The sequence below is a fragment of the Saccopteryx bilineata genome, chromosome 8, assembly GCF_036850765.1.
Source record: "Saccopteryx bilineata isolate mSacBil1 chromosome 8, mSacBil1_pri_phased_curated, whole genome shotgun sequence".
Classification (NCBI taxonomy): Eukaryota; Metazoa; Chordata; class Mammalia; order Chiroptera; family Emballonuridae; genus Saccopteryx; species Saccopteryx bilineata.
This window is the reverse complement of record NC_089497.1, coordinates 86,799,274-86,919,874: the sequence shown is the minus strand read 5'-3', so window position 1 is coordinate 86,919,874 and position 120,601 is coordinate 86,799,274. Positions and strand designations below refer to the sequence as shown.

Genomic DNA, 120,601 nt, shown 5'->3' with positions numbered 1-120,601 from the left:
TTGCTAATATTTTGTTGAGGATTTTTGCATCTAAGTTCATCAGGGATATTGGCCTATAATTTTCTTTTTTTGTGTTGTCTTTGCCTGGTTTTAGAATCAGAATTATGCTCGCCTCATAAAAGGAGTTTGGAAGTCTTCCTTCCTCTTGAATTTTTTGAAATAGCTTGAGGATAGGAGTTAGTTCTTCTTTGAATATTTGGTAGAATTCACTTGTGAAGCCATCAGGCCCAGGACTTTTCTTTTTTTAGGAGTTTTTTGATAGCTGTTTCAACCTCATTTGTTGTAATTGGTCTGTTTAGGTTTTCTGATTCTTCCAGATTGATTTTTGGAAGATTATATGATTCAAGGAATTTGTCCATTTCATCTAGGTTGTCTAGTTTTTTGGCGTACAGTTCTTCATAGTATTTTCTTACAATATTTTGTATTTCTGTTGTGTCAGTTGTTATTTCTCCACTCTCATTTCTAATTTTATTTATTTGAGTCCTCTCTCTTTTTTTCTTGGTGAGTCTTGTTAAAGGTTCATCAATCTTGTTTACCTTTTCAAAGAACCAGCTCCTGGTTTCATTGATCCTCTGCATTGTTTCTTTAGCCTCTATGTCATTTATTTCTGCTCTGATCTTTATTATTTCCTTCCTTCTACTAGCTCTGGGCTTTACTTGCTGTTCTTTTTCTAGTTCTTTTAGATGCAGGGTTAAGTTGTTTATTTGAGCTTTTTCTAGCTTCTTGAGGTATGCCTGTAATGCTATAAACTTCCCTCTCAGGACTGCTTTTGCTGTGTCCCATAAATTTTGAGTTGATGTATGCTCATTATCATTTGTTTCTAGGAATTTTTTAATTTCTTCTCTGATCTCAATGTTAACCCATTCATTGTTCAATAACGTGCTATTTAGTTTCCAAGTGTTTGAATGTTTTTCAATTTTTCTATTGTGGTTGATTTCTAGTTTAATGCCATTGTGATCAGAGAAAGTGCTCGATATGATTTCAATCTTCTTAAATTTTTTGAGCCCGCTTTTGTGCCCTAACATGTGGTCTATTCTAGAGAATGTACCATGAGCGCTTGAAAAGAATGTATATTCTGCTGTTTTAGGGTGAAAGGTTCTGAAGATATCTATTAAATCGAGTTCATCTAATATGTTCTTTAAGTCTGCTGTTTCTTTGTTAATTTTCTTTCTTGAGGATCTATCTAGTGATATTAGTGGGGTATTGAAATCCCCTACTATTATAGTATTGCTGTTGATCTCGCCCTTTAAGTCTATCAAAGTCTGCTTTATATATTTAGGTGCTCCTATATTAGGTGCGTAGATATTTATAATGGTTATATCTTCCTTTTGGATTGCTCCCTTTATCATTATGTAGTGTCCTTCTTTATCTCTAACTATAGTTTTTGTTTTACAGTCCATTTTGTCTGATATAAATATTGCTACTCCAGCTTTTTTTTCATTTCCATTTGCGTGAAATATTTTTTTTCCATCCTTTTATCTTCAGTCTGTGTGCATCTTTTGATTTAAGGTGTGTCTCTTGTAGACAACATATGTATGGGTCCTGTTTTCTTATCCACGCAGCTACCCTATGTCTCTTGATCGGATCATTTAATCCATTAACATTTAAGGTTATTACTGATATGTAATTGTTTATTGCCATTTTTTTTCTTTAGAACTGTTTTTCTCTTTTGCTATATTCTTTTTTTCCTTTGATCTGTTTACAACAGGTATCTTAGCATTTCTTGCAACCTTGGTTTGGTTGCAGTGAAATCCTTGAGGTTTTTTTTTGTCTGTAAAGCTTTTTATTTCTCCTTCAATTTTAAATGATAGCCTTGCTGGATAAAGTAGTCTTGGTTGTAGGTTCTTGTTCTGCATTACTTTGAATATTTCTTGCCATTCCCTTCTGGCCTCAAGTGTTTCTGTTGAGAAGTCAGAAGTCATCCTTATGGGGGCTCCTTTGTAGGTGATAGTCTTTTTTTCTCTAGCAGCTTTTAATATTTTCTCTTTATCATTTAGCTTTGGTATTTTAATTATGATGTGTCTTGGTGTTGGTTTCTTTGGGTTTCTCCTTAATGGAGTTCTCTGTGCTTCCTGAATATGTGAAATGTTTTCCTGCCTTAATTGGGGGAAGTTTTCCGCTATAATATGTTTGAACAAAGTCTCTATCCCTTGTTCTTTCTCTTCTTCTTCAGGAACCCCTATGATGCAGATATTGTTTCTCTTCATGTTGTCACAGAGCTCTTTTAGAGTTTCCTCAGACTTTTTGAGTCTCTTTTTTCTGCTCTGCTTCCATTCCTTTATTTATTGTGTCCTCTAACTCACTGATTTGATTCTCTGCTTCATCCATCCTGCTTTTAATTCCTTCCATTGTATTCTTTATTTCAGATATTGTATTTGTCATTTCTGTCTGATTCTTTTTCATTATTTCAATGTCTTTTTTTATATTTGTTATCTCTTTATTTAGGTTTTTTTAATGGCCATCTATGGTTGTTATAATATCTTTGAGCATCCTAACAATCGTTATTTTAAACTCTGCATCTCGTAATTTGGTTATATCTGATTCACTTAGGTCCTTTTCTGGGGATTTCTCTTGGTTTATTTGTGTTGTATTTCTCTGCCTCCGCATTTTCTCTTCACGGGAGTTGCTGTGATCACGTGCTCGGGTGCACAAGGGTTGGTGGCCTTGCCCTTTGCCCCGCCCCCGTGTGTGCTTAGTCCTGAGGGCACTGGCAAGCACCTTTGCTCATCTGCGGGTCTCCGCCTGTTTCCGAGCTTTTGCCCTGCCTTGGCAGGATGATCCCACTCAAGGAACAGCTGCTAGCCTTGGCTCTACCGCCGGGCAGGGCTGCATGCCCTAGCTCAGCTCCGTAGTGGAACTCCGCCTCTTCTGGGCTTTTGGCTCCACCCCCACGGGAGGAGCCGGCTACCAAGTCAGACCACAAGCCTGGGTTGCATGGGCGGGGCAGGGCTGTGCTCCTCTGCCCTTGCTCCAGGGCTGGTTTCTACCCTTTCCGGGGTTCCTGCCCTTCTCCCGGAGGCTGGAATACAGGCTGCTGGCAGCTGAGCTTGACCACTTTTGCACGCCCCCTTCTCCCCAGCCAGGAAAGATTGAGCTCACACCTGAGTCCAGTGGTGGCCAGCCGGCTTCCACTCCTGCCAGCAGAACTGCGCTTTTTTTTTTTTTAAATAAATTTTTATTAATGGTAATGGGATGACATTAATAAATCAGGGTACATATATTCAAAGAAAACATGTCTAGGTTATTTTGTCATTAAATTATGTTGCATACCCCTCGCCCAAAGTCAGATTGTCCTCCGCCACCCTCAATCTAGTTCTCTGTGCCCCTCCCCCTCCCCCTAACTCTCTCCCTCCCTCCCTCCCATGTCCTCTCTCCCCCCACCCCTGGTAACCACCACACTCTTGTCCATGTCTCTTAGTCTCGTTTTTATGTTCCACCAATGTATGGAATCATGTAGTTCTTGTTTTTTTCTGATTTACTTATTTCACTCCGTATAATGTTATCAAGTTCCCACCATTTTGCTGTAAATGATCTGATGTCATCATTTCTTATGGCTGAGTAGTATTCCATAGTGTATATGTGCCACATCTTCTTTATCCAGTCTTCTATTGAAGGGCTTTTTGGTTGTTTCCATGTCTTGGCCACTGTGAACAGTGCTGCAATGAACATGGGGCTACATGTGTCTTCACATATCAATGTTTCTGAGGTTTTGGGGTATATACCCAGTAGAGGGATTGCTGGGTCATAAGGTAGTTCTATTTGCAGTTTTTTGAGGAACCACCATACTTTCCTCTATAATGGTTTTACTACTTTACAGTCCCACCAACAGTGAATGAGGGTTCCTTTTTCTCCACAGCCTCTCCAACATTTGCTATTACTCGTCTTGTTGATAATAGCTAATCTAACAGGGGTGAGGTGGTATCTCATTGTAGTTTTGATTTGCATTTCTCTAATAACTAATGAATCTGAGCATCTTTTCATATATCTGTTGGCCATTTGTATCTCTTCCTGGAGAACCGCACTTTTGTCTCCCACTGCCGCCTGCTCTCTGGTGCGCCCTCAGCCGTGTGGGTGGGGGCGTTGCAGCTCGGACCCTAAGACTCACTACTGTAGACCCGAAAGCTCCCTCCTTCTATGCAACTCTGCTCTGAATGCTGCGGGGGAGCTTGTTTGGCTGCTCTCCTGCTTCCCTTTGCTGGTATTGCTGTTTCCGGGGGAAATATTCACTTCAGCTTTGGGGAGTGACTCATCCCAGGGGTTAGGGTGGCTATCTCCCAAAATGTTTCTCCCTATGCCTCCTAGATTGCACTCTCTTCCTGTTACTGTGGTTTTCTCCTCTCTCCCTCCCCGTCCCCAGGAGCCCCAGGTGATTGTTTTTGAGGGAGATATTCTGCGCGGTCCCTTTAAGAAGGATCCTGGGTCTGAGAAATCAGACTCTCTCACAAACAGTATCCTGACTTGTTTCCAGCTGAATACTGTCCTTATGCCTCTTCTGGGGTCTGGGGCTGCAGGCTGGGGCTTTGTTCCTGGGGCTCAGGACCCTTTCCCCTCTGCTAAACTCACTTCCCGCCACGCGAGTCTCTCCCTGCTGCCATTCGCTCAGAGGAGCTGGGCAGCCCTCTCCGCATTTCCGCGTTTCCACTTTTCCTACCAGTCTCTGTGTGGCTTCTTCAGCGTTCCTTGTTTGAAGAATCCTTTTAGTTTAGTTCAAAGTTTGTTTTTCCAAATGATAGTTCATAAAATTAGTTTGTAATTCACTTTGGTTCTGGGAGGTAGATGCTGGTATGTCCGCCTACTCCAGCGCCATCTTTTCTCTCCAGTTGTCTAGATTTTTGGCATACACTTTTTCATAGTATTTTCTTACAATAGTTTGTATTTCTGTTGTGTCAGTTGTTATTTCTCCACTCTCATTTCTAATTTTATTTATTTGAGTCCTCTCTCTTTTTTTCTTGGTGAGTCTGGTTAAAGGTTCATCGATCTTGTTTACCTTTTCAAAGAACCAGCTCCTAGTTTCATTGATCCTCTGTATTGTTTCTTTAGCCTCTATGTCATTTATTTCTGCTCTGACCTTTATTATTTCCTTCCTTCTACTACATTTGGGCTGTACTTGCTGGGTTTTTTTAGTTCTTTTAAATGCAGAGTTAAGTTGTTTATTTGAGCTTTTTCTAGTTTCTTAAAGTGTGCCTGTAGTGCTATAAACTTCCTTCTCAGGACTGCTTTTGCTGTGTCCCGTAAATTTTGAGTTGTTGTATGCTCCTTGTCATTCGTTTCTAGGAATTTTTTAATTTCTTCTTTGATCTCATTCTTAATCCTTTCGTTATTTAACAACCTGCTGTTTAGTTTCCATGTATTTGAGAATATTTGCACTTTCTGTTGTGATATATTTCTAGTTTCATGCCATTGTGATCAGAGAAAGTGCTTGATATGATTTCAGTCTTCTTAAATTTGTTGAGAGCGCTTTTGTGCCCTAATATGTGGTCTATCTTAGAGAATGTACCATGAGCACTTGAAAAGAATGTGTATTCTGCTTCTTTAGGGTGAAACATTCTGAAGATATCTATTAAATCGCATTGATCTATTGTGTCCTTTAAGTCTGCCGTTTCTTTGTTAATTTTCTTTCTTGAGGATCTATCTAGTGATGTTAGTGGGGTATTGAAATCCCCTACTATTATAGTATTGCTGTTGATCTTGCCCTTTATATCCATCAAAGTCTGCTTTATATAAGGTCTACCGGAAAGTTCTGTCCGTTTCTATTACAAGTTTCGACACATAAGCACATGTTTATTTGGCACATGTGTGCCTCTCTATTTTTATCACTTAATGTATACATACTGATGTAGCAAATTAACGAAAACAAAGTTGATTCATGTTAGTCTTATGTGTGAAGTGATCGTGTACCCATGGCTACTGATAAAGTTTATTTACACCACTGTAATTTTTACAAATTTCAACAGTGAAGAAATGCTACAGAAGCATGTCTGTCACATCCACCATATTCCCCAGACTTAGCACCCTCCGACTATCACTTGTTTTTGTCCTTAAAATTTTTTTTGAAGGGTAAAAAATTTAAAAATGAAGAAGATATCAAACAAGCACTGGTTTAATTTTTCACATCAAAAGATAAAACATTTTTCAAAAATGGGATATGCAAATTGTCCTCATGCTGGCAAGAAATCATTAATAATAATGGCAATTATATTATTTAATAAAGTGTATTGATGGTAAGAAAAATTTGTATTTTGATTTATTCCAAAAATGGACAGAACTTTCCGGTAGACCTTATATATTTAGGTGCTTCTATATTAGGTGCATAGATATTTATAATAGTTATATCTTCCTGTTGGATTGCTCCCTTTATCATTATGTAGTGGCCTTCTTTATCTCTTACTATATCCTTTCTTTTTAAGTCCATTTTGTCTGATACAAGTATTGCTACCCCAGCCTTTTTTAATTTCCATTTGCATGAAATGGTTTTTTTCCATCCTTTTACCTTCAATCTACGTGCATCTTTTGTTTTAAGGTGTGTCTCTTGTAGACAGCATATGTACGGGTCCTATTTTCTTATCCATGCAGTTACCCTATGTCTTTTGATTGGATCATTTAATCCATTTACATTTAATGTTATTATTGATATGTAGTTGTTTATTGCCATTTTATTCTTTAAGGCTGTATTCTTTTTTTTGCTATATTCTTTTCCCACTTTGATCTTTTTACAACAGGCCCATTAACATTTCCTATAGCATTGGTTTGGTTGTAATGAATTCCTTGAGTTGTTTTTTGTCTGGGAAGCTTTTTATTTCTTTCTTGATTTTAAATGATAGCCTTGCTGGATAAAATAGTCTTGGTTGTAGGTTCTTGTTTTGCATTACTGTGAATATTTCTTGCCATTCCCTTCTGGCTTCAAGTGTTTCTGTTGAGAAGTCGGATGTCATCCTTATGGGGCTCCTTTGTAGGTGATAGCTTTTTTTCCCTTGCAGCTTTTAATATTTTCTCTTTATCTCTTAGCTTTGGTATTTTAATTATGATGTGTCTTGGTGTAGGTTTCTTTGGGTTTCTCTTTAATGGAGTTCTCTGTGCTTCTTGAACTTGTGAGAGTTTCTCCTGTTTTAATTTAGGGAAGTTTTCAGCTATGATATGATTGAACAAAGTCTCTATCCCTTGTTCTTTCTCTTCTTCTTCAGATGTTATTTCTCTTCATGTTGTCACAGAGTTCTCTTAGAGTTTCCTCAGACTTTTTGAGTCTCTTTTCTTTTTTCTTTCTGCTTTTTTGCCTTCATTCAAGTTGTCCTCCAACTCACTGACTCAATCTTCAGCTCTATCCATCATGTTTTTAATTCCTTCCATTGTAGTCTTCATTTCTGATATTGTATTTGTCATCTCCGACTGATTCTTTTTTAGTATTTCAATATCCTTTTTTATACTTGTTATTTCTTTATTTAGGTGTTTGTAATGACCATACATTGTTGTTCTAAGATCCCTAAGCATCCTTACAATCATTATTTTGAACTCTGCATCTGGACGTTTGGTTATTTCCATATCACTCAGTTCATCTCCTGAAGGTTTTTCTTGTGGTTTAATTTGGATTGCACTTCTTTGTCTTCTCATTATGTCTGTGTGTTTGGGTGTTTTCTTTGTAGAGCTGGTTGAGTCTAGGCTTGATGTTGTCTGTCTCCAGTTTTCAATTGTGTTATTTCTAGGTCTTCTTGGGTTGGCATCAGCTATTATTTGTAATCCACTTTCAGATTTGGGCTGTGTTGAAGTCTTGATTTGTTTGTTTTCTTAACAGGGGATAGTCTTGTTTACTGATCTCAGCAGGGGGCTTCCTTGAAACTGTATACAGGAATGCTGTGGATGTAACTTGAGTCTCTGAAGGCCTGTTCTACCAGTTAATCTCTCTGGGGGCAGGGTGTTTTTTCAGCTTCAGTAGGGGGAGGTGTATCTCAGATCTCCATGGAGACCTGAGTTAATGCCCCTCCTCCCCTCTTCTTGTTTTCAGCTGTGTCTTGTTGTGCTGATTGGAACTGGAGAGATGTCTGGAGATCTGTGATCCAGAAGCAATTTAGTCTTTTCTTTTGTGGAAGGATCAGTCCCTCCCCCAGCTATGGCCTCCTCCAGCTCTGGATGAGTCAGCTTTTTAGGTTGTCCCCTGCATTCCTCTGCCCCTCACCATCTGTCTTTCTCTTCTTTCCTCATGGGAGACAAACCAGTCCTTTCAACACACTTTGCTCCCTAGTCACCAGGCAAGTGGCTGTGAGCAGTATTTTCTGCTCTTTTCCCTGGAGTGAGAGCCCCTCTGGCCTCTCAGCCTTACCGCCCCTCTCTGTTCCTGTTAGCAGAGGAGATTCAGGCACTCCCTACCAGGTTTGTTGTGGCTTCTTCTTTGCTCCTTGGTTTTTTGAGAGCTGTTCTTATAGTCCAGAGTTGGTTTTTCACACTGATTGTTCCTAAATTGATTTGTATTCCAGTTTGGTGGTGAGAGCTGGGAGTCTGTGCATCTGCCTACTCTGCTGCCATCTTCCAAAATCCTGTTTACAGCATTCTAGTTTTTCCTTCAGTGAAGGTGGGAGGATTCATCTTTTTGTTCTTATTTCAGTGATCTCTGGAAGTCTGGTCACAGCCTGTAACAAGAGTCTACCATTGTCTGCAAACCTGAAAAGTTGATGGTTGAAGGCTAATATCCAGCTCAGTTAACTCTTTGAGGAGCCACATGTTTTGGCAGAAGATGGACCATTCTGCATCACAGATGCTGTCATTATACCTCAGGCTGAGCTTCTGTAGCCTGGCCAGATGACCTGACTGTATTACCAATGCTGAAAAACAAAATCACTCTAAATGCTAAAATACAAGAATACTTTCTATCATGACTGTTTCCCACTTGCAACACAAAACAGTTGCTCCACAATTAGTAATAACAACATTGGTGATTGGTAATGATTTGTTTTTAGCTTGCAGTTTTATTTAAGGCATCTGAAATTAATTTAGTAACAAATTTCCTTTATGTGCATCCCATGCACAATGTGAAAATAGATTTTTTTCTCTTTCCAAATCCCAACCCAAAGAATATCTTTTTTAAAAAATGAGAATACTATTTTTTAAAGATTTTATTTATTCATTTTAGAGAGGAGGGAGAGAGAGAGAAAGAGAGAGAGAGAGAGAGGAGGGAGACACAACAGGGGAGGAGCAGGAAGCATTAACTCCCATATATGCCTTGACTGGGTAAGCCCAGGGTTTTGAACCCACAACCTCAGCTTTCCAGGTTGATGCCTTATCCACTGGGCCACCACAGGTCAAACTCAAAGAATATCTTTTTTGTATGTACCACTCTTTCCTGCACTGGGATCCCAGCTCTTCCTGCAGACTTTCTCGAATTAAATGTGAGGAATGATGGCTCATTGGCTTTAAATGAAGATCATTAGTAAATAGTCTTCTTGCTTTCTAACACTATTTAATTGTTCATTACTCATTCATTCTGTCATTCTTTAGTCAACAATTATTTAACTGAGCACTTTTCATGTGCAAAATAGACCTGGATAATTTCCAATCCAAGTGAGACACTTCTAATACACAGAACAATTTTCCTGTTGAGTAGTACATATCACAGTACTACTTACAGTGACACTTAATAAATAACAATTAATGATGAAGCTAAGAGAAGACAATGGCTTCTATAAGAGGAGATGAGGGATACAGCCAAGGCAAACAGTGCATGTTTTCCTTTTCAGTCAAAAGTTGAAATGGATTCTAGAAATGAGATGAGTGGTATAAAATCTCAGAGTTACAAGGAACCTTGGATGTCTCTTCATTCAACTTTGAGATGGATGATCAGAGAAGAATCCCTTTCACAACTTCTCTATGGTGACCAGCTTGATTTTGCCTGAGGTACCCTTTCACATTGCCCCTTAGAGTGAAGCAGTTCTCAGCAGGATGCACTTCCTTTGGACCCAGTTTGCTTCCTGGTGCTCATGCCCCCATTGCCCACCTCGGCCTGCCTGAATGAAACCTCAGCTCCTTCCTCATGCTAGCCCTGAAGTGTTGGCCAACAGTCAGATCTCCTCAACTCTTCCCACTTTAGGGCTGAACATGCCTTGGTTTTTCTTATACATCATGGCTTCCAGACTGAACAGGATGCTCCATCCCCATTACTTTCATTTGCAACAAGTTTGATTCCACAGTGCACTTGAACATTTAGCAACTTGTACACTCTACAGTTGTACTCAGTCTTTGAGGGTCCATATCAATGTGCATTTCTTCCTTTCTGTCTTTCGGCCTCACAATACATATTTCTCACCATATTCTCAAGACCTAGTTAAAGGCAATGCACATGCTTTTTCTCTTCAGAAAATTTGCAATTACGAAAATTTTTGAAACCAACACAAACTTGACAGAGAAGGAAAGTGAACTCCCATGTCCTCATCATTCAGCTATCTCCATTAAACCAGTCTTGGTTCATCTAGTTCCCTCTTCTCTACTATTTTTTGGTTCTATTTTATTTATTTTTATTTTTATTTTTTTATTAATTTTACTAGGGTGACATCAATAAATCAGGATACATATGTTCAAAGAAAACATGTCCAGGATATATTGTCAATTAATTATGTTGCATACCCAGCACCCAAAGTCAGATTGTCCTCTGTCACCTTCTATCTAGTTTTCTTTGTGCCCCTCCCTCTTCCCTTTTCCTCTACCCCCCCCTGTAACCACCACACTCTTATCAATGTCTCTTAGTCTCGTTTTTATGGCCCACCTACGTATAGAATAAAGCAGTTTATGGTTTTTTCTGATTTATTTATTTCACTTCGTATAATGTTATCAAGATCCCACCATTTTGTTGTAAATGATCCGATGTTATCATTTCTTATGGCTGAATAGTATTTCATAGTGTATATGTGTCACATCTTCTTTATCCAGTATTCTACTGAAGGGCTTTTTGGTTATTTCCATGTCTTGGCCACTGTGAACAATGCTGCAGTGAACAAGGGGCTGCATGTGTCTTTACGTATCAATGTTTCTGAGTTTTGGGGGTATATACCCAGTAGAGGTATTGCTGGGTCATAAGGTAGTTCTATTTTCAGTTTTTTGAGGAACCACCCTACTTTCTTCCATAATGTTTGTACTACTTTACATTCCCACCAACAGTGAATGAGGGTTCTTTTTCTCCACAGCCTCTCCAAAATTTGCTATTACCTGTCTTGTTAATAATAGCTAATCTAAAGGTGTGAGGTGGTATCTCATTGCAGTTTTGATTTGCATTTCTCTAATAACTAATGAATCTGAGCACCTTTTCTTATATCTGTTGGCCATTTGTATTTCTTCCTGGGAGAAGTGTCTGTTCATGTCCTCTTCCCATTTTTTTATTGGATTGTTCATTTGTTTGTTGTTGAGTTTTATGAGTTCTTTGTATATTTTGGATATTAGGCCCTTATCTGTGCTGTTATTTGAAAATATCATTTCCCATTTAGTTGGCTGTCTGTTTATTTTGTTGTCAGTTTCTCTGCTGAGCAAAAACTTCTTAGTCTGATGTAGTCCCATTCATTTATTTTTGTCTTCACTTCTCTTGCCTTTGGAGTCAAATTGATAAAATTCTCTTTAAAACCAAGGTCCATGAGTTTAGAACTTATGTTTTCTTCTATGTACTTTATTGTTTCAGGTCTTAGATCCATTTTGAATTAATTTTAGTACAAGGGGACAAACTGTAGTCGAGTTTTATTCTATTGCATGTGGCTTTCCAGTTCTCCCAGCACCATTAGTTAAAGAGGCTTTCTTTTCTCCATTGTGTGTTGTTGGCTCCTTTATTGAAAATTATTTGACCATATATATGTGGTTTAATTTCTGGACTTTCTATTCTGTTCCATTGGTCTGAGTGTCTATTTTTCTGCCAATACCATGCTGTTTTGATTGTCGTGGCTCTATAATATAGTTTGAAGTCGGGTATTGTAATACGCCCAGCTTTGTTCTTTTTTTTAGAATTGATTTGGCTATTCGGGGTTTTTTATAGTTCCATATAAATCTGATGATTTTTTGTTCTATTTCTTTAAAATTGTCATTGGAATTATGATGGGAATTGCATTAAATTTGTATATTGCTTTGGGTAATATGGCAATCTAAATTATGTTTATTCTTCCTATCCAAGAACAAGGAATATTCTTCCATCTCATTGTATCTTTTTCAATTTCCCTTAACAATGGTTTGTAGTTTTCATTATATAAGTCCTTTGCATTCTTTGTTATGTTTATTCCTAGGTATTTTGTTTGTTTGTTTATTTTAATCGTGAAGGGGATTAATTTTTTGAGTTCGTTCTCAAAAGTCTCATTGTTGGCATATAGAAAGGCTATGGACTTTTGTATGTTAATTTTATATCCTGTGACCTTACTGTATTGTTTCTAGTAGTCTTTTTATAGATTCTTTGGGGTTTTCGATGTATAGGATCATATCATCTGCAAAAAGTGAAACCTTAACTCCTTCTTTTCTGATACGGATGCCTTTTATTTCTTTTTCTTGTCTGAGTACTCTGGCTAGAACCTCTAGCACCACATTAAATATGATGGAGAGAGTGGACAACCCTGTCTTGTTCCTGATTTAAGGGGGAAAGCGTTCAGTTTTGTGCTATTTAATATGATGTTAGCTGATGGTTTATCATATATGGCCTTTATCATGTTGAGATATTTTCCTTTTATACCCATTCTGTTGAGAGTCTTAAACATAAAATTGTGTTGTATTTTATCGAATGCCTTTTCTGCATCTATTGATAAGATCATGTGGTTTTTGGTTTTGTTTTGTTGATATGGTGTATTACGTTAACCGTTTTATGTATGTTGAACCATCCTTGAGATTCTGGGATGAATCCCACTTGATCATGATGTATTATATTTTTAATATATTGTTGTATTCGATTTGCTAGTATTTTGTTTAGTATTTTAGCATCTGTATTCATTAGAGATATTGGTCTGTAGTTTTGGTTTTTTTTGTGTGCTGTCCTTGCCCGGTTTTGGTATGAGGGTTATGTTGGCCTCATAAAATGTTTTTGGAAGTATTGCTTCTTTTTTAATTTCTTGGAAGACTTTGAGTAGAATAAGAACCAAGTGTTCTTTGAATGTTTGATAGAATTCACTAGTATAACCATCTGGGCCTGGACTTTTATTTTGGGGGAGGTTTTTAATAGTTTTTTCTATTTCTTCCCTACTAATTGGTTTGTTTAGGCTTTCTGCTTCTTCTTGACTCAGTCTAGGAAGGTTGTATTGGTCTAGGAATTTATCTATTTCTTCTAGGTTGTTGAATTTAGTGGCATAAAGTTTTTCATAGTATTCTACAATAATTCTTTGTATATCTACAGTGTCCGTGGTGATTTCTCCTCTTTCATTTTGGATTTTGTTTATATGAGTTCTTTCTCTTTTTTCCTTGGTAAATCTTGTCAAGGGTTTGTCAATTTTGTTGATCTTTTCAAAAAACCAGCTCTTTGTTCTATTAATTTTTTCTATAGTTTTTCTGTTCTCTATTTCATTTATTTCTGCTCTGATTTTTATTATCTCCTTTCTTTGGCTGGTTTTGGGTTCTCTTTGTTCTTTTTCCAGTTCCTTAAGGTGTGAAGTTAAGTGGTTCACTTGGCCTCTCTCTTGTTTGTTCATATAGGCCTGAAGTGATATGAACTTCCTTATTATCACTGCTTTTGCTGCATATCATAGATTCTGATATGTTATATTGTCATTTTCATTTGTCTGTATATATCTTTTGATCTCTGCACTTATTTCTTCTTTGACCCATTAATTACTTTGTAAAAGTATGTTGTTTAGTTTCCACATTTTTGTGGGGTTTTTTCTTTTTTCTTTTTTTTTTTCTTTTTTTTTTTGCAGTTGAATTCTAGTTTCAAGGCTTTATGATCAGAAAATATGCTTGGTACAACTTCAATTTTTCTGAATTTGCTGATGCTATTTTTGTGGCCCAACATATGGTGAATTCTTGAGAATGATTCATGTACACTGGAGAAAAATGTATACTCTGTCACTTTGGGATGAAATGTCCTGTAGATGTCTATCATGTCCAGGTACTCTAGTGTTTTGTTTAAGGCCAATATATCTTTATTGATTCCCTGTGTGGATGACGGATCTAGAGCCATCAGTGGTATATTGAGGTTTCCAAATATGATTGTATTTTTGTCAGTTTTTGTTTTAAGGTCAATAAGTAGCTGTCTTATATATTTTGGTGCTCCTTGGTTTGGTGCATATATATTAAGGAATATTCTATCTTCTTGATTCAGCGTCCCCTTAATCATTATGAAATGACCATTTTTGTCTCTGAGTACTTTTGCTGTCTTGTAGTCAGCATTATCAGATATGCGAATTGCTATGCCTGCTTTTTTTCTTAGATGTTATTTGCTTGGAGTATTGTTTTCCAGGCTTTTATTTTAAATTTGTTTTTATCCTTGTTGCTTAGATGAGTTTCTTGTAGGCAGCATACAGTTGGATTTTCTTTTTTAATCCATTCTGCTACTCTGTGCCTTTTTATTGGTGAGTTTAATCCATTTACATTTAGTGTAATTATTGACACTTGTGAGTTCCCTATTGCCATTTTATAGATTGCTTTCTGTTAGTTTTGTGTGTTGTTTGATTCTTCTCTTTCGTTTTTCTATCTTTTGATTTTGTTTGGTTGTATTTCATACATCTTTCCTCGGTTGCTCTTTTTTAAATCATGTGCTTCTGTGGTGGTTTTCCAAATGGTGGTTACCATTAAGTAATGAAAAGGGTTTCTACCCTTCTCATTGTAGTACTCTATCTTCTGAGTACTTTTGCACTCCATCATCCTTTGCTACTGTTAATCTCCATCTTCTCCCCCCTTTTTTTGTTGTTGTCACAGTTTAAATTCGATTTTATTGTGTTCTTGGTGGAGCTTTTACTTGTGGTTTTGTTTTGTTTTGTTCTTTGTATCTGGTTGAAAAAACCCCTTTAGTAATTCCTGGAGTGGTTTTCTGTTCTGTATCTGTGAATGTTTTTATTTCTCCTTCATATTTGAAGGATAGCTTTAATGGGTATAGTATTCGTGGCTGAAAGTTCCTCTCTTTCAGGACTTTAAATATGGGGTCCACTCTCTTCTAGCTTGTAGAGTTTCTGTTGAGAAATCTGAGGATAATCTAATGGGCCTTCCTTTATATGTTGTATTCTTCTTTTCCCTGGCTGCCTTAAGAATTTTTTCTTTGTTGTTGGTTTGTGCCAATTTTATTATCATGTGCCTTGGAGTAGGTTTGTTGGGGTTAAGAAAACTCGGTGTTCTGTTTGCTTCTTGAATTTGAGGCTTTAGTTCTTTCCACAGGCTTGGAAAGTTCTCATCTATTATTTGTTTGAATATGTTCTCCATTCTATTTTCTCTCTCTTCTCCCTCTGATATACCTATTATTCTTATGTTATTCTTTTTGATGGAATCAGACAATTCCTGTAGGGCTTTCTCATTTTTTTAAATTTTTGAGTCTCTTTTTACTTCTTTCTGTTGTGCCTCAAGTTGCTTGTCTTCTGTTTCACTAATCCTACCTTCTATCTGGCCTGTTTTATTAGCTAAGCTTGTTACCTCATTTTTCAGCTCGTGAATTGAGTTTTTCATCTCTGTTTGATTTGTTTTTATAGTTTCAGTTTTCTTGGTAATATATTCTTTGTGTTCATTGAGTTGTTTTCTGAGCTCCCTAAATTGCCTTTCTGTGTTTTCTTGTATATCTCTGAGTATTTTTAGGATTTCTATTTTAAATTCTCTGTCATTTAGCTCCAAGGTTTCCAATATATTAAATTTTTTCTCTATAGATTTTTTCTCATCTATCTGTGCTACCTCTCTGGCTTTTGTATCCATAATATTCTATTTCTTTTTCCTTAATGTCATCTGAGGGTGGTTTTGTTGATAGTATTAGTGAGAAATAATAAAGAAAAAAATAAAAAAAAAGTAAAAATAAAAAAAATTATTATTCCCCCTTTTTTTTCCCTCTCCTCTCCTCTCCCCTCCTTCTTGAGAAAATATTGTGGTGAACTGTGAATTATATTGTGCTAAATAGAACAAAAACTACCTATAATGTAGGGCCTGAGTGGGGGAGAAGTGATAAAGGGGCAAAAAAGAGGGTATGGACCCACAAAATGCAAAAAAGAAAAAAATTTGGGTTAAGAATAAAATGATTGGCTTAGTGATGGTTGACTAAGAGATATGATGAGAGAAATAACAGGGAAACAGGAAGAAGGGGAAAAATTTTAAAAATTAGTATTGTATTTAGTGGAGCAAAAACTAGATAAAATAAAGAGCCAGGTTTGGAAGCACTGCTAGTGAGTTAAAAAAGCAAAGTAAAAAACCCCCAAAGCACCACAAGGAAAAATTTGAGTCCCAGATAAAATAATTTGTTCGTGATTGAGGATTCAATAAGAGGAAAAGTAAAGGAGGAAAGAAGAAACTAATATAGAGGGAGAAAAAAAGAAAAAGAAAAACACAAAAAGAAGAAAAAAGAATAAAAGGAGAGAGAGAGTTAAGGGTTTTGGAGTGCACCCTCATAAAGAGAAAGGAAGAAGAAAGAAAAGATAGTGGGAGATGTAACACTTATGGGTAGTGTAGTTCAAGGAGAGGAGAGAGTAAGAGCAGCAGAGAATTAAACGACCAAATTGGAAGAGGAAGAAAATAATCAAGACAAGAAGATAAGAGAAACAAACAAACAAATATAATAAAATGGGATAGGTTATAAAGTCTGTGGATTATTCTTGATTTTGAGAGGTTATCTTCTTGCTTTTTCTTTTCTCTCCTCTTCCTGGTCGGTGACTCTGTACCCCGGTTCTGCCCCTGTGGCACACTTAGGTAGAGGTTTGCAGTTGATAAGTCTCTATGGCGATGTCATATATTGGGCTTCAGTCTTGTTGGCAGTCGAGGCTCATTAGCATTTGCACGCTCCACCGATGAGAGAGTCCGTATTACTGGAGCCTCTCTCCTAGTCTTTTCTTCCTGAATTAGAAGCCTGATGATCCAGCTATGGGGTTGCTACTGCCTCTGCCTGGAGAGTAAGAGGCTCAAAGAGCTGGCAAATCCCCACTCTATTCCCACTCAGTGCAGGGCTCTGGGTAAGGCTCAATCAGTCAGAGCCACTAGTATATTTAGGCGGGGCTTCAGCCCACACAAAGACCTCTGACTCTGCCCCTCTGTCCGGGAACATGGGCGCCCACTCTTGGGGGAATCTCTCGCCCACTATCTGCATTCACCAACCAGCATATCTGGCCAGCCGCCTCTCACTCCCGGTAACGTGCCCAGCCTCGCACGGAAAAGTTCCAGCATAGGGAATTTCACTCCCACTCTCTCCCTGCATACTGCTTTTTGGGGCGCAGGGGTGACCTCAAGACTTCTGTTTTGGCCCACAGAAAGGCCTGTGACTCTGCCCCTCTGTCCGGGAAAACAGGCGCCCACTCCCGGGGGAATCTCTCGCCCATTCTCTGCGCTCACGACCAGGATATCAGTCCAGCTGCCTCTCAGTCCCAGTGAGGTGCCCTGCCCGCACGAAAAAGTTTTAGCATAGGGAATTTCTCTCCCACTCACTCCCCATGTGCTGCTTTTCAGGGCACAGGGGCGGCCCCAAGACTCTGGATTTGGCCCACATAAAGGCCTCTGACTCTGCCCCTCTGTCCAGGAACATGGACACCCACTCCCGGGAGAAATTTCTCACCCACTCTTCACGCTTGCCGACCAGGAGATCAGGCCAGCTGCCTATTACTCTGGGTGAGGTGCCCCGCCCGCCCACATGGAAAAGTTCATGGGTAGGGAATTTCCTTCCTGTTCCCTCCCCGTGCGCTGCTTTTTCAGGGCACAGGGGCAGCCCTGAGATTCCGTTTTCAGCCCACAGAAAGGCCTCTGACCCTGCCCCTCTGTCTGGTATCACAGGCACCCACTCCCAGGGATCTAGGAGGAATCTCTTGCCCACTATCTGCACACGCCGACCAGGAGATCGGGGCAGATGGCTGTCCCAAGTGCCTTTCTTTGTCTGGGTTTGGCGCAAGCATTAGCTTGTGTTGAGTGGGTTGCCACAGCACAGTTTTTCCTCGGCTTGAATGTCCATGCCATAGCTTGGTTGGGATGTTTGTGCCACAGTCTGGTTCTATTCACACCCTATGCCTGCCTTAGTTCCTATATTCTCAGTTCCCAGTGAAAGCAGCCCTTATTTAGGTTAGTGAGGTGGAGTGTTTCTTTTTTCTTATTTCCTTCAGAGTTGATTATATATTTATTCAATTTTTTGCTCAATCATACCTTTGCATTTAGCATGGAACTTTTGGAGGCTCCAAGGATAGGTTTTTCTGTCTCTGGTTGAAGATCTTGTTGAATTTTTGGGGAGATTTATCGGTATCATTCCTCACGGTGCCATTTCTCTGACGTCATCTTTTCGTTCTATTTTAAACAAATCCCATACATCATTTCCATTTTTCTATATTGTTTGGATATTCCAATCATGAGACTACCCTACTTGTTATATTTTAATATTTATATTCATTATATATCTTTTGTGTTTTTTAAAACTTGAATTTATTGGTGTGAATTTATATTTTTTAAAATCTGGGTAATTTGATCATAAGGCATGGAAATGCATTTTTAGATATAAAAAAATTAATGCTGTTTTTATAAATAAAAAACAAGCTACTAGTGATTAAAAATCTTAAATACTATTTCTGCTAGAAATTATAAAAGCAATATAAAAGTGACAATGGGAAAACCATAGACAGTAATACTTATTACTGACTAAAAATTGAAAGGAAAATTTTTTTTGACAAAATGTAAAAGAATAAAGTTGACCTAAGGAAGAAGCTGGTAATAAAAATTTTAAAATGTATAATGGCTGAGCTATATTAATAAAATTTGAGGCAGACAAAAAAATTGAAGAAGCAAGTTTTAATTAAAGACTTTAAATGAAACAATTTACATATGTTTAATGGTATCCTATTCAAGGAAAAAAATAAAACCAAACACTGATTCTTTGAGAAGATTGATAACATTGATAAATCTCTTGTGGAAGTCAGAAGTCTAATGTGGCCCCAAAGTTCCACCCTAACCCCCAGGTCTGTGATTGTGATGGATTTTACTCCTATGTTATATGACACGGTTGATTTTAAGAAACACCGATTATCCAGGTGGGGTTAACCTAATCACATGAGTCCTTTAGAAGCAGAGACATTTCTCCAGCTGGTAGCAGAAGAGAAAGGAGGTCACAGAAAAGGAGGATTTGAAGTGTGAGAAGCACTGACACCCTATTACTGCTTAAAGGTCAGGAACTATGTATGGAGAAATGTGTGTGGCCTCTTGTAGCTGAAAGCTAGCAAGAAAACAGGAACCTCAGTCCTACAGCTATAAGGAACTGAATTCTGCCAAAAACAAAAATGAGTTTGAGTGTGGTTTCATCCCCAGCCTTCAGATGAGAACTCAGCCTGGCTAACGCCTTGATTTCAGCCTTGTGATATCCTAAGTGGAGAACCTAGACAAGCTGTTACAGACCTCTAACCAACAGAACTGTGAGCAAATAAATGGGTATTGTTCTAAGCCACGAAGTAATTTGTTATACTGCCATACAAAAATAATACAGTTTTAGTCAGATTAGCCAAGAAAAAAGATAAAAACACAAATGACCAATATCAGGAATAAGAGAAGGGGCATGGCTACAGACATTAAAAGGATAATAAGTGAACAACTTTATTTCCATAAATTTGACAAGCTAAATGAAATGGGCCAATTCCTTGAAAGACACAGATTATTAAATTCAAGAATAAAAAGATAAATAGTTCTGTACCTTTTTAAAAAATTTTATTTGTAACTTAGAGCTTCTTACAACAAAAACTCTAAATTTAGACAGGTTAAATGGTGAGTTCTGTGAAACATTTAAGGAAAAAATAATACCAATCCTACATAATCGTTCAGGGAGATAATAGTGGCAAGAACACTTGCCAACTCATTTTATGAGGCCATCATTACTCTGATACCAAAGCCACACAAAGACATTACAAGGAAATGATTAGAACATTATGTCTCATTAGCATAGCCATATCCTCCACAAGTACATAAAAATAAAAATATGTCGCAACCAAGTGGGGCTTATATTGGAAATATAAGGCTGATTTAACATTTGAAAATTAATTACTTTTATTCACCATAATAACAAACTAAAGAAAAAAAACACATGCTCATCTTAATAGAATCAGAAAAAGCATTTAACAAGATTTATCTTTAATTCATTAAAAGAACTCTTGCTAGATTAGAATTATTTTACCCAATAAGGGCACATCTATTTAAAAACCTATAGCTAACAATATACAGAGGCCCCTTGTCTATCACGGGGGTTAGGTTCCAGAACCTTCCATGATAGACAAAAATCCATGAAGTAGCAACCTTATAATTATTTTATTTATATCTATTTTAAGGCTTATTAAACCCTCCCCACACTCTTATGAACCTTTCCCATACTGTTATTAACCTTTCCCACACTTATTTTGCTGCAAAAAATAACTAAAATAATAAATATATAAAAATACCTATATACCGCAAAATTCCGCAATATAGCAAAAAATCCATGATACAAAATTAGATATATACAATTTAAAAATCCACAATACAGTGAGACCACGAAAAGTGAACCACAAAATGGCAATGGACAACTGTACTTGGTGGTGAAAGACTAAATTCTTTTCCCTAATACTGGAAACAAGGCAAGATGTCTGCTTTTCACATTCAACACCTACTGGAAATTCTAGCCCGTTAAATAACCCAAAAAAAGGAATAAATGATGTACAGACTGGAAAATAAGAGGTAAAATGGTCTCTATTTATAGAAGATACATAGAAAATCCTACAGATCTACCAAAAATCTTCTAGAACTAATAGATGAGTTTAGCAAGGCTGCAGTAGAAAATATCAATATACAAAAATCAATTGTGGGAGTCTGTCTCACTATCTCTCCTCCTCTCACTTAAAAAAAAAAAAATCAATTGCGGCCTGACCTGTGGTGGTGCAGTGGATAAAGAGTCAACCTGGAATGCTGAGGTCGCAAGTTCAAAACCCTGCACTTATCTGGTCAAGGCACATATGGGAGTTGATGCTTCTTGTTCCTCCCCCCATTCTCTCTCTCTCTCTCTCTCCTCTCTAAAATTAATAAATAAAAAAAGTTTTAAAAAAATCAATTGCAAATCTAAATGCTATATCAATGACCAATTGGGAATCAAGATTTTAATACAGTACCTTTTATAATAGTACTTTTCTAAAACCTGAAATACTTAGGTATAAATTTAACAAAATATGTACAGGATCTGTATGGTAGAAACTCCAAAACACAATGAAAGAAATCAAAGAGGACCTAAATAGAAAGAAAGATATACTGTGTTTATGGATTAGAACACTTAATATATTTAAGATGTCATTTCTCTCTAAATTTTTCTACAGGTCCAGTGCAATCCCAATCAAAATGCCAGCAGGACTTTTTGTAGATATTGACAAGCTGATTCTAAAATTTATATAAAAATGTCAAGGAACTAGAATAACCAAAACAAGTAAAAAAGAACATGTCAGAATATTTATACTACTTGATTTCAAGGCTTACTTTAAAACCTTAGTAATGAAGACAGTGGTTTTTGACTGACCAGGCAGTGGTGCAGTGGATAGAGTGTTGGCCTGGGATGCTGAGGACCCAGGTTTGAAGCCCCGAGGTAGGTGGCTTGAGTGCAGTGTCCTTGGCTTGAGTGTGGAATCATAGACATGACCCCATGGTTGCTGGCTTGAGCCTAAAGGTCACTGGCTTGAGCAAAGTGTCACTAGCTTGGTCAGAACACCCCCACCCCAGCCCCATCAAGGTACATATGAGAAAGCAATCATGAACAACTAAGGTGCTGCAACAAAGAAGTGATGCTTGTCATCTCTCTCCCTTCCTGTCTGTCTGTCCCTATCTGTTCCTTTCTCTGTCTCTCTCTCTCTCTCTGTCTCTCACTAAAAAAAAAAAAAGACAATGTGGTTTTGGCAAAAGAGTAGATACACAGATCAATGGAACAGAATAAAGAGACCAGAAATAGACAAATATGGCCGATTGATTTTTGACAGAAATGCAAAAGCAATTCAATGAACAAAAGATAGACTTTTTAGTTAATGTTGCTCAAATAATTGAGCAGTCATATGCAAAAACAACTTTGGCCCATATCTCACACATTGTACAAATATAACTCAAAATGAATAACAAGTCAAAATGTAAATATAAAACTTATAGAAGAAAATTCTTTGAGACCTTGTGCTTTGCAAAAAGCTCTATGATGCAACACAAAGTTCTACCCATCAAATTAACAAATTGATAGTCTTCATCAAAACTGAAAGTTTTGTGCTGCAAGATACTGGTAAGAGAATGAGAAGACAAACTATAGGCTCAGAAAATATTTGCAAATTACAGATCTAATAAAGGAATAAAGGACTTGTATCCAGAAATTCTAAAGTACTCTTCCATCCAATTTCTAAAATTAGGCAAAAGATTAAAATAGATACTTGACCAAAAAATACATACAGTTGATAACTACATAAAAATATGCTCACCATCAGTATTCATTAAGAAAATGCAAATTAAAACCACTATGTTTGGTCTCTATCTTCTAATTACAATATTTTGCCAAAGCACTTGTTTTGAAAAACAAATTTACTCCAAATAGATTGAAATATCAGAAAACAATATGAACATAACACAATTTTTTATTTGCTTATGTGTAGTTAGCCCACAGGAAACACTAATTGAACACACAAAACTTATACCCAGCTGTGCCAAGCCAGGTATGGGAGTAAACAAAATACACACACACACACATACACACACACACACACCCCTCATGAGGACAGTGAGCCTCACTCATCCACATCCGGGTTCAAACTTTCTGACATCAGATAATCCTTCTTCCACCACTTAAAATAACTCACAAGTTGCTATGCAGGGCTGCATAGCCCTGAGCATTAGCCCTTCAATTTCCCTTTTTCTCTCAGCCAGTTTCAGATTGTTCTTCTCTGTTCTCTCTTTTCTCCTCCTTTCCCTGTCTCTCTGTTCTTTTCCTCTTGCCTACAAGGTGTTAGGCTGGGGAAAGAGAGGTAAGCCAGAGAGAGTGCCACTTCCCACAAACTTTAGTTGTTTTTCAAGATAAAATGCCCCATTTACTTTAGTATTTATGTATTTCTTAGCCATTTAACACAGAAAGATCTTACTACCATTTTATTAGTATCTTATTTTTTAAAATGTGTCACTGGCCCTGGCCAGTTGTCTCAGTGGTAGAGCGTCAGCCTGGCGTGCGGGAGTCCCAGATTCGATACCCGGCCAGGGCACAGAGGAGAAGCGCCCATCTGCTTCTCTACCCCTCCCCTCTCTTTTCTCTCTGTCTCTCTCTTCCCCTCCCGCAGCCAAGGCTCTATTGGAGCAAAGTTGGCCCAGGCGCTAAGGATGGCTCTGTGGCCTCTGCCTCAGGCGCTAGAATAGCTCTGATTGCAACAGAGCAACACCCCAGATGGGCACAGCATCGTCCCCTGGTGAGCATGCCGGGTGGATCCCAGTTGGACACATGCGGGAATCTGTCTGACTGCCTCCCCGTTTCCAACTTCAGAAAAATACAAAAATAAAAATAAAAATAAAAAAATAAAATGTTTCATTGATGAAGTTTTTTTAGTGTTCTGCTTCTAATCATAAGCCCTGTGTTTATTTTTATTTTATTTTATTTTTAATTAATTTTAATGGGGTGACATTGGTAAGTCAGGGTACATATGTTCAGAGAAAACATCTCAAGGTTATTTTGACATTTAATTATGCTGCATTCCCATCACCCAAAGTCCAATTGTCTTCCGTCACCTTCTAACTGGTTTTCTTTGCACCGCTCCCCTCTCCCAACTCTCCCTCTACTCCCCCCCCACCCCATAATTTCTACACTCTTGTCGATGTCTCTGAGTCTCATTTATATGTCCCACCTATGTATGGAATCATATAGTTCTTAGTTTTTTTCTGATTTACTTATTTCGCTCAGTATAATGTTATCAAGGTCCATCTATATTGTTGTAAATGATCCGATGTCATCATTTCTTATGGCTGAATAGTATTCCATAGTATATATACACCAAAGTTTTTTAATCCACTCATCCACTGACAGACACTTGGGCTGTTTCCAGATCTTTGCTACCGTGAATAATGCTGCCATAAACATGGGGGTGCATTTATTATTTTGGAACAGTACTATGGTGTTCTTGGGGTATATTCCTAAATGTGGGATAGCTGGGTCAAAAGGCAGTTCGATTTTTAATTTCTTGAGGAATCTCCATACTGTTTTCCACAGTGGCTACACCAGTCTGCATTCCCACCAGCAGTGCAGGACAGTTCCCTTTTCTCCACATCCTCACCAGCACTTATTCTGTGTTGTTTTGTTAATGAGCACCATTCTGACTGGTGCAAGGTGATATCTCATTGTGGTTTTAATTTGCATTTCTCTAATGATTAGTGATGTTGGGCATTTTTTCATATGCCTATTGGCCATCTGTATGTCCTCTTTGGAGAAGTGTATATTTATTTCTTTTGTCCATTTTTTGATAGGATTGTTTGTCTTCCTGGTGTTGAGTTTTACAAGTTCTTTATAAATTTTGGTTATTAACCCCTTATCAGACGTATTGTCAAATATGTTCTCCCATTGTGTAGTTTGTCTTTTTATTCTGTTTTTATTGTCTTTGGCTGCACAAAAGCTTTTTAGTTTGATATAGTCCCATTTGTTTATCCTGTCTTTTTTTATTTTTTTGTATTTTTCTGAAGTTGAAAACGGGGAGGCAGTCAGACAGACTCCCGCATGCACCAGATTGGGATGCACCCAGCATGCCCACCAGGGGGCGATGTTCTGTCCATCTGGGGCATCACTCTGCCTCAATCAGAGCCATTCTAGTGCCTGAGGCAGAGGCCACAGAGCCATCCTCAGCACCTGGGCCAACTTTGCTCCAGTGGAGCCTTGGCTGCAGGAGGGGAAGAGAGAGACAGAGAGGAAGGAGAGGGTGAGGGGTGGAGAAGCAGATGGGTATGTCTGCTGTGTGCCCTGGTCAGGAATCAAACCTGGGACTCCTGCATGCCAGGCCAATTCTCTAACACTGAGCTAACCAGTCAGGGCCTGTTTATCCTGTCTTTTATTTCACTTGCCCATGGAGATAAATCGGCAAATATATTGCTGCGAGAGATGTCAGAGAGCTTACGGCCTATTTTCTTCTAAGATGCTTATGGTTTTACGGCTTACATTTAAGTCTTTTATCCATTTTGAGTTTATTTTTGTGAATGGAGTAAGTTGGTGGTCTAGTTTCATTTTTTTGCAGGTAGCTGTCCAATTTTCCCAACACCATTTGTTGAAGAGGCTATCTTTACTCCATTGTATGCTCTTGCCTCCTTTGTCAAATATCAGTTGTCCATAAAAGTGTGGGTTTATTTTGGGGTTCTCTGTTCTGTTTCATTGATTTATATGCCTATTCTTATGCCAGTACCAGGATGTTTTGAGTACAATGGCCTTGTAGTTTAACTTGATATCAGAAAGTGTGATACTTCCCACTTTATTCTTTTTTTTTTTGCATTTTTCTGAAGCTGGAAACAGGGAGAGACAGTCAGACAGACTCCCGCATGCGCCCGACTGGGATCCACCTGGCACGCCCACCAGGGCGAAGCTCTGCCCACCAGGGGGCGATGCTCTGCCCCTTCGGGGCGTCACTCGGCCACGACCAGAGCCACTCTAGCGCCTGGGGCAGAGGCCAAGGAGCCATCCCCAGCGCCCAGGCCATCTCTGCTCCAATGGAGCCTTGGCTGCGGGAGGGGAAGAGAGAGACAGAGAGGAAGGAGGGGGGGTGGAGAAGCAAATGGGCGCTTCTCCTATGTGCCCTGGCCGGGAATCAAACCCAGGTCCCCCGCACGCCAGGCCGACGCTCTACTGCTGAACCAACTGGCCAGGGCCCATTCTTTTCTTTTTAAGACTGCTGCGGCTCTTCGTGTTCTCCTTTGGTTCCATATAAATTTTTGGAATACGTTATTGATATCTTTTTTTTTTCTTTTTTTTTTTTTTTGCATTTTTCTGAAGCTGGAAACAGGGAGAGACAGTCAGACAGAATCCTGCATGCGCCCGACCGGGATCCACCCAGCACGCCCACCAGGGGGCGATGCTCTGCCCATCCTGGGCATCGCCATGTTGCGACCAGAGCCACTCTAGCGCCTGAGGCAGAGGCCACAGAGCCATCCCCAGCACCCGGGCCATCTTTGCTCCAATAGAGCCTTGGCTGCAGGAGGGGAAGAGAGAGACAGAGAGGAAGGCGCGGCAGAGGGGTGGAGAAGCAAATGGGCACTTCTCCTGTGTGCCCTGGCCGGAATCGACATTATTGATATCTTTAAAGTATGTCATTGGTATTTTAATTAGTATTGCATTAAATTTATAAATTGTTTTGGGTAATATAGACATTTTAATGATGTTTATTTTTTCTAACCATGAACACGGTATATGCTTCCACTTGTATGTATCTTCCTTGATTTCTTTTATCAACGTTTCATATTTTCTGAGTACAAGTCTTTAGTCTCCTTGGTAAAATTTACTCCTAGGTACTTTATTTCTTTGGTTGTAATAGTGAAGGGGATTGTTTCCTTAATTTCTCTTGCAGACTGTTCATTGTTGGTATATAAAAATGCCTCTGATTTCTGAGTATTAATTTTATAAAATTGCCACTTTGCTGAGTTCATTTATCAGGTCCAGTAGTTTTTTGACTGAGACTTTAGGGTTTTCTATGAACAGTATCATATCATCTGCAAATAATGATAGTTTTACTTCTTCTTTTCCAACTTGAATGCCTTTTATTTCTTCCTCTTGTCTGATTGCTGTGGCTAGGACTTCCAGGACTATGTTGAATAAGAGTGGTGAAAGGGGGCACCCCTGCCTTGTTTCTGATCTTAAGGGGATTGCTTTTAATTTTTGCCCATTGAGTATGATGTTGACTGTGGGTTTGTTATAGATGGCTTTTATCATGGTGAGGTATGTTCCTTTTATTCCCAATTTGTTGAGAGTTTTGATCATGAATGGGTGCTAGATTTTATCAAATGCTTTTTCTGCATCTATTGAAATTATCATGTGTTTTTTCTCCTTCCTTTTGTTTATGTGATGAATAACATTGATAGATTTGTGAATATTGTACCAGCCTTGCCTCCCCAGAATAAATCCCATTTGATCATGGTGTATGATTTTTTCCATATATTGTTGGATCTGGTTTGCTAATATTTTGTTGAGGATTTTAGCATCTGTGTACATCAGAAATGTTGGCCTATAATTTTTTTCTTTGTGTTGTCTTTGCCTGTTTTTGGAATCAAAATTATGCTCGCCTCATAAGAGGAGCTTGGAAGTCTTCCTTCCTCTTGAATTTTTTGAAATAGTTTGAGAAGGATAGGAGTTAGTTCTTCTTTGAATATTTGGTAGAATTCACTTGTGAAGCCATCAGGCCCAGGACTTTTCTTTGTTGGAAGTTTTTTGATAACTGTTTCGATGTCATTTGTTGTAATTGGTCTGTTTAGGTTTTCTGATTCTTCCAGATTGATTTTTGGAAGATTGTATGTTTCAAGGAATTTGTCCATTTCATCTAGGTTGTCTAGATTTTTGGCATACACTTCTTCATAGTATTTTCTTAGAATATTTTGTATTTCTGTTGTGTCAGTTGTTATTTCTCCTCTCTCATTTCTAATTTTATTTATTTGAGTCCTCTCTCTTTTTTTCTTGGTGAGTCTGGTTAAAGATTCATCAATCTTGTTTACTTTTTCTAAGAACCAGCTCCTAGTTTCATTGATCCTCTGTATTGTTTCTTTAGCCTCTATGTCATTTATTTCTGCTCTGACCTTTATTATTTCCTTCCTTCTACTACATGTGGGCTTTACTTGCTGGTTTTTTTCTAGTTCTTTTAGGTGCAGAGTTAAGTTGTTTATTTGAGCTTTTTCTAGTTTCTTAAAGTGTGCCTGTAGTGCTATGAACTTCCCTCTCAGGACTGCTTTTGCTGTGTCCCATAAATTTTGAGTTGTTGTATGCTCATTATCATTCATGTCTAGAAATTTTTTTTATTTCTTCTTCGATCTCATTCTTTTTTTTTTTTTTTTTTTTTTTTTTTCTTTTTCATTTTTCTGAAGCTGGAAACAGGGAGAGACAGTCAGACAGACTCCCGCATGCGCCCGACCGGGATCCACCCGGCACGCCCACCAGGGGCGGTGCTCTGCCCCCCAGGGGGCGGTGCTCTGCCCATCCTGGGCGTCGCCATATTGCGACCAGAGCCACTCTAGCGCCTGAGGCAGAGGCCACAGAGCCATGCCCAGCGCCCGGGCCATCTTTGCTCCAATGGAGCCTTGGCTGCGGGAGGGGAAGAGAGAGACAGAGAGGAAAGCGCGGCGGAGGGGTGGAGAAGCAAATGGGCGCTTCTCCTGTGTGCCCTGGCCGGGAATCGAACCCGGGTCCTCCGCACGCTAGGCCGACGCTCTACCGCTGAGCCAACCGGCCAGGGCTCGATCTCATTCTTAATCCATTCATTATTTAACTACCTGCTATTTAGTTTCCATGTGTTTGAGAATTTTTGAGTTTTTCTGTTGTGGTTGATTTTTAGTTTCATGCCATTGTGTTCAGAGAAAGTGCTTGATATCATTTCAATCTTCTTAAATTTGATGAGACCACTTTTGTGCCCTAACATGTGGTCTATTCTAGAGATTATATCATGAGCACGTGAAAAGAATGTATATTCTGCTGTTTTAGGGTGAAATGTTCTGAAGATATTTATTAAATCAAATTGATCTTGTGTGTCCTTTAAGTCTGCTGTTTCTTTGTTAATTTTCTTTCTTGAGGATCTATCTAGTGATGTTAGTGGGGTATTAAAACCCCCTAATATTATAGTATTGCTGTTGATCTTGCTCTTTAAATCCATTAAAGTCTGCTTTATATATTTAAAAGCTCCTATATTAGGTGTGTAGATATTTATAATAGTTATATTTTCCTGTTGGATTCCTCCCTTCATTATTATGTAGTGACCTTCTTTATCTCTTACTATAGTCTTTGTTTTAAAGTCCATTTTGTCTTATATAAGTATTGCTACCCCAGCTTTTTTTTTCATTTCCATTTGCGTAAAATATTTGTTTCCATCCTTTTACCTTCAGTCTATGTGCGTCTTTTGTTTTAAGGTGTATCTCTTGTAGACAGCATATGTATGAGTCCTGTTTTCTTATCCATGCAGCTAACCTATGCCTTTAGATCGGAACATTTAATCCATTTAGATTTAAGGTAATTATTAGTATGTAGTTGTTTATTGCCATTTTATTCTTTAAAACTGAATTCCTCTTTTGCTATATTCTTTTTCCCCTTTGATCTCTTTGCAACAGGCCTCTTAGCATTTCTTGAAGCATTGGTTTGATTGTAGTAAATTTTTTGAGGGTTTTTTTGGTCTGGAAAGCTTTTTATTTCTTCATTAATTTTAAATGATAGCCTTGCTGGATAAAGTAGTCTTAGTTGTAGGCTGTTGTTCTGCATTACTTTGAATATTACTTGCTATTCCCTTCTGGCCTCAAGTGTTTCTGTTGAGAAGTTGGAAATCATTCTTATGGGGGCTCCTTTGTAAGTGATAGCCTTTCTTTCTCTAGCAGCTTTTAATATTTTCTCTTTATCTCTTAGCTTTGGTATTTTAATTATGATGTGTCTTGGTGTAGATTTCTTTGGGTTTCTCTTTAATGGAGTTCCCTGTGCTTATTGAACTTGTGAGATGTTTTCCTGCCTTAATTGAGGGAAGTTTTCAGCTATGATATGTTTGAACAAAGTCTCTATCCCTTGTCTTTTCTTTTCCTCTTCAGGAACCCCTATGATGTGGATGTTTTTTCTTTTCATGTTGTCACAGAGCTCTCTTAGAGATTCCTCAGAATTTTTGAGTCTCTTTTCTTTTTTCTGCTCTGCTTCAATGCCTTCATTTATCTTGTCCTCTAACTTGCTGATTTGATTCTCAGCTTCATCCATCCTGCTTTTAATTCCTTCCATTGTGTTCTTCATTTCTGATATTGTATTTGTCATTTCTGACTGATTCTTATTATTTCAATGTTCTTTTTTATATTTGCTATCTCTTTATTTAGGTGTTTTTAATGACCTATTGTTGTTCTAAGATCTTTAATTTAATTTAATTTTTTTTAATTTTTTTTCTATTTTTTTTAATTTATTCATTTTAGAGAGGAGAGGGAGAGACGAGAGAGAGAGAGAGAGGAGAGACAGAGAAGGGGGGAGGAGCTGGAAGCATCAACTCCCATATGTGCCTTGACCAGGCAAGCCCAGGGTTTCGAACTGGCGACCTCAGCATTTCCAGGTCGACACTTTATCCACTGCGCCACCACAGGTCAGGCTGTTCTAAGATCTTTGAGCATCCTAACAATCATTATTTTAAACTCTGCATCTGGTAATTTGATTATATCTGACTCATTCAGGTTCTTTTCTGGGGATTTTTTTGATTCATTTGTGTTGTATTTCTCTGCCTTCTCATTTTGTCTGTTAAAAAGAAGGTTTTGGCTACTGGAGTCCACTGGATGTGGCCTGTGTTTCCTAGATGTGGTCTGTCTGCATGCCCACCACCCCCTCTGCTGCTCCTGCCTAGGGCATTCGGGTATGGACGTTTCTGGTGCCAGCCCACTGGGGCTGTTGCTGTGGTTTCCGCCTCTCCTTCATGGGAGTGGCTGTGATCATGTGCTTGGGTGTACAAGCCTCGGTGGCCTCAGCCTTTGCCCCACCCCCATGGGTGGGTTATTCTCAGCCCTAAGGGCAGGGGTGAGCACCTTTGCTCAGCTGCAGGTCTCATTCTGATTCTGGGCTTTCACCCTGCCCCTGCAGGAGGAGCCCGCTTGTGTGATGGCTGCAAGTCTTGGCTCCACAAGCCGGGCAGGGCTGTGTGCCCACACTCAGTCATGGGACTCTGCCTGTTCTGGGCTTTTGCTTCACCCCCACAGGGGGAGCCAGTTCCCACATCAAGCCACAAGCCTTGGTTCCGTGGGTGGGTGAGGCTGTGCTCCTGCACTCTTGCTCAAGGACAGATCTCTGCCCCTTCCGGGGCTCCTGCCCTTCCCCCACAGGATGGACTGCTGGCAGCCCACAACTGGGCTTGACCACTTTCGCCTGTCCCCTCCTCCCTAGCCAGGCAATACTGAGCTCACACCTGGGTCCAGTGGTGGCCAACCAGCTTCCACCCTTGCCGATGGAACCTCACTTCTGTGTCCCACTGCCTCCTGCCCTCGGGTGAGCCCTCAGCCATGTGAATGGGGGCACTGCAGCTCAGACCCTAAGACTCACTACTGTAGTCCCGAAAGCTCTTTCCTTCTAAGCGACTCTGCTCTAAGTACCATGGGAGAGCTTGTTTGGCTGGTGTCCTGCTTCCCTTTGCTGGTATTGCTGTTTCCAGGGGAAATATTCACTTCAGATTTGGGGAGTGACTCTATCCAGGGGTTAGGGTGGCTGTCTCTCAAAGTGTTTCTGCCTGAGCCTCCTAGATTACACTCTCTTCCTGCTACTCCGGTTCTCTCCTCTCTCCCCAGCACGGTTTTCTGCACGGTCCCTTTAAGAAGAATCCTGGGTCTGAGAAATCAGTCTCTTTCTCACAAACTTGTTTCTAGCTAAATACTGTCCATATGCCTCTTCTAGGCTCTGGGGCTGCAGGCTGGGGCTTTGTTCCTAGGACTCAGGACTCTCCCCTTTCTGCTAAACTCACTTCCCACCATGCAAGTCTCTCCGGCTGCCGTTCACTCCAGGGAGCTGGGCAGCCCTCTCTGAATTTCTGCTTTTCCTACCAGTCTCAGTGTGGCTTCTTCAGTGTTCCTTGGTTGAAGAGTCCTCTTAGTTTAGTTCAAAGTTGGTTTGTCCAGATGATGGTTCTTAAAATTAGTTTGTAATCCACTTTGGTTCTGGGAGGTGGAAGTTGGTATGTCCACCTACTCCATCACCATCTGGTCTCCAGAGACAATTTTTAAAGCTGGGAGCCCAGAGGAAGGACATCGGCCCAGTCCCTACCAGCCTAGAGGACAAGGATGGGCTCCAGGGCCTATGGGGTACGTGCCCACTGTTCACGGCGTGGCCCAGGTTCCCTGAAGCAGACCCATGTCTCTGGAGGTGGTCCCTCTGGCCCTGGAGGTCCTGGCTTGGTCCAGGGGGTGGTCTGAAGCTGTCCTGTGTTTATTATTGCATGATTTTTGCACAGTGTATGATCTTTTTGGCACACATGTATGTTAAGCAGAATGAACTGTATATACACAGAGAACACAGGTACAACTACCTGATTGTTCTGGACGCTTTATTTGGAGAGGTGCTCATTGCTTCAGAGACTGGCTGCTGGCAGTTGAATAGTGATAGGTAATACTGCATGGAGATAAGGGTAGATGGGAGACCAATGTACTCTCCAATTCACTGTTTTCCAATGGCAGGTGGACAGGAAGGGGTGCTTTTAGGGAATATTTGGTTAAGTATTGTATAGCCTGCATTCCCATAGTGCAAGAGTTTTCCTTATTCAATTCTCTTTCCATCTTTCTAAACTGACCTGGAGAAAGTATCAGACTCTGCTACAGAATGCTGTTAACCTCCACCCCTTTTCTAACAGAGTGAATGAACCTGTACTCTAAGCTTCAGCGGGCAGCAGTCTGACAATGTCTATCCATGAGAAATGAACCTGGATTTCAGTTATCATAATCAGTTTCCTGTATAAATAACAGCCTTTAAATTAAAGAATCAATATAAAAAAATTAAGTAATAGTGCTGGTATCAGGTGGATAGGACAAAATTAGTAACGATAGAATGTATTGTAGATGACTGAAGTTTGGTTAACATTGAGTTTTCATGTATGGCAAGGTGTGGAGCTACTAGCCACCTGGCAGGAACCTTTCACCTCACATCTCGGTCTATCTCCTTTCATGAAACACCCTCCACTATTTCCTTGGTTTTAGAATAGCCCTTGTTTGTTTTAACCAGATCTCTCCTAAGCACATGTAGGGAGAAAGGAAGCTTCAAAGGGATTAGCCCAGGCCTTACTACCTTCTCCACCTCTCCCAGAACTTTCTGGACAGGCACACTGGGCTCTGCATGCCAGGACTGCTCTGGAACCCACAGATACTAACCCACAAGAGCCCTGTCTTCTGTCACCAGGGAGCAGCTGCTCAGTCTCAGCACATGCAGGGATGTTGAAAGCTTCAATGTTTCCAGAGCAGCTTCCGGTTGCCACCAACACACTTATTCCAAGAAAGGTTGAATACTTTCAGAGCAGGGAGGTGAATGGAGGCTTCAGCTAAAATGAGAGCAATAAGAATAGCAAAAGTTCATGCTTCCTTAGAGGCCATAGGCCTTAAATTTGAGGAAGCTAGGCTAGGGCAACATAGTGACATAACAGAAAGTTGTAGAGATTCTTTTCTCCTGCCTGAAATACAGGGCCTCAATTTATGTGGTCTATTTTTATTTGGGAGAAATGTTGTACACTTTATAAAAGTAAAACTTGATTAAATAGAATTTACTATTACCTGTATTTTTTCCCTTTATTTCTCATTAAAGAAGGACAAAGAGGCAAAGACTGCAGGCAGCTAGTCAGGATTTCCAGTATTCTCTGCTTTATAATCCACTGTGCAGTCACTGCTGAGATTCAGAAACAGGGCCAACCTCCCTGGGACCCGTGGTGGAATTCAAATAATTTAACAACTGGTTCTCTTTCCTAATGACTGTTCTAAGTATAAAATGCCAATATAATGAAAGATAATTTATTATTTCATGCATTTAATACTTAAATAAGAACAATAAAAGATGTACACAAAACTAGATTATAAGAGTTTTAAAATATTAATGAAAAAATCTTAAATACCTCACAAAAAACAATAAAACTTATTTTAAGATATTTCCATATTGCTTCTTTTTTTCTTTTTTAAAATTTTAGTTTAGTTTAGTTTAGTTTAGTTTATTGGATGTAGATAGATTCTAGTGTCCTCCGCCCCTCCCCTGTGTTCCCCACTACATCTCCCTTGCTCTTCTCCCTGCAACGCCCTCCCCCTGGTTTTGCTTTTCTGCTCTCATACCATCCTATCATCCCCTTTCCCTGGTCTGCTTTCCCTCTGGACCCTTTGATCCGCCTCTGTCTCTATTCTGTTCCTCAGTTCATATTGTTCATTCGATTCCTCAGATGAGTGAAGTCATATGGTATTTTTCTTTCTCTGCCTGACTTATTTCATTTAGCATAATACTTTCCAGATCCATCCATGTTGTCGCAAAAAGTAAGATTTCCTTCTTTTTCATGGCCCCATAGTATCCATTGTGTATATGTACCACTGCTTTTCAATTCACTTGTCCACTGAGGGACAATTGGGTTGTTTCCAGATCTTAGCTATTGTAAACAATGCTGCCATAATATGGGGGTGAATTTCTCCTTTTGAATCATTGATGTGGTGTTCTTGGGATAGATTCCTTAAAGTGGGATGCCTGGGTCAAAAGGCAGTTCTATTTTTACTTTTTTTTAGGAATCTCCATACTTTTTTCCACAATGGCTGCACCAGTCTGCATTCCCACCAGCAGTGCAGGAGGGTTCCCTTTTCTCCAAATCCTCGCCAGCACTTATTCTGTGTTATTTTGTTGATGAGCACTATTCTGACTGGTGTGAGTTGATATCTCATTGTGGTTTTAATTTGCATTTCTCTAATGATTAGTGATGTTAGGCATTTTTTCATATGCCTATTGGCCATCTGTATGTCCTCTTTGGAGAAGCGTCTACAAATTTCTTTTGCCCATTTTTGGATTGGATTGTTTATTTTCCTGGTGTTGAGTTTTACAAGTTCTTTATAAATTTTGGTTATTAACCCCTTATCAGACATATTATCAAATATGTTCTCCTATTGTGTGGTTTGTCTTTTTATTTTGTTCATATTGTCTGTAGCTCTGCAAAAGCTTTTTAGTTTGATATAGTCCCATTTGTTTATCCTGTCTTTTATTTCACTTGCCCGTGGAGATAAATCAGCAAATATACTGCTGCGAGAGATGTCAGAGAGCTTACTGTCTATGTTTTCTTCCAAGATGATTATGGTTTCATGCCTTACATTTAAGTCTTTTATCCATTTTGAGTTTATTTTTGTGAATGGTGTAAGTTGGTGGTCTAGTTTCATTTTTTTTTGCAGGTAGCTGGCCAATTTTCCCAACACTATTTGTTAAGGAGACTATCTTTACTCCATTGTATGCTATTACCACCTTTGTCAAATATCAATTGTCCATAAAAGTGCGAGTTTATTTCTGGGTTCTCTGTTCTGTTTCATTGATCTATATGCCTGTTCTTATGCCAGTACCAAGCTGTTCTGCATACAGTGGCCTTGTAGTATAACTTTTTTTTTCTTTTAGTATAACTTGATATAAGGAAGTGTAATACCACCCACTTTATTCTTCTTAAGATTGCTGAGGCTATTCATGTTCTTTTTGGTTCCATATGAATTTTTGGAATATTTGTTCTATATTTTTGAAGTATGTCATTGGTATTTTAATAGGAATTGCATTGAATTTATAAATTGCTTTGGGTAATATGGACATTTTCATAATGTTTATTCTTCCTAATCATGAACACAGTATATGCTTCCACTTGTTTGTATCTTCCTTGATTTCTTTTATCAAAGTTTTATGATTTTCTGAGTACAAATCTTTAACCTTCTTGGTTAAATTTACTCCTAGGTACTTTATTTATTCTGTCACAATAGTGAAGGGGATTGTTTTCTTAATTTCTCTTTCAGACATATCATTGTTGACGTATAAATATGCCTCAGATTTCTGCGTATTAATTTTATATCCTGCCACCTTGCTGAATTTATTTATCAGGTCCAATCGTTTTCTGACTGAGACTTTAGGGTTTTCTATGAACAGTATCATATCATCAGCAAATAATAATTGTTTTACTTCTTTTTTCCCTATTTGGATGCCTTTTATTTCTTCTTCTTTTCTGATTGCTGTGGCTAGGACTTCCAGAACTATGTTGAATAAGAGTGGTGAAAGGGGGCACCCCTGCCTTTTTTCTGATCTTAAGAGGATTGCTTTTAATTTTTGCCCATTGAGTATGATGCTGGCTGTGGGTAGATGGCCTTTATTATGTTAAGGTATGTTCCCTGTATTCCCACTTTCCTGAGAGTTTTGATCATAAATGGGTGCTGGATTTTATCAAATGCTCTTTCTGCATCTATTGATATTATCATGTGGTTTTTCTTCTTCCTTTTGTTTATGTGATGAATCACATTGATTGATTTGTGAGTATTGTACCAGCCTTGTCTCCCCAGAATAAATCCCACTTGATCATGATGTATTTTTTTCATGTATTGCTGAATCTGGTTTGCTAATATTTTGTTGAGAATTTTAGCATCTAAATTTACCAGGGATATTGGCCTATAGTTTTCTTTCTTTGTATTGTCTTTGCCTGGTTTTGGAATCAGAATTATGCTCGCCTCATAAAAGGAGATTGGAAGTTTTCTCTCCTCTTGAATTTTTTGAAATAGCTTGAGAAGGATAGAAGTTAGTTCTTTGAATGGTTAGTAGAATTTGCCTGTGAAGCTATCTGGCCCAGGACTTTTTTTTGTTGGGAGTTTTTTGATAACTGTTTCCATCTCATTTGTTGTAATCAATTTATTTAGGTTTTATGATTCTTCCAGATTGATTTTTTTTATTTTTTTATTATTTTTTATTTTTTTTATTTTTTTATTATTTTTTTATTTTTTATTTTTTTAACTTTTTTATGATTTTTGAAAGATTATATGTTTCAAGGACATTTCTTTTGTCCATTTCATTTGTCCATTTCACCTAGGTTGTCTAATTTTTTGACATACAGTTCTTCATAGTATTTTCTTAGAAACCTTTGTATTTTTGCTGTGTCAGTTGTTACTTTTACACTCTCATTTCTAAATTTATTTATTTGAATCCTCTCTCTTCTTTTTTTTTTTTTTTTTTGTGAGTCTGGCTAAGGGTTCATCAATATTGTTTACCTCTTCAAAGAACCAGCTCTTGGTGTCATTGATCCTTATTTATTTATTTATTTATTTTAGTCTTTGTCATTTATTTTCTTCCTTCTACTTCCTCTGGGCTTTACTTGCTGTTCTTTTTCTAGTTCTTTTAGTTGCAGGGTTAAGTTGTTTGTTTGTGCTTTTTCTAGCTTCTTAATTTCTGCCTGTAATGCTATGAACTTCCCTCTCAGGACTGCTTTTGCTGTGTCTCATAGATTTTGAGTTGTTGTATGCTCATTTTTTTTTTGTTTTAAGAAAATTTTTGATATCTTTTTTGATCTCATTATTGACCCATTTGTTATTTAATAACATGCTGTTTAGTTTCCAAGTGTTTGAGTGTTTTTCAGTTTTTCTATTGTAGTTGATTTCTAGTTTCATGCCATTGTGGTCAGAGAAGATGCTTGATATGATTTCAATCTTCTTAAATTTGTTGAGACTTGTTTCTGTCCTAGCATGTGGTCTATCCTAGAGAATATATCATGAGCACTTGAAAAGAATGTATATTCTGCTGCTTTAGGGTGAAAGGTTCTGAAAATATCTATTAAATCCAGTTGATTTAGTGTGTCGCTTAATTCTTTTGTTTCTTTGTTAATTTTCTTTCTTGAGGATCTGTCCAGTGATGTTAGTGGGGTATTGAAATCCCCTACTATTATAATATTGCTATTGATCTCGTACTTTATGTCCATCTAAGTCTGCTTTATGTATTTTGGTGCTTCTATATATTTATAATGGTTATCTCTTCCTGTTGGATTGTTCCCTTTATCATTATGTAGTGACCTTCTTTATCCCTGACTATAGTCCAGGGGTCGAGAACCTATGGCTCACGAGCCAGATGTGGCTCTTTTGATGGCTGCATCTGGCTAACAGACAAATCTTTTTTTTTTTTTTTTGTATTTTTCTGAAGCTAGAAACGGGGAGAGACGCTCAGACAGACTCCCGCATGCGCCTGACCGGGATCCACCTGGCACGCCCACCAGGGGGCGATGCTCTGCTCACCAGGGGGCGATGCTCTGCCCCTCTGGGGTGTTGCTGTGTTGCGGCCAGAGCTACTCCAGCGCCTGGGGCAGAGGCCAAGGAGCCATCCCCAGCGCCCGGGCCATCTTTGCTCCAATGAAGCTTCGGCTGCGGGAGGGGAAGAGAGAGACAGAGAGGAAGGAGAGGGGGAGGGGTGGAGAAGCAGATGGGTGCCTCTCCTATGTGCACTGGCTGGAATCGAACCCGGGACTTCTGCACACCAGGTCGACGCTCTACCACTGAGCCAACCAGCCAGGGCCGACAAATCTTTAGTTAAAAATATAAAACATTCTTATGTATTACAATCCATTCATTTCCTACCACTCATGTTCATGGTTGCGGGTGGCTGGAGCCAATCACAGCTGTCCTCCGTGACAACACCAAATTTTTATTGGATAATGCGTAATGTACACAGGTCATTATATGGCTATCATGGAATTACATTTTAAAATATGTGGTGTTCATGGCTCTCTCAGCCAAAAATGTTCCCGACCCCTGCTATAGTCTTTGTTTTACAGTCTATTTTGTCAGATATAAGTATTGTACCTCAGCTTTTTTTTCATTTCCATTTGTATGAAATATTGTTTTCCATCTTTTTACTTTCAGTCTATATGTATCTTTTGTTTTGAGGTGGGTCTCTTGTAGACATCATATGTATGGTTCCTGTTTTCTTATCTATGCAGCTACCTTATGTGTTTTTTTTATATATATATATTTTTTTATAATTTTATTTTTTTAATGGGGTGACATCAATAAATCAGGATACATATATTCAAAGATAACAAGTCCAGGTTATCTTGTCGTTCAATTATGTTGCATACCCACCACCCAAAGTCAGATTGTCCTCTGTCACCTTCTATCTTGTTTTCTTTGTGCCGCTCCCCACCCCCTATCCCTCTCCCATTCCCCCCTCCCCCCCGTAACCACCACACTCTTATCAATGTCTCTTAGTTTCACTATTATGTCCCACCTACGTATGGAATAATGCAGTTCCTGGTTTTTTCTGATTTACTTATTTCACTTCGTATCATGTTATCAAGATCCCACCATTTTGCTGTAATTGTTCCGATGTCATCATTTCTTATGGCTGAGTAGTATTCCATAGTGTATATGTGCCACATCTTCTTTATCCAGTCATCTATTGATGGGCTTTTTGGTTGTTTCCATGTCCTGGCCACTGTGAACAATGCTGCAATGAACATGGGGCTGCGTGTGTCTTTACATATCAATGTTTCTGAGTTTTGGGGATATATACCCAGTAGAGGGATTGCTGGGTCATAAGGTAGTTCTATTTTCAGTTTTTTGAGGAACCACCATACTTTCTTCCATAATGGTTGTACTACTTTACATTCCTACCAACAATGTATGAGGGTTCCTTTTTCTCCACAGCCTCTCCAACATTTGCTATTACCTGACTTGCTAATAACAGCTAATCGAACAGGTGTGAGGTGGTATCTCATTGCAGTTTTGATTTGCATTTCTCTAATAGCTAAAGAAGATGAGCATCTTTTCATATATCTGTTGGCCATTTGTATTTCTTCCTGGGAGAAGTGTCTATTCATATCCTCTTCCCATTTTTTTATTGGATTGTTTGTTTGTTTGCTGTTGAGTTTTATGAGTTCTTTGTATATTTTGGATATTAGGCCCTTATCTGAGCTGTTGTTTGAAAAAATCATTTCCCATTTAGTTGGCTTTCTGTTTATTTTGTTATCAGTTTCTCTTGCTGAGAAAAAACTTCTTAGTCTGATGTAGTCCCATTCATTAATTTTTGCCTTCACTTCTCTTGCCATTGGAGTCAAATTCATAAAATGCTCTTTAAAACCCAGGTCCATGAGTTGAGTACCTATGTCTTCTTCTATGTACTTAATTGTTTCAGGTCTTATGTTTAGATCTTTGATCCATTTTGAGTTAATTTTTGTACAGGGGGAGAGACTGTAGTCCAGTTTCATTCTTTTGCATGTGGCTTTCCAGTTTTCCCAGCACCATTTATTGAAGAGGCTTTCTTTTCTCCATTGTGTGTTGTTGGCCCCTTTATCAAAAATTATTTGACTATATATATGTGGTTTTATTTCTGGACTTTCTATTCTGTTCCTTTGGTCTGAGTGTCTATTTTTCTGCCAATACCATGCTGTTTTGATTGTCGTGGCCCTATAATAGAGTTTGAAGTCAGGTATTTTAATGCCCACAGCTTCATTCTTTTTCTTTAGGATTGCTTTGGCTATTCGGGGTTTTTTATAGTTCCATATAAATCTGATGATTTTTTGCTCTATTTCCTTAAAAAATGTCATTGGAAGTTTGATGGGAATTGCATTAAATTTGTATATTGCTTTGGGTAATATAGCCATCTTGATTACATTTATTCTTCCTAGCCAAGAACAAGGTATATTCTTCCATCTCATTATATCTTTTTCGATTTCCCTTAACAATGGTTTATAGTTTTCATTATATAAGTCCTTTACATTCTTTGTTATGTTTATTCCTAAGTATTTTATTTTTTTTGTTGCAATCGTGAAGGGGATTATTCTTTTGAGTTCCTTCTCAGTTGTTTCATTGTTGGCATATAGAAAGGCTATTGACTTCTGTATGTTAATTTTGTATCCTGCGACCTTACTGTATTGGCTTATTGTTTCTAGTAGTCTTTTTGTGGATTCTTTGGGGTTTTCGATGTATAGGATCATATCATCTGCAAAAAGTGATACCTTTACTTCTTCTTTTCCGATATGGATGCCTTTTATTTCTTTATCTTGTCTGATTGCTCTGGCTAGAACCTCTAGTACCACATTAAATAAGAGTGGAGAGAGTGGACAACCCTGTCTTGTTCCTGATTTAAAGGGGAAAGCCTTCAGTTTAGTGCCATTTAATATGATGTTAGCTGATGGTTTATCATATATGGCCTTTATCATGTTGAGATATTTTCCTTCTATACCCATTTTGTTGAGAGTCTTAAACATAAAATTGTGTTGTATTTTATCAAAAGCCTTTTCTGTGTCTATTGATATCATCATGTGGTTTTTATTCTTTGTTTTGTTGATATGGTGTATTACGTTAACCGTTTTACATATGTTGAACCATCCTTGAGATTCTGGGATGAATCCCACTTGATCATGATGTATTTTTTTTTAATATGTTCTTGTATTTGATTTGCTAGTATTTTGTTTAGTATTTTAGCATCTGTATTCATTAGAGATATTGGTCTGTAGTTTTCTTTTTTTTGTGCCATCCTTGCCTGGTTTTGGTATGAGGGTTATGTTGGCCTCATAAAATGTGTTTGTAAGTATTGCTTCTTCTTCAATTTTTTGGAAGACTTTGAGTAGAATAGGAACCAAGTCTTCTTTGAATGTTTGATAAAATTCGCTGGTATAGCCGTCAGGGCCTGGACTTTTATTTTTGGGGAGGTTTTTAATAGTTTTTTCTATTTCTTCCCTACTAATTGGTTTGTTTAGGCTTTCTGCTTCTTCTTGACTCAGTCTAGGAAGGTTGTATTGTTCTAGGAATTTATCTATTACTTCTAGGTTGTTGAATTTAGTGGCATAAAGTTTTTCATAGTATTCTACAATAATTCTTTGTATATCTACGGTGTCCGTGGTGATTTCTCCTCTTTCATTTTGGATTTTGTTTATATGAGTTCTTTCTCTTTTTTCCTTGGTAAGTCTTGCCAAGGGTTTGTCAATTTTGTTGATCTTTTCAAAGAACCAGCTCCTTGTTCTATTAATTTTTCTATAGTTTTTCTGTTCTCTAATTCATTTATTTCTGCTCTGATTTTTATTATCTCCTTTCTTCGGCTGGTTTTGGGTTGTCTTTGTTCTTCTTTTTCTAGTTCCTTAAGGTGGGAAGTTAAGTGGTTCACTTGGGCTCTCTCTTGTTTGTTCATATATGCCTGAAGCGATATGAACTTCCCTCTTATCACTGCTTTTGCTGCATCCCATAGATTCTGATATGTTGTACTGTCATTTTCATTAGTCTGTATATATCTTTTGATCTCTGTACTTATTTCTTCTTTGACCCATTCATTTTTTAAAAGTATGTTGTTTAGTTTCCACATTTTTGTGGGATTTTTTTCCTCTTTTTTGCAGTCGAATTCTAGTTTCAAGGCTTTATGATCAGAAAATATGCTTGGTACAACTTCAATTTTTCTGAATTTGCTGATGTTGTTTTTGTGGCCCAACATATGGTCAATTCTTGAGAATGATCCATGTACACTGGAGAAAAATGTATACTCAGTCACTTTGGGATGAAATGTCCTGTAGATGTCTATCATATCCAGGTGCTCTAGTGTTTTGTTTCAGGCCACTATGTCTTTGTTGATTCTCTGTTTGGATGACCGATCTAGAGCCGTCAGCGGTGTATTGAGGTCTCCAAGTATGATTGTATTTTTGTCAGTTTTTGTTTTAAGGTCAATAAGTAGCTGTCTTATATATTTTGGTGCTCCTTGGTTTGGTGCATATATATTAAGAATTGTTATGTCTTCTTGATTCAGTGTCCCCTTAGCCATTATGAAATGGCCATTTTTGTCTCTGAGTACTTTTCCTGTCTTGTAGTCAGCATTATCCGATATGAGTATTGCTACACCTGCTTTTTTTTTGGATGTTATTTGCTTAGAGTATTGTTTTCCAGCCTTTCACTTTGAATTTGTTTTTATCCTTGTTACTTAGATGAGTTTCCTGTAGGCAGCATACAGTTGGATTTTCTTTTTTAATCCATTCTGCTACTCTGTGCCTTTTTATTGGTGAGTTTAATCTGTTTACATTTAGTGTAATTATTGATACTTGTGAGTTCCCTATTGCCATTTTATAGATTGCTTTCTTTTAGTTTTGTGTGTTGTTTGATCCTTCTCTTTCGTTTTTCTATCTTTTGTTTTTATTTGGTTGTATTCCATACATCTTTCCTCTGTTGCTATCTTTTTTATCTCATGTGCTTCTGTGGTGGTTTTTTCAATGGTGGTTACCTTTGAGTAATGAAAAGGGTCCCTACCCTGTTCATTGTAGTGAACTATTTTGTGAGTACTTTTGCACTCCATCGCCCTTTGCTACTGTTAATCTCCATCTTCTCCCCCTCTTTCTTTTTGTTGTTGTCACAGTTTAAATTTGGTTTTATTGTGTTCTTCTTGGAGCTTTTACTTGTGGCTCTGTTTTTTTTTTTTTTTTTGTTCTTTGTATCTGATTGGAGAACCCCCTTTAGTAATTCCTGGAGTGGGGGTTTTCTGATGATAAATTCCCTCATCTTTTCTGTATCTGTGAATGTTTTTATTTCTCCTTCGTATTTGAAGGATAGCTTTGATGGGTATAGTATTCGTGGCTGAAAGTTCCTCTCTTTCAGGACTTTAAATATTGAGGTCCATTCTCTTCTAGCTTGTAGTGTTTCTGCTGAGAAATCTGATGATAATCTAATGGGCCTTCCTTTATATGTTGTATTCTTCTTTTCCCTGGCTGCCTTGAGAATTTTTTCTTTGCTGTTGGTTTGTGTCAATTTCATTATGATATGCCTTGGAGTAGGTTTGTTGGGGTTAAGAAAACTTGGAGTTCTGTTTGCTTCTTGAACTTGAGGCTTTAGTTCTTTCCACAGGCTTGGGAAGTTCTCATCTATTATTTGTTTGAGTATGTTCTCCATTCTATTTTCTCTCTCTTCTCCCTCTGATATACCTATTATTCTTATGTTATTCTTTTTGATGGAGTCAGATAATTCTTGTAGGGCTTTCTCATTTTTTTAAATTTTTGAGTCTCTTTCTTCTTCTCTCTGTTGTGCCTCAAGTTGCTTGTCTTCTATTTCACTAATCCTCTCTTCTATCTGACCTGTTCTATTAGCTAAGCTTGTTACTTCGTTTTTCAGCTCGTGAATTGAGTTTTTCATCTCTGTTTGATTTGTTTTTATAGTTTCAATTTTCTTGGACATATATTCTTTGTGTTCATTGAGTTGTTTTCTGAGCTCCCTAAATTGCCTTTCTGTGTTTTCTTGTATATCTCAGAGGATTTTTTAGGATTTCTATTTTAAATTCTCTGTCATTTAGCTCCAAGGTTTCCAATATATTAAATTTTTTCTCTATAGATTTTTCCTCATCTATCTGTGTTACCTCTCTTTCTTTTGTATCCATGATATTCGATTTTCTCTTCCTTAATGGCATCTGAGGGTGGTTTTGTTGATAGTATTAATGAGATTTAATAAAGAATAAAAAGTTAAAAAAATAAAAAAATAATAAATCGAAAAGAGTTGTTTTTTTTAAAAAAATTAATAATGAAATAAAGAAAAATAAAATAAAATAAAAATTTTTTAAAAAAGGAAATTATTCCCCCCCTCCTTTTTTCCTCTCCTCTCCTCTCCCCTCTTTCTTGAGAAAATCTTGTGGTGGACTGTGAATTATAACAAACAATGCCTGTGATGGAGGTCCTGAATTGGGAAAAAGTAATAAAGGGGCAAAAAAAGAGGAAAAAAAAAAAGAAAAAAAAAAAAAAAGAGTGTATGGACCCCCAAAAAGCAAATAAGGAAAAAATTTGAGTCAAGAATAAAATGATTTGCCTTTAGGTTGTGGTTGTCTAAGAGTTATGATGAGAGGAATAAGAGGAAAATGGAAAAATGGGGGGACAAATTAAAAAATTACTATTGTATTTAGTGGAACAAGAACTAGATAATATGGAGAGCCAGGGATGGGAGCACTGCTAGTGAGTTAAAAAGGTGAAGTAAAAAACCCCCAAAATGCCACAAACATAGGTTTGAGTCCCAGATAAGATCATTTGTTTGTTATTGAGGTTTGAATGACAGGAGATGTAAAGGAGAAAGGAAGAAACTAATATAGAGGGAGAAAAGAAAGAGAGAGAGAGAAAAAAAGAGGGAACCACTAAAAGAAGAAAAAGAAAGGAGAGAGAGAGAGTTAAGGGTTTTGGAGTGCAACCCTCATAGAGAGAAAGGAAGAGAAGAGAAAAGATAATGGGAGATGTAACACTTATGGGTAGTGTAGTTCAAGGAGAGGAGAGAGTAAGACCAGTAGAGAGTTAATCGGCCAAATTGGAGGAGGAAAAAAAGTATCAAGAATGAAGATAAGAGAAACAAACGAACAAATATAATAAAATGTGATAGGTTATAAAGTCTGCAGATTATTCTTGATTTTGAGAGGTTATCTTCTTGCTTTTTCTTTTCTCTCCCTCTTCCTGGTCGGTGACTCTGTACCCCAAGTTCTGCCCCTTTGGCACGCTCAGGTAGAGATTTGCAGTTGATAAGTCTCTATGGCAATGTCATGTATTGTGCTTTAGTCTCGTTGGCAGTCGAAGCTCATTAGCATTTATAGGCTCCGACAGTGAGAGAGTCCGTGTTCCTGGAGCCTTTCTCCTAGTCTTTCCTTACTCAATTAGTAGCCTGATAATCCAGCTATGGGGTTGCTGCTGCCTCTGCCTGGATAGTAAGAGGCTCAAAGAGCTGGCAACTCCCCACTCTATTTCCACTCAGCACAGGGCTCTGGGTAAGGCTCAGTCAGTCAGAGCTGCTAGCATAATCAGGCAGGCTTTCCGCCCACTCGAAGACCTCTGGCTCTGCCACTCTGTCCGGTAACACAAGCGGGCACCCACTTCCGGGGCGCTTGGAGGAAACTCTCACTCACTGTCTGCAACCAGGATATCCGGCCAGCAGTCTCACGCTCTGAGTGAAACCCCCAACCGCAGGGAAAAGTTGCAGCGTTGGAATTGAGTCTCGCTCCGTCCCCGTGTGCGGCTTTTGCAAGGCGCTGGGGCGGCTCGAGATTCCGCTTTGGCCCACACAAAGGCCCCTGACTCTGCCCCTCTGTGCGATAACACGGGTGCGCACTGCCAAGGCACTCGGAGGAATTGCTCACTCCTTATCTGCGCGCGCAAACCAGGATATGAGGCCGGCCGCGGTTCCCTCTGAGTGAAACACCCTCCAGCACGGAAAATCTCCACCGTTGGAATTAGTTCTCACTCCCTCCCGTGCGTGGCTTTCCCAGGGCGCTGGAGCTGCCCAGAGACTCTGCCCTCGGCCCACAGAAATGCCTCTGACCCTGCCTCTCCGTGGGGCAACACGGGCACCCACTCTCGGGGCCTAGGAAGAAATTCTCGCCCACTAACTGCACACCGACCTGGAGACCGGGTAAAATGGCCACTCCGCTTGTCTTTCTTTGTTTGGGTTTGGCGCCAGTGTTAGCTTGTATTGCCCGGGTTGCCACAGGATCAGATTTTCCTCGGCTTGGATCTCCGTGCCACAGCCTGGTTCGGCCGTTTGTGCCGCGGCGGCCTGGATCTATTCACCCCCTTTGCCCGCCTCAGTTTCTATATTCACAGTTACCAGAGAAAGCCGCCCTGTTTAGGTTAGTGAGGAAGGCGGAGCATTTCTTACTCCCTATTTCCTTCGGGGTTTGGTTATATATTTAGCCAATTTTTCACTCAATCATACCTTTGGGTGTATTGTGAAGCATCTGGAAGCTCCAAGTATAGGTTTTTCTGTTTCTGGTTGAAGATCTTGTTGAGTTTTGGGGGAGATTTATCGGTATCGCTTCCTACCCCGCCATTACTCTGACGTCATCTCTACCTTATGTCTTTTGATTGGAGCATTTAATCCATTTACACTTAAAGTTATTATTGATATGTAGTTGTTTATTGCCATATTTTCTTAAATGTACATTCCTCTTTTACTAGATTTTATTTTCCTGCTTTGTTCTGTCTACAGCAGGCCCCTTGGCATTTCTTGCAGCATTGGTTTTGTTGTTATGAATTTCTTGAGTTTTTCTTTGTCTGGGAAGCTTTCTATTTCTCCAATCTTAAACGCTATCCTTTCTGAACGAAGAAGTCTTATTTGTAGGTTCTTGCTCTGCATTACTTTTAATATTTCTTGCCATTCCCTTCTGGCTTCAAGTGTTTCTATTGAGAAGTCAGATGTCATCCTTATGGGGGTTCCTTTGTAGGTGATTGTTTTTCTCTTGCAGCTTTTAGTAATCTTTCTTTATTTCTTAGCTTTGGTATTTTGATTATGTTGTGTTTTGGTGTGGGTCTCTTTGGGTTCTTTTTTAATTGGGTTCTCTCCACTTCTTGAACCTGTATGACTCTTTCCTTCATCAGTTTAGGGAACTTTTCAACTATAATTTCTTCAATCAAGTTCTCTATCCCTTGTTCTTTTTCTTCTTCTTCAGGAACCCCTATTATGTGGATATTATTTCTCTTCATGTTGTCACAGAGCTCTCTTAGAGTTTACTCAGACTTTTTGATCCTTTTTTCTTTTTGCTGTTCTGCTTCCATGCTTTCACTTTTCTTTTCTTGTAAGTCACTGATTCAATCCTCTGCTTAATCTAGCCTGCTTTTAATTCCTTCTAGTGTAGTCTTCATTTCTGAATTTGTGTTTGTCTTATCTGTCTGGTTCTTTTTTATGATTTCAATGTCCTTTGTGATGCTTGTTATCTCTTTATTTAGGTGTTTGTTATGTTCATCCATTGTTGCTCTAAGATCTTTGAGCATCCTAACAATCATTATTTTAAACTTTGCATCTGGTAATTTGGTTATTTCCACCTCACTCAGTTCTTTTTCTGGGGATTTCTCTTGTTGATTTATTTGGATTGCATTTCTTTGTCTTCCCATTTTGTATGTGTATGCACTCTTTGTGTGTGTTGTTTGTGTTGCTTGTTGAGTCTAGGGTTGGTATTGTCTGCCTCCGATTTTCAGTTGTGTTGTTTCTAGGTCTTCGTGGGTTGGCATTAGCTGTTGTTTGTAATCTGCTGTGGACTACTTATCTGCTATCACTTTTATTTTTGCTATTTGTATAGGCATTTTCTATGTCTTAGTTGGGTCAGGTGTGAGGAGCCCTTCCTTAAGCTACCACTCTTAACAAAGGTTGTTAGATCTTGAACTGATGCTCTTTGTATCTGGCCACTGGATGTGCCTGCCCTGGACTTCCCTGGCCCGAGCGTGGCACAGACCAGTGGGGCTCACTGCTTATAACTGGCTCTTATCAACCTTTTTGGAGCTACAGGTGATCCAGATCTTGTGGCTGCCTCTTCTAGGCCCAGATGCCATTGTAAATATCAGCTGCACTCCTACACTAGTTGTTATTTACTCTTGGCCTGGGGAAAGTTCCTTCAAAAGTTGAAGTTCCCCTGAGATTTGCTTTCTGCTGCCTCTTATTACCTGCTACTTGTTGGGCTCAGTACTATACAATTCTGTGATTAGGTATGGTATTGTATGTGGCTTGCCCCTTAGCCTCAGATGTCTTTTTATCCAGACTTTATATTTATTTTATTTTGTTTTTTTTTTCTTTTTCAGCACTCAGAAGGGTGTGGTCTTGCTTCTGATATGCTATATTGGGGCGTTCACAGAACTTGTATGATTTAAGCCTTTCAGTAACTTTATAAATAAAAGTTCAAGGGTATATTTCAAATTTGCCAAGTTTCTCCAAACACATGCCAAGTCTCCAATGTCCTTCCTTGGCTCTGCAACATATACTTACTCAGCGACACCATGTCACCTATCATTATTGAGCACTGGTGGAGACCCAGGACTTCCAGGTGCCCCAACATGGCCAACTGGGCCAGCAAAGCTTCAAAAGCTTTACCCACTGCCTTGCTGCAGGGAAGATCAAATTCCTTCAGCCCACCCAAGTATTTAAAAGCAGCATCTACAGAGAAAGCCAAAACCTTATTCTGACATATTACAAGGTGGTAGGCAGACATGGATTAGAAGAGGGGACTGGTGCACAGATGGGAGATGGAAAAAATACACTCAGAAAAATGTCAGGACATTAGAATAACTGTAGGCTGTAAACTCCCTACCATCTAGCTGTTTCTGGATTTGACAATGACTTCAAACACACAATGGTTCTGCCACTAATGGTTCTCCTACTATACTTGAGCTTTGGTGTTTTCACAGAATTCTAGACTTACTCAAATGGCCAGTGAGGGAAGTATTACAGGCTTTGTAAGTTGAAGGGAGAAAACAATTTGATTTCATATTCCCTTAAATATGTGGATATTCTCTATAAGAAAGTAAATTTTAACTATGGATAACACTGAAGCCATTTTTTTATCAGTACCAAGTCTTTCTTGATACTGAGCATAAAATAATGATGACATTGTCAAAAGTAAGAGAAAAATGGAGTTCTTTAACAGAACAGAAACTTTTATTTTGCCCAGTGTTCATCTCAAACTTAAAATATCCTGCCTTTTTCAGATTCAGTCATTTTAAAGGTTATTTTTTGTAATTGTGAACATATATGCTCACTATAAAAAAAACAAAGAAAACAAGGCAGATGTAAGTTTTACATAATCATATTTCTCAACATAACCACTGTTCGTAATTTTTTTCCTAACAACTTAAAAAATTAAGTATAAAATAAAATTATATATACACATAAAAACATAAAATAAAATTATATATGTTTATAAATGTCAGCCATTGCTCACCTTACCCAATAGTTTGACACTCTTTTGTGATAAATCCACATGACTGTAACTTCAGTACTTGCAGATTTGAGGTACTTTTTAATCCCTGAGCAATACTGCTTAGACTGCCACCGATGTTTCTGTTAATGGAAAGATCAAGTACTTCAAGGTTTTGCAGCATAGGTAGCAACTGACCTGGAAGGAAAGAAATCCGAACAAAATGTGAAACTCAGTAAAAATGTAGGTGTGTTAGTTCAGGTGGGCAGGAGGGAAGTACAACCCAGGGGTGGAGGGAGACACTCTTTCAATTCAGGGTAAGAGAAAACACAGCCAATTTTGACCCCCAAGCTATTGAATCACAGGCGTCTTCCCATTTTGTAGAGGAAAGGATTCTTCCAAACTCCACTTACCCACAAATGCCCCATCTTCTGATGTGAAGGCACAATCTACAAGCTCCAGCCTTTGCATCTTTCTTCCTGCTTGGAACTTCTGGAGGATCAGAGGCAAGTTTCCTCCTACTTTACTGTTTGAGGACAGATTCAACTCTTCAAGGTCAGGTATCGCTTTAAGTGCTTCTCTTGTTACAAAATGCCCCAAAGATTGATCACTGGTCCGCAAAGCAGAGGGATGCATTTCAAAATCAGTCCAACCATTTGATGGGCTATTGTAGCTGAGCCAGGTTCTTGTTAGATGCCAAGGCACAGAGAAGGAAAGGACGCAGTTTCTGCCCACTCCCAGCAGGGGGAGCTTCTATATTTACAGCCACTGTATGCAGTACTCTCTCCAAAGTTCTGAAGCCATATTTATGAGCAAAAAAACAAAATTTTTTTAATCCACCTGTCAGCAAGCAGGGTGTTTTCTACTGACTTGTTTTTGTGTAGTAAACATTTGTACTAGTCCATTACTTTTTATCATTCACCCTCTGGGGGGGGGGGGGCAGCATTACTGAGAAGCTTGGTGAGAGGTAGAAGTGAGACAAAGCCAGGCACTGGTCCCACAGGGGTAAAGCTTACGTTGACATCAAGAATGTCACCTGCGCCTGACCAGGCTGTGGCGCAGTGGATAGAGCATCAGACTGGGATGTGAAGGACCCAGGTTTGAGATCCCGAGGTCGCCAGCTTGAGCACAGGCTTATTTGGTTTGAGCAAGGCTCACCAGTTTGAGCCCAAGGTCGCTGGCTTGAGCAAGGGGTCACTTGTTCTGCTGTAGCCTCCCGGTCAAGGCACATATGAGAAATCAATCAATGAACAACTAAAGTGCTGCAGTGAAGAATTTGTTTCTCATTTCCCTCTCTTCCTGTCTGTCCCTATCTGTCCCTCTCTCTGACTCTCTCTCTGTGTCTCTGCCACACACACACACACACAAAAGAATGTCACCTGCAATTGAACTGACTGCTACAGGGAAGAACTGATAATAGAGCATCAGGCACAAACAGCTAATAATAGCCATGCAGCCTTTGGCGGTAGAGAAGGGTGCAGTGAGAAAGGTGTGAAATGACATTTTTGAAACCATTTCACACAAGAAAGCATCCCTAGGCTAGAGAGTGGAGGCTGGGAGAGATCAGGGGAAGTGACTGGAGAAACCATTGGGAATGATTTCCACTGCCGTGGGGAGAACAGGGTGCAGAGCCACACACGGAAAATGGATTTCTCCACATGCAGAATCGATATATTTTAGTTAATTAATTTATCTTAATTTATTGTATTTACATAGATTCAAGTGTCCCACTGAGTACATCTCCCCCACCCCCGTGTTTCCCTCAACATGCCCCTTGCCCACCACCCCCAATGCCCTTCCCCCTTCCCTCCAGGACTTGCTTTTCTGCTCTCTATAATGCTGTGTTATGTATATATAATTTCACCAATCTCTTTCCCTTCTCTGATGCCATCATCTCTTCCCCTTTCCCTCTGTCCCCTTTCCCTCTGGTCACATTGATCCCGCTTCTGCCTCTATTCCGTTGCTTAGTTCACATTGTTCATTGGATTCTTCAAATGAGTGAGGTCATATGATATTTTTCTTTCTCTGCCTGGCTTATTTCACTTAGCATAATAGTTTCCAGGTCCATCCATGTTGTCCCAAAAGGTAAGATTTCCTTCTTTTTCACAGTCACATAGTATTCCATTGTGTATATGTACCACTGCTTTTTAATCTACTAGTCCACTGATGGACACTTGGGCTGTTTCCAGAAATGCAAATTAAAACCACAATAAGATTCCACCTCATCCCAGTCAGAATGGCACTCATTAACAAAACAACACAGAATAAATGCTGGCGAGGATGTGGAGAAAAGGGAACCCTTCTGCACTGCTGGTGGGAATGCAGGCTGGTGCAGCCACTATGGAAAACAGTATGGAGATTCCTCAAAAAATTGAAAATCGAACTGCCTTTTGACCCAGCCATCCCACTTTTAAGAATATACCCTAAAAATACCAAATCATTCAAAAGAAGAAATGCATCCTTATGTTTATTGCAGCATTGTTTACAATAACAGAGTCAATCTTAATCCTAAATAATTAAGAATGTTGTCCTCCACAGTCCACTACTGGGCTTGGACTTCTACCATTTGTTATTCATTGCATGGATTAAGGCTTTAGGAGTCCAGGAGCCCCATGTTAAAATGTTCTTCCCACACAGGTATCATTTTGTGTGTTATCACCAGTCAATTGGGGATGGCTTTCTGTAGCCCTGTAGCATCAGGATCAAGGAGAAGAAGTATAAGATTGATTAGCTATGTCTGCAGTAACCATGGTACCAAAGTGTTAAGCATTGGCCACCCTGCACTAAGCAATCATACGTGCAATGGTGTGGAAATGCCTCTTGACTTATGTTGTCTTACCAGTCTACCATTTATTCTCTCTATATGCCATCTGCCAGAAGGGGTTTTCCGACCCCTTCTGATTAAAGAGGATGCAAAAGTCCTTCCAGAGAGGAGAAAGACTCTGGGAGAGAGGAAGGGCACAGGGCATCAGAGCGATAAAGATGCATACTCTCTCCCAGACCAAATACATTTGGAGTGGGTCCCAGAGCAGAAATTACACATCCTGGCTTCTTAAGGAAATGGAGGATCCTGGAAAAGATTAATCAAAGAAAATTAAGAAACTACATTTTCTTTTCATAACTAACAATGTGTTAAGTTTGTGGTTCTGCTCCACCACTACCAGCTGCTGACCAGTGGGGCTAAATTCCTCATGTAAAACCCCAGAAAAGACATTTTGGACTAGGGAATAGAGAAAGAAAGAAACTGTTGACTACTGAGCACCTATTATGTGCCTGGTACGTGGTACACACTTTACAGAAATTATTTACTGATTTAATCCTCACAATAATTTTTGAAGGTGGGTATCACCTCCTTTTCAGAATAAGAAGACTGAGGCTCAGAAAGGTTAAATAGTTTGTCTGTGGTCACAAAACTATATAGAAGTGGGACTAGGATTTGAACTAGGATTTGGCCAGCTCTGAGATGTCTGATGTTTTCCTTCAGCTATAGGAAGGGTGGGCCAGGGGCATCAGCTGGTCCTCATTTTCTAGGGAGGGATTATAGAGAAGACATTGGTATAAACTGTGTTGTTTTAACAAAAATTTTTACAGACATATAAATGATCAAAATACATCATTGAAATAAACATCAGACCAAATAAAAATTTAACAACATTAATGTCATTTAAAACCAGCAAGCATTCTAGTAAAGCAGTTGAGTTAGTAGCATGATAACTTTTATCCTATGTTGTTATTCTACATTAGGTATATAAACTTACTTAATTGAGGCTCTACTTCTATTTGAATTATTTCTTTTAGTTGAAAAATCTAGTTTTGATCAATTTTTTTAATGAGAGTGAAAAAATACAAGAGATTATTTTGTAATTGGAGAAGAATTTAATTATTATACACTCCAACTCTATTTTACAGGTGAGGTAACAGACCCAAAGTGAGCAAGTTTTACAATTATCACCATTTAAACTCCATGAGGGCAGGTATCTGGTCAGCCTTGTTTCTTTCTCTGTCTCACAAATAAGCATAGTGCTTGGTACAGGTGACATAGCTCTTTAGAAGTTATGCTAGTGCTCAACATCACCTTGCTCATATACAGAACCATCCTTCACCAGCACCAAGGGAAGAGTGGCCCAGATAGTTTGCCTTTGAGTGTCAGGCTGCAAAGGTGCTTTAAATGAAGTATTTTATGAAAAGCATTCATCATACCTAGTGCTCAAATACCATCAGTGGTAAGTCCGCAACTACGCAGCCTCAGACATTTTAACTTGTTGACAAGATGTATTTGCTCAGCAAATGAATGGAGACTTTCACCTACGAAGTAATTCCAGGAAATGTCCAGGAAAAAAGGCTTTTTCCAAGTCCAGGAGAAAAGGCAGCAAAGCAACTGGACGTGAACAAAAAAAAAATGCAGATTTGCATTTGTAAGTTGTGATGGGTAGAATAGAGGATCCATTGCGTATCGCACAGGATATGGGTTTTCACGGTAAAAGAATACGGGGGTGAGGGCAGGTGGACCTCTCAGGGATTTCTTGGCTGTGCAACTGGAGAGATTGTATCATTTACGTTTCCTATTTCTTGGGACATATTCTATTTTTGCCAAATAATTTCATTCTGAAAATGCAGTGGTGTTTTCATAAGATTTCACAGGATCTTCTTGACTGTAGTGGAAATGGTCATTGCTACTGTTCCCACCACTGTTGCCATAATGTATATACTAGTCCTTTTATTTTGCAAAGCCCTCTGACATCCATCACCTGGTCATCCTATTAGACCAGGGGTAGTCAACCTTTTTATACCTACCACCCACTTTTGTTTCTCAGTTAGTAGTAAAATTTTCTAACCATCCACCGGTTCCACAGTAATGGTGATTTATAAAGTAGGGAAGTAACTTTACTTTATAAAATTTATAAAGCAGAGTTACAGCAAGTTAAAGCATATAAAAATAGTTACTTACCAAGTACTTTAAGTTGGATTTTCGCTGTTTGGCAAAATAAATCTTTATAAAACAACTTATTATAGTTTAATCTATCTTTTTATTTATACTTTAGTTGCTCCGCTACTGCCCACCATGAAAGCTGGAACGCCCACTAGTGGGTGGTAGGGACCAGGTTGACTACCACTGTATTAGAGCTTCAGGTTGATGGCCTGGGGACTGCTCTTTGGTCCAGAAGTGCTGAGTTGTGGGTGCCTATTACCTTTTTTTAAATTTAGAAATTAAATTTAATGAGGTGACATTGGTCGTCAGGAACACATAAGTTTCAGGTGTACATCTCCATTTTTATCTTGATTACCTGGGCATCCCTACCTTATACAGCTGCTGTTATACTTAAATGTACTAACATATGGAGATTTAGACTGGCACCAAGCCAGACTGGCACCTCCTCTGAGTCTCTGCCACTGCTCATTAAAAGTGGAGTTTTTCTCTGTGGAAAAGACTTGCCAAGTCCATCTCTGTCTCCTGAAGCAACAAGACCTTTGAGTGGACATGTCGGCAGAGGGTGGGAAAGCCCCTTTGCTTTTCACTGTCATCTTGACTGTTAAATGGTGGCAGCAGTCTGACACAGCATGCACAGCTTCTGTGGTGATGGGCACAGCCACTTCAGGCCTTCCAAAATGCTGAGGCCACACTTAGGGACAAAAAGTCTTTCTTTTCATATCAGCAATTTTGTCTTGTTCACGATGATCCCAAACTTATTATTTTTTTTATCACAATGATCCTAACTTTAAAAATCATAAGCCATTTGAACATATTAAGAAGGAAAAATAAATAAAACCAGGGCTCCTGGGGCCACTCTCAGAGATTCCAATTCAGTGGCTTTGGGATAGACTCAAGTGCCTGCATTCTGCAAGAGCCACAAGTGATTCTGACCCATGGGCAATGGAGAGCCACAGGCATGGTTACAGTTCCCTTTCAGAGAATTGTACAAATAGTAAGGGCAAGGGTTTTCATTAAAACAGTCAAGGACTCATCATTCAAAATGCAGTTATTCTGATACATTTCTGTTGGCAGACACATCTTATTTGATCAAAGGCTTGATTTAAGGTATCTGAGAAAAAGAGATAGAAGAGGTAGCAGTAGTAGAGTATGCACAGCATTCTTCCCAGTTAAACTGCTTTGGTGTAACAAAGGCGAGTGACAGTTTTGTGTACAAAAGCGTAAGCAGTAGTTGCTAGTAGTCATACTTTTCATTCCATAGATAACTAAACAACACAATATCCCTTTAAATTCCTTTTTGTGCCTGGGTTTCATGTGTTTGTATCCTATGCAAGGATAAGTGTTTTTTAGGAAACCAGAGGCAATCAATAAGGAGGTAAATTCTCAGGAAAAACAAATAAATGAACTTTCTCAGCTCAAATCTTTGAAGCTCAAAGGACAAATTAACTTGTTTTTTAAAAAAATGAGTGGTGCAGAGACCTGAAGATGGCAGTGGAGTAGGCAGATGCACAGACTCCCAGCTCACACCACTAAACTGGATTATAAACTAATTTATGAACAATCAGCATGAAAAACCAAATCTGGACTACAAGAACAGTTTTCAAAAACCAAGGAGCAAAGAAGAAGCCACAACAAACCTGGTAGGGAGTGCCTGAACCTCCCCTGCTTACAGGAACAGAGGGGGGGTGGTGAGGCTGGGCTCTCACTCCAATGAAAAGAGCAGTAAATATTGCTCACAGCCAATTGTCTGGTGACCAGGGAATGAGTGTGTTGAAAGGGCCCGCTTGTCTTCCAAAAAGAAAGGAGAGAGAGAGATGGATGGTGAGGGAAAGAGGAATATAGGTGATGACATGAAAAGCTGACTCATTCAATGCTGGAGGCGGCCATAACTGGGGGAGGGGCTGATCCTTCCACAAAGCAAATTACAAAAGTAATTCCAGGTCACAGAGATACAGACATCTCTCCAGCTCCAATCAGTGCAACAAGATACAGCTGAAAACAAGAAGTGGGGAGGAGGGGCAGTAACTCAGATCTCCATGGAGATCTGAAATACACCTTGCCCTACTAAAGCTGAGAAAGCAACCCACCCCCAGAAAGATTAACTGGCAGAAGAGGAATTCAGAGCCTCAGGTCACACCTACCACATTCCTGGATACAGTTTCAAATAAGCCCCCTGCTGAGATCAGCAAACAAGACAATCACCTGTTAAGAAAAAAAATCAAGACTTCAAAGCAGCCCAAATCCTAAAGTGGATTACAAATAATAGCTGATGCCAACCCAAGAAGACCTAGAAACAACACAAGTAAAAACTGGAGGCAGACAACACTAAGCCTAGACTCAACCAGCTCTACAAAGAAAGCACCCAAACACCCAGACACAATGAGAAGACAAAGAAGTGCAATCCAAATGAAACCATAAGAGAAACCTTCAGGAGATGAACTGAGTGATATGGAAATAATCAAACTTCTGGATGTGGAGTTTAAAATAATGATTGTAAGGATGCTTAGGGATCTTAGAACAACAATGGATGGTCATCATGAACACCTAAATAAAGAAATAACAAGTATAAAAAAGGACATTGAAGCCCTGGCCGGTTGGCTCAGTGGTAGAGTGTTGGCCTGGCGTGCAGAAGTCCCGGGTTTGATTCCCAGCCAGGGCACACAGGAGAAGCGCCCATCTGCTTCTCCACCCCTCCCCCTCTCCTTTCTCTATGTCTTTCTCTTCCCCTCCTGCAGCCGAGGCTCCATTGGAGCAAAGATGGCCCGGGCACTGGGGATGGCTCTGTGGCCTCTGCCTCGGGCGCTGGAGTGGCTCTGGTTGCAACATAGTGACCCCCCATGGGCAGAGCATCGCCCCCTGGTGGGCGTGCCGGGTGGATCCCGGTTGGGCACATGCGGGAGTCTGTCTGACTGTCTCTCCCCGTTTCCAGCTTCAGAAAAATACAAAAAAAAAAAGGACATTGAAATATTAAAAAAGAATCAGTTGGAGATGACAAATACAATATCAGAAATGAAGACCACAATGGAAGGAATTAAAAACAGGATGGATAGAGCTGAGAATCGAATCAGCGAGTTGGGGGACAACTGGAATGAAGGCATGAAAGCAGAGAAGAAAAATGAAAAGAGACTCAAAAAGTCTGAGGCAACTCTCAGACAACACAGAGTGACTCTGGTCGTGGCAGAGCGACGCCCCAGAGGGGCAAAGCATCGCCCCCTGGTAGGCAGAGCGTCGCCCCTGGTGGGTGTGCTGGCTGGATCCTGGTCAGGCGCATGCGGGAGTCTGTCTGACTGTCTCTCCCCGTTTCCAGCTTCAGAAAAATACAAAAAAAAAAAAAAAAAGAAACTCAAAGAAACCTACACCAAGACACATCATAATTAAAATACCAAAGCTAAATGACAAAGAGAAAATTTTAAAAGCTGCAAGAGAAAAAAGGCTATCACCTAGAAGCCCCCATAAGGATGACATTAGACTTCTCAACAGAAACACTTGGAGCCAGAAGGGAATGGCAAGAAATATTCAGAGTAATGCAGACCAAGAACCTACTTTATCCAGCAAGGCTATCATTTAAAATTGAAGGAGAAATAAAAGTTTCCCAGACAAAAAAAATACTCAAGGAATTCATTACAACCAAACCAATGCTGCAGGAATGTTAAGGGGCATGGTGTAAACAGATCAAAGTGGGGCAGACCGTCGCCCCCTGGTGGGAGTGCTGGGTGGATCCCGGTCGGGCGCATGTGGGAGTCTGACTGTCTCTCCTCGTTTCCAGCTTCAGAAAAATACAAAAAAAAAAAAAAAAGACATAGGGTAGCTGCATGGTTAAGAAAACAGGACCTGAGGCCCTGGCCGGTTGGCTCAGCGGTAGAGCGTCGGCCTAGCATGCGGAGGACCCGGGTTCGATTCCCGGCCAGGGCACACAGGAGAAGCGCCCATTTGCTTCTCCACCCCTCCGCCGCGCTTTCCTCTCTGTCTCTCTCTTCCCCTCCCGCAGCCAAGGCTCCATTGGAGCAAAGATGGCCCGGGCGCTGGGGATGGCTCTGTGGCCTCTACCTCAGGCGCTGGAGTGGCTCTGGTCGCGACATGGCGACGCCCAGGATGGGCAGAGCATCGCCCCCTGGTGGGCAGAGCGTCGCCCCTGGTGGGTGTGCTGGGTGGATCCCGGTCGGGCGCATGCGGGAGTCTGTCTGACTGTCTCTCCCCGTTTCCAGCTTCAGAAAAATGAAAAAAAAAAAAAAAAAAAAAAAAAAAAAGAAAACAGGACCTGTACATATGCTGTCTACAAGAGACACACCTTAAAACAAAAGATGCACATAGACTGAAGATAAAATAATGGAAAAGCAAATGAGGAATACAGCTTTAAAGACTAAAATGGCAATAAACAACTACATATCAATAATAACCTTAAATGTAAATAGATTAATGATCCAATCAAAAAACATAGGGTAGGCCCTGGCCGGTTGGCTCAGTGGTAGAGCGTCGGCCTGGCGTGCAGAAGTCCCAGGTTCGATTCCCGGCCAGGGCACACAGGAGAAGTGCCCATCTGCTTCTCCATGCCTCCCCCTCTCCTTCCTCTCTGTCTCTCTCTTCCCCTCCCACAGCGAGGCCCCATTGGAGCAAAGATGGCCCGGGCGATGGGGATGGCTCCTTGGCCTCGGCCCCAGGTGCTGGAGTGGCTCTGGTCACAACAGAGCAACGCCCCGAAGGGGCAGAGCATCGCCTCCTGGTGGGCAGAGCATCGCCCCCTGGTGGGAGTGCTGGGTGGATCCCGGTCGGTCGCATGTGGGAGTCTGTCTGACTGTCTCTCCTCATTTCCAGCTTCAGAAAAATACAAAAAAAAAAAAAGACATAGGGTAGCTGCATGGTTAAGAAAACAGGACCTGTACATATGCTGTCTACAAGAGACACACCTTAAAACAAAAGATGCACATAGACTGAAGATAAAATAATGGAAAAACACATTTCATGCAAATGGAATGAAGAAAAGCTGAAGTAGCAATACTTATATCAGACAAAATTGACTTTAAAACAAAGAATATAGTAAGAGATAAAGAAGGTCACTACATAATGATTAAGGGAGCAATCCAACAGAAAGATATAACTATTATAAATATCTACACACCTAATATAGGAGCACCTAAATATATAAAGCAGACTTTGATGGATATAAAGAGCGAGATCAACAGCAACACTATAATAGTAGGGGATTTTAATACCCCACTAACATTACTAGATAGATCCTCAAGAAAGAAAATTAACAAAGAAACAGCAGACTTAAAGTACACACAAGATCAACTCGATTTAATAGGTATCTTCAGAACCTTTCACCCTAAAGCAGCAGAATATACATTCTTTTCAAGTGCTCATGGTACATTCTCTAGAATAGACCACATGTTAGGGCACAAAAGTGGTCTCAACAAATTTAAGAAGATTGAAATCATATCAAGCACTTTCTCTGATCACAATGGCATGAAACCAGAAATGAACCACAACAGAAAAGCTCAAAAATTCTCAAACACATGGAAAGTAAATAGCAGGTTGTTAAGTAACAAATGGATTAAGAATGAGATTAAAGAAGAAAAAAAAAATTCCTAGAATCAAATGATAATGAGCATACAACAACTCAAAATTTATGGGACACAGCAAAAGCAGTCCTGAGAGGGAAGTTCATAGCACTACAGGCACACTTTAAGAAACTAGAAAAAGCTCAAATAAACAACTTAACTCTGCACCTAAAAGAACTAGAAAAAGAACAGCAAGTAAAGCCTAAATGTAGTAGAAGGAAGGAAATAATAAAGATCAGAGCAGAAATAAATGACATAGAGACTAAAGAAACAATACAGAGGATCAATGAAACTAGGAGCTGGTTTTTTGAAAAGATAAACAAGATTGATGAACCTTTAACTAGACTCACCAAGAAAAAGAGAGAGAGGACTCAAATAAATGAAATTAAAAACGAGAGGGGAGAAATAACAACTGACACAACAGAAATACAAAGGATTGTAAGAAAATACTATAAAGAACTGTATGCCAAAAAACTAGACAACCTAGATGAAATGGACAAATTCCTTGAAACATATAATCTTCCAAAAATCAATCTGGAAGAATCATAAAACCTAAACAGACTGATTACATCAAATGAGATCAAAACAGTTATCAAAAAACTCCTAACAAAGAAAAGTCCTAGCCTGACCAGGTGGTGGTGCAGTGGATAGAGTGTGGGACTGGGATGTGGAAACCTAGGTTCGAGACCCCGAGGTCACCAGCTTGAGAGCGGGCTCATGTGGTGTGAGCAAAAAGCTCACCAGCTTGGATCCAAGGTCGCTGGCTTGAGCAAGGGGTTACTCGGTCTGCTGAAGGCCCATGGTCAAGGCACATATGAGAAAGCAATCAATGAACAACTAAGATGTTGCAACAAAAAAATGATGTTTGATGCTTCTCAACTCTCTTCTTTCTTGTCTGTCTGTCCCTATCTATCCCTCTCTCTGACTCTCGCTCTGTCTCTGAAAATAAATAAATAAATAAAAAATTTTTAAAAATAATATATATTAAAAAAAAAAGAAAAGTCCTGGGCCAGATGGCTTCACAAGTGAATTCTACCAAATATTCAAAGAAGAACTAACTCCTATCCTTCTCAAGCTATTTCAAAAAATTTAAGAGAAAGGAAGACTTCCAAGCTCATTTTATGAGGCGAGCATAATTTTGATTCCAAAACCAGGCAAAGACAACACAAAAAAAGAAAATTATAAGCCAATATGCCTGATGAATATAGATCCTAAAATCCTCAACAAAATATTAGCAAACCGGATCCAACAATATATGGAAAAAATCATATACCATGATCAAATGGGATTTATTCTGGGGAGGCAAGGCTGGTACAATATTCACAAATCTATCAATGTTATTCATCACATAAAGAAATGGAAGGAGAAAAATCACATGATAATTTCAACAGATGCAGAAAAAGCATTTGATAAAAATCCAGCACCCATTCATGATCAAAACTCTCAGCAGAGTGAAATACAGGGAACATACCTCAACATGATAAAAGCTACCGATGACAAACTCACAGCCAACATCATACTCAATGGGCAAAAATTAAAAGCAATACCCTTAAGATCTGGAACAAGGAAGGGGTGCCCCCTTTCACCACTCTTATTTAACATAGTCCTGGAAGTCCTAGCCACAGCAATCAGACAAGAAGAAGAAATAAAAGACATTCAAGTTGGAAAAAAAGAAGTAAAGCTATCATTATTTGCAGATGATATGATATTGTATATAGAAAATCCTAAAGTCTCAGTCAAAAAACTACTGGACCTGATAAATGAATTCAGCAAGGTGTCAGGATATAAAATTAATTCTCAGAAATCAGAGGCATTTTTATACACCAACAATGAACAGTCAGAAAGAGAAATTAAGGAAACAATCCCCTTCACTATTACAACCAAAAAAATAAAGTACCTAGGAGTACATTTAACCAAGAAGACTAAAGACTTGTACTCAGAAAATTATAAAACACTGATAAAAGAAATCAAGGAAGATACAAACAAGTGGAAACATATACCGTGTTCATGGTTAGGAAGAATAAACATCATTAAAATGTCTATATTACCCAAAGTATTTTATAAATTCAATGCAATACCAATTAAAATACCAATGACATACTTTAAAGATATAGATCACATATTCCAAAAATTTATATGGAACCAAAAGAGAATACGAATAAATAGCCTCAGCAATCTTAAAAAAGAAGAATAAAGTGGGAGGTATCACACTTCCTGATATCAAGCTATACTACAAGGCCATTGTACTCAAAACAGCCTGGTACTGGCATAAGACCAGGCACATAGATCAATGGAACAGAACAGAGAACCCAGAAATAAACCCACAGCTCTATGGACAACTGATATTTGACAAAGGTGGTAAGGCCATACAATGGAGTAAAGACAGTCTCTTCAACAAATGGTGTCGGGAAAATTAGATAGCTACCTACAAAAAAGTGAAACTAGACCACCAACTTACTCCATTCACAAAAATAAACTCAAAATAGATAAAAGACTTAAATGTAAGGCGTGAAACCATAAGCATCTTAGAAAAAAAACATAGGCAGTAAGCTCTCTGACATTTCTCGCAGTGATATATTTGCTGATTTTTCTCCACGGGCAAGTGAAATAAAAGACAGGATAAACAAATGGGACTATATCAAACTAAAAAGCTTTTGCACAGGGAAAGACAATAAGAACAGAATAAAAAGACAAACTACACAGTGGGAGAACATATTTGACAGTACATCTGATAAGGGGTTAATAACCAAAATTTATAAAGAACTTGTAAATCTCAACACCAGAAAGACAAACAATCCAATCAAAAAATGGGCAAAAGAAATGAATAGACACTTCTCCAAAGAGGACATACAGATGGCCAATAGGCATATGAAATAATGCTCAACATTACTAATCATTAGAGAAATCCAAATTAAAACTACAATGAGATATCACCTCACACCGGTCAGAATGGCGCTCATCAACAAAACAACACAGAATAAGTGCTGGCGAGGATGTGGAGAAAAGGTAACCCTCCTACACTGCTGGTGGGAATGCAGACTGGTGCAGCCTCTGTGGAAAACAGTATAGAGATTCCTCCAAAAATTGAAAATCGAACTGCCTTTTGATTCAGCCATCCCATTTTTAGGAATATACCCCACAGACACCATAGAACGGTTCCAGAAGGAGAAATGCACCCCCATGTTTATAGCAGCATTGTTCACAATAGTGAAGATCTGGAAACAGCCCAAGTGTCCGTCAGTGGATGAGTGTATTAAAAAGCTTTGGTACATATATACTATGGAATACTATTCAGCCATAAGAAATGATGACATCGGATCATTTACAACAACATGGATGGACCTTGATAACATTATACGAAGTGAAATAAGTAAATCAGAAAAAACTAAGAACTATGTGAACCCATGCATAGATGGGACATAAAAATGAGACTCAGAGACATGGACAAGAATGTGATGGTAACAGGAAGTGAAGTGGAGGTGTGGGGAGGGGGCTAGGAAGGAGAGGGAGGGGGTGGGGGAGGGGAGGGGCACAAAGAAAACCAGATAGAAGGTGACAGAGGATGATTTGACTTTGAGTGAGGGGTATGCAGCATAATCAAAGGTCAAAATAATCTGGAGATGTTTTCTTGGAACATATGTACCCTGATTTATCAATGTCACTGCATTAAAATTAATAAAAATAAGATAAAAATAAAATAAAAAAAGTAAAAAAAAAATGAGTGGTGCAGTTGCTGTATCCAAGTAGTCTGGGATGCCTTGCAGACCTAGGGTTACCAAGTGAGGAATGGGGGTGTTGGCCTGCTTGTTTCCACCTCCAGGCCCGTGTTCCTCTCTGTGCAAAGTCCTGTACATACAGACCTGTCTCCCTCATGTTCACTGTGCTAACCTGCAGTTACTCAGGCCCAGACACCTGTCGGCAGCCTTTCTGCCCAGCTTCTGCAGGAACTGCTTCCTTTCTCCCCAGTGCCATCTCCAAGGTGTGAGGCTTAGCTACATTGTAAGAATAAAGATGAATTTTCTGTTAATGACAGGTGGAATTATATATGCATAATGATCACAATAAAACAAGTGAAAAGACTGACAAAACCCTCAAACTGGTCACTTGTAAAACATGAAGCATTTACCAGGGACAAAGCCTCTGTTCCTGCCTCCAGGTGCTCGACATGGACACTATTGTGACCTTTTCTTACAAACAAGCTTGGAGAACTTGGTGGCTTTTCTTTCATGGCTTGTCCTCAAATTCTCAGACAAAGTTGTGTTCCTGAAGAAGAGGTAGACTCATTTGTTCTTCTTGTTATTAGTAGTGACTGATGAGGTGCCTCACCAAATTCCCCTGGAATAATGTTATACTAGCCCAGTGGTTCTCAAAGTGTGTGCTCTAGAAGATTCTCAGGAGTGCCCTATGGTATTCCAGAGAAATATGTGCCTGTTGGGGACCAAAAAACCAAAGGTGTGGGGAATTGGCTGTAAGCTGACAGTCTGCCCAACCCCACACCTCACTTGCCTGATTATGTTGCAAAGGGCTGTTAAGCTGTGGTGCTGGATTGTTTACACTACCCCCCATGTTCCCTGGAAAGACTGGAGGCAAGTTTCTTCTATCCAAAGTTAAGATGATATGTATGGTGGGGGGTTTTCTGCACTTGGTAAAATTCTTGGGTTGCCTTAGAAACATGATCAGAGATCTCATTGATTTGCTAATGGCCTCACTTTGCCCTATAAATAAGGCAAGATGCGGTTTGTGGGTGCGCTTTGTTCTTGCCAGCAGCAATTACAGGGCCCTCCTGACCCTGTATTTTCTTAATTCTGCACTGTTCCCACTTGGGACCTGGAATTACTAGCTGTGCTGGTTCACGGCATATGCCCAGATATAAAAATAAATATAGTTACTCTATTATATCATTTCATTATGGAAATATCATTCTTTTTGTTAACACATCATTTTATTTTACAGAGACAGAGAGAGAGAGTCAGAGAGAGGGATAGACAGAGACAGACAGACATGAATGGAGAAATGAGAAGTATCAATCATTAGTTTTTTGTTACACATTGTGACACCTTAGTTGTTCATTGATTGCTTTTTTTTTTATTGCTTTCTTATATGTGCCTTGACCATGGGCCTTCAGCAGACCGAGTAACCCCTTGCTCAGGCCAGCATCCTTGGGTCCAAGCTGGTGAGCTTTTGCTCAAACCAGATGAGCCTGCGCTCAAGCTGCGATCTTGGGGTCTCGAACCTGGGTCCTCGGCATCCCAGTCCAAGGCTCTATCCACTGTGCCACTGCCTGGTCAGGCTTAACACAGCATTATTATATTTATTATTAACACATCATTATATTATTTTTAGATAAATACACCCAAATAAAATGGATAGATTTCTCAAAAAGAAGTGTGATATTGAAGAATCAGATTCTGGAAGTAAGCCAAAATTAAGTGTAAATAAAATAGGACTTGAAGACTGATGGGCAGAATTATAGCATTTTCCATCACTTAACACTGAACACTATAATTGGATTAGAAACCCATCCATGGAAGCTTCAAGTGATTTTGGTTCAACATTATTAGAAGAAGAAGAACTGGCAGCTATATGCACTGATCGTGGATTGATGATTAAACATAAGGAATTGTCTCTCAAAGACTTTTGAATTTCTATAAAAGAAGAATATGTGGCAATATCTAAAAAAGTTTTAAATATTTTACTATAATTCTCAACATTCTATTTATGTGAATTAGGATTTTCTACCCTCAACACAATTAACAGTAAAAAGAGAGGAATTCTTCAATGTATTGATGAGGAAATGAGAGTTTGCCTTTCAGATATATGCCCAAACATTGAAGAAATAACTAGGACACATCAGGCTCATGTTTCTCATAAACACAAGAATAAAAAAAACTTAATACATTCATGCCGGGACCTGCCAAATTTACTAAATCTTACTAAGAATGTATCTATATATATAAAAAGATAACTTTTTTGTCTTTTTTTATTTTTTAATCCCTGTTTTTTATGAATTCTAAAAAGCATAACTGAAAAAATGTAACATAAAAATGTTTTTTAATGTCAGAATAAATTTAACTTCATTGTATTTATTTTGTTTAATTACCATAAAATCACGCTTGGACTTTATATTTTTTCTTTAATATTTGACTTAATTATTATAACATATTTCTCAGAAATTTGTATATAGTGCTTCTACAATTATTTGTAGCATTTTAAATGAACCCTGACTTCAAAAAGTTTGAGAACCACTGTACTAACCTGATATCACTAAAGTAATCACTCTTTTAAAAAGCTATATTTTTATTGAGCACCTATTATGTACCAGTGTTTCACCTACTGCATGTGCCAGCATTTAAGACACAGGTAAAACAAATACTTTTTTTAAGGAAACATGAATATGCACGTAGTAACAGTGAAAGGTTTGCAAGTGAAAATGTATAATTTAAAACATATACAAAGAGCCTGACTAGGAGGTAGCACAGTGTATAGCGCATCAACCTGGGGTGCTGAGGACCCAAGTTTGAAACCCTGAGGTCTCCAGCCTGAGCACAAGCTCACAGACATGACCACATGGTTACTAACTTGAGCCCAAAGGTCGCTGGCTTGAGCAAGGGGTCACTGGCTGTGTTGGAGCCCTCGGGTCAGGGCACATATGAGAAAGCAATCAATGAACAACTATGTACCACAAGTATGAGTTGATGTTTCTCATCTCTCTCCCTTCCTGTCTGTCTCTGTCACTTTCTCTCTGTCACTAAAAAATAAAAAATATATACAAGGAATATGCTGGAATCCAATAGGAAAGCGTAAGTTATGAATGTGCAGTGTTATTCTACTAACCCTGATCAAAAAAGTATATAACTACATAGCTAAAAATGATATACATATATATTGGTACCAGTGAACTTTAAAAGATAATATGATTATAGTATTAATAAATGCAGACTAAAATAGTAGTGAGATAATAAAAATGATATCTTTTCTCCACAGGGTGTCCTGTGACTTGTTTTTTTTTGTTTGTTTGTTTTTATAATTTTATTTTTTTAATGGGGTGACATCAATAAATCAGGATACATATATTCAAAGATAACAAGTCCAGGTTATCTTGTCATTCAATTATGTTGCATACCCATCACCCAAAGTCAGATTGTCCTCTGTCACCTTCTATCTTGTTTTCTTTGTGCCCCTCCCCACCCCCTATCCCTCTCCCATTCCCCCCTCCCCCCCGTAACCACCACACTCTTGTCAATGTCTCTTAGTTTCAGTATTATGTCCCACCTACGTATGGAATAATACAGTTCCTGTTTTTTTCTGATTTACTTATTTCGCTTCGTATCATGTTATCAAGATCCCACCATTTTGCTGTAAATGTTCCGATGTCATCATTTCTTATGGCTGAGTAGTATTCCATAGTGTATATGTGCCACATCTTCTTTATCCAGTCATCTATTGATGGGCTTTTTGGTTGTTTCTATGTCCTGGCCACTGTGAACAATGCTGCAATAAACATGGGGCTGCATGTGTCTTTACGTATCAATGTTTCTGAGTTTTGGGGATATATACCCAGTAGAGGGATTGCTGGGTCATAAGGTAGTTCTATTTGCAGTTTTTTGAGGAACCACCATACTTTCTTCCATAATGGTTGTACTACTTTACATTCCCACCAACAGTGTATGAGGGTTCCTTTTTCTCCACAGCCTCTCCAACATTTGCTATTACCTGACTTGCTAATAACAGCTAATCGAACAGGTGTGAGGTGGTATCTCATTGCCGTTTTGATTTGCATTTCTCTAATAGCTAGAGAAGATGAGCATCTTTTCATATATCTGTTGGCCATTTGTATTTCTTCCTGGGAGAAGTGTCTATTCATATCCTCTTCCCATTTTATTATTGGATTGTTTGTTTGTTTGTTGTTGAGTTTTATGAGTTTTTGTATATTTTGGATATTAGGCCCTTATCTGAGCTGTTGTTTGAAAATATCATTTCCCATTTAGTTGGCTTTCTGTTTATTTTGTTATCAGTTTCTCTTGCTGAGCAAAAACTTCTTAGTCTGATGTAGTCCCATTCATTAATTTTTGCCTTCACTTCTCTTGCCATTGGAGTCAAATTCATAAAATGCTCTTTAAAACCCAGGTCCATGAGTTGAGTACCTATGTCTTCTTCTATGTACTTAATTGTTTCAGGTCTTATGTTTAGATCTTTAATCCATTTTGAGTTAATTTTTGTACAGGGAGAGAGACTGTAGTCCAGTTTCATTCTTTTGCATGTGGCTTTCCAGTTTTCCCAGCACCATTTATTGAAGAGGCTTTCTTTTCTCCATTGTGTGTTGTTGGCCCCTTTATCAAAAATTATTTGACTATATATATGTGGTTTTATTTCTGGACTTTCTATTCTGTTCCATTGGTCTGAGTGTCTATTTTTCTGCCAATACCATGCTGTTTTGATTGTCGTGGCCCTATAATAGAGTTTGAAGTCAGGTATTGTTATGCCCCCAGCTTCATTCTTTTTCTTTAGGATTGCTTTGGCTATTCGGGGTTTTTTATAGTTCCATGTAAATCTGATGATTTTTTGCTCTATTTCTTTAAAAAACGTCATTGGAAGTTTGATGGGAATTGCATTAAATTTGTATATTGCTTTGGGTAATATAGCCATCTTGATTACATTTATTCTTCCTAGCCAAGAACAAGGTATATTCTTCCATCTCATTATATCTTTTTCGATTTCCCTTAACAATGGTTTATAGTTTTCATTATATAAGTCCTTTACATTCTTTGTTATGTTTATTCCTAAGTATTTTATTTTTTTTGTTGCAATCGTGAAGGGGATTATTCTTTTGAGTTCCTTCTCAGTTGTTTCATTGTTGGCATATAGAAAGGCTATTGACTTCTGTATGTTAATTTTGTATCCTGCGACCTTACTGTATTGGCTTATTGTTTCTAGTAGTCTTTTTGTGGATTCTTTGGAGTTTTCGATGTATAGGATCATATCATCTGCAAAAAGTGATACCTTTACTTCTTCTTTTCCGATATGGATGCCTTTTATTTCTTTGTCTTGTCTGATTGCTCTGGCTAGAACCTCTAGTACCACATTAAATAAGAGTGGAGAGAGTGGACAACCCTGTCTTGTTCCTGATTTAAAGGGGAAAGCCTTCAGTTTAGTGCCATTTAATATGATGTTAGCTGATGGTTTATCATACATGGCCTTTATCATGTTGAGATATTTTCCTTCTATACCCATTTTGTTGAGAGTCTTAAACATAAAATTGTGTTGTATTTTATCGAAAGCCTTTTCTGCGTCTATTGATAAGATCATGTGGTTTTTGTTCTTTGTTTTGTTGATATGGTGTATTACATTAACCGTTTTACGTATGTTGAACCATCCTTGAGATTCTGGGATGAATCCCACTTGATCATGATGTATTATTTTTTTAATATGTTGTTGTATTCGATTTGCTAGTATTTTCTTTAGTATTTTAGCATCTGTATTCATTAGAGATATTGGTCTGTAGTTTTCTTTTTTTGTGCCATCCTTCCCTGGTTTTGGTATGAGGGTTATGTTGGCCTCATAAAATGTGTTTGGAAGTATTGCTTCTTCTTCAATTTTTTGGAAGACTTTGAGTAGAATAGGAACCAAGTCTTCTTTGAATGTTTGATAAAATTTGCTGGTATAGCCGTCAGGGCCTGGACTTTTATTTTTGGGGAGGTTTTTAATGGTTTTTTCTATTTCTTCTCTACTGATAGGTCTGTTTAGGCTTTCTGCTTCTTCTTGACTCAGTCTAGGAAGGTTGTATTTTTCTAGGAATTTATCCATTTCTTCTAGGTTGTTGAATTTAGTGGCATAAAGTTTTTCATAGTATTCTACAATAATTCTTTGTATATCTACAGTGTCCGTGGTGATTTCTCCTCTTTCATTTTGGATTTTGTTTATATGAGTTCTTTCTCTTTTTTCCTTGGTAAGTCTTGCCAAGGGTTTGTCAATTTTGTTGATCTTTTCAAAGAACCAGCTCCTTGTTCTATTAATTTTTCTATAGTTTTTCTGTTCTCTAATTCATTTATTTCTGCTCTGATTTTTATTATTTTCTTTCTTCGGCTGGTTTTGGGTTGTCTTTGTTCTTCTTTTTCTAGTTCCTTAAGGTGGGAAGTTAAGTGGTTCACTTGGGCTCTCTCTTGTTTGTTCATATATGCCTGAAGCGATATGAACTTCCCTCTTATCACTGCTTTTGCTGCATCCCATAGATTCTGATATGTCGTATTGTCATTTTCATTAGTCTGTATATATCTTTTGATCTCTGCACTTATTTCTTCTTTGACCCATTCGTTTTTTAAAAGTATGTTGTTTAGTTTCCACATTTTTGTGGGATTTTTTTCCTCTTTTTTGCAGTTGAATTCTAGTTTCAAGGCTTTATAATCAGAAAATATGCTTGGTACAACTTCAATTTTTCTGAATTTGCTGATGTTGTTTTTGTGGCCCAACATATGGTCAATTCTTGAGAATGATCCATGTACACTGGAGAAAAATGTATACTCAGTCACTTTGGGATGAAATGTCCTGTAGATGTCTATCATATCCAGGTGCTCTAGTGTTTTGTTTAAGGCCACTATGTCTTTGTTGATTCTCTGTTTGGATGACCGATCTAGAGCCGTCAGCAGTGTATTGAGGTCTCCAAGTATGATTGTATTTTTGTCAGTTTTTGTTTTAAGGTCAATAAGTAGCTGTCTTATATATTTTGGTGCTCCTTGGTTTGGTGCATATATATTAAGAATTGTTATGTCTTCTTGATTCAGTGTCCCCTTAGCCATTATGAAATGACCATTTTTGTCTCTGAGTACTTTTCCTGTCTTGTAGTCAGCATTATCCGATATGAGTATTGCTACACCTGCTTTTTTTTGGATGTTATTTGCTTGGAGTATTGTTTTCCAGCCTTTCACTTTGAATTTGTTTTTATCCTTGTTACTTAGATGAGTTTCCTGTAGGCAGCATACAGTTGGATTTTCTTTTTTAATCCATTCTGCTACTCTGTGCCTTTTTATTGGTGAGTTTAATCCGTTTACATTTAGTGTAATTATTGATACTTGTGAGTTCCCTATTGCCATTTTATATCTTGCTTTCTGTTAGTTTTGTGTCTTGTTTGATCCTTCTCTTTCGTTTTTCTATCTTTTGTTTTTATTTGGTTGTATTCCATACATCTTTCCTCTGTTGCTATCTTTTTTATCTCATGTGCTTCTGTGGTGGTTTTTTCAATGGTGGTTACCTTTGAGTAATGAAAAGGGTCCCTACCCTGTTCATTGTAGCGAACTATTTTGTGAGTACTTTTGCACTCCATCGTCCTTTGCTACTGTTAATCTCCATCTTCTCCCCCTCTTTCTTTTTGTTGTTGTCACAGTTTAAATTTGGTTTTATTGTGTTCTTTTTGGAGCTTTTCCTTGTGGCTCTGTTTTTTTTTTGTTCTTTGTATCTGATTGGAGAACCCCCTTTAGTAATTCCTGGAGTGGGGGTTTTCTGATGATAAATTCCCTCATCTTTTCTGTATCTGTGAATGTTTTTATTTCTCCTTCATATTTGAAGGATAGCTTTGATGGGTATAGTGTTCGTGGCTGAAAGTTCCTCTCTTTCAGGACTTTAAATATTGGGGTCCACTCTCTTCTAGCTTGTAGAGTTTCTGCTGAGAAATCTGATGATAATCTAATGGGCCTTCCTTTATATGTTGTATTCTTCTTTTCCCTGGCTGCCTTGAGAATTTTTTCTTTGCTGTTGGTTTGTGTCAATTTCATTATGATATGCCTTGGAGTAGGTTTGTTGGGGTTAAGAAAACTTGGAGTTCTGTTTGCTTCTTGAACTTGAGGCTTTAGTTCTTTCCACAGGCTTGGGAAGTTCTCATCTATTATTTGTTTGAGTATGTTCTCCATTCTATTTTCTCTCTCTTCTCCCTCTGATATACCTATTATTCTTATGTTATTCTTTTTGATGGAGTCAGATAATTCTTGTAGGGCTATCTCATTTTTTTTAATTTTTGAGTCTCTTTCTTCTTCTCTCTGTTGTGCCTCAAGTTGCTTGTCTTCTATTTCACTAATCCTCTCTTCTATCTGACCTGTTCTATTAGCTAAGCTTGTTACTTCGTTTTTCAGCTCGTGAATTGAGTTTTTCATCTCTGTTTGATTTGTTTTTATAGTTTCAATTTCCTTGGACATATATTCTTTGTGTTCATTGAGTTGTTTTCTGAGCTCCCTATATTGCCTTTCTGTGTTTTCTTCTATATCTCGGAGGATTTTTAGTATTTCTATCTTGAATTCTCTGTCATTTAGCTCCAAGGTTTCCAATATATTAAATTTTTTCTCCATAGATTTTTCCTCATCTAGCTGTGTTACCTCTCTTTCTTTTGTACCCATGATATTCGATTTTCTCTTCCTTAATGGCATCTGAGGGTGGTTTTGTTGATAGTATTAATGAGATTTAATAAAGAATAAAAAGTTAAAAAAAATAAAAAAAAAATAAAAAATCGAAAAGAGTTGTTTTTTTAAAAAAAAATTAATAATGAAATAAAGAAAAATAAAATAAAATAAAAATTTTAAAAAAAAGGAAATTATTCCCCCCCTCCTTTTTTTCTCTCCTCTCCTCTCCCCTCTTTCTTGAGAAAATCTTGTGGTGGACTGTGAGTTATAACAAACAATGCCTGTGATGGAGGGCCTGAATTGGGGAAAAGTAATAAAGGGGCAAAAAAGAAAAAAAGAAAAAAAAAAAAAAGAAAAGAAAAAAGAGAAAAAAAAAAGAGCGTATGGACCCACAAAAAGCAAATAAGGAAAAAATTTGGGTCAAGAATAAAATGATTTGCTTTTAGGTGTTGGTTGTCTAAGAGTTATGATGAGAGGAATAAGAGGAAAATGGAAAAATGGGGGACAAATTAAAAACTTACTATTGTATTTAGTGGAACAAGAACTAGATAATATGGAGAGCCAGGGATGGGAGCACTGCTAGTGAGTTAAAAAGGTGAAGTAAAAACCCCCCAAAATGCCACAAACATAGGTTTGAGTCCCAGATAAGATCATTTGTTTGTTATTGAGGTTTGAATGACAGGAGATGTAAAGGAGAAAGGAAGAAACTAATATAGAGGGAGAAAAGAAAGAGAGAGAGAGAAAAAAAAGAGGGAACCACTAAAAGAAGAAAAAAGAAAGGAGAGAGAGAGAGTTAAGGGTTTTGGAGTGCAACCCTCATAGAGAGAAAGGAAGAGAAGAGAAAAGATAATGGGAGATGTAACACTTATGGGTAGTGTAGTTCAAGGAGAGGAGAGAGTAAGACCGGTAGAGAGTTAATCGGCCAAATTGGAGGAGGAAAAAAAAGTATCAAGAATGAAGATAAGAGAAACAAACGAACAAATATAATAAAATGGGATAGGTTATAAAGTCTGCAGATTATTCTTGATTTTGAGAGGTTATCTTCTTGCTTTTTCTTTTCTCTCCCTCTTCCTGGTCGGTGACTCTGTACCCCGGGTTCTGCCCCTTTGGCACGCTCAGGTAGAGGTTTGCAGTTGATAAGTCTCTATGGCAATATCATGTATAGTGCTTTAGTCTCATGGGAGTCGAGGCTCATTAGCATTTATAGGCTCCGACAGTGAGAGAGTCCGTGTTCCTGGAGCCTTTCTCCTAGTCTTTCCTTACTCAATTAGTAGCCTGATAATCCAGCTATGGGGTTGCTGCTGCCTCTGCCTGGATAGTAAGAGGCTCAAAGAGCTGGCAACTCCCCACTCTATTTCCACTCAGCACAGGGCTCTGGGTAAGGCTCAGTCAGTCAGAGCTGCTAGCATAATCAGGCGGGCTTTCCGCCCACTCAAAGACCACTGGCTCTGCCACTCTTTCCGGTAACACAAGCAGGTGCCCACTTCTGGGGGGCGCTTGGAGGAAACTCTCACTCACTGTCTGCGACCAGGATATCCAGCCAGCAGTCTCACGCTCTGAGTGAAACCCCCAACCACATGGAAAAGTTGCAGCGTTGGAATTGAGTCTCGCTCCGTCCCCGTGCGCGGCTTTTGCAAGGCGCTGGGGCGGCTCGAGATTCCGCTTTGGCCCACACAAAGGTCCCTGACTCTGCCCCTCTCTGCGATAACATGGGCGCGCACTGCCGAGGCACTCGGAGGAATCACTCACTCCTTATCTGCGCGCGCAAACCAGGATATGAGGCCGGCCGCGGTTCCCTCTGAGTGAAACACCCTCCAGCACGGAAAATCTCCACCGTTGGAATTAGTTCTCACTCCCTCCCGTGCGTGGCTTTCCCAGGGCGCTGGGGCTGCCCAGAGACTCTGTCCTCGGCCCACAGAAAGGCCTCTGACCCTGCCTCTCCGTGGGGCAACACGGGCACCCACTCTCGGGGCCTAGGAAGAAATTCTCACCCACTAACTGCGCACCGACCAGGAGACCGGGTAAAATGGCCGCTCCGCTTGTCTTTCTTTGTTTGGGTTTGGCGCGAGTGTTAGCTTGTATTGCCCGGGTTGCCACAGGATCAGATTTTCCTCGGCTTGGATCTGTATGCCACAGCCTGGTTTGGCCGTTTGTGCCGCGGCGGCCTGGATCTATTCACCCCCTTTGCCCGCCTCAGTTTCTATATTCACAGTTACCAGAGAAAGTCGCCCTGTTTAGGTTAGTGAGGAAGGCGGAGCATTTCTTACTCCCTATTTCCTTCGGGGTTTGGTTATATATTTAGCCAATTTTTCACTCAATCATACCTTTGGGTGTATTGCGAAGCATCTGGAAGCTCCAAGTATAGGTTTTTCTGTTTCTGGTTGAAGATCTTGTTGAGTTTTGGGGGAGATTTATCGGTATCGCTTCCTACCCCGCCATTACTCTGACGTCATGTGACTTGTTATTTTTAAGAAAGCCACCTGTAGGATGTTCATCTTTGCTAGGATGGTTGGTGTTGCCACATTCCATCAGTAGGAGGCAGCACCATCCACCATTTTACCTTTTTCACTTCAGCATGGCACACGGGATGCCAGGTATTTTATTTTGGGTAGGGTTGCCATATTTAGAAAAAACAACAGCACATCAATTACATGTAAACTTCAGGGAAACAGAATAATTTAGTAAAACGTATGTCCCAAATATTGCACTTATTTTACCCGACAACCCTAATTTTGGGCGGAACAGAGGAGATAGGGCGGGACTGCTTTTTACATGCTCATGAGAACAGCACATTCTATCTAAACTTAATGCAAGGGGTCACAGTTATACTATTTCAAGGATTTGGAAAGTGAGATTCTGTTCATTATTAAACAACAGAGTCAGAATTTGAACCCAGAACAGTGTGCTCCAAAGCCCATTATGTGTGTTTCACATTTTTTTGTGTACATGGCATTCTATTGTTTTTCTGTCTCCATGGGCTCAGCCTACAATCATGCTCTAGTTCCAAGTATTAGAAAAGAGTGGTTTGTACTTGCTCCCCCTGCTACTTCATCACACTTACCAATTAACCCAGTGTTTTTCAACCAGTGTGCCTTGGCACACTAGTGTGCCATGAGACATGGTCAGGTGTGCTGTGGGGAAATTAAACATGGGTCCCCAAACTACGGCCCGCAGAGGCTATTTATCCGGCCCGCCGTCAGCCGCCTCCATCCGAACATAAACATTCCCCTCACAATCCCTCCAGCTATCAGCGACAGGAAGAGTGGAGGCACAGGGAACACTCACTGACCAATCACCTTCTAGGATTCATCCCAACCACTAGCGATCAATAGTAGGCCGCCTCTCATCCACACCCAGGAAGGTCCCCGCTCAGGCTGCCGCACACTTGTCATTGTGTGGTCGTGGCGAGTAGTGTGAAGCTGCTACTCCTCCCCATGGTCCTGATTTCTAATCCTGGTCAGGACTGGAAGTAAATGTTGCCACCACTAGATGAAGCTTTAGCCTCAGCTGGTTATGTCTATCCTGATGGTGTATACAGATATTTGACCTTTTTCTTTTTAAAAGAGGCCCCCACAGAGGGTGATATACAATACATCACAATGCATCACAATGTTATCTATGTTGTAGATGGCCTCCTGAAGGGTCATCTTCTTAAAGAGCTCAAATCTCTATATACACCATCAAAACAGACAGAACCAAGGCCCCTGCACCCAGCTGACCATGGGATTTGAACCCACAACCTCAGGGAGAACTCTAGTATTTATCAGAATCCTTACCTAGAAAGCAAACTTCTCAATCTGACAGTAGAGATGCTCTGAGGACTTATGATGTTACACAAGTACCCAACATTTTCTAAAATTGATTTTGCCCAGTCTCTATATAAAGAGAGTATTTGCCAAATTGATTTGAACCCACAACCTTGATGAAAGCTCCAGTATCTATTAGTGGGACTATATATATGAGGGTATACATGGGACTCTATATATGAGGGGTTACATGGGACTGTATATATGAGGTTACATGGGACTGTATATGAGGGGATGTTACGTGGGAGTATATTTATAAGGGGATGTTACGTGGGACTGTATATATGAGGGGGTTATCCTTTTTTATTTAACTTTTTTTTAATAAATGTAATTTATTTAAAGGACCTCTGCCAGGCATATTTCATTCTTGTGACAGTTTGGGATCTCAGCAAGACGAGCAAGTGACAGTGATGGAGAAGTTTTTGAGAAGGCAAAATGTAAAAGCTGAACAGGGCCCTGGACAAAATTCTGACCCAGATGAAGGCCCTAGTATGAGTGGTCGACAAAAGAAAAAAGACAAGACAGTGAGCTCGAGGCAATACAGCGAAAGCTATCTTTCATTTGGATTTACTTTCACCGGGGATGAGACAGCACTGACTCCGCTGTGCTTGGTGTGTAGTGAGAAGCTTAATAGCGCCATGGTGCCAAGCAAGCTTAAACACCATCTCCAAACAAAACACCCTTTCGTTCAAAACAAGCCGATGGACTATTTTGTATGCTTATGTACAAACAATGAGAAACGGACAACGTTTTTGAGAAAAACCACAAAGGTAAATGAGAGAGCCCTCAAAGCTAGCTACCTTGTTGCTGAACTCGTAGCTAAATCAAAAAGTCCCACACTGTTGCAGAAACATTAATACTGCCAGCTTGTAAAGCCATTGTAAATGAGATGCTTGGCCCTACCGCGGCCAAAGAGATAGCTAAAGTGCCTCTCTCAGATAACACAATTGCCAGACGTATTGATGACATGTCTGCGGACATTGAAACTGTTGTTTTGGAAAAGGTGCACATCAGTAAGAAATTTGCCTTGCAACTTGATGAGTTGACAGATATTAGTGGACATTGTCAGCTCTTGGCCAACGTGCATTTTCTGGATGGAGAAGCTATTAGAGAAAACTTTCTATTTTGCAAGGCACTGCCAGAAAAATCAAAGGGAGAGGAAATATTTCGGGTCACGTTGGAATATCTTGATAAAAGTGGGCTTATGCCCTGGCCGGTTGGCTCAGCGGTAGAGCGTCGGCCTTGCGTGCAGGGGACCCGGGTTCGATTCCCGGCCAGGGCACATAGGAGAAGCGCCCATTTGCTTCTCCACCCCCACCCCCCTCCTTCCTCTCTGTCTCTCTCTTCCCCTCCCGCAGCCGAGGCTCCATTGGAGCAAAGATGGCCCAGGCACTGGGGATGGCTCCTTGGCCTCTGCCCCAGGCGCTAGAGTGGCTCTGGTCACGGCAGAGCATCGCCCCCTCGTGGGCAGAGCGTCGCCCCTGGTGGGCGTGCCGGGTGGATCCCGGTCAGGCGCATGCGGGAGTCTGTCTGACTATCTCTCCCCGTTTCCAGCTTCAGAAAAATACAAAAAAAAAATAAAAATAAAAAAATAAAATAAAAGCGGGCTTATATGGGAAAACTGCACAGGTATCTGCACTGATGGAGCCGCAGCCATGGTTGGGCACATCAAAGGCTTCATAAGTAGGGTCAAAGAAAGAAATCCAGATGTTATTGTTATGCACTGTTTTTTGCACCATGAGGCCCTCATTGCAAAGACCTTACCAGCAGATCTATCTCCTGTGTTGGATGATGTTGAAAGCATAGTGAACTTTGTGAAGACGCAACCTTTGAGATGTCGCTTATTTGCGTCTTTGTGTAAAGAAATGGGAGCGGAACATAAAATCTTATTGCTCCACACGGAGGGTCTGGTGGCTGTCGCGTGGCAAAGTGCTGGCCCATGTGTATGAGTTGCGAGAGGAACTTAAAGTATTTCCAACAAACGAGAGGTCTGATTACTCAAAGCTGCTTGCAAGTGATGAGTGGTGTGCAAAGCTGGCATACCTGGCTGATATATTTTATTATCTGAATGAACTGAACACACGGATGCAAGACCAAAATGAAAACCTGCTTATAAGCACTGATAAAATGAACAAATTCCATTTAAAGATGCAGCTCTGGCAACAACATGAGCAGCATGGCAACCTTGAGATGTTCCCACTCACTGAGAAACAGCACGATGGCAACACTGCTGCAATGTGCGAGGTGATTGGCAGACATTTGAAAACTCTTGAGAAAACGTTGTCATTTTATTTCTCTTCAGCCTTCACAGAATGCCTTGACTGGGTTAGGGACCCATACAGCTCAGTATCCGTTGCTGGAAAAAACATGACTTTAAAGGAGCAAGAGGAACTCATTGAACTGAAACAAGATCGTGGTTTAAAGCTAAAGTTTGCTGATCTTCCTTTGGACAGATTTTGGTTATCTGTTGCCAAGGAGTTCCCCATTCTGGCCAACAAAGCTGTTTTGACATTGCTCCTGTTTTCAACCACATATCTATGTGAGCTGAGCTTCTCAAGCTTGACTGCAATAAAAACTAAAAGCAGAGAGAGACTGAGAACTGCTGAGGAAGAGCTTCGTGTGTTTCTTTCTACCATTCCTGCCAGGATATCCCTTTTGTGTTCATCAAAACAGGCCCAGGTTTCACACTAAGAGAGTATAAGTACATTTAGAAACTATATTATTAACTATATGTATAATATATACTGTGTTAGAGTGTCATTTTGTGTCATTTTGGTAGGTGGTATGCCCCAGGATTTTGTAAATGTAAAAAATGTGCTGCAGCTCAAAAAGTTTGAAAATCACTGAATTAACGCATTACATTCTGGTTGCCACACTCACCTTTCCAAATAAATTGTTTCCCAGAAGTCACCAACAATGACCTACCAGCTGACAGATTCAGAAATCTTTTCTTAGACCACATCAAACATGGGTGCTCTGTAATGCTTGTTTGGAAAGTCAGAGACAGCACAGTTAGAAGATCTGGTTGAAATCGTGGGCTCACTGGATGAGCAAGTCACTTCACTTCTCTGAGCCTTCGAGTATGCAGTATAACATGAAGACTAGAATCCCGCCCAGCTCCTTTCTCAGGAGTACAGTGACAAATCTGCTGGTGCCTCCCAGGGAGATGGGACTCTGCAGAGCCTTTTACATGAGAGGTACCTGGTAAATATTTGTTGAATGAACAAATAATTGAATGAATAAATGAATAAATAAGTGAATGAATGAATATTACCTTTATAGTTTCTTAATTACCAAAAGAAATCAGCATGATAAATCTTTTTCAGAATACCTCTAGATGAGATCAATTTATGAGACCCCTGAATATATCCTCACAGACTGTGTAGTTCTCTTTTTTAAAACTATGAGACCCTGCATGACCGGGCAGTGGTGCAGTGGATAGAGTGTCGGACTGGGACACAAAGGACCCAGGTTTGAGATCCTGAGGTTGCCAGATTGAGCACAAGCTCATTGGGTTTGAGCAAGGTTCGCCAGCTTGAGTCCAAGGTCACTGGCTCGAGCAAGGAGTCACTCAGTCTGCTGTAGCCCCCCAGTCAAGGCACATATAAGAAAGCAATCAATGAACAACTAAGGAGCTGCAACAAAGAATTGATGCTTCTCATCTCTCTCCCTTCCTGTCTGTCCCTCTCTCTGTCTCTGTCACAAAATAAATTAAAAAATAAAATTTAAATGCTTTAAAATAAAAGAATTTTTAAAAACCAAAAAAACTATGAGACCCTTTCTCTGAAGAGGATCTTATGCCACAGCCCAATATATGTATAAAACTGATGAGTCAGAGCTGCTACTGGTCAGCTGAGGGGGAAGGGCTGGCACTCTGTGGAGGCGGACGCAGTGGTCACACACGCACAGTCTGGGGAGTGACTGAGGCCTTTTCCTGGCTGTGTTACAGCTGAACCAGCTCTTGCATCTCCATCCAGGTGATTCTGTGAGCTAAACAGTATCTTCTCATTAAGTTCTTTCCCAACTTAAATATGTAAGGGTTGGTTTCTGTTGTTTATGACCAACAATCCCTATGTTTTCATACAACATGATTATGTTTGTAACGAGAATACAAGTTCCTGTTTTCAAGGATCTACCTGTCTAATGGAGGAAACAGATAAGAAAGCCATGGTCACAAAACAGAGAAGTGCAATGGAGGCATGCAGAGGTGCAGGGTAGCACAGAGTAGTGACAGTAAGGACCTCTGGTCTGGTGAGTGGCTCTTGGCAAGCCTCCAAGGGAAGGTGGTGCATGATTTACACCTGAAAGGACCAATGGGAGTCAGCGAGTGGGGTGGATGTGAGGGAAAGATTAACAGGAGGAATGCAGAGGGAGGATGGTGAGGCATAGGGAGATCTTTCTAGGCATCCCACTTAGGAGAGCATGGCCAGTTCAGGAAACTGCAGGGAAGTCAGAACATCAGGAATAGAGGATGAATGTGACGGTTGGAGAAGGCAGAGGTCATGAAGAGATAGCTAACTGATCACAAACACCTTGAAGACCATTCTTGGGAATATAGACTTTCTTTTCAAGGCAAGAGGGATTCAGTAAAGTATTTTAAGCATGTGAGAGACACCATCATATCTGTGGTTTAGAAAGAGCATTGGTGGCAGTGTGGAGGACAGACTGGCAAGAGAGCAAGACTAGAAACAGAAGAAGCAGTTAAGAAGCTGTCACAGTTGTCCAGGCAAGAGACAAGAACCTGAATAACAATGGGCAGGAGGATCCAGACCCAAGAGCCATTTGGGAGGCCGAATTAACATGACTGCAAGAGCCACTGAATTCTGAGAGAAATGGAAATAGAGAAGCCGTGACAGGCTCGAGCAGCCAGTGCTTTTCAGCAGGGACAACCGGCTGCCTGACCTTGCGCTGTTGATTTAATCATGGATTCAGGTATTCATTAACCATGTTCCTGAAGCTCCAAACCACACTTTAAAACTAAAACAGGAAGAGTGACGTCACGGAAATGGCGCCGTGAGAAGCGCGTCCGACAGCTCTCCCCTAAATCACAACAAATTTATCAACTAGAAACAGAAAAATTTATCCTCGGAGCATTCCGGAGTTCCACACAAACTGAAAGCAAAAGGACTGTTATCACTTGAATCTGAGAGACGAGGGTGTGGAGGAAGCTACCGCAGCGACGCTCATTCAAGCCGCCAGGGAGTGCGCCCACGGTGAGTCAGCCCATATACTTGGGAACCGCAAGCCACCGCGAGCGGCCGCCACGAGCCGCCGCGCGCGCGCCCGGTCCGGTTGAGCACTGCTGACATTCCCAGCGGCCCGCACACTGCGAGTGGGGGTCGCCGGCCACCGGTGCCCTGAGCGCCCCATTCGCGCGCGTGCCTTGGGCATTCCACGCGCCCAGGGCGCCCTACTGGCCCGCACACCCAGGGGGCTCCATTATCCTGCGCCTGGTGCGGTCCAGCTGCCAGCGGCGGGGCGAGCGGGAGAGGCTTGGGAGATTCTCTCCGTGGGCGGGGCACCTCACCCAGCCATTCAAGCTAACAATCAAGCGTTGGGGGAGGGGCGCGCGCAGGCAGCCTAAAATACCTTCGGAAACACAGCTGCAACCCAATCACTGAAATTAGCTTAACCCATAAAATCTGCGCACCCTCGGTTCTAATTGATAAGATCTCTCTCAGTTCAGCGATCCAAGACAAGAGGCGTGATATTTTTTAGTGCCTCTCGCTAAAGGGGCGGGGGCAACTTCTGATTGATAGAGCCTCCATATTCAGGGATAAACGCTAACAAGAAGGACTTGGCAGATAATAAGGTCTATACTACACTAGTCGTAAGCAGAGACTAGTGCCTCTTCTTCCCTGCAAAAACAGGCTACAAAGTGTGGAAAGCCTGGGTTGAGAGGTCCAACTAAATGATAGGCGCTGAACAGTCACCTTGACAACAATTGACTCCCACCCCCGCCTGATTACACTGGAGGCCCTGACTCTCAGAGCCTTTCCCAAAGCCTTGCACTGAGTGGGGATAGAGTGGGGATTTCCCAGCTCTTTGAGCCTCTTATTTCCCAGGCAGAAGCAGTTGCAGCCTTATAGCTGGATCACCAGGCTGCTAATTCAGAAAGGGGGGACTAGGAGAGTGAATCCAGGAAAGCAAACTCTCTCATCGTTGGACCCTGCAAACGCCAACAAACCTTTACTTCCAGCAAGACTAAAGCCAATTATATGACATTGCCATAGAATCCCATCAACTGCAAATCCCTAACTAAGAGTGACACAGGGGCAGAGCCTGGGGTACAGAGTCACCGACCAGGAAGAGGGAGAGAAAAGAAAAAGGAAGAAGTTAACCTCTCAAAATCAAGAAAAACCCACAGACTTTACAACTTGATCCACTAATTTTATTTTGTTGTTGTTGTTGTTGCTTGTTTCTTCTATCTTTTTGCCTTTATTTCCTCCACCTCGGTCCTTCTATTCTCTGCTCATCTTATGCTTCCCCTTTCTTGAACTACACTACCCATGAGTGTTGCATTTTATTTTTCTTCTTCATCCTCACCCTCCTTTAAGGTGATACTCCAAAACACTTAACTCTCACTCTCTCCTCTTTTGTTTTTTTTTTGTCTTGCTTTATTTTGTTTTTTTTCTCCTCCTATTTTATTTCTTCCTTTGTTTTTCTCTTTTTCTTATTTTTTCCTTTCTATTTGTTTTTTCTTTTCTCATTTTACTTTCCTCCCATATAATCCTCAATCACGAACAAATTAGTTAATTTGGGACTCAAGGCTTTTTTTTGGTTTTATTTCTCTTTTTTGCTTTTGTTTTTATTTTTTTTTCTCTTGTTTGTTTATTTTTGTGGCATTTTGGGTCCTCCCAACCCAAGGTCTCCATTGTATTTAGTCTTCGCTCCACTTAATACAACAGATTTTTACTTATTATTTTTATTTTTTCTTCTTTATTATTCTTTTTTGGTCCTTTTTTCTGATTCCCTCTTATCCCTCTCATTATATCTCTTAGTTGACCATCACTTACAAGCAAATCATCTTATGCTTGTCTAAGATTTTCTTCCTTTTTTTTTTTTTTTTTTGCATTTAGTAGGTCCCTACTCCCTTTTTTTGCCCCTTGAACTCTTCACCCCAAATCAGGCCCTCCATTATAGGCACGATATTTCCCTGAGGAGGGGAGAGGAGGGAAAGAGAAGAGAGAAAAAAGGGGGAAATAATAAATTATTACTGTTTTTTTTTTTGTAGGGTGTTTTACCCTTTTTTTTTTTCTTTTTACTCTTTATTAATTCTAATTAGTGCTATCAATAAGACCACCCTCAGATGCCGATAAGAAAGAGGAAATCGAATATTATGGATACAAAAGAAAGAGAGGTAACACAAATAGATGTGGAAAAATCTATGGAGAAAAGACTTAACATATTGGAAGCCTTGGAGCTAAATGACAGAGAATTTAAACTAGAAATCTTAAAAATACTCAGAGATATACAAGAAAACACAGAAAGGCAATATAGGGAGATCAGAAAACAACTCAATGAACACAAAGAATATATTACCAAGGAAATTGAAACTATAAAAACAAATCAAACAGAAATGAAAAACTCAATTCACGAGGTGAAAAACGAGGTAACAAGCTTAGCTAACAGAACAGCCCAGATTGAAGATAGGATTAGTGAAATAGAAGACAAACAACTTGAGGCACAACAGAGAGAAGAAGAAAGAGACTCAAAAATAATAAAAAATGAGAAAGCCCTACAGGAATTGTCTGACTCCATCAGAAAGAATAACATAAGAATAATAGGTATATCAGAGGGAGAAGAGAAAGAAAATGGAATGGAGAATATACTCAAACAAATAATAGACGAGAACTTCCCAAGCCTGTGGAAGGAACTAAAGCCTCAAATTCAAGAAGCAAACAGAACACCAAGTTTTCTTAACCCCAACAAACCCACTCCAAGGCACATCATAATAAAGATGACACAAACCAATGACAAAGAAAAAATTCTCAAGGCAGCCAGGGAAAAGAAGAGTACAACATATAAAGGAAGGCCTATTAGATTATCATCAGATTTCTCAGCAGAAACTCTACAAGCTAGAAGAGAGTGGACCCCAATATTTAAAGCCCTGAAAGAGAGGAACTTTCAGCCAAGAATACTATACCCATCAAAGCTATCCTTCAAGTATGAAGGAGATATAAAAACATTCACAAATACAGAAAAGATGAGAGAATTTATCAACAGAAAGCCCCCACTCCAGGAAATACTAAGGGGGGTTTTCCAACCAGATTCAAAGAACAAAAGAAAACACCACAAGTAACAGCTCCACCAAGAACACAATAAAACCAAACTTAAACTGTGACAACAAAGGAAAAAAAGGGGGGAGAGGATGGAGATTAACAGTAGCAAAGGATGATGAAGTGCAGAAATACTTATAAGATAGGGTACTACAATGAATATGGTAGGTACCCTTTTCATTACTTAATGGTAACCACCCTTGAAAAAACCACCACAAAAACACTTGACTTAAAAAAGGTAGCAACAGAGGAAAGAAGTATGGAACACAAACAAACAAAAACAAATAATAGAAAAACAAAAGAGAAGAATCAAACTAGATACAAAACTAACAGAAAGCAATTTATAAAATGGCAGTAGGGAACCCACAAGTGTCAATAATTACACTAAATGTAAATGGATTAAACTTACCAATAAAAAGACACAGAGTAGCAGAATGGATTAAAAAAGAAAATCCAACTATATGCTGCCTACAAGAAACACATCTAAGCAACAAGGATAAAAACAAATTCAAAGTGAAAGGCTGGAAAACAATACTCCAAGCAAACAACACCCAAAAAAAAGCAGGTGTAGCAATACTCATATCTAATAATGCTGACTACAAGACAGAAAAAGTACTCAGAGACAAAAATGGTCATTTCATAATGATTAAGGGGAAGTTGAATCAAGAAGACATAACAATCCTTAATATATATGCACCAAACCAAGGAGCACCAAAATATATAAGACAGCTACTTATTGACCTTAAAACAAAAACTAACAAAAATACAATCATACTTGGAGACCTCAATACACCGCTGACGGCTCTAGATCGGTCATCCAAACAGAGAATCAATAAAGATATAGTGGCCTTAAACGAAATACTAGAACACCTGGATATGATAGACATCTACAGGACACTTCATCCCAAAGCGACAGAGTATACATTTTTCTCTAGTGTACATGGAACATTCTCAAGAATTGACCATATGTTGGGCCACAAAGACAATATCAGCAAATTTAGAAAAACTGAAATTGTACCAAGCATATTTTCTGATCATAAAGCCTTGAAACTAGAATTCAACTGCAAAAAAGAGGGGGAAAAACTCACAAAAATGTGGAAACTAAACAACATACTTCTAAAAAATGAATGGGTCAAAGAAGAAATAAGTGCAGAGATCAAAAGATATATACAGACAAATGAAAATGAAAATACGACATATCAGAATCTCTGGGATGCAGCAAAAGCAGTAATAAGAGGAAAGTTCATATCACTTCAGGCCTATATGAACAAACAAGAGAGAGCCGAAGTAAACCACTTAACTTCACACCTTAAGGAACTAGAAAAAGAAGAACAAAGACAACCCAAAACCAGCCGAAGAAAGGAGATAATAAAAATCAGAGCAGAAATAAATGAAATAGAGAACAGAAAAACTATAGAAAAAATCAATAAAACAAGGAGCTGGTTCTTTGAAAAGATCAACAAAATTGACAAACCCTTGGCAAGACTCACCAAGGAAAAAAGACACAGGACTCAAATAAATAAAATCCAAAATGAAAGAGGAGAGATCACCACAGACATCATAGAAATACAAAGAATTATTGTAGAATACTATGAAAAATTATATGCCACCAAATACAACAACCTAGAAGAAATGGATAAATTCCTAGAACAATACAACCTTCCTAGACTGAGTCATGAAGAAGCAGAAAGCCTAAACAGACCAATCCGCAGGGAGGAAATAGAAAAAACTATTAAAAATCTCCCCAAAAATAAAAGTCCAGGCCCAGACGGTTATACTAGTGAATTTTATCAAACATTCAAAGAAGACTTGGTTCCTATTCTACTCAAAGTCTTCCAAAAAATTGAAGAAGAAGCAATACTTCCAAACACATTTTATGAGGCCAACATAACCCTCATACCAAAACCTGGCAAGGATGGAACAAAGAAAGAAAACTACAGACCAATATCTCTAATGAATACAGATGCTAAAATACTAAACAAAATACTGGCAAACCGAATACAACAACATATTAAAAAAATAATACATCATGATCAAGTGGGATTCATCCCAGAATCTCAAGGATGATTCAACATACGGAAAACGGTTAACATAATACACCATATCAACAAAACAAAGAACAAAAACCACATGATCTTATCAATAGATGCAGAAAAGGCTTTTGATAAAATACAACACAATTTTATGTTTAAGACTCTCAACAAAATGGGTATAGAAGGAAAATATCTCAACATGATAAAGGCCATATACGATAAACCATCAGCCAACATCCTATTAAACACCATAAAACTGAGGACTTTCTACCTTAAATCAGGAACAAGACAGGGTTGTCCACTCTCTCCACTCTTATTTAACGTGGTGCTAGAAGTTCTGGCCAGAGCAATCAGACAAGACAAAGAAATAAAAGGCATCCATATCGGAAAAGAAGAAGTAAAGCTATCACTTTTTGCTGATGATATGATCCTATACATCGAAAACCCGAAGGACTCCACAAAAAGATTATTAGAAACAATAAACCAATACAGTAAGGTCGCAGGATACAAAATTAACATACAAAAGTCCATAGCCTTTCTATATGCCAACAATGAAATATTAGAAAACGAACTCAAAAAAATAATCCCCTTCACGATTGCAACAAAAAAAATAAAATACCTAGGAATAAACATAACAAAGAACGTAAAGGAACTATATAATGAAAATTACAAAGCATTGTTAAGGGAAATCGAAAAAGATACAATGAGATGGAAAAATATTCCTTGTTCTTGGATAGGAAGAATAAATATAATCAAAATGGCCATATTACCCAAAGCAATATACAAATTTAATGCAATTCCCATCAAAATCCCTATGAGATTTTTTAAAGAAATGGAACAAAAAATCATCAGATTTATATGGAACTATAAAAAACCCCGAATAGCCAAAACAATCCTAAGGAAAAAGAATGAAGCTGGGGGCATTACAATACCTGACTTTAAACTATATTATAGGGCCACGATAATCAAAACAGCATGGTATTGGCAGAAAAATAGACACTCAGACCAATGGAACAGAATAGAAAGCCCAGAAATAAAACCACATATATATGGTCAACTAATCTTTGATAAAGGGGCCAACAACACACAATGGAGAAAAGAAAGCCTCTTCAACAAATGGTGTTGGGAAAACTGGAAAGCCACATGCAAAAGAATGAAACTCGACTACAGCCTGTCCCCGTGTACTAAAATTAATTCAAAATGGATCAAAGACCTAAATATAAGACCTGAAACAATAAAGTACATAGAAGAAGACATAGGTACTAAAATCATGGACCTGGGTTTTAAAGAACATTTTATGAACTTGACTCCAATGGCAAGAGAAGTGAAGGCAAAGATAAATGAATGGGACTACATCAGAATTAAAAGTTTTTGCTCAGCAAGAGAAACTGATATCAAAATAAACAGACAGCCAACTATATGGGAACTGATATTTTCAAACGACAGCTCAGATAAGGGCCTAATATCCAAAATTTACAAAGAACTCATAAAACTCAACAACAAACAAACAAGCAATCCAATAAAAAAATGGGAAGAGGACATGAACAGACACTTCTCCCAGGAAGAAATACAAATGGCCAACAGATATATGAAAAGATGCTCAGCTTCATTAGTTATTAGAGAAATGCAAATCAAAACTACAATGAGATACCACCTCACCCCTGTTAGATTAGCTATTATCAACAAGACGGGTAATAGCAAATGTTGGAGAGGCTGTGGAGAAAAAGGAACCCTCATTCACTGTTGGTGGGACTGTAAAGTAGTACAACCATTATGGAGGAAAGTATGGTGGTTCCTCAAAAAACTGCAAATAGAACTACCTTATGACCCAGCAATCCCTCTACTGGGTATATACCCCAAAACCTCAGAAACATTGATACGTGAAGACACATGTAGCCCCATGTTCATTGCAGCACTGTTCACAGTGGCCAAGACATGGAAACAACCAAAAAGCCCTTCAATAGAAGACTGGATAAAGAAGATGTGGCACATATACACTATGGAATACTACTCAGCCATAAGAAATGATGACATCAGATCATTTACAGCAAAATGGTGGGATCTTGATAACATTATAAGGAGTGAAATAAGCAAATCAGAAAAAAACAAGAACTACATGATTCCATACATTGGTGGAACATAAAAATGAGACTAAGAGACATGGAGAAGAGTGTGGTGGTTACCAAGGGTGGGGGGGGAGGGAGGACATGGGAGGGAGGGAGGGAGAGAGTTAGGGGGAGGGGGAGGGGCACAGAGAACTAGATAGAGGGTGACGGAGGACAATCTGACTTTGGGCGAGGGGTTTGCAACATAATTTGATGACAAAATAACCTAGACATGTTTTCTTTGAATATATGTACCCTGATTTATTAATGTCATCCCATTACCATTAATAAAAATTTATTAAAAAAAAAAAAAAAAAAAACTAAAACAGGCCTGACCAGGCAGTGGCGCAGTGGATAGAGTGTCGGACTGGGATGCAGAGGACCCAGGTTCGAGACCCCAAGGTCTCCAGCTTGTGCGCAGGCTCATCTGCTTTGAGCTAAATTCACCAGCTTGGACCCAAGGTTGCTGGCTCAAGCAAGGGGTTACTCAGTCTGCTGTAGCCCCACGGTCAAGGCACATATGAGAAAGCAATCAGCAATCAGTGAACAACTAAGGTGTCGCAACAAAAAACTAATGATTGATGCTTCTCATCTCTCTCCGTTCCTGTCTGTCTGTTCCTATCTATCTCTCTCTCTGACTCTCACTCTGTCTCTGTAAAAACAAACAAAAACCCTAAAACAAATGTTAACAATTTTCTAACAGAAATTGTTTTCCTCTAGAAGTAGGCTTTAACTTATTTACAAAAATATATTCGAAATACATTTAACCTACTTACAGGTAACATGGTATTAATTTAGGTATTTAATACAAATAATATGATGGAAATGAGGGTAGGAATAAAAAAAACAAGATTGGCCATGGGCTGATAATTGTTAGAGAGAGGTGATCATGGAAACCCAGACTGTTCTCTCTACTTTTGTGTATATTTGCCTAAAAAGTTTCAAATGTTTTAAAAATACATTTAATCTAATTGATAATAACTTGATAGCATTGTATATGCCAGTATATTGCCAAATAATATGATGCCATTTTTGGAGAGTGATTTGGCAATATTTATTTTCATAAGCCTCAAATTTGTAATCTCAGTTCTGGGAATTTATACTTTTTTAAAAAGCTGAAATTCCATGAAGTGGGAAATAAGAAAGAAGGAAAGCCAAAGATAATCACTGAAGGATAATAAAAAAAAAAGAAATTTATTAAGTAATTATGGCTTATGCATATTATGGACTATTATGTAGCCATTAAAATTATGCATAGGAACATCATGAGCAACGTAGGAATTGAGCAGTATAATAACATGTTCCAGAAGGAGGATCACTGCTTCATTCAACTCAAGAAGGGCTTGTAAGCTGTTATAACTGCAAAAGATGCCCGTTCTGGCCCCCAGCTGCCTTGCTGACTTGTCTCCACTACTCTCCCTCTCCCTAGCTCTTGCTCTGCTTCAGCACCTTGGACTTCCTGGCTCAGTTCCATCTCGGGCCTCTGCATTTACAGTTCCCTTCAACTGGAAAGTTATTCCCACAAATATGCATGTGGTTGGCTTTACTCATTCATTCAACACACAACTGACTTTATTCAGATCTCTGCTCCAGTGCCACCAAATGAGAGACTCCTTTCCTCCAACCCTGTCTAAAATTGCACCTCCATCCCATAATTCTCTATTTAGCCTGCTTTACTTCATATCACTTATCAACACTGAACTTGTATCTGCATTTGGTCCTTTGTTTACATAAGGTTCTGTTTTTCACAGCTGTATTTCAAACATTTTCAAAATACAGTGACAGGCAGATAGTAGGAACTCAATTAATGGCTTTTGACCAGCTAACTGACCATAAATGCATGCACATGAACAAAAGACTGAAAAGTACCTTAAAGAAATAATCATTTGCATTAGAATGAAAGGAAATTAGGTATTTTCTCTACACCTTTCTGTAATATTATAAGTACTTTTGATCATTGAAAAGTAAAATTAACTAAAGTATTTAAGTTACGTAGTAAATGTTTAGACAGAGACTCATATTAAGTTTAGTTTAACCCAATGATCTCTTAGGGGAAAACATTATTTTACACAATAAAGAAATAACAGCAGTCAGAAGTTTACCAGTGTCAAAGGTGGCAGTCTTCAGTGGCTCATTGCTGGGTCAGAAATCAATGTTTTGAGGCCATTGTTCTCTTTTATGTTTTCAGCTGTGGAGGACCTGAGTTTTGAGCTCCTGAGGAATTTGTTGACAAATGAAGTCTGGGGTTTAGTTTCTCCATCTGAGGAACTTTTCTTCCTTGTTTGACTCACGGTCAATTGAAGGAGGTCTTTCTCAATAAGACATCTTCCTGATGTTTTCTGTTTTCTAGGATTTCTAAAAAGAAAATAAAACTCTCAAACCTGGGTAGAATCAGAACTTTCCTGCAATATGAGTTTTTCTTTTTCCCTTTCCCTTCTATTTTATTACTGGTAATGTATAACACAGAAATAAAAATGATGTAACCCAGGATCTGAGAACTAACAGAAGGTAGCAGATATCAATCCAAAACAAATTTGAGTTTTTAACTTTGCCCTATTTTATTGTGTGAAATACAGGTTATTATTACCACTTTGGCAAGTGCATCAAATATGTCAATAGATTTTAAATTTCAGCAGTCAATTAGAGTTACATTCTAAGAAAGTTAGTAAAAGACAATTTAGCAAGCCATGAAGCTGTCGAGACCTTTGCAAAACTGTCACCCAGAGGAGTTTGCTGTCAGTGCCCCAGCCTCCTCTTGGTACATTGCTTCTTTTCCTCTTGACGTTTTTAACTTTCTCTACTCCAGCTCTGTACTACCACCCAATTAAAAATGCAATGACAGTAAATCATTCATTCATTCCCTAAATAGAACCTACTATGGGCCAGATATCATTCAAGATATAGAGATTCAATGAAAAACAAGACACAGCTCATGCCTTACCCCAGTGGGAAGATAGACCTGTGTGCCAATTACACTGGGAAAAGGGCCATCAGGGAGGAGAGACCCAAAGAGTCAGCCTGCTTTGTAGAACAGACTGAGCAGCAAGTGACATTGCCCGGGTTTTGAAGAATTGGGAACAAGCTAAAAAGAAAAGAGAGGGCAAAGTGTCCTGGGCAGAAAGAACAGCAAGCTTAAAAGCTTACAGGCATGCAGTCCAGCAGTTGGCTCCAAGAGTGAATTCTGGTTTGCAGGGAGCATGATATGTGGGGGGATGAAGTTAAGCAGAGGGTCTGGGGGATTTAAAACTAAGGATTCATAATGGTTACTCTATTGTCCCTCCTGGGATTTACTTACATTTTAAGGGACAGTTAAAGACTTAAACTAAAAAGATAAGACTGTAAATATAATTTTAGATTTTATTGATAGAATTTAGATCTTGTTCTTGGGCCAGCACCCAATATTCTTATATTCTTCAAATTACAGTGTTCATGACTTCCCTCCTTTCAAATAGGTCTTTATGTAATAGTATGTTCCAGAATGGTTCAAGAAACATTTTGCACAGGGGCTCCTAAAAATGACCTTGTGAATCCACCTTCCCACCTGGGGGATGGGATGTTCCATCCCCCTGGGGTTCTATTTTAGAAGTCACATATGGCCATCCCTTTATTTTCTAAATTGCCTTTCCAAATTAGGTCAGGGTCCACTCAGCCCAGGCTGACCCAGAAAGACAGCAATAGAACTGAACTGTTTCCCCGACCACAGTCTTCTAGCTCAGTGATTTTCAACCTTTTTTGAGCCACGGCACATTTTTTACAAAATCCTGGGGCACACCACCTACCAAAATGACACAAAATGACACTCTAACACAGTACATATTATACATATAGTTAATAATATAGTTCCTAAATGTATTTATACTCACAATGTGAAACCTGGGCCTGTTTCGATGAACACAAAAGGGATATCCTGGCAGGAATGGTAGAAAGACACACACGAAGCTCTTCCTCAGCAGTTCTCAGTCTCTCTCTGTTTTTAGTTTTTATCACAGTCAAGCTTGAGAAGCTCAGCTCACATAGATATGTAGTTGAAAATGGGAGCAATGTCAAAACAGCTTTGTTGGCCAGAATGGGGAACTCCTTGGCAACAGATAACCAAAATCTGTCCAAAGGAAGATCAGCAAACTTTAGCTTTAAAGTTAGATAACATTGTGATGCATTGTAATACATTGTATATCACCCTCTGTGGGGGCCTCTTTTAAAAAGAAAAAGGTCAAATATCTATATACACCATCAGGATAGACATAACCAGTTGAGGCTGAGGCTTCATCTAGTCCTGCCAGTCCTGACCAGGATTAGAAATCGGGACCATGGGGAGGAGTAGCAGCTTCAACTACTCGCCACAGCCACACAATGACAAGTGCGCGGCAGCCCGAGCGGAGACCTTCCTGGGTGTGGATGAGAGGCGGCCTACTATTGGTTCATCGCTAGTGGTCAGGCTGAATCCTAGAAGGTGATTGGTCAGTGAGAGTTCCCTGTGCCTCCACTCTTCCTGTCGCTGATAGCTGGAGGGATTGTGAGGGGAAAGTTTATGTTTGGATGGAGGCAGCTGGTGGAGGGCCGGATAAATAGCCTCTGTGGGCCGTATCTGGCACGTGGGCCGTAGTTTGGGGAACCGTGTTTAATATCCCCATGGCACACCTGACCATGTCTCACAGCACACTAGTGTGCCATGGCACACTGGTTGAAAAACACTGTTCTAGCTGACCAAAGCCTCAGTGGGTTAGTTGAGAAAGGAAGAGCTTAGCTTATGAATCCAGACACACCTACCATCCTAGCGGCCCCATCGTGATTCCACCATCCGCCCACAGCCCCTTCTCCTCTTGCCCTACCCAAGACTCACCTCCCTGGTCATTTTCACTCAGTTTCATCTTTTGGAGGTTTATACAGAGCTATCCCAGTGAATGGTTTCATCCCTCCTTCCATCCCCTCCCCTCCAATTGCACTGACTCCAATTCCCAAGTCGTAAAACACTACTGGATAGTGCTCCAGGATGTGGTAATTTACCAAGTGAAACCCACCCAGCTATGAGGCCCAGCAGGTTCTCTGTGCAGAGGTGTCCTCTGTGGGGCAGCATGAGAAGGCCTGGCAGCTAGAATGGCAATCAACAGCACAGGACTCGAGGGAACAGAGGAGGAAACAAAAGAAGAGTGAGCAAACTGGGGAGGCAGGAAGGAGAGAAACACAAGACAGGCTAACGGCACCCAAAAAGGAGCGAATGTAAGCAAGACAGACCTGTGGTGAGCATAGGGGGCAAGCACCAGCAACTGTCTTAATGCTCAATATAGGAGGTTACCAGGGTCACACTTAGGAAAAAAAAATTTTTTCCAAATGTATTTGGGAGATTCCTCTTTATATACAAACTTCAATGAGTACTCACGCTTCACATACTAATTCAAGCTTTAAGTTTGGCTTCCACAAACCTTTTATTTTTCTCCTCATCTCTGCATGGGGTTCAACTTTATAAAGGTAAACCCTGAAAACTAAATTTGGAAAAATTTGCAGATAACAACATAACAACCATACCACAGCAGCTAAAAGCTGGGCTTTTGTCTCTTCTCCCAAGATGAAAGCATTCACTTAAGAGCCCTTTGAGAAAACTAATGGCTGGCATTTCAATTCAACTTTAGAACAAAACAAGTTACTTTCCATTTTCACTGTATTATCAGTAGGTAAGGTCATTTGTCATGAAATACTAAGAATAATAAACATGTTTGACATGCTGTTCCTCTTGCACTTAAGCAGTTTTTATTTATTTTTGCAAAAGTGAGAAATACCTTTCTTTTCCATCCTTAGGTTTGGGCTTAACATATACTTAAAATGTTTGATTCATTGTTTCAAAGTAAGTCATGTTTTTAGTTTTGGTGGGAGTTTTGAAGCTCTGTCAGAATTCATGGATAAATTAATAATAAGTACATTAGAAAACAAATTTTAAACTACAGCAATAATCAGAAACTATTAGAAGAGTATTAAACAAATTTGTCAAAGTTGTGAGATCAAGATACAAAAATCAACTGAATTTCTATACACTAGCAATGAATAATTCAAATATAAATTAGGAGAATAATTCCATTTGTAATAGTATCAAAATAATAAAACAGTTGAGAAAAAAGAATAAAACACGGGAATAAATTTAACAAAAGAAGTGTAAAACATGGCCCTGGCCGGTTGGCTCAGTGGTAGAGTGTTGGCCTGGCATGTAGAAGTCCTGGGTTTGATTCCCGGCCAGGGCACACAGGAGAAGCACCCATTTGCTTCTCCACCCCTCCCCCTCTCCTTCCTCTCTGTCTCTCTCTTCCTCTCCCACAGCCGAGGCTCCATTGGAGCAAAGATGGCCCAGGTGCTGGGGATGGCTCCTTGGCCTCTGCCCCAGGCGCTAGAGTGGCTCTGGTCGTGGCAGAGCAATGCCCCAGAGGGGCAGAGCATCGCCTCCTGGTGGGCAGAGCGTCGCCACCTGGTGGGCGTGCCGGGTGGATCCCGGTCGGGTGCATGCGGGAGTCTGTCTGACTGTCTCTCCCGGTTTCTAGCTTCAGAAAAATACAAAAAGAAAAAAAAAAAGAAGTGTAAAACATATATTCTGAAAACTATAAAATATTGCAGGAAGCACCAAGGAACATTTAAATAAAAAAGATAGCCCACGTTCATGGACCAGAAGACCTAATACATTAGGGTGGCAGAATTCTTCAAATTGATCTACAGGTTCAGTGTAATCACCATCAAAATCCTAGCTGACCTGAAGTTGATCTTAAAATCATGTAGAAACTCAAAGGACACAAAATAGCTAAAATAATTTTGAAAAAAATAAAAGTAAGAAAGTTAGGCCCTGGCCAATTGGCTCAGTGGTAGAGTGTCAGCCTAGTGTGTGGATGTCCTGGGTTCAATTCCTGGTCAGGACACACAGGAGAAGGGCCCATCTGCTCTCTACCCTTCACCTTCTCCCTTCTCTCTCACTCTCTCTATTCCCCTCCTGAAGCCATGGTTTGATTGGTTTGGCCACATCGGCCCAGGCGCTGAGGATGGCTCTGTGGAGCCTCCTCCTCAAGTGCTAAAAATAGCTTGGATGTGAGCATAGCCCCAGATTGGGGTTGCCAGATGGATCCTGGTTGAGGCGCATGCAGAAGTCAGTTTTTCTACCTCCCTTCCTCTCACTTGGAAAAGAAGAAAAAAATTTAAAAAAATCAAAAAGTTGGAGGACTAACACTTACGAGTTAAAGACTTAACTACTGTCAGGCCTTACCCTTCTACCCAAGGCCTGTATGGGGTCCCAAGGTAACAGAAAAAGGACTGAGACCAGTCTTCAGTTCAGGATCTCAAGGGTAGGCAACACCTTCCTGGCTTCTCTACAACCCCTAACATTTAGTTCCCAGCCTCATCATACAGCCATGCATCCCTTACTCTGCAGTGAGTTATCACAAATGGTGTAATGACAAATCTGCCCAGGGGGGTTTCAAACCTGTTTTGTTATGCTGGGCCTCAGTTGTATTCTGAAGTCAAGTGTCTCTCCATTGACAAATTCTAACATGAGAAATGTATCCATTTGAGCTCAAAGAGTTCACAGATGGGTTTAGATGCTCTCACCATTTTTCTAACCTGGATACGACCTCCCCTATACAGCATCAGCAGAACATCAAGGCTCATATAAAATCCTGAGAACCTAAACTCTATCTAGAGATATCCTGATCAGGAAAGCCACCTAAAATAAAGAAAATTAGAGTTGTACATGTACTGTCCAATTAGTCACAGAGAGTAATACAGGCCCAGAGAGGTTTAAAATATCTACCCTCCTCTGGTCCTTAAACTGGATGTTCAATGTAGCTAATCTCAACCGTATTACTTATGTTCCCTTTTAAATCTTCTCAAAACAGTCTGGAGCAAACTGACTTATACAGGAACTCAGTGAGACAAATGATATTTGTTAAGCATGCATATATATGTACATTACACAGTGCTGGATTCTGACATAGATCATCTGTGATGAACTTGCCTCTTACAGCTTCTATGTTTGTTGGTCAAATAACTTTTTAAATATGATATATATGTTTGCTTGCTTAGAGTTTGTATTGGGTGTGGGGGACAGGCTGTAAGCAGGCCAGGTCGTTACAGTCTAAAGCTTAGTTTTCCCCACACCCTTGACTGTTGCATGATGTAGGGTGGTGCACTCTCATGAGGAATCCCATTATGCCTCACATAAGTGACTTTGTATCAAAGACTTCCTTGTCTGTATATTGGATTAAAAGTTTTGATTTCTACACCATAAAAATGGGGGCAGACTGGGAGCTTGCTCTCTCGGTTCGGGAGATTAGCATTAGAGAGGAGAGCAGAGAAGGCCACATGGAGGAGGCCAGGAGAGGCAGCCAAGATGGTGGAGTGCTGAGGGAGAAGCCAGTTTGTTCAGTTTGTGTAGAGAGAAGGAGATGGGGAACAGAAGTGAATAAGGCTAGTGAGCTAGAAACCTTTGATTCTAGGAAACTCAGATAAGTCAATAGCTTTGTGAGCACTGAATGAATGGGTTTTGGAGCCCTGTGTGTGTTTTTACTTGCCCACCAGGTGCAAGCTAGGATTAAAGCTAATGGCCCACCAGTTCTTGGCTCCATTGTTTCATTACCAACTGTCTGAATCAAATGCGAACCTGCATGGGCCAGGCAGCTGTGATGGTGGCCGTGGCTACTGGCTTTACAATATCCCTAAAGAAAGGAATAGACAAACAGGCCCATGCTTTAACCAAATGTAAAAGAAATGGAGAAATACACACTTTCACAGTGATTTTACTCTTGACATGGAAAAAGAATAGAAAGATAGCACTAGGTAAGTATAAGGCCAGGAACCGCCATCATGGCCATTCACATGCAGGTTCCCATTGGATTCAGGCAGACAGTAAAGAAATGGCGGAGTCAGAGGATGGTGGGCCATTCTGTTTATTGCTGTCTCACCAAGACAGGCAAGCCACAAGAGAAGACAAGGGAAAAGCAGAAAACCAGCTTTTCCCATGAAGGGCAAGAGATCAGGGAGGCCCCTGCAATGGTGACAGCAGGAACCCAGAGAGAGCAAGCTCCAGGTTTGCCCCACTTTATAGTATAGAAATGAAAACCTTTAATCCAATATACAAACAAGGAAGTCTCTGATACAAAGTCACTTATCTGAGGCATAATGGGATTCCTCATAAGAGTTCACCACCCCACATCATGCAACAGTCAACAGTCAAGGGTGTAGGGAAAAGCTTAGTCTTAAAACTAGCCTTAGACTATAATGACCCGGTCTGCTTACAGCCTGTCCCCCACACCCAATGCAGACTATAAGCAAGCAAACATATATATATCAATTTACAAACTTACTTGACCAACAGTAAGTAAAGAATTTTAAAGAGCTGAAGTAAGAATTGGAAGACTTTCAAAAATGGGGATCTCACTTCACTTTGATTCTTCTGATATGTGGTCTGACAAACACCACATATTATACACTCAAAATCTCTTTCAACCCTCTTCCCATGGACTTTCTTACTGCAGAGACTACACAGGTAAAAGTTTTCCCAGCCTCTCCTGAAGCTGGCTTCTGGGTGTGATTTAGATTCTGCTTAGTCCTTGCATCTGTGCAAGTCTTGAATTTGCAACTGAGGTACATGGGGGAGGGGCAGGTCACGTGACATCCCATGTCCTGCTGTAGTGGTTTCAAGCCAGGAGCTGTGGCAGCTGCTTCCAGTTTCAATAGGCAGCCTTGTGATTGTGACAGGGCAGCAGCTTCCTTGGTGGCCTAATCATGTGCTGTGGCTTTGAGTATTTCCGGGAAACACAACTTAGCATCCGTTTTTCCATTATTCTATGAACAAAAAAGGGGCCATGTGCTCAGGGCAAGCCTGTATGGCAGCCTTACAAGGCCAGAGACCTAAAGCAACCGCATAGGATGGTCTGAAATTAAAACTTCTTAACTAAAATCGAGTCATGACAGGTAGTCATAGTAAGGCAGTACCTTCTTGGACAAATGGCAGTCTTTACCTTAACTGAGCCTGTCTGCCATCCTTTACATCTTTGATAACATACCTTTGGAACGTCAGAGTAATCCCCTTTTTCCAGACCCCTCGGGACACAGTTGCCTACCAGAGCAGGACTATGGAATCCCCTCATTGTTATCCTGTTTCCTGCACACCATCTTGTCAAGTAAGAAATGTTTAGAGGCCCGACCTGTGGTGGTGCAGTGGATAAAGCATCGACCTGGAAATGCTGAGGTCACCGGTTCGAAACCCTGGGCTTGCCTGGTCAAGGCACATATGGGAGCTGATGCTTCCAGCTCCTCCCCCCCTTCTCTCTCTGTCTCTCCTCTCTCTCTGTCTCTCCCTCTCTGTTTCTCCCTCTCCTGTCTAAAATGAATAAATAAAAAATAAATAAATAAATAAAAATGTTTAGAGCTTTAAAGAATTTTTATGAGTTTATTTGAGCCACACTTGTAAGGTATTTTTCCCCGCCGAGAAGGAAGGAAGAGGGCTCGAAGCCACCAAGTGTGTTATAACAAAAGGCTTTATTGAGTACAGAGTGCATCCTGCCCGGCAAGGTTCCCTGGCCCTGAGGTAAGATGGAGGCTAGGAAGTTGCATGGATTAAACCGTGTGGGAGATATTTAAAGGGGTCCCTCTAGGGGAGTGAAGCTAACATGACGTGATGAAATCCCACTGGCTGGTAGATGGTTGCTTTTTTCCAAACAGTTCCTAGGAAGTTTCTTTTGGCGCGCTTGGTTATGGGCAGTCCCAGCAAAAGTTCATGGGTCTGAGTTCCCCATGTGACCATCCCCCATTATCCACCGACCTTACATTCTGACCTTTTGTGTTAAATAGAAAAAGGGGCGCCATTTATTCGTCTGGCTACTTCTTGCTGAATAGGGGAATCGTGGGGAGGGGGAGATCAGAAGGTGGTGGTTTTGAGGGGTGTCAGGAGGAACATCTGTGTGGCCATGAGTTGAGAAACTTTGCAGATGCGGTCCTGTAGGGATTTTAAAGAAAGAGGAGTAATAGGGGGATTTGCAGAGTCCAGCCTTTTGGTGAGCTGGAGATGGATGGAGTCCAGTGGTTCTGACTGCCAGTGGTCCTGTAAGGAGGCAAGCTTGAGGCAGAACTGCATGTCAGGAGTGGCGTAAAAAGGGGAAAGGAAGAGGGTCCCATCCATTCCCATAACCGAGACCTGTGAGGGAACTAGAGGTCCAGAGTGTGATGGCAAAACAGATAAGGTAGCCCCCATGTCCTCAAGAAATGAGATAGACTTACCCACTAGTTGCAGCATACCCTGGGTTCTCTGAGTCCAGGCTGTGTCCTAGGAGTTTGAGCAATGCACCCACCTGGCTGGATTAGCCTCCCATTCAGGCGGCTTGTCCTCTGAGGAAAAACCTGTTGTCCAAAGGGGCAATCACTCTGCCAGTGACTGAGATGCTTGCAGTCAGGGCAGGGTTCAGTGGGCAGCCGTGGGCAGGGGCCCTGCCAGGACCAGTGGTCCTGCTTGCCACACTTAAAGCAAGTTGCTGGTGGCTCTGCTGGCCACAAAGTTGCCACAAGAGCCAGGGTTTGGAGCATTACCTTCTGCTGCATGCAGGCCTGGTAAACAGCCTTGGCCTGTTTTAGTCGGGACCGTTAAAAACTTTAAATGCCATGTCCACAGGTTCCGGATAGGGATTTGGGGGGTTGAGAGTAAGAGGAGGGAAGCTCATGCAGAGCCTGGCACCCAGATCTGGCAGAAAACTCTGGAGCCAAAGGAAGGAGAGGGCCAGAACTTCCTGCAAGAAAATTGGGGTTGGACATCCTGAGAACCAGTGTAAGAGCCAATGCCAGGTTGAGAAAGTTCTGATGGAGGAGGGACTTAAGAACACAGTGAAGGGAGGGGCTCCTGGCCAGCAGGGGAGGAGAAAGAGAGATGGTAGTAGATGGCAAATAAGAAACAGGTTTTTGAGAAGGGAGGGGAGGGGGCTCTCAGAGGGAAGAGACCCGAGCACAAAAGAGGTCCACAGAGGGACTAGAGCAGGGGTCTCAAACTCAACTCAGCATGTGGGCTGCAGAGCAAGATCACAGCCGTTCAGCGGGCCGCACTAGGTCTACAAAAGGCAACTGTTACGCAACACTTTTCTCACTGCAGTTGAAAACAAAAAAAAAATCAGTACAACAAGCACAATCGTACATGCAGTTTACTCAGTGTCACAAAACGACCAGAAACTGTAGTTCGCATCACAACTGCTGTTAACTAAGCTAATATCTAGCTAGGATGCTAGAGAAATGAAAAATACAAGTAGGCCCCTAGGCTTACTTAATTTTATCCAAAATATTTTGAACTTCGTGGATTAGCCTGTGGGCCGCACAAAATTGTTCAGTGGGCCGCATGCGGCCCGCGGGCCACGAGTTTGAGACCCCTGGACTAGAGAAAAGTCCTGAGAGAGGGAGAGAGACAGAGAAAGAGAGAGAGAGAGAGAGAGAGATGCGCCCCCAGGGGTCAGGCAGGAGGGAAAGAGAGTTGGGAGTCCATGGAGAAGGAAAGATCAGAAATAGAGGTTTTAGGTGAGGTTTCTCTGGCCAGAAAAAGACCTGCATGGTGGAACAGGCAGCACAGAGATTAAGGACAGGCGCGCGAATAATTAGAAGCCATGTATGTAAGAGATTTCCAATCAGTTCCCAGCTTTTTTGGCGATAGTTAAATTGGTGAGGGTGTTAAAACTGGAGGTTAATTGAGTGGGTTTTGTGGCCTGGCCACAGCGGAGAAGAAGAACAGTTTCTTCTTCTCTAGGGAGGGAGATTCCTGTGCCCCCACAGCCGCCCTCAGTCCGCGGAGTGTTCAGCTTTGAGTATTAGTGTCCTAAAAACTCAAGGTCTGGCCACGGACGAAAAAGGTAAAGTGGATGTGCTTGAGGAGGTCTCCACAAGCACATGCACTTGGATGGACGGAAAAAAATTCGCTGACGTAGCTACAGTTTCGGACAGGGAGTCTCGGAGGAAAGAACTGAGAGGAAGGCTGGAGGCAGGGGACTTACCACACCATGGGCCGAAGTGGGTGGAAGGTCAGAGATCCTGGTTCTTTCTCGGAGGGGATGAAGAAGAGGAGAGGTCCTTGTGGACTTCTAACTCCTTCCAGGTTTTCAGCACCAAAATGTAAGGTATTTTTCCCTGCCGAGAAGGAAGAGGGCTCAGAGCCACCAAGTGTGGAATAGCAAAAAGGCTTTATTCAGTACAGAGTGCGCATCCCGCCCGGCAAGGTTCCCTGGCCCCGAGGTAAGATGGCCAGGGAAGTTGCACGGATTAAATCGCGTGGGAGATATTTAAAGGGGTCCCTCTAGGGGAGTGGAGCTAACATGACGTGGTGAAATCCCACTGGCTGGTAGACAGTTGCTTTTTTCCAAATCGTTCCTAGGAAGTTTCTTTTGGCGCACTTGGCTGTGGGCGGTCCTAGCCAAAGTTCGAGGGTCTGAGTTCCCCACTTGACCATTCCCCATTATCCACCGACCTTACAACACTGACAACAATTGCCTGGAAGCAAAATCTCAACAGATTGAGAAAATACTCCAGAGAATGGCAGTTTTGCAGCTTATTTTATACATTACAACCAAAGGAGGAGGCCTAAGGAGTTATATAAAATCCGTTGCTGAGAGATTAGGGGCAGGAGAAGGCAAAGCAGGGAGCTTTCTGGGATTGGGTAAAATGTAAAGCGAATAGCCACACACTTGTTTTACATCTGTGAGTATAGGGCAGTTAGCTGTTTACAATGGAAACAATATTAATTACAACAAGGGGTTCTGTGGTCTCTGCTCTGGTGCAGTGAGGGGTCTGGAAAAAATGAAATTACTCTGACATTCCAAAGATATGTTATCAAAGATGCAAGAAAACGATAAACAGGCTCAGTTAAGATAAAGACCCACTGTTGTCAGGGCAGATACCAGCCAGGACATGACCACCTGCCATGACTTGTGTTTAGTTTTGATTTCAGACCATCCTATGTGGTCACTTTAGGTCTCTGAGTTTGTAAGGTATGTCACACAGGCCTCCCTGAGCTTGTCAGGTTCAGTATGTGGCCCCTTTTCCATCTACAATCTTATGTGCTATAAATGTTTATTGTTAATTATCCTCTATCCACCAATGTAAAAGAAGTGCATGTCTATTTGTTTTACCCTTTATCCAATCTCAGAAATTTCCACCAGCCCTGCCCCCCACTATGCTCTCTCCTGTCTCCCTAATCTGCTACCAATGGATTCCATGTAACCCCCTTATGTCTCCTCCTTTGATTCTATTGTGTAAAATAGGCTGCAAAACTGTCATCTTCCATAGCATTTTCTCAATCTGTTGAGATGTTGCTTCCCAGCAATTGTCATCAGTTTGGCTCAAAAAAACTCAAAAATTCTCTACAGGTTTGGACATTTCTTATGTCCACAATTACAAAAGTAATTTAATATCTGTGTCAAATCCCTTTCTACCAACTGAGCCGGAGCAGATCTTGGTCTTTGCTGAAGAACCCCACCCACTACCCCAGAATGGCAGAAGGTCATGGCAGCACTGGAGGAGTCGGAGACACCACTCAGTGACCTCATGACAGGATTATGTACTCATCTCTCAACTTGCTGAAGTCTCTCCCAACAAGGAGGAACTCTATGCCCCTCCAACGGGTTTCTGGGATAAAGAAAAGTATGATAGGATGGTGATACTTAACCATTAATTATTAATACATAAGCAAGTTGTAGAATAAGAGATTGAAATCTTCAACAAAGCCCATGAGGCTCATGCAATGTGGTTTCTGCATGTTCGATGAGGCTGGTAGACTGTTCCCCATTGTCTCTTGTTCAGCCATGCTGGCCTTTTCTTCTTTGGGTGCACGCCACCCTACTCTGCCTCAGAATCTAGCCTGGAACATCTTTAACTGGTCACTCCTACTTGTTCTTAAATCAATCCTCCCATCAAACCTCAGACCTCAGGATGTCCATGTTATAAGCTCTCTTAATATGTTCTACCACCCCCACAGTATGAGTCACAGCCATAATAAAATATTGATTTGTGTAAGTTAAAAAGAGATGCCTGCCCACAAGAACAGAGACTTTGCCTTGTGCACTAGCCTATTCCCAGTGTTTAGTAGTGCTTGCAATGTCTGGTGCCTGATAAGTATAGTTTGAGTGAACACAGTCTATCTTCCTGCTCCAATTTTGTTGCATCCTATCTGCATATCTGTTCTTATGATTGTTGCTGCAAGGGAAGATAGCTTGGAGAACTAGCTACCAGTTCTTAAATGTTTCTGCTTGAAAGTAGCATGCATCATTTTCACTAACATTTTGTTGACCAAAGCATCATAAGGTCATCAACATTCAAAGGGTGAGCCAAGAAGGTAAAGAGCACTGCAAACACTGCAGCCCCCTTTCCCAAAAAGCTGACTTAAATGTTAATGTTGGGTTAGAGAGAAGTACTGATTATTCTATAACTAGTGACTTGAGTTTTACTTCCTAAAGCAAGCAATGTTCTCTTTGCTCTGAGGCATATTGTAAAGCCAGTAGCCATGGCCACTACCACAGCCTCCTGGCCCGTGCAGGTTCACATTGGATTCGGACAGACGGTAATGAAACAACGAAGCAAAGAACTGGTGGGCCATGACCTTTAATCCTAGCTTGTACCTGGTGGGCAAGTAAAAACACACACTGGGCTCCAAAACCCACTCATTCAGTGCTCACAAAGCTACTGACTTTATCCAAGTTTCCTAGAATTAAAGGTTTCTAGCTCACCAGAATTGTTCACCTCTGTTCCCCATCTCCTTCCTTCTCCCTGCACAAACTCTGCACAAACTGGCTTCTCCTTTAGCATTCTTCCATCTTGGCTGTTTCTCCTGGCCTCCTCCACATGGCTTTTCTCTGCTCTCCTCTCTAATGCTAATCTCAGGAACTGAGAGAGAGCAAGCTTCCGGTCTGCCCCACTTTATAGTGTAGAAATGATTAAAGGTTTTGAAGGAAGTCTCTGTCTGATACAAAGTCACTCATCTGAGGCAAATGGGAATCCTCATGAGAGTGCACCACCCCACAGCAAAAAGGGTGGGAAAGGCTTAGTCCCAAAACCACGCCCCAGGCTACAAAGATCTTGCCTGCCCACAGCCCGCCCCCAACACACATTAATATAATCACGCCCATCCCAAGCAAGAAGGGCAACCAATACCATCACCTGGGTGATGGGCTTCCACGTGGGCAGCGCTATCTTTAACAAAGTGAGCATAATATATTTTATCTGCCCAACACATATTTTTCCCATTTCACTTTTATTGTGATGTTCTGTACTGGCTTATCTCAGCAGTCCTAAGCTCAGGGCTTTACCAGAAATGTCCCTGTGAAAAGGAACTTTAGGTCACAAGCCAAATTTGCTTACTCAAGCTGGTGCATCATCTATTCATTGCCTTAATGAGGACAAGCAGATTGAGTTCCTTTGTTACACAGAAACTATGGGTGTGCTGTTGCTCTCATTCATTTGCTTGAAATTAGTTGCTCTTGGAGCTCTGCAGAATGGGGCCTGCATCAATAATCAACCACACATTGAGGCAACATCTGATACCTATAATTCCTTTACCAGATATTGATGGGCGCAAAGAAAGACCATTCATGGCTCTTGTCCTCAAGGAAATAACCTTCCAGCTGAGGAAATAAGACGTAAATCCACCAAATAGTACCAAAATTCATGACCATGTATGTTTTGGCACAGAATTGGTGGTCAGGCAACAAAAGAATTTCAAAGACAAGAAAGTTCCACATAGTGGCTATGTAGTCAGAGTCTTTGAAGGACATGAAGGGTGAGCTGGGCTCAGTGGGGAGAGGAGGAGTGGTCTCAGGGAGTGGGTTACGGATCTCTCTGGTAGGCCTGGGCATTTTTAAGGAGAGCCTGAAGGAGGAAGAAAGAGAGGAACAAGATCAGTAATACTAATGGAGGAGAGTGAGCATTGATGGACGTGGGAAGGATACTGCCAAGGGGCAGGAGGAGAATAGTGAAAGCTGAGTATGCCTCTGGGTCTGGTCATCTCAGTTCTAACTTCCAAGTCTTCCCTAGGTCATAATTGCACCTAGGATTCTAGAAATTTTACATCTTCTGGAGAGTCTAGTATTTAGATTAATATCAGAATTCCATTCCATCATTAGATGTTTTTATATCCCATCTGACATCCTTATAATTTACTAAAGCAATTTAGAGATCTTTTATATTAGCACACAGATATCTAAGTTTTAAAATCTTATCCAATGTATGGAACATCATGATCTATATAATCCGTTCTCTATTCACTCGCATGATAAATCCTTTAGTGAACATCTTCCTGAGTATATGTATCCTCTTCTCCCAGCCTGACTCCAATCTTCATTTTGATGTGATTTCTTCTGACAAAAATGTGGGAAGAAATATCCTAGCCTACACTGTATTAGGATAGACCAGGATTTGTGGACTTCAAGAAGTAAAGCTGAGCCTGACCAGGTGGTGGCACAGGGGATAGAGCATCGGACTGGGATGCGGAAGAACCCACGTTTGAGACCCCGAGGTCACCAGCTTGAGCCTGCTCATCTGGTTTGAGCAAAAGCTCACTGGCTTGAGCCCAAGGTTGCTGGCTCGAGCAAGGGGTTACTCGGTCTGCTGAAGGCCTGCGGTCAAGGCACATATGAGAAAGCAATCAATGAACAACTAAGGTGTTGCTACGCACAACGAAAAACTAATGATTGATGCTTCTCATCTCTCCATTCCTGTCTGTCTATCCCTCTCTCTGACTCTCTCTCTCTGTCTCTGTAAAAAAAAAAAAAAAAAAAAAAAAGAGTAAAGCTGAGCTGGTAGGGATTTTTGTAGGACATACAGATGTGCATTTATACCTGTGAGAGTTTAGCCAACTGAGACGTTAGAAGAAACAGTCCACATAGAAATACCCTTAGTGTGCACTTTGGCAGCACATACACTAAAATCAGATAATACAGAAAAGATTAGCATGGCCCCTGCACAAGGGTAACATGCAAATTCATGGAGTGTTCCATATTTTAATTTTCTTTCAAAATATATTTTGGCAAATGTTAGTCAAATATGTTTGTAAAGATGATGTATATGTTTCCTCGCTTATAGTTTGCATTGGGCATGGGGGACAGGCTGTAAGCAGGCAGGGTTGTTATAGCCTGAGGCTTAGTTTTAAGACCGAGTCTTTCCCACCCTTTTAATACTAAGCTCATCTCAACAATAAGCTTTTCCCCACACCCTTGACTGTTGCATAATGTGGGGTGGTGGACTCTTATGAGGAATCCCATTTATGCCTCAGATAAGTGGCTTTGTATCAAAGATTTCCTTGGCTTAAAGGCTTTAGTTTCTGCACTATAAAATGAAGCAGATGGATCTGACCAGGAGGTGGCACGGTGGGTAGAGCATTGGACTGGGATGCCGAGAACCCAGGTTTAAGACCCCAAGGTTGCCAGCTTGAGCACAGGCTCACCTGGTTTGAGCAAAGCTCACCTGCTTGGACCCAAGGTCGCTGGCTCGAGCAAGGGGTTATGCAGTCTGCTGAAGGCCCACGGTCAAGGCACATATGAGAAAACAATCAATGAACAACTAAGGCAGGGGTCCCCAACCTTTTCACACAGGGGTCAGTTCACTGTCCCTCAGACCGTTGGAGGGCCAGACTATAAAAAAACTATGAACAAATCCCTATGCACACTGCACATATCTTATTTTAAAGTAAAAAAACAAAACGGGAACAAATACAATATTTAAAATAAAGAACAAGTAAATTTAAATCAACAAACTGACCAGTATTCCAATTAGCTTTTGGCTAATGAGATGGTGTTGGGCAGATAAAATGTATTATGCTCACTTTGTTAAAGAGGCTGTTGCCCAGGTGATATTAATGTGTGTTGAGAATCCTTGTAGCCTGGGGCTTGGTTTTGGGATTAAGCCTTTCCCACCCATTTTTGATGTGGGTTGGTACAATCCTATCATGCCTCAGAGGGTGACTATTAGAGACTTCCCTATTTTGTATATTGGATTAAGGGTTTGGATTTCTACACTATATAATGGGGACAGAGCAGGAGCTTGTGCTCTTGGTTCCTGAGATTATCATTAGAAGAGAGAGCAGAGGAGAGCAGAGAAAGGCCACGTGGAGGAGGCCAGGAGAAGCAGCCAAGATGGCGGAGTGCTGAGTGAGATGCCAGTTTGTGTAGAGTTTGTATCTGGGATAAGGAAGGAGATGGGGAACAGAGGTGAATAAGTCTGGTGAGCTAGAAACCTTTGATTCTAGGAAACTCGGATAAGTCAGTAGCTTTGTGAGCACTGAATGTGACTGGGTTTTGGAGCCCAGTGTGTATTTTTACTTGCCTGCCGGGTGCAAGCTAGAATTAAAGACTATGGCCCATCAGTTTTTGGCTCCGCTGTTTCTTTACCGACTGTCCGAATCCAATGCGAACCTGCATGAGCCAGGCGGCTGCTGTGATGGTGGCCCTGGCTGTGGCTCCTGGCTTTACAGATGGTCAATGTCAGGTTCCATATTTGTCACTGCTAGCCGTAACAAGCAATAAGACATGCTTCAGGAGCCGTGATGCATGCATCCCAAGTCACCGGAAGTAGTACTGTATGTGTGCTCCTCTCAGTGACCACCAATGAAAGAGATGCCCCTTCCGGAGGTGCCGCGGGCGCCAGATAAATGGCCTCAGGGGGCCACATGTGGCCTGCGGGCTGTAGTTTGGGGACCCCTGTGCTATGGAGTCATACACTGTCACTTTCTTGGCACTGATTTGTGACAACACACACTGAGTATCACCAACCAAGGAAGTTTCCCAAGCCTTGGTGTCCAGAGTCTTTACTGGGACCTCATATAGGAGGTGATCTCAGGTTCCAACCCTTCAGGAGGTCAGCTGATATAATATGATTCAAAACCCAGAACATATCACGATGCGATAATCTGACTGACCCATGCCCCCAGGCAAATAAAAACAGTTCTTGCAGAAAGCTGAGGACAAAGGGCAAACCTCTTTTAGTAGTAAAGATTAGATCAGGGGTCCCCAAACTACAGCCCGTGGGCCACATGTGGCCCCCTGAGGCCGTTTATCCGGCCCCCGCCGCATTTCTGGAAGGGGCACCTCTTTCATTGGTGGTCAGTGAGAGGAGCATAGTTCCCATTGATATACTGGTCAGTTTGTTGATTTAAATTTACTTGTTATTTATTTTAAATATTGTATTTGTTCCCATTTTGGTTTTTTTACTTTAAAATAAGATATGTGCAGTGTGCATAGGGATTTGTTCATGTTTTGTTTTTTTTTATAGTCCGGCCCTCCAACGGTCTGAGGGGCAGTGAACTGGCCCCCTGTGTAAAAAGTTTGGGAACCCCTGGATTAGATTCTTTACTACACAATACCAAAACTAAATCAATTCCATTAGATTTTTCTAGGGAAACATCTAATTATTAACATCCAGTTTCTTTCCTGAGAAAGTTATTTAATCACACAAAATGGGAGCAACCATCAATTTGCTTGATGGCAAAAAGTGTCCTTAACCTCAATTGGCTGAATGTTTTAGATCCAAAGTTCTGTCCCACTAGTTCCAGTAGAGCCCTTGGGAATAGCATGCTATACCTATATATCACCTGTCTTCTACATACACTGACAAGATGAAATTGCACAGGGTTAAATGGAAACAGAAAAATCTGAAAGAACTCAGCGATTGTGAGGAAGGTGGGACTTTGCTGTTTTTTGTTTTCCCTACTGAAAAAGTATGCAGTTAACCTCAAGAACCAATGAGCACAGAAAATCTACTGACTTTTTTGTTCCTTAAATAGGCTTTATGTAATCCATACATTAAATGAGGTTAGACCTTTTCTGAAAGCACAATCACCAATTCCCAAATTCTGAGGTAAGGAGCAGAATTTTTTGTACATACTACTGATTTTCTGCTACGTAATTACATTAAATTAATTCACTGGTTTGAGCATGACTGGAAGACCATGTTCGGCCCCTAAAAGAACTGGTAATGACCAACTATTGTTGTCTGGGAAAAAATGGACACTATTGTCATTCAAGAAAAATGTGGTCAGGGGACTGTTCCTTTGATTACTAAAGCAAGTCCAGATTTTTAGTTAGTGGGCCAATTTTCAGAGTAGTCTGGCCATAAAAAAAGATTTTAAAAAGTCTAGTGTAGATACATTCTTTATAGCTTTGGGGACAAATGTCAATTAGATATATAAACATCTTCATAATCTTTGGCCTCATATCTGGTTTTTTTTTCAGCCTAGGATTTCTGAGACTCTCAGCTGTTTAATCTGGTAAATATTTTGTAAAATTTGGAATGTTGTTGACTCTCTTTCAATGGAACTCTTGTAAAACAGGATAGATGTTGAACTCTATGCTGGGACTTAAGTGTGGTCCTGCAAGACATAGGTTCACAGTCTCTCCCAGAGAAGAAAGTTGGGGCCAAAAAAAATTCTTTTACTGGGGTCCTTGAAGTAAAAAGAATTTCATAACAATATAAAGAAGTTATTTGTTTTATTCACTCTCATATTCTCCTGACTATTCAGTGGAGTTCTCCAGAGGCTACATGACCTCCAATGTCACAACAGATTAAATGAAGAAGCAGCTAGGAAAATCCAGCTTTAAGCCAGGCTGTCCCAGTAGAGCCCAAGCTCTACTCCGATCAGACGTCTTTGATTCAACTTCCCCGTGCAGTGGGACACTCCTGCTTGTCAGCAGGGCTGGCAGCCTTTTCAAGACTACTCCTGAGGGGGCTACTAATAAGTGCCAACAGTAAATGCCACTGGAGGAAAGACACAACTGACATACAGGTTAGTTGCAATAATCACACAGACAGTTTATTACTCACAAATCCTTTTGGCATACCTGGGTACAGCTTAAGGGGGCCCCGTGGGTGTGTTCCTCTCGGCTGGCTTTGGTCAGAGCTCAGAGCATCATGGAGACAGTTCACATCAACGCTGGAGTCTGGGTGACTACTGCAGCAGGGGCCCCTCAGCTTTAGTACTTTTTCTGGCCAATGCCTTCTAACAGGTGTCAATCTACAGGATTACCACCTCAAACCACCTTTTTGGGAATTCCTCACAGGGAATCCCCTCTATGTCAATCTACTGAAATGTTTACATCAAACCACTTTTTAAGATGTTCTTATCTAGGTATAACTTCACACACACACTAACTGGGCCCTGTTCAAAAGTCAGTCTGTTTATCACATTTACACCCACTATATTAATTCCTATCCAAATGGCATAACTTTATTTAATTTGAATAATTATTTTTAATATTATTTTAATTACTTTTATATATCTTCTATATTTTTGTTTTCTACATTTCTATATATTTAATTACTATAACCTTATATTACTACAACACAGGCATTACAGAGATTGACAAAAATGTAAAACAAAGCCATTCTTCTCGCTAATTTTCAAAATATATTTTTCCTAAATATGTATTTATATTAATATACAATGAATTTAGTATTTTTAAAAATTGATAAGCATTTTTAAATTCTAGGTTCTAATTTCTTTTTCTTTTTTTTTTCTTTTTTTTTCTTTTTTTGTGAGAGGCAGGGAAAGAGACAAAACATTAAACTGCTCCTGTCTGTGCCCTGACCAGGGAATTGAACCAACAACCCTCGTATTCTGGGGTGATACTCCAACCAACCAAACTATCCAGCCAGGGTTTAATTTTTATTGTTATTAGAGAGACAGAGAGGAAGGGACAGAAGGGGGAGGGGGAAGAGAAGCATCCATTTGTTGTTCCCCTCAGTCATGCATTCCTTCATTGCTTCCTATGTGTGCCCTGACCGAGGATCAAACCTGCAACGTTGTCGTTTCAGGACAATGCTCTTAGCTGACTGAGCCTACCAGCCAGGGCCAGTTTTAATTTCTAATACATTAAATGTTGATATACAAAAGATTTGTGAGGTATTCAATATATTTTAAGAACAAAATGGATCCTGACACCAAAAGAGTTTGAGACTAATAAGAGGAAATAGCAAAGACTTTGAATTGAGACATCCCTACCACTACTAGCCTCCTCTCCACATGTCCCTCAGAAAAGCACACAAAGCATACACACACGAACACACACACCAATCAACCTCTTTTGTGTAAAGTACTGGACCTTAATCCACGGGTTACGTAGAGTCACCAAGTCCAAGTGAATTTTTGAGGAGTTTATTAATTAACCAGCTAGCTACACAGGGCACAATCCCAAATCATGTAGCAAGTCCCTACAATTCTGTGGCTGATTTTATAGACCAAATCACATATCGGTTGGGGTAGGTAAAGAGGGGCTTGTGATTTCTTTGTTACTCTCTTGACTTTAGGATGGGAGGGTGAGACAGAGTGTAGGAATTCTTAATTAAAGTACATACACATTCTTTTCTAAAGGCTTTTAAGAAAAGAGAAGTGAAGGGATTCTCAGATAAGTTCCATCTTCCTTGCTCTGTAGTTAAATTATGACTTCTCTGACTCAGTTGCCCTTGCAAGCCAGGAAGCTCCTGCATTCTTCTCTTTCCTTTCTCCACAGAGGTCTGACTTTTCCTCTTTAAAATGACATTGCCAATACTAAGTTTTACAATTCCTTGGCACTTTATCACATTCCCCACTGGTTTTATATCATGGGTCAAATTCTTGATTCATTTTAACGAGGTGCATGAGGCTGTTGAGTAGGCAGGGGCCTAAAGTTAAGGCTAGGATTAGTGATCTGCAGATCCTGTAAGTAGGGACATCAACCTGTAACATGCAATAGAAAGGGTGATGCCTTTTGTTCATCTGTAACAAGTAGACTTGATACTTTCGTTAACAGTAATACAGTCTACTGAAGAGACAAAACGCTACTGATTAATTTCTTAAAACCTGTACAAACCTTCTGCAACATACATAAACCCTTAATTTTTATGAACTGTCTTATTTATTCAGAAATAACTGGCTTTCATAACAACTTACTTTCTTCCTTTTTCTTTCAAAAGTATTTCTATATCTTATACCTTTTATTATCAAAACTATACAATTTATTTCTAGTCAGAACTCTTAGTTTTAAAAATATTAAACTTTAGTGACAACCAAGCTGGCAACAGTAATTTTTCTTTAAAGTATACTTCCTTTCAGAGGTGTCCTCCCTCTAAGTAGCTAGTATTTATAGGTTACTTTATATGGGGTAGCTATAAGCACATGTATATTTTTCATTTACCTTGTAGCTTCCCTTCTAGCAAAGGGACTTATATCTCCCTTCTGTATGACTCATAGCAGTACATGCATCAAACCTTAAGATAACTTGTTCTGGCTTTCCTTTGACCTCAGTTTCCCTCCCTCCACAAATCTAATTAAAAGGAGCTCCCTGGTGAGTTTCCTCAGGCATCAGTCATACGTGGACCAGCCAGCTTCCAGTTTGTGGCTGAAGCAGGGCATGCTCTTCTTCTCAGGGTCAACTTACAAGGGTTGGCGGGGTCAGTCTCTGCTGTCCACGAGGGTGTCTCTGTTGGGACTGCAGGCTTCAACTGGCTGTGGTAGACCCAGGCGGGTATGCCTTCCACCTTGGCAGCAGTGGGAGTGGTCAGGATTATGATGTGTGGATCTGTCCACGTGGGAGTCAGTCCTTGGGTGGTATACTTCTTTACCCAGACTGAGTCCCCAGGCTGGAGGGGATGTACCAGATCTCCTGGTAGTGCTGGAATCACCTCTCAGACAGTCTTTTGGACAGCTGCTGAGTAATCTGTAGACCCTGTAAGTGCTTAAGGAAGGAGTGGTTACTTAACTCAGCTTTTACTTCTCCTCTGAGTTTTGGTAGGAAGGGAGGGGGTATTCCAAACATTATTTCAAAAGGATTGAATCCTTCCCTGTAGGGGTTGTACCTCGCCCTAAGGAGGGCTAAGGGGAGTAAGGTGGGCCACTATTCACTGGTTTCAAAAACAAATTTGGTTAAAGTTTCCTTTAAGATCTTATTCATGCATTCTACCTGTCCTGAACTTTGGGGCCGGTAGGCACAATGTAATTTCCAATTAATATTGAGTCCCTTTCCTACTAGCTGTGAGATCTTGGATACAAAGGCAGGCCCAAAATTAGACCCAATACTGATGGGCAAGCTAAATCTGGGAATAATTTCATATAGCAATTTCTTAACAACTGTTACTGTGGTCTCATTTCTAGTAGGAAAAGCTTCTACCTATCCTAAAGGGACTTACATCTCCCTTCTGTATGACTGTTGGACAAATAAGTTTGTAAATATGATACATATGTTTGCTCACTTATAGTTTGCATAGAGTGTGGGGGACAGGCTGTAAGCAGGCCAGGTCGTTATAACCTAAGGCTTAGTTTTAAAACAAAGCTTTTACCCACATCCTTGGCTGTTACATGATGTGGGGATGTCTTGGATTCAAGAAAAGAGATCTAGCAAGTCCAAGGAAGGTGGCCCGAACCAGAAAGTGTCACAAGATATTTCTCTGATGAACAAAGACAAACTTTAGAATAGACAATTTACCATTTACATTTACACTTGACTTTTAGGCATAGTTCAATGGAAAAAGGAAGGGGATGCCCCATCAGGAGCCTCTCAGGTGCTCACCTGGCCTCGTCCCTCATGGGAGCTTAGGCACCTCTTAGCATTGGTGGGTTGGTATAAAGCCCTGACTGGGATCAGAGAGTATCTGATACCACCCTAAGCCATATGAGGGTTGCCACAGAACTGCAGGTTGGAACCCACTCGAACTCTGTAGTTATTCACTGTGGAGCCACAAACTGGAAACTCAGGTGCAGGCACCAGAGATCCCTACTCACACACCAATCACTCAGGGGTTTTCAGACAAAAAAAATAAAAGCAAAGAATGAGATCTCGACATGGACAGACAGCACAAAGGTGTCCCTGGAAGTTCAAGGTACGACAAATTAACTCAGTCCCCAAAATTGTCTTCCCTGAGAGCACAAACAGACATATCCTGGAAGTCCAAGGCAGGACTTACTCAGTCCCCACTAATGTCTTCTGAGAGCACAAACAGATGTCCCCACTAATTGTCTTTCCTGAGAGCACAAACAAATGTGTTCCAGAAAAGCTTGAGGCAGGACTTAACTCTCCGCCAACATCTCGGCCCTGGAGAGCCTATTGCATGAGCTTGATCGCATCTGTCCCTCTGCTGCAATAGTTTCAAATTGACTAGTCACAAACAGAAAAGCTAGAATTCAAAACAGACAGAAAGCTAGAATTTAGTAGAGCAAAAGATTTGCCTTACTTACCTCCAGAGGTCAGAATTTACACTCCTCAATTTCTCTGCCGAATCATCGATGTCTACTGAGAAGTTGTCCGAGACCCACAGGAAAACTGGAGCCCTGGCATGTCTCAGGAGGTGCCCCTCCTAGAGATCCAGTGGGGTCAAGCAACCTTCTGAGAGGCCAACCGGACCAGTGTCTCTACCCAGTGACACGGAACGCCACACAAGCCCCCAAATGTTGTAAAGTATTGTACTTTAATCCATGGGTTACATAGAGACACCAAATCCAAATGAATTTTTGAGGAGTTAATTAATTAGCCAGCTAGCTACACAGGGCACAATCCCAAATCATGTATCAAGTCTCTACAATTCTGTGGCTGATTTTATAGACCAAATCACATACCAGTTAGGGTGGGTAAGGAGGGGCTTGTGATCCCTTTGTTCAGAGGTATACGTTACTCTCATGACTTTAAGGTGGGAGGGTGAGTCAGAGTGTAGGAATTCTTAATTAAGGTACATGAATATTCTTTTCCAAAGGCTTCTAAGTAAAGAAAAGTGAAGGGATTCTTAGATAAGTTCTATCTTCCTTGCTCTGTAGTTAAATTATGACTTATCTGACCTAATTGCCCTTGCAAGCCAGAAAACTCCTGCATTCCTCTCCCTCCATTCTTCACAGAAAGGAGGGAGTAAGAAGCCTGACCTTTCCTTTCTAAAATGGCTTTTCTAATTCTAAGTTTTACAATTCCTTGGCACCTTATCACACTTTCACCTCCTTACTTAACAAAAAAAAAAAGGTTTAATTCAGTAAGTAAATATTAAGTGACTCAACAAAGCAATTAAAAAAAAATTTCCCCCAACTGAATTGTAACGTATTTTTCCCCACCAAGAAGGAAGGAAGGGGCGTAGCCACCAAGTGTGGAATAGTAAAGGCTTTATTGAGTACAGAGCACATCCTGCATCCTGCCTGATGAGGTTCCCTGGCCCTGAGGAAAAATGGAGGCCAGGGAAATCACAAGGGGTGACCCGTGTGGGAGATATTTAAAGGGTCCCTAGGGTGGTCAAGCTAATATGACCTGGTGAAATCTCACTGGCTGGCAGATGATCGCTTTTTTCCAAATGGCTCCTGGGAAGTTTCTTTTGGCACACTTGGTTGTGGGCGGTCCTAGACAAGGTTCGTGGGTCTGGGTTCCCCACGTGACCATCCCCCATTATCCACCCACGTTACATTCTGATCTTTTGTGTTAAATAGAAAAGGGGTGCTGTTTATTCATCTGGCTACTTCCTGCTGATTAGGGGCATTGTGGGGAGGGGGAGATTGGAAGGTGGTGGCTTTGAGGGGTGTCAGGAGGAACATCTGTGTGGTCGTCATTGGAGAAACTTCACGGATGTGGTTCTGTAAGGATTTTTTAAAAAAAGAGGAGTAATAGGAGGATTTTCAGGGTCTAGCCTTTTGGTGAGCTGGAGATGGATGAAGTCCAGTGGTTCCAACTGCCAGTGGTCCTGTAAGGAGGCAAGCTTGAGGCAAAACTGCATGTCAGGAGTGGTGTAAAAAGGGGAAAGGAAAGGGTCCCATCCATTCCCATAACCAAGACCTGTGAGGGAACTAGAGGTCCAGAGTGTGATGGAAAAACAGATAAGGTAGCCCCTGTGTCCACAAGAAATGAGATGGACTTACCCACTTGTTGCAGCATACCCTGCGTTCTCTGAGTCCAGGCTGTGTCCTAGGAGTTTGAGTGATGCACCCACCTGGCTGGATTGGCCTCCCATTCGGGTGGCTTCTCCTCCATGTAGAGGCGCTGAGGAAAAACCTGTTGCCCAAAGGGGCAATCATTTTGCCAGTGACTGGGCTGCTTGCAGTCAGGGCAGGGCTCAGTGGGCAGCCACGGGCAGGGGCCCTGCCAGGACAAGTGACCTTGGTTGCCACACTGAAAAAGCAAGTTGCTGTTGGGATTTCTCTTTGAGGCTTGGCCTTGGGTCAGGCATTTCCTGTACCTTGCCTCTGTTGCTCTGCGGGCCTCAGGATTACCACAAGAGCCTAGGTTTGGAGCATTACCTTCTGCTGCATGTGGGCCTGGCAAACAGCCTTGGCCTGTTTCTACTAGTTGGGACCATTAAAAACTTCAAATGCTGTGTTCACAAGTCCCAGATAAGGGTTTGGAGCTTGAGAATAAGAGGAGGGATGCTTGTGGGGAGCCTGGCACCCAGATCCGGCAGGAAACACTGGAGCCAAAGGCAGGACAGGGCTAGGCCTTCCTGCAAGAAAATTGGGGTTGGGCCTGGGGTCCTGCAAACTGGTGTAAGAGCCAATAGTAGGTGGAGAAAAACCTGATGGAGGAGGGACTTAAGAACACAGTGGAGAAAGAAGGGGCCCCTGGCCAGCAGGGGAGGAGAAAGAGAGAATGGTAGTGGTGAATAAGAAACAGGATTTTGCAAAAGGAGGGGAGGGGGCTCTCGGAGGGAAGAGACCCAAGCTCAAAAGAGGTCCGCAGAGTGGCCAGAGAAAAGTCCGGAGAGAGAGGGGCGCCCCTGGGGTCAGACAGGAGGGAGAGAGAGTTGGGAGTCCACAGAGAAGGAAAGATTAGGGGTGGAGGTTTTAGGTGAGGTTTCTATGGCCAAAAAATGGGCCTGCGTGGTGGAACAGGCAGCACAGAGATTAAGGACGGGTGCGTGAATAATTAGAAGCCGTGAATGTAAGAGATCTCCAATCTATTCCCAGCTATTTGGGTGATTGTTAAATTGGTGAGGGAGTTAAAACCAAAAGTCCCTTCAGGAGGCTAATTCAGTGGGTTCTGTGGCCTGGCCACAGTGGAGAAGAAGAACAGTTTTTTCTTCTTTAGGGAGGGAGGTTCCTGTGCCCCCACAGCCGCCTCAGTCCTCGGAGTGGTCAGATTTGAGCATCAGCGTCCCAAAACTCAAGCTCTGGCCACGGAAGAATAAGGTAAAGTGGATGTGCTTGGGACGTCTCCATAAGCACACGCACTTGGAATGGAAAGACTTCCCTGACGTAGCTATGGTTTTAGAGAGGAAGTTTCGGTGGAAAGAACTGAGGGGAAGGCTGGAGGCAGGGGACTTACCGCACCGTGTGCCAAAGTGGGTGGAAGGTCAGAGATCCTGGTTCTTTCTCCGAGGGGATGGGAAGAGAAGTGGACCTTGTGGAATTCAAACTCCTCCTGGGTTTCGGCACCAAAATGTAAGGTATTTTTCCCCACAGAGAAGGAAGGAAGGGGCGTAGCCACCAAGTGTGGAATAGCAAAGTCTTTATTGAGTACAGAGCACATCCTACATCCTGCCTGATGAGGTTTCCTGGCCCCAAGGAAAGATGGAGGCCAGGGAAGTCGCAAGGGATGACCCGTGTGGGAGATATTTAAAGGGTCCCTAGGGTGGTTGAGCTAATATGACCTGGTGAAATCTCACTGGCTGGCAGACGGTTGCTTTTTTCCAAAGGGCTCCTGGGAAGTTTCTTTTGACATGCTTCGTTGTGGGCGGTCCCAGCCAAAATTTGTGGGTCTGGGTTCCCCACGTGACCATTATCCACCGACCTTACATGAATAATGAAGATGGAGGAAACCAGAATATATGACCCCTAAAGTATGCCTCTTTGAGATAAAATTATTTTGAGCTGAAGGCAATTAAGAAATAGCAAACACAGATGTAGGGCCAGGGACCGCCATGGCCATGCAGGTTCCCATTGGATTCAGGCAGATGGTAAAATAACTGTGGAGCCAGAGGATGGTGGGCCATTCTCTTTATCAAACTCTCCTAATGGTGGATGAGCAAACAGGCAGGGAAAACTGCTTCCTTTTCTCTCAGGGTTTTCACTCCCCATCTTGGTCTCCAGTTCCACAACTCGGACTCCTTCTCCCAACCCAACCTCAGACTCCCAGGCTCCACCAACCTCAGCAGGGCTCCTAAGCCCCTCAGCACTCTCTAGTAAAAACAGGCTTGGCAGAAACACCCCTTCTCCAGCAAACAATCAACCCCCCACATGGTGGCAGGCAGTCTGCAATTTGCAATCTGCTGCCCTGAGGGCAAGCACCCTATACACACATGGTCCTGCCCCAATACAAGTGAGCAAACCTAGAAACATTTGTTACAAACTGGTTTGCCAAACAACAGGAAATTCTCATTGTACACTTTGCCTTTTCTGTATAAAATCTGCCATAAATTCCACTTTACTGGAGTTGATTCTAGGTTCTTGTCAGCCCAGGGATGGCAGCAGAGGAATTTGCAAACAAACCTTACTCCATCAGTTTCCTCTCGTATGTTTACTTTCCCACAGTTTGCTGCCATTTGAAAGCTAAAGCTGCTATTCTTCAGTCATTTTTCTACAGATTGATTGTTCTTTGTTCAAAATGCATCACAAGCAGGAGTTCTAAGCCACCTTTTTTAGTTACACTTTCTCTTTCTCTGAGTCTTTTCCATGCTTGTACCAACAGTACATGTTAACAAACATCTGTTTTTCTCTTATTAATCCATCTTTGTTACAGGGGCCCCAGCTGAGAGCATAAAGGGTAGAAAGAAAGATATTTTTCCCTCTCTTGTAAACATACTTATAGAAAGAAAGGTTTGTTTTTCTCTTCTGTAAACATACTTAGTTTGGATATGGGAGTAAGGAAGAAAAAACAGAAAATATGAACTAAATGCAAATAATTTTTAGATTGTTTTGGTATTACGCTATATTTTCATACACACTCAAATTAACTGTATTTAGACATTCAAAGATTTTAGTTTTGCTATTAACTTATTATGGTTGCTTTAATATTTTTGTTTTGAATATACATAATTGTTTTCATTTTTCTCCAATTTTATTAAGGCATATTTAATTATAATAAACTTCACATACTTAGAATGCATTGTTTGAAGAGTTTTGACACATGTATATACCTGTGAAACTGTCACAAGATAATAAACATATTCATTGTACACCAAAAAGTTTCCTCATGCCCTTTTATAAGTCATCCCATGTCCTCACTTCCTTCCTCAAACACTAATCTGCATTCTGTTCATGACAGTTTGAATTTTCTAGAATTCTACATAAATGAAATCATACAGTATGAACTTTTTTGCAACATTATTTTGAAATTTATCTTTGTTGCATTTGTTATTTGCAACTCAGTTTATTGCTGAGTACTATTCTATTGCATACATTTACCAAAACTTGTTTATTCATTCACTTGTTGATGGACACTGGGTTGTTTCCAGGTTTTGGGTATTGAAAACAAAGCTATCTACATTTCTGTACATGTCCATGTGTGAATATGTTTTTATTTCAATTCAATCATATAGCAGGTGTGTGTTTAACTTCATGAGAAACTGTCAAATTGCCAAACTGTTTTCCAACATGGTCAAAGCATTTTACATTCTTATCAGCAGTGTGAGAGAGAGTTCCAATTGCTCCACATCTTTGCTAACACTCATGCAGTTGGTCTTTTAAATTTGAGCCAATGAAAGCTATGTAGTGATAACCTGTTATTTTGCCCTATCTCCTGACAGCCCCATCACAACACTGTTTTCCTAATTTTCTAAATACTATTCAGCATTCAAGGCCAAACACAATATGGTATGGCCCTTAATGAAATATTAAGCATTTTTAAATAAATAAATGACTCCTCTATTTGTGCTCATGTGGAAAATCTGCTTAAGATATATTCAGTGATAGTCATGTCTAACATATATTACAGTGCTTTTGACAGACCAGGCACTGTTCTAAGCGTTTAATCCTCATAACTACCTTAGAGGCAGGTACTCATATTTTCCTTTATTTTAGAGGTCAGAAAACAGCCTCAGTGACTTTTGCCCACAGTCACACTGGTAATAAATGACAGCATCAAGACTAGTACACAGGCTCCAGAACCCCAATTGTTAATAGCTCTATAACACTCCAGCTCTATGTGTGAAAGTACAGAGTGGCAACTATTTGTAATTGTTGGGCAGATAAAATATATTATGCTCACTTTGTTAAAGATGGT

The 120,601-nt window shown here is 40.3% G+C and overlaps 1 protein-coding gene, 1 long non-coding RNA gene and 2 other non-coding genes across 4 annotated transcripts; 2 read left to right on the top strand and 2 right to left on the bottom strand.

The window, feature by feature from the left end:
* Positions 1–8,444: 8,444 nt before the first annotated feature.
* LRRC31 (leucine rich repeat containing 31) lies at positions 8,445–93,346 on the bottom strand. Its single transcript, XM_066240819.1, is given in 19 exon segments — positions 8,445–8,634; positions 8,636–8,810; positions 33,127–33,213; positions 33,216–33,293; positions 33,659–33,662; positions 41,843–41,877; positions 48,457–48,624; positions 49,414–49,441; positions 49,443–49,582; positions 49,798–49,962; positions 52,734–52,736; positions 53,585–53,726; positions 53,728–53,762; positions 54,815–54,912; positions 63,761–63,830; positions 63,953–64,102; positions 90,610–90,774; positions 90,777–90,833; positions 93,319–93,346. Coding segments are annotated over 19 exon segments (1,818 nt in total).
* On the top strand, positions 77,268–77,343 carry TRNAA-UGC (transfer RNA alanine (anticodon UGC)). Its single transcript has one exon. It is a non-coding gene; the product is annotated as a tRNA-Ala (tRNA).
* A 13,012-nt stretch (positions 93,347–106,358) lies between the features above and the next one.
* Positions 106,359–106,462, top strand: LOC136312352 (U6 spliceosomal RNA). Its single transcript, XR_010726949.1, has one exon. It is a non-coding gene; the product is annotated as a U6 spliceosomal RNA (small nuclear RNA).
* A 9,129-nt stretch (positions 106,463–115,591) lies between these two features.
* Positions 115,592–117,787, bottom strand: LOC136312221 (uncharacterized). Its single transcript, XR_010726907.1, has 3 exons — positions 117,707–117,787; positions 116,308–116,440; positions 115,592–116,132 (listed from the first exon to the last, which is right to left on the bottom strand). It is a non-coding gene; the product is annotated as an uncharacterized lncRNA (long non-coding RNA).
* Positions 117,788–120,601: the final 2,814 nt, after the last annotated feature.